This window comes from Liolophura sinensis, chromosome 2 (assembly GCF_032854445.1).
Source record: "Liolophura sinensis isolate JHLJ2023 chromosome 2, CUHK_Ljap_v2, whole genome shotgun sequence".
In the NCBI taxonomy this organism is placed as follows: domain Eukaryota; kingdom Metazoa; phylum Mollusca; class Polyplacophora; order Chitonida; family Chitonidae; genus Liolophura; species Liolophura sinensis.
The window spans coordinates 23,250,697-23,375,851 of NC_088296.1; the positions used below are offsets into that span (position 1 = coordinate 23,250,697).

At 40.0% G+C, this 125,155-nt stretch overlaps 5 protein-coding genes and 2 long non-coding RNA genes across 9 annotated transcripts in view; 2 read left to right on the forward strand and 5 right to left on the reverse strand.

Annotated features, from left to right (window-relative positions):
• The window catches only part of LOC135462673 (alpha-mannosidase 2x-like), a 14,238-nt gene extending 1,712 nt beyond the window's left edge, over positions 1–12,526 (forward strand). For 2 of the 3 annotated variants that reach the window (XM_064739899.1, XM_064739901.1), the window contains exons 4-8: positions 475–683; positions 2,651–2,829; positions 6,617–6,685; positions 7,679–7,848; positions 11,820–12,526. In XM_064739899.1, coding sequence (XP_064595969.1) covers positions 475–683; positions 2,651–2,705 — 264 coding nt within the window. In that variant the 3' untranslated portion in view covers positions 2,706–2,829; positions 6,617–6,685; positions 7,679–7,848; positions 11,820–12,526. The remainder of the gene's footprint in view (positions 1–474; positions 684–2,650; positions 2,830–6,616; positions 6,686–7,678; positions 7,849–11,819) is intronic. The other variant, XM_064739900.1, reaches the window with a different exon arrangement.
• The window catches only part of LOC135462587 (alpha-mannosidase 2-like), a 60,051-nt gene extending 44,853 nt beyond the window's left edge, over positions 1–15,198 (forward strand). The window contains exons 3-5 of the mRNA XM_064739811.1: positions 13,065–13,176; positions 14,525–14,661; positions 15,118–15,198. Coding sequence (XP_064595881.1) covers positions 13,065–13,176; positions 14,525–14,661; positions 15,118–15,198 — 330 coding nt within the window. The remainder of the gene's footprint in view (positions 1–13,064; positions 13,177–14,524; positions 14,662–15,117) is intronic.
• Positions 15,199–21,695: 6,497 nt separating this feature from the next.
• LOC135462675 (uncharacterized) lies at positions 21,696–25,456 on the reverse strand. Its single transcript, XM_064739902.1, has 4 exons — positions 24,923–25,456; positions 24,342–24,464; positions 23,283–23,401; positions 21,696–22,005 (listed from the first exon to the last, which is right to left on the reverse strand). The coding sequence occupies exons 1-4, from the start codon at positions 24,927–24,929 to the stop codon at positions 21,841–21,843; spliced, it is 414 nt and encodes a 137-aa protein (XP_064595972.1). The 5' UTR covers positions 24,930–25,456; the 3' UTR covers positions 21,696–21,840.
• Positions 25,457–38,937: 13,481 nt separating this feature from the next.
• On the reverse strand, positions 38,938–43,928 carry LOC135462677 (uncharacterized). The gene is made up of 3 exons (XR_010443469.1): positions 43,833–43,928; positions 43,306–43,357; positions 38,938–42,447 (listed from the first exon to the last, which is right to left on the reverse strand). It is a non-coding gene; the product is annotated as an uncharacterized LOC135462677 (long non-coding RNA).
• Positions 43,929–44,154: 226 nt separating this feature from the next.
• On the reverse strand, positions 44,155–45,709 carry LOC135462676 (uncharacterized). The gene is made up of 3 exons (XR_010443468.1): positions 45,611–45,709; positions 44,886–45,236; positions 44,155–44,474 (listed from the first exon to the last, which is right to left on the reverse strand). It is a non-coding gene; the product is annotated as an uncharacterized LOC135462676 (long non-coding RNA).
• Positions 45,710–45,780: 71 nt separating this feature from the next.
• On the reverse strand, positions 45,781–57,042 carry LOC135462588 (ankyrin repeat and SOCS box protein 2-like). The gene is made up of 5 exons (XM_064739812.1): positions 57,034–57,042; positions 53,625–53,723; positions 52,544–52,642; positions 46,233–46,331; positions 45,781–45,930 (listed from the first exon to the last, which is right to left on the reverse strand). Exons 1-5 carry the CDS (start codon positions 57,040–57,042, stop codon positions 45,781–45,783), a joined length of 456 nt encoding a protein of 151 aa, XP_064595882.1.
• A 445-nt stretch (positions 57,043–57,487) lies between these two features.
• Positions 57,488–117,986, reverse strand: LOC135462589 (putative ankyrin repeat protein RF_0381). The gene is made up of 16 exons (XM_064739813.1): positions 117,910–117,986; positions 101,855–102,007; positions 101,130–101,219; positions 95,780–95,878; positions 90,465–90,563; positions 82,911–83,009; positions 81,863–81,961; positions 78,329–78,427; positions 73,993–74,091; positions 71,408–71,506; positions 70,654–70,752; positions 69,633–69,731; positions 63,681–63,779; positions 62,875–62,973; positions 59,508–59,606; positions 57,488–57,699 (listed from the first exon to the last, which is right to left on the reverse strand). Exons 2-16 carry the CDS (start codon positions 101,873–101,875, stop codon positions 57,514–57,516), a joined length of 1,485 nt encoding a protein of 494 aa, XP_064595883.1. The 5' UTR covers positions 101,876–102,007; positions 117,910–117,986; the 3' UTR covers positions 57,488–57,513.
• Between the last annotated feature and the right edge of the window lie 7,169 nt (positions 117,987–125,155).

The window sequence follows — 125,155 nt, forward strand, 5'->3', positions numbered from 1 at the left end:
GTTGTACAGTGGACCTCAGATGTGACAAACCTGATGAATGGGACAACCAGTTCAACAACTACCAGAGGCTGTTTGATCATATCAATGGTAGACCAGAGTTAAATGCTGAGGTAAGTCATATGTTGTATAGTGGACCTCAGATATAACAAACCTGATGAATGGGACAACCAGTTCAACAACTACCAGAGGCTGTTTGATCATATCAATGGTAGACCAGAGTTAAATGCTGAGGTAAGTCATGTGTTGTATAGTGGACCTCAGATATAACAAACCTGATGAATGGGACAACCAGTTCAACAACTACCAGAGGCTGTTTGATCATATCAATGGTAGAGCAGGGTTAAATGCTGAGGTAAGTCCTATATTGTATAGTGGACCTGAGATGTGACAAGCCCCATTAATGGAACATCCACTCCTCCTAGAAACCCAATCAGTATTTCAGTTTGACACAGGTAATTTCTTTTCTACCTTCAGCTGCAATTTGTTACCCTGAAGGACTTTTTCAATGCTGTGGCACAGAGATCTCAGCTCGAACCTGAAGACGATTTTTTGCCCAAGGACTACCCTGTGCTGAGAGGGGATTTCTTCACATATTCTGATCGTGATGACCACTACTGGAGCGGCTATTTCTCCTCACGCCCCTTCCACAAAAGTCTAGACAGGATCACGGAGTACCATTTGAGGTGAAGTGTCTCTGTTGTCTGTATACAAATGGTTTAAATGATGTGTATAATGCATGCTCTCTTCAGAAGACAGGTACAGCTTGGTGTGATGGTTTCCTCTCGGGTTCCTGCATGTATGAACATTGTGGCTGATATAGTGTTGAAGTATTCTGGATTTGTGTGGCATGAGATAACAGTTGTACTGTAGGCCTGGAAATGATTTTTAAGCTGGTACATGATATACTGGCAAATCTTCCAGCTTTTTACATTCTGAAAAAAGTTAGTGTTATTTGCATGGGGGTTTTGTCCTGTGACAAACAGTCAGTCCCTGTCAAAATAATACTTGTTGCAGGATATTTCCGGCTGCTTGTTGAATGAATGAATGAATGAATGAATGAGTGAAGGCATGAAACCTGACTGCATTTATTGAAGAAATAAAGAATGAAGTAAACAGTTCTGGGTAGGGGAGACGGGTAGTGTCTGGTCTACACATTCTTCAGATGAAGCAGTGTTTCTACAACTTGTTTGCTTGAGTAGATAAAGAGATAGATATTACAGTTGGATACGTTGGATGTATATATACACCTGTGTGTTGAAGTGCAACATAGTTTGTCATAACATACATGATCTAGGAGTTATCTCCCCTTTGCTTGCAATATCAAAGAAAATAAAGATACAGCTACATGTATATCGGGACAGAATCTGCTTAGCACCCATGTATATCAGGGCAGGAACTGCTTAGCACCCATGTATATCAGGGCAGGAACTGCTTAGCACCCATGTATATCGGGACAGGAACTGCTTAGCACCCATGTACATCAGGACAGGATTTGCTTAGCACCCATGTATATCGGGACAGGATCTGCTTAACACCCATGTATATCGGGACAGGATCTGCTTAGCACCCATGTACATCGGGACAGGATCTGCTTAGCACCCATGTACATCAGGACAGGATCTACTTAGTGCACATGTTTATCAGGACAGGATCTGCTTAGCACCCATGTATATCAGGGCAGGAACTGCTTAGCACCCATGTATATCGGGACAGGAACTGCTTAGCACCCATGTACATCAGGACAGGATTTGCTTAGCACCCATGTATATCGGGACAGGATCTGCTTAACACCCATGTATATCGGGACAGGATCTGCTTAGCACCCATGTACATCGGGACAGGATCTGCTTAGCACCCATGTACATCAGGACAGGATCTACTTAGTGCACATGTTTATCAGGACAGGATCTTCTTAGTGCGCATGTATATCAGGACAGGATCTGCTTAGCACCCATGTATATCAGGACAGGATCTGCTTAGTGCACATGTATATCAGGACAGGATCTGCATAGTGCACATGTACATCAGGACAGGATCTACTTAGCACCCATGTATATCGGGATAGGATCTGCTTAACACCCATGTATATCGGGACAGGATCTGCTTAGCACCTATGTATATCAGGATAGGATCTGCTTAACACCCATGTACATCAGGACAGGATCTGCTTAACACCCATGTACATCAGGGCAGGATCTGCTTAGCACCCATGTATATCGGGATAGGATCTGCTTAGCACCCATGTGTATTTGTGTGGATGCAGTCTTGGCCTTTGAGAGGAATGTTTACAGTTCTCTGCCAACACAGTTCTTGGGGCTTGATGAAGATAAGCTTGTTATGCCACCCGTGTGGCAGTTTGTGCAGTTCAATCTTTGTTAATGAGCACTTTTCAGCGACCAATATGTTGTGTGTCTGTACATCACACGTGAAAAAGTTCATCTTTACATGTGACATCTTGTAGCTGGTTTGCTCCATCCGTTAAACTGACTGCCATCTTATAAATGGAAACATCATAGAATGCCTTGTGCTAGCAAGCAGCCTTATTATGAGCAGTTGTGACTCATAAAAACTTCTTATAATAACTTCTCCTAAAAAAATTTCATAAAAACAAATGAGTCAGTGAAAAGGAAATAAACTCTCATTTTTTCAGAGCTGGAGAAATTGTCGTCTCCTTAGCCATGGCGTATGTTCGTAAATTGGTGTGAACAGTTTCCCGTCAGAACCTGTGGTGAAGAAGGTGTCTGCTTGCAGTAGTTTGGGGCTGTGCCAACATCATGACGGAATTACTGGCACTGCCAAGGACTTTGTGGTGGTGGACTATGTGAAAAAGTGAGTGTAACGTGTACATGTAGTATGACCTTTCTGGCGGAAGCAGTTGGGGAGCTTTACTTTTGCCTCTGCAGAGCAGTGTGATTATCTGCTTAGTTTTTGTTTATAGTGTATAATCTTGTAACAAGAATTTTCCAAATGTGACTACAGAGTTAATGAAGCACATTTTTATCAGTATAGCCATTAGCTGATTAGCTTGAGAACTACTGTGAAGTACTTTCTTTTTTTGTGTGGAACTAAACTTCGTGGATTTCGCGGTGACCAGTTTACTAGTTTACCAGGAAAATTAATCCCAGCGAAAAAATGTCCCAATATTGAAGCATATACTACTGGTAGTAGTAATAAGGAAGTGAAGTCTTTGCCAGGGTGACGGAAGTTGTGCTGAGAAAGGCCGATGGGACGACTAAATTTTTTGAGAGCAGGGAAGGGAAATTATGATCACGAAGTTTAAATATATACAAACTCTGGTGCTAAGGCGTGGTGGTTATAAAACAAAGTGGGAGTTTATTCGTCTTTAGTTTGATCAATCGTCGCTATGCCCGCAAAGTGAAAGAAAAGTAGATACCAGCACGTGCTGGCTTCTGATGAACGTCACTCTGATACACGCTATCCCATTGGCTGTGTCTCTCCTGTGGTCCAATGAGTGAGCTTCTGACAAACTGTGAAGTGTGTACAATAACATAATGGCTGTTTGACATCCACAGCAATGTTTGCGCTTTCTGACCTGCTACAGAGGACGATTAAAACTGAAAACAATGCAAAACTTCCCATGTTGCTTGATAAAGAATGAGTGACCGGTGCCGATAATGGGGTGAATTTATATGTTTTTGCATTGAACTGTTCAAAAAGGTGAGAGGGGACTTTGCCAGGTGTTTAAAAGTACTCCTCAATGATTTGAAAAGAAGTGACACCTATTTGAGTACTGCTTACGGTAGGTGCGAAAGTAATCTTTTTATATAGTGATAATCTATCCCCTGTTGTTTTAATCTCTGATCCAGATCACGAGGATTAGTGACACTGCAGGAAACAAAAGAGGATTAAAACTACCCATGATGATACTTGTTTCACGGGCTTGAATAATTTCAGCCATATTATATCTCAGAAAATTTTAAGATTTGTTTTTCAGTATTCTCTTAAATATGCGAAAATTAATTCCCGCAAACATATTTTTGAACAAATTCCAGAAAAATAAATTCCAGCGAATAATAAGTACTTTACAGTATTCTCTTTACCAGTGAGGTTGATGGTTCAAATCTAGCTAGCTTCTTTTGTTTCAGCTACAGCTTGTTACCTGTTTATAGTGAGGTTTTTGTCACCTGTAAAGCTGATCACTATCTTACAAATGAAATATTCTGAAGTTCAGTGTGAAACACCAACAAATAAATCAGTTATATACAAGTATCTTTACATAATTCTGGGGGCTCCAACCCTGACTGCAGATATTTAAATTTTAATATTTGTTTGTCTTAAAGTCTCCGTATGAATATTATGAGAGATGGACAGAGAGGTAAAGTCATCATCACATGAGGTGTCAGACTCAAACCCAAGTATGTTTGGCTCAGATGAGGTCTCTTGCCCACACGTACCAGACTGACCAGTTAATGCCTGACTGATGATTGGTACACAGATATGAGATAATATTGCCACATTTTGATTGACTTTATTATATTCCCCCTCCTAATTAGGGAGGACATTTTACGATTGCCTTTTCCGTCCATCTGTGTGTTCGTGCATGCTTTCTTCTTCTCTTTGTGTATGGTTGCTCCACATGAGTACCTCATTCATTTTGTTGATGATGACTTATTGCTCGTTTGTTTTCTGTCTTTTGTCTTCAGGTTGCTGAAAGTCAGGATGATTGTGGAATATGCCTATTTGCTCATGGTGGCCGACAGGAAAAGCTACTCCTATCAGGAATTAAGGTCTGTATTTAATGTTGTAAGTTTCAGGAGTGAAAACAGGTGGGATAAATGGTTGATCTCTCAGTCTAAATGTTTAATTATTCAAGCACAAAGATCTAGGCGTGATAAGTCAGATGCAACTGACCAATTGAAAGACACCTCAAAATAATCTTTGACATATCATGAATTGTGAGGGAAAACAGCTCACAAGTCAAATCCAACTTTTTGTCCGTCCAACATATATCAAAACACAGCTATTGCAAGTAGAACATTAATAAATGATTGATTTATTTATTTGATGTGAGTTTTATGCCCGTCTCCAGAATATTTTACTTGTACGACTTCAGCCAGCATTACGGTGAGAGGAAACCAGGCAGAGCTCAGGGGAAAAGCAACGACCATCCGCAGGGTGCTGGAAGACCTTCCCATGTACGGCCATTAATAAATGAAGGTGAATAGAATGGGTGCTGCTATGGAACCTGTAGCACCAGTACTGCTGACTTGGTGGATTTATCAGTTTCCTGGATGTTCAGCTGGTGGGATATCATTTGTTCTGTTCCCAAACCCTGGTCGAAATGTAGATTTATGCATGAAGTAAATATGATTGGGCTGGTGTTGTGATACCCGACTTGAAATCAACTAAAAATGTTTTGGCCACATCCACTAAACCTTTCCTCAGTCTAACCCTGCTGAGCCTTCTACTGTGTATATCTCCCAGCTACTTGTGTGACTTTACCTGTCCTGAAGATGACCTATTCAATTTTGTTGAAATATTGAAATGCCAAATGTGCGACTTATCAGTTTTTTATCAGAGTATTTATGCTTTTTGCATTATGCAAATAGGAGCTAAATACCACCGTTTGTTTGTACCAAAGTATGCATGGAATGTTATTGTAGATTCCAAGTCAAAATACGAACTGAAAACTAAACTGCCATGAATTTGTTATGCCAGTGTATGGATTGTTGTGTAGGAGAGAATGATAGGCCTGTTTGTGGTCATTACACTGTAAATAGTGCGCTGTCAGTCGGTCAGTCTGTGATGTGTGTTAAACGTTAAACACCAGGTGTTTTTCTGATTGGCTGATCCTTTGTTAATTGTAAAGTCTTGAACAATTTTCATTGAAATACATACATGCAGCTAAGCAGGACATAGACCAACGTTGAACTAATACATAGCCAAGCAGGATATAATCCAGCATAAAACTAATACATAGCCAAGCACGACATAGTCCGGCGTAAAACTAATACATAGCTAAGCACGACATATTCCAACATAAAGCTATACATAGCTAAGCAGCACATAGTCCAACGTAAAACTAATAAATAGCTAAGCAGGACATAGTCCAAAGTAAAGCTAATACATAGCTAAGCAGGACATAGTCCAGCGTAAAACTAGTACATACCTAAGCATGGCATAGTCTAAAGTAAAGCTAGTACATAGCTAAGCACGACATAGCCCAACGTAAAACTAATACATAGCTGAGCAGGAGATAGCCCAATGTAAAGCTAATGCATAACTAAGCACAACATAGCCCAACGCAAATCTAAGTACATGAGCATATTCAACTCCCAAGAGTCTCTTCCCACCATAATCTGAAATCGCATAAGTGAAATATTCTAGAGAATGGTGTAAAACACCACTCAAATAAATAAACAAATAAACTCTTGAGACACTTAGTCAGCCAGCTACTTGGCCCTGAATATGTGTTGGAGAGCTTGTATATGTACATTTTCGTAGAAAATGTCAGAATGTACAGCGTGCAGAGAAATCAACTCTCCACAAATTTGTTGCAGAAGGATACAGTTTGATGAGATAAAAGAAAATATACAATATACATATCCAGATTGTATTATAGAGTGTAAATTTTTGTTTAATTGTATTGTTTTAGGATGAATACAGAATGTCCCATGATTCAATGCCAGAGAAGACAGTTCTGCGATTGAGTAACCCAGACACAGTAAGTACATGCTACATGCACCTGGTTAGGACAGGCTAGGAGTTATCCTCCCCTGTCTGTGATCTCTGTCTGTTATGCTGGGCTAAACATGGAGTATACCTCACACTCCTCAACTCTGCTGACCAGGGCTAGTTTGAAGTCTGTGCGCAGTGTGTGTTAAACTGCCAAACTTGATAAGATAAGATATTTGTTAAGATACATGTATATCAAGTTTGGCCTGCCACATGCCACGAGTGCTGTCTAAAACCAGAACCTTGTAGAAGACCTTGGCTGTTGCTTGATTGTTTAAGGAGTTATCTCCCATTTGTGTAAGTGTCGGCACAAAACATGAGTAATGCCAAAGGTAACAGTTACGCTCTGGTGTGACTGTTGTAAGGAACATGGCCTTGTATAGGTGATGGTGACAGAGTGTGACATTGCAACCCAATCTCTGATGATGTGACAACCTGAAATGATCAGACATTGTGAATTGTCTTTACTGTAGTAAATAAGGGGCCAGTTTCATGAAGCTTACTTAGTGTTAAGTTGCCCTTATCTCTGCAACATCCGGTACCATGTTACTTATGGGCTTACTTAGCTAAGTGAGCTTTATGAAACCAGCCCCTGGTACCTGATTGTATCATGCTTAGCCAAACATGCTTTTATATTTGCTTTGAAACAAGGAAATCCACACATATAAGGGAAGATCAGTGATAGGCTGAAAATGCCCTGGCGGAAGTACACATGCCAAAATGTTATTGGCTGTGGAAAGATTTGGTTCCTGAAGATTTCTATACATGTATGCACAGCAATGGTGATTGTGAAGCCTATAGGGCAGTATCGATCTTGCTGACAGGAAGATCCCTCTATAAGAACAACTCAACACTGTCAACACTTTATTGATGTATTTCACATGAATGTGTCACATTCCGAGACTTTTCATACTGTCTATTCCGCGTTTTTCACAAAAAATGTTATGTTGCTGTAATTGTAATTTTGTTGCTTATTTCAGAGAGCAGTTTTGTTTTACAATTCCCTGGCACAACAGAGGGAGCAGCCAGTGACATTGTACACCAACTCTCCATATGTGAAGGTGAAAAACCCAGAGGGAACAGTCATTACTTCTCAGGCAGATGCCTTCTGGTGCCCTGACCATGAAATGTCAACAGACAAGTCAAAGATAAGTAAGTAAAACTGGCTGACATCATGTAAGACATCATCTGTAAGATTTCAGATCTACACCTGTACTGTACAAACTGCCAATGATTATAACAAAGGTTTCAGATCTACACCTGTACTGTACAAACTGCCAATGATTATAACAAAGATTTCAGATCTACACCTGTACTGTACAAACTGCCAATGATTATAACAAAGATTTCAGATCTACACCTGTACTGTACAAACTGCCAATGATTATAACAAAGATTTCAGATCTACACCTGTACTGTAAGAGCTGCCAATGATTATAACAAAGATTTCAGATCTACACCTGTACTGTACGAGCTGCGAATCACTATAACAAAGACGTCAGATCTACACCTGTACTGTACAATCTGCCAATGATTATAACAAAGACGTCAGATCTACACCTGTACTGTACGAGCTGCCAATGATTATAACAAAGATTTCAGATCTACACCTGTACTGTACAAGCTGCCAATGATTATAACAAAGACGTCAGATCTACACCTGTACTGTACGAGCTGCCAATGATTATAACAAAGATTTTAGATCTACACCTGTACTGTACAAGCTGCCAATCATTATAACAAAGATTTCAGATCTACACCTGTACTCTACAATCTGCCAATGATTATAACAAAGATTTCAGATCTACACCTGTACTGTACAAGCTGCCAATGATTATAACAAAGATTTCAGATCTACACCTGTACTGTACGAGCTGCCAATCATTATGACAAAGATTTCAGATCTACACCTGTACTGTACAAGCTGCCAATCATTATAACAAAGATTTCAGATCTACACCTGTACTGTACAAGCTGCCAATCATTATAACAAAGATTTCAGATCTACACCTGTACTGTACAAGCTGCCAATCGTTGTATCAAATCCATCAAACTGCATTCTCTGTATTTGTGTTTATTAACAATACTGGAGTTACTTCCCCTGATTACAGGTTACATTTACTCCTGGCTAAGTGTGTCTGTTATCCATAACCATGATCTCTTGCTGTGCATGGAAAGACCCAAGCTCAGTTTGGGTCTGACACCAGGAGATGTTGTGTGTGAATCTTGCCCCTGCTACATGTGTGCATGGCTCAGCTCAGCTTGGGTCTGGCATCAGGAGGTTTGTCAGGTATATTCATTAATACTGTGGTTTTTCACAAAACTTGGATGAGTTGATGAACGCCTAATCCTGGCTGATAACACATGTAGAGCTGAAGTACAGGTATGTGTGGTTGATAACACATGTAGAGATGAAATACAGGTGTGTGTGGCTGATAACACATGTAGAGATGAAGTACAGGTATGTCTGGCTGATAACAAATGTAGAGCTGAAGTACAGGTATGTCAGGCTGATAACTCGTAGAGATTAAGTACAGGTTTGTCTGGCTGATAACACATGTAGAGATGAAGTACAGGTACGTCTGGCTGATAACTCGTAGAGATTAAGTACAGGTTTGTCTGGCTGATAACACGTAGAGCTGAAGTACAGGTATGTCTGGCTGATAACACATGTAGAGATGAAGTACAGGTATGTCTGGCTGATAACTCATAGAGATTAAGTACAGGTTTGTCTGCCTGATAACACATGTAGAGATGAAGTACATGTATGTCTGGCTGATAGCACATGTAGAACTGAAGTACAGGTCTGTGTGGCTGATAACACATGTAGAGATGAAGTACAGGTATGTCTGGCTGATAACACATGTAAAGATGAAGAACAGGTATGTCTGGCTGATAACACATGTAGAGCTGAAGTACAGGTATGTCTGGCTGATAACTCGTAGAGATTAAGTACAGGTTTGTGTGGCTGATAACACATGTAGAGATTAAGTACAGGTTTGTCTGGCTGATAACACATGCAGAGATTAAGTACAGGCACGTCTGGCTGATAAGACATGTAGAGATGAAGTACAGGTATGTCTGGCTGATGAAACATGTAGAGATGGAGTACAGGTATTGTCTGCCTGATAACACATGAAGAGATGAAGTACAGGTTTGTCTGGCTGATAACACATGTAGAGATGAAGTACAGGTATGTCTGGCTGATAACATATGTAGAGATGAAGTACAGGTATGTCTGGCTGATAACAAATGTAGAGCTGAAGTACAGGTATGTCAGGCTGATAACTCGTAGAGATTAAGTACAGGTTTGTCTGGCTGATAACACATGTAGAGATGAAGTACAGGTACGTCTGGCTGATAACTCGTAGAGATTAAGTACAGGTTTGTCTGGCTGATAACACGAGCTGAAGTACAGGTATGTCTGGCTGATAACACATGTAGAGATGAAGTACAGGTATGTCTGGCTGATAACTCATAGAGATTAAGTACAGGTTTGTCTGCCTGATAACACATGTAGAGATGAAGTACATGTATGTCTGGCTGATAGCACATGTAGAACTGAAGTACAGGTCTGTGTGGCTGATAACACATGTAGAGATGAAGTACAGGTATGTCTGGCTGATAACACTTGTAAAGATGAAGAACAGGTATGTCTGGCTGATAACACATGTAGAGCTGAAGTACAGGTATGTCTGGCTGATAACTCGTAGAGATTAAGTACAGGTTTGTGTGGCTGATAACACATGTAGAGATTAAGTACAGGTTTGTCTGGCTGATAACACATGCAGAGATTAAGTACAGGCACGTCTGGCTGATAAGACATGTAGAGATGAAGTACAGGTATGTCTGGCTGATGAAACATGTAGAGATGGAGTACAGGTATTGTCTGCCTGATAACACATGAAGAGATGAAGTACAGGTTTGTCTGGCTGATAACACATGTAGAGATGAAGTACAGGTATGTCTGGCTGATAACATATGTAGAGATGAAGTACAGGTATGTCTGGCTGATAACACATGTAGAGATGAAGTACAGGTATGTCTGGCTGATAACACATGTAGAGATGAAGTACAGGTACGTCTGGCTGATAACACATGTAGGGATGAAGTACAGGTATGTCCGGCTGATAACACATGTAGAGATGAAGTACAGGTATGTCTGGCTGATAACACATGTAGAGATGAAGTACAGGTATGTCTGGCAGATAAGACATGTAGAGATGAAGTACAGGTATGTCTGGCTGATAACACATGTAGAGCTGAAGTACAGGTATGTCTGGCAGATAACACTTGTAGAGATGAAGTACAGGTATGTCTGGCTGATAACACTTGTAGACATGAAGTACAGGTATGTCTGGCTGATAACACTTGTAGACATGAAGTACAGGTATGTCTGGCAGATAAGACATGTAGAAATGAAGTACAGGTATGTCTGGCTGATAACACATGTAGAGCTGAAGTAAGGGTTTGTCTGGCTGATAACACATGTAGAACTGAAGTACAGGTATGTCTGGCTGATAAGACATGTAGAGATGGAGTACAGGTACTGTGTGCCTGATAACACATGAAGAGATGAAGTACAGGTATGTCTGGCTGATAACACTTTCATTGCACAAGACTGATTACAACTGCAAGACTGCCAAAATTATATATTCATATATTTCAGAAGAGAGAAATCAGCATCGTTCAGTGTACATACCCTTAAATTCGGCATTTTGGTGGATTCAGAATTTGTAATCGAATTTGTGATTATTAGGAGATTATTAAGAGCATTAGGTGTGCTGATCTTGCCATCAATTGACAAAGTTCAGGACAAAACAGTGAATATTTTTTTAGTTTGCATTAGTAAGTATGCTGAGGCTTTGAATGGCTTTTTTTGGTCACTTTGTGTGTTAAGTACACTCCTTCACAGCAAAGGTTTAATCTGAAGTTTGTGGGTACTTTCCGAATAATTTTAAAATGAGAATGTGACTGATTGTTCCCCTAATGCTACGGGTTGTTGGCTAACTAGCAGAGCTTCTTTACCAGGTTTACTGAAGACAGTCTGATATCATATGTCATCACCTAGCCAAATGGGACCATTTGGACTAATCCAAAGTTTTGATTCCTTCCCTGAACAGTCTGTGACATCAAAGGAGGACAATGTAAAACGCCAGATTCAGCTGAGTTTCGTCATGTATGGGGTAAAGATGGCAAAGGAAAAAGCGGGGCCTACCTCTTCTTAACAGATGGGGAGGTGCGGGTAAAGTAAAAAAAGCCCTTAACAAATAACTATGGCACTAACCAAATAAAAATGACACTAACCAAGTAACTACATCTCCGATTGAATAACTATAACATAATTACTGCAACCTGCGAATGGCCGTGAGTTACCCCCAGGCTCTGCCCGGACTCATTCCTTCATAACGCTGGCCACCGTCGTATAAATGAAATCCTTCTTCAACATTTTCATCTGCCTCTGTTACCAATATTTTGAAACAATATGGAGGGTACAGAAATAATTTGCACAGTTTTATGAAACTTGCATCTTAAGTGACGCAGACAAGTCATTCATAGCATCATTTTCATAATAATTGTATGCATAAATTCCACTTAAAAAAAAATGGTTGTAAAGGTCGAAGATTTACAGTATTCTTGAGTATGACATAAAGCACCAATCAAGTAAATAGGTAAATAAATGACACACATATTCTAGTGAACTACTGTAATTTGGGGGTTGTTCTCCAGATTTGTGCAGTTCTTGAATTACCTCCCCTGTTCACAACTCCTCTATGTAGAGTCATCCTGAAAACCATGTCTCTGTACTGACACTTCTAAATACACATCAGACACAATCATTCTACCCTTGTGCAGTGCTTTGAGATTGCCTTAACATCTCTGCATCATTTGTCAAGATACAAAGGTGCGTGTATATGTAAAAAAAACACTTCCAGACAAGTGGGGAATACATACCCTAATTCCTCAACCTTCTCTCTAATGAAAGAGAAACTTTCAGAGCAATTTTTGCACGTTTATAATTTTGGAGATTTTATTTTAAAGACAAAACTATATAAGTTGAATTGGCCCTTTTCAGGGCTTCACAAAAAGTATAATTTTATCAGTCTACTCAGAATAATGCCTTCAGAATATGCTTGAATAAACACCTTGCAAACATAGGAAAAGGTGGAAGAGTTACAGTAAGCAAGGGCCCTTTTACTTAAACAGTCTTAAACAAAAATGTGGATAAAAAAATTACAATTTTGACAACAATTGGTGTTACAGTTTTAGGAGTAAGGTACAGTATTCAGCTTCAAAGATTTTATTTTGTACTGAAGATTAAAGCTTTGGACTTCAAATTCAGCATATTTCCTTTTTTTCTTTTTCAGTCTGTTGCAATATTCAAGCCGTTTATCCGTGTTTTAAGAGGCCCATTGATGTCAGAGTTCAAGGTCATGCTGTCTAATGTTGAACATGTGGTCAGGCTACAGAACTCACCAGGTAAAGGGTCTTTCGTAAATATCTGCTGGTTATGGAAATCCACAAAGTATTTGGTTTTGTGTTCTTATTGGCTACTCTTACACCTGAATATTTCCGGGGAAATACTGTTTCACCCAGGGTAGAGCCTATTGTAAGATGTACCAGGGAAGTATAAAAATACAATAATATCTTTATTTATCAAAGGTAGCTCGGTCAATTTACAATGAAACTGTTCTTCCCCAAGGCCTTCTCAGAGAAAACAGTATATAGGAAACATGTACTTCAGAGTCCAAGGGGAAAAATACATGAATTTATATAAAACAAGATAAAGCATTGTGTAGTTTGGAAAGAAAAACTACATACGTTCATACACAGAAAAGCAACGAAGTGATGTTATGGTTGCCCTTCAAATTTAAATTGGCTACAAGAGAGGGATAATAGAAACATTCAATATGAAGTCATATTAACTCTGGACAGTTTCAGGGGCAAATGTCTGGGGGAAAAAAAGATGAAAGTTGTTTCATATTTGTCAAGTTATAGTGTTAAGGTCTTGGATATATTGGGAGTTATTTCTTTCAAACCTGTGCTGCGTTATACCCCTATAGCCAAGCTAACTGTATAAATGTACTGACCCCAGAAATATCTATATCCAGTCCCTGATCAACTGTGTGACTACAGGTTGTAATACAACTTCGTGTATGGATCAATCCTGATATAAATATTTACAATACACCTCCCCCTCATTACCACACACTTCCGCTGTGAGACAGGCTTCATTAGAACACAGTTATAAATTTGTCCCCCAGATAGTCACAAAGCTGTTTCTGTGCTGACATGTATACACTTGCAAAAGTTGCATTGTAGAAAACCTTCAAGTTTTGTATCATTTTAACATTCAGTGGCTTCCAGGGTTTATATATCATTCTGGTGTTCATGTAATTAATCAATGAAAAGCATGATATTAGCCTGATATGGCTTACAGTTAACATCCAGCATCAACCCACATCTGTCACTTATGATGATGGAAGGCAATTCCCCCCCTCCCCCCCCCACCCACCCACACCCCCACCTTCAACCCCAACCCACTGTTCCCGCCATTGTAATGAGGGACCTCATTCTTCTACCTTTTTACAGGTACAAATAGGGCCTATAAACTAAGGCCTATAAGCTCAGGCCTATAAGCTCAGGCCTATAAGCTCAGGCCTATAAACTAAGGCCTATAAGCTCAGGCCTATAAACTAAGGCCTATAAGCTCAGGCCTATAAGCTCAGGCCTATAAGCTCAGGCCTATAAACTAAGGCCTATAAGCTCAGGCCTATAAGCTCAGGCCTACGGTCTAGCTTATTATTCACCTGGCCTCTGTTGACAGGTACAGATGGTTCTAGTGTGGAAATTCACAACATTGTTGACATCAAGTCACAGCAGAACAAAGAGCTGGCCATGAAAGTTGACACAGATGTCTCCAATCAGGATAGAGAATTCTTTACTGATTTGAACGGATTCCAGGTAAGGGACATAACTTTGATCAAGGTAGTCATTAAAGGGCAAAAAAAAACACTAGCAGAAAGCATAGGTCAAATTGAAACGGTTAAACTCTGTCAGGAAAATAATTTGTCAACTGAGTAAGTTACTTTTAAAACTCAAGATTGTACGATGGTCTGTTGTAACCGATTGAGTACCGGTGATGTCACATTAGTAGTTTTGATTGGAATTATTGTAAAAGACCTAAATTCTAAATTTCACATGAAAAAGTGAATAATTTAGAGCCAAGTAAGTGTCCTACCATACTTTTTTTGGTGCAGAAACTTTTTCAACAAGATACCATTGAACCTTCTAGATGAATCTCAAACTCTTTTCGAAGAACAACAGAACTCTCAGAATCATGGAAAAATTAGCAACTTTGTCAAGAATGGAATTTTATTTTAATGCATCCGTAACTGGATAATTTTCTTTTTACTTTAGGTGCACCGGCACTGCACGCTTGACAAGCTGCCTTTACAAGCTAACTACTACCATGCCTACAATGGTATACCTGGAAGATGACGTAAAAAGTGTTACCGTGGTAACAGCACAAGCTTTGGGTGTTGCTAGCTTGAAATAAGGTATAAAATATTCATAGATTCATTTTGCTCTTTTGAAAAAATGTCTAAGCCTTATAACGTGCAATTACTACATATACTGTAAATTACAGATCAGGTTTAGATTTTTTCTTCATTTCTTCTTTAAATTGGTTGGGGGGTGGCGCTGAGGGGAAAATCTTCCACATCCAGTCAGAGATATTATACGTCGTTTTGTTTACGTTGTAATGCTGTTCTGTTTAATTGAATTTTTGACGTGATGAACATTTTGAAATAAAAAATTTAGGTGAAGAACACCAAATACCAGGCATAAAAGATTGCCAGCTGTTCTTCCTTGGTACATGTATGAAGTAACCATTGACAAACATTTAATGCAGCATGGCCTGATGTTTTCCCATGTTTTCCCTACAGAAGCCATGGCACAGTCTGTGTGACCCCTGTATGCTGAATTCATACAGCCGTGATTAACTAAAGCTTCGTCCTCAATTATAGTATCATAGTCAGGGGATCAGTGCATTTGATTCCTGTTATGACAGACACATTTACATTGAGCGTATGAACTCCCTCGTGATAGTTTCCCTGTAAGAAGCTAAATACTGTCATTAGTGTGATAATGATAATCTCCTGGACACGTGGAGATCTGCACGTATACGCTCTTCCATGATAAGATACAGCAGATATTTTGATCACCCTTCAAAACGCTGATCGATAATGGCTTCTGCGAATAAGTACATTTGTTCTCAGCCCCCTCTGAGCATTGTCCTACTGTTTTACGGATGCCCAGATACAAGTAATTTCAAGTATCACCCAATTTCACGAGAATAGATACATTTTTCATGCTTTGTTTCTGAAACAGAAGTTGGTGTGAGTACATCTTCTGATAAATATGACACCAGTCAAGGGAATGTATTTTATTTGTGAGATTTTACAGATTAAATAAAGCGTGAGAGTGAGCTCAACAAGATACAGTTGATAGTGTTGTGACATTTTTCACGGATAATTTCAGTGATGATTCGAACCTGTGTTAGGTAGATGGAATAAATGGTTGTAAGTATGAAGACACATGTAAAAACATTATACTTAAGAATTCCCCATACATGTGCATATGCCCTGTCTACAAAGCACTGTGTATAAAGGCATTGGTTTATTGGCAGTAAGACAGTTAAGCAAGAGTGTATACCATACTGGTGGGGTGGAGTATTGACTTTTGTTACACATGTATGTCCACAAGCATTTGACCTCTAAGGTCAGAGGTTCAAATCCACTACTGGCTAGCTGGGCTGTGTATTTTTATCTGGGGTTTTGTCTGCAGACATCGGTCATTGTATGATTGATTCCGCATAGGTTTTATTTTCCTGACCTCTTGTCATCCAAGCGAAATATTCTTAAGTAAAAGACCATACACCTGGACCAGGTGTAAATTTGTCAGTGACAACATGCAGTGAAACAGTACATCACCTGTAATGTGTAGTAGGTGTATTTATCGTCTTTGACCTTTGCCCCCCAGGTCAGCTTTTCTGTAACATTTGTCACTTTTGACCTTTGTTCCCTCAGGTGTCCTGGCCTGTAATATTTGTCACATTTGGCCTTTTAGTAAACTGTGTCACCTAGGTTTGACTGCTACCTAATAGAACAACTAAAATTCTGTATTTATAGACCCACGAGTATACGATTTCACATAAACTTCCTCATGTCAGTGGAAAACCATGTACACATAAAGTGATCTACTGATAACGACATGATTTGCTATTTGGATAAATAAATATATACTTGTTATAATATAAGGGTCAGACAGAACACATTCTGTTACTACAAACAAACTAAAAGTTTTAGCCTTTTCTAATAAACCATTTGTTAAATGGTGATTCTGATGATGTATGTGATGATGGCAAAAACACAATAACCGAAATATATTTTATGCAAAGCTGATCTGTGGAATCACTGGATATACAGGTATGGATCCAAGATTCAGTTAATACTGCTATACACGTCTTTCCCCGCTGAAATCACAAGTTCAAATTCAGCTCTCACTAAATGGTTTAAGTGGGAGTAGTTTTCAGCGATAGAAGATTCCCATAGCTAGGTGCACCAGTTTCCTCGATTGAGAAATTTATATAACAATGGTTCCTCTTGATGAAATAATTAAATATTACATCTTTAACACACAACAGAAATACTGAAACTTATATGATGTCATAAAGATATCTACAGTTCAGAATCATAAACTGTTTATGTCTGAGATCATTATGGACATTTTACATATACACATGGAGAGGTAAGTGAGTTCGAATCCGACTGTCGCTGATCCACCTCTCAGATTATGTGTCCGTTGGTTGCTGCATGGAACTTGTACACCCAAAGTGAAGTAAACAACAAAATGGCGAATTGGACATTTAAAAAACAGCGAGAAGCACAGTTATTTATTGCCAAAAAATCTTTCATTGAAGACAATTAAATCTGTCTTTTTATCTAATGTAATCAGTGATCCTCATTAAATTACACCACGTGCATTTGAGCGTTAGCTAATTACACAATTAGAATTCTATTTTTGTAGAAGCAGAACTATACAACTACACACGAATTCCTTATGTCAGGTGAAATCCCGTTACACACCGAGTCACCCTCTGCAACTTTCTTTGCAGATTAAATATGTATTAACCTTGTTGTCAAACACAACACATTGAGTTAACATACACACCAGCTAGGACAGCTTCATTTACAGAGTTTTTGACATGAATCATTTGTCAGTACACTGATCCAATAATTGCATACACCGTGATTTTTTTATTTTACTCTAATGAATGGAAGGTTATGAGACAGTCACACAGGGGCACCTTCAAAACAAAGCCCCGAAACAATGATTTGAACGTGTAACCTGAAGAAGTTGGATGAGAGATATTTCTCTGGAGACTTATAAAACCTCAATACAAGTACACCCAATACTTACTAGATTAAATGTATCACAATCAATACAAGTACACCCAATACTTACTAGATTAAATGTGTCACAATCAATACAAGTACACCCAGTTCTTGGTAGATTAAATGTGTCTCAATCAATACAAGTACACCCAACACTTACTAGGTTAAATGTGTCTCAATCAGTACAAGTACGCCCAATATTTAATAGATTAAATGTGTCTCAATCAATACAAGTACACCCAATACTTACTAGATAAAATGTGTCTTAATCAATACAAGTACACCCAATACTTACTAGATTAAATGTGTCTTAATCAAAAGTGGACTGAGCTAAATAACGCCTCACATTTGAATCTGGGGACATTCAGTCAGTCATCTGAGCGGGCATCAGTGAGTAAGGACATGGAAACTAGTGGGACTAATATATACGTGTAATTACCAATCGTTCACAGTAGACGTTACCAATCTCAGCACACTATTTTTAGTTAGTGTTTTTAACATTTTTGCTCCCCAAATACAGTGCTTTATCTTGAACAGTACGGTTTATAAATCATTCTTCGTGTACCTTTTTATATTTTTTGGTAGCGCACAGTTCTGTTTATGTTGATACACTGTACCAGAAAAATACCATTCAAATGATATCATTTTATGTACAGGCGACAACGTCGAGTTGTAGTACAACAGCTAAAGGCATGTTCGTTTGAACTCTCACTCAACATACGTACTAAGTTCCGAACATCAAGCTGCAATAAACTAGAAAAAATGACACGTTCAACCAGGAGCTGCGAATCAGGTACAAATAAAAACATGCACCTCACGATAGGAAACCGGACGAATAATATCACCAAAAGTAAACATCTCAGTACTTTTCCATGAGAAGTGTACAAATGGTTGGGGGAGATAAATGTATACTAACTGAGTACTCTTATACGAATATGAAAATAACAGTACGTTCAGTTGTCTGTTTAAAATGAAACATTACAAACATATTCAAGTATGATATACAAAAGAAATAAAATTATTTTAATCAGAGCAAAATATATGACATAAAATCAAAATATAAAAGCGTATTCAAGCGAAATCCAAGTGATATCTACTGCTTTTCGTAAAAGCAAAGGTGATCAAATATTGACATTAATTTCAGCTGATATTTACATACTCATTATCAGTGCTTAATTGATGAGTTAAAACAACAATATAAAAGTCTTACGTAAGACACATAGATTGTACATGTATCTTTTCCATCATTGCAAAATGTTAAATGTGTAGCGATGCTTTATAAAGTTACACACACATTCAAGAGTCACTTAAATCGATTAATTCAGAGTCACTGAATTCACATTATTTCAGAGGCACCCTTGAAAATGTTAACTCCTGTACACACATATCACATGCACTGTTGTTCTAGCCATTTCCTAACCCTCACACGTCTTTTTCTTTCCTACTAAAACGATCTTTTTTCTTAAGCGTACTTGAATTTTGCAGCCAGTTATAAACGGGAAAGAAATCATAAAAATGAAGAAAGCATCAGTAGAAATAGCATTGAAACTGTCATAACAAGCGACGCATGCGCACTGAAAAAAAAAACTCACGATGGCGAAAAATGGTAGGCCCCTATCATCCTCTACAACTACAACAACAACGCCATTTTCGGGTAGAGCTGCTCGTCCTAGCTAAGGACGTAAGAATCTCCAGGGAGCATCAGTATTTTCCATGAAGACTATCAATGATCTGGGCCGAGTTGTTCCAAACTGTCCTAAGACTTAATACCAGATTAAACTTTACGTCAAGTCTCCAGTTTTGTACCCTGTCCAAAACTTATTTTGTAATAGTATAGTAAATATGAACTAAATCTGCTGCTGTTCCATTTGGCCTCAATGTGATAGCAGGGTTTTGTTTAAATCGTAAATATGTAATATGAAATAATACCGATATTAGCTAATATACTTTTAAACAACCGAACCCAGGAGTATATATGTGCAACAGAAAACAAAAAGAAGGCATAGGCCTATGTATGCAGTAACTTCGTGAGATCTTGTAACAATATGAAAATTTTAAAAAAATCTAGGCGAACTAATTTCCAAAATAAAATATTAAAAGCATGTAGTGCGTACAGTAAATGTTCCAGCATTTCATTCAGAGCTAAACAGAAGATAAATCGAAAAATAAAAACGTATCAAAACGACATACAGGTTATATATGTTTTTTCCATGGAAGACAATAGTACGATTTTAAATAATACTAAAAGTAAAGAATATCCAACTGAGTGACAATTACATCTTTGGTGTTAGAGTTTACATCCAACTGAATGACATTTACAGCTTTGGTGTTAGAGTTTACATTCAACTGAATGACAATTACAGCTTTGGTCCTAGAGTTTACATCCAACTGAATGACAATTACAGCTTTGGTGTTAAAATTTACACAAAAACAGTACATATATATAGACACGTGTGATATTTTCAACTGTATGTTTTCAGCATGAGCGCTAGAACTGACGAGTCGAAATGACAACATAAAATTAAAAGCTCATTCATCAGATCCATCATTACAAACTTTTAAAAGTATAACAGTACTTATAGACATTTTCCATGCTGGCTTCCTCCCCGGCTCTACGTGGGAAGGTCTGGCAGCAACCTGCGGATGGTCGTGGGTTTCCCCGGTTTCCACCCACCATAATGCTGGCCGCCGTCGTATAAGTGAAATATTCTTGAGTACGGCGTAAAACGCCAATCAAATAAATAAATATAGACATTTTCAAGAGTGACTTAGAAGATTAAATTTAATTTATAACACGGATGGAAAGCTTGACGTCACAAGCCTGTCAATCTCCATTATATTAAAACGTTTTTTCGTGTTGAAAATGTTTTTCTTAAACGTACTTAAATTGTGCAGCTAGTTCATGGGGAGGAAACCGTAAAAAACGAAGAAAGCATCAGTAGAAATACGATTCGAAACTGTGTTTGAAAATAACCTTACCTGTTGTTTTCTTCTTTAGATTTCTTTTCCACCAGTGAATTAAATAAAGTCAAGTGCTTGATTGTGAATCAAGTGAGCTTTGTGGGCCACATTCAGTGGCCCTAAAACAGGCACTGATTGTCAGATTTGCTTTTTCCATTCATGGAAACATTGAGAACATTGTAAACTTTAATTCAGAGCTGAATACAACAGTTTATAAAACGTTCCGGGAGGTTATTGGCGTCATGCATCATCAATGTAGCCATTGAGGCCCAACAAATACAATCAAAACCCACAGACTACAAACATTTAATCTGTTCATTTTGTCTGAGTGATGCGAGAAAGTATTCTGTTATTGCAACAGATTATTACTTTGTTAAATATAACGAACATATTTTATTAAGTTAACATAAAGACTCTATTAAACTAACAGGATATTCTGTTGAATACGACACAGTATTACGTTATAATAACAGAACACATTCTAGCACTAATCAGACAAACGACAAAAAGTGTACTGCTTTTAGTTCAGTTAAAAATGTGAAAGAATATGTAAAGCATCTTTAAATATAGACTACAGTTTGCAAAATTTCATCTAGTGATGCAGAATTTATTCTTAGAGACCCCTTTCCGTAAGGTTGGACATATCGGCACACAGAGATTTACGGATTTAGATCAGGCTAAGAGATGAAACCTCTTATTCCAGATTAGCCTTTTTTTCAATTCTCTACACTCTGCTTTTCTTGCCCTTCCCTTTACCCTTCTTTATCAGTCTGGTAGAAGCATTGAAGTCAATCTGTGCATATACAGTAGGCTCCTCGCTACGTCTGATTCCCGAGGTTCCTGCGACTTCCGGATCAAACCAGATGCTGGCGTAATGACCCTGCAGTTCCTGAAAATTTAACGACCTTTTTTAGGATATAAAAAAAACGTACATTTACAATACTGAGCAGTATGCAGTCAATTTAGGTTTTATCATCATTATTATAACTATGTGGGTTGTTGCTGTTGTTGTTTTTGTACCTAATATTGCTGTCATTTTTGCTGTTATTATTATTGGTAGTGGGGGGCTCCGGTGGCCGAAGGGCAGACGCGGTACAATGTCCCAGAAGTCTTTAACCAATGCGGTCAACGAGTAGGCCTAAGTTCAAGTCCAGCTCATGTTGGCTTCCACGCCCAGCGAACGGTCTGCCAGCAACCTGCGAATTTTCGTGGGTTTCCCCCGGGCTCTGCATGGCTTTCTCCTACCATAATGCTGGCCGCATGTCGTATACGTGAAATATTCTTGATTACGACGTTAAACACCAATCAAATAAATAAATAAATTGTTGGCAATATTAGTAGAAGGGATAGTTTTAGTATTAGTGGCTGACTCAGCAGAAGTAGAAGTACTTGGCTACATATAGCATTGAGGAGGTACATGTAGAACTGTCAGTAGTGCTAGCAGCAGTGTAGTAGAAGCAGTAGTGAAAACACCAGTACATGTGGCAGACACAGAAGTACATGTGGCAGAATTAGTACCCAGGGAAATGGTTACACTAGAAGTAGAAGTACTTGGCTACATATAGCGTTGAGGAGGTACATGTAGTACTGTCAGGAGTACTAGCAGCAGTGTAGTAGAAGCAGTAGTGAAAACACCAGTACATGTGGCAGACACAGAAGTACATGTGGCAGAATTAGTACCCAGGGAAGTGGTTACACTAGAAGTAGAAGTACTTGGCCACATATGGCGTTGAGGAGGTACATGTTGCACTGCCAGTAGTACTAGCGGCAGTATAGTAGAAGCAGTAGTGAAAACACCAGTACATGTGGCAGACACAGAAGTACATGTAGCAGAATTAGTACCCAGGGAAGTGGTTACACTAGAAGTAGAAGTACTTGGCTACATATAGCGTTGAGGAAGTACATGTTGCACTGTCAGTAGTACTAGCGGCAGTATAGTAGATGCAGTAGTGAAAACACCAGTACATGTGGCAGACACAGAAGTACATGTGGCAGAATTAGTACCCAGGGAAGTGGTTACACCAGAAGTAGAAGTAGGTATTAGAAGTAGGAGCGCCAAGTAGAAATGAATGTACATGTATAAACCTATCGAGGATGCATTTTTATACCACGTTTATACCACTTTAGCTATAGACCGTTTTGTGTTGTTCTAGTGTTTGTACTTACAGGCCTTGGAGTTCCGCCAACTGCTCCCTCCTCAGTTTCACCTTCTCTTTCAGATCCTCCGTCCATTCCAATTGCAGCCAGATTTTCCCCTTCGTTAGACATCTTCGAAGTCACTTTGTCTCAAAATAAAAGGAAATAATCATATATGTAGCAATAGTATAAAGCTAGTCTATGTTGATAATGTATTCACGTAGTGACAGGCCGCTATATAAAAGAGCTACATGTAAAGGAGATCCAACTTCTGGTAAGACTGTGACGAGCTTGAGCAATATAAAGTGACAGGCCAACATTTGGAAGAGCTACATGTAAAGGAAATCCAACTTTGTTAAGACTATGACGAGCTTGGGCAATATCAGTTAAACCACGGTCAGTAAGTGACAGGCCAGCATTTGGAAACGCTACATGTAAAGGAGATCCAACTTTGTTAAGACTATCAGGAGCTTGGGCAATATCAGTTAATTCACGGTCAGTAAGTGACAGGCCAGCATTTGGAAGAGCTACATGTAAAGGAGATCCAACTTTGTTAAGACTATCAGGAGCTTGGGCAATATCAGTTAATCCACGGTCAGTAAGTGACAGGCCAACATTTGGAAGAGCTACATGTAAAGGAGATCCAACTTTGTTAAGACTATGACGAGCTTGGGCAATATCAGTTAATCTACGGTCAGTAAGTGACAGGCCAACATTTGGAGGAGCTACATGTAAAGGAGATCCAACTGTGTTAAGACTATGACGAGCTTGGGCAATATCAGTTAATCCACGGTCTGTAAGTGACAGGCCAACATTTGGAAGAGCTACATGTAAAGGAAATCCAACTTTGTTAAGACTATGACGAGCTTGGGCAATATAAGTTAATCCACGGTCAGTAAGTGACAGGCCAGCATTTGGAAACGCTACATGTAAAGGAGATCCAACTTTGTTAAGACTATGACGAGCGTTAGCAATACTGGTAAGTCCATGGTCAGTAAGTGACAGGCCAATATTCGGAAGAGCTAGAAGAGATCTAACTTTAGTAAGACTATGACGAGAACTGGCTGAAATCTGAAGTCCATGTCTTACCTTGATCATTTGTTTTCTCTGACCGTAGGTAACATACAGCAGCAATCAATCCCAGCATGCCTAGACCTACAACCGGAAACACAACCTGTTCCCAAGAAGGAAGAGATGCACCCCACTTTCCTGCTGAATTAAAAAAAATAAACAATTTAGACGTACAAGCATATATTTAGAGGTCTTGGAGTTAAATACTATAAATATGATAATTATTCCAATGGATCAACATACTACAATGAACAGTTCAATCGCGTTATAATTTTTATGAAAAGGTAATTCCATTCACTGTCAGCTTCACATTGTTTTTGTTTTATCAAGTTTAATTTTAGACATTCCCCTTAATCTGTTTAAAAATATTCTTCATGAAATTTTCATGAAAAAACTCATTACTGTAGCAAAGGATAAATATAATGGAAACAAATTTTAAAAAATGTTCTTCCTCGAATTTGCATGATAAATCTCATTATTACAGCAAGGATAAAAACAATAGAAGCAAAATTTGTATTTTACTGCTTAATGTAGTAATCTTGTACCAGGCCTCTGGTGGCATTCACTAGTTAACAGAGAAGTTGATTGAACTGACTCACGTTTCATTGGGGTAAGTGTCAGACTTTTGGACGCTGTGTCATTCCCTTCAGAGTTGACGGCCAGGCAGCTGTAGGTTCTTGTTTGGGATTGGTTCACTCGGCCAATACGTAAAATGTTCCTGTCTGAAGTGTCATGTGTGAAAAGCTTGTCTTCGAATATCCAGGTGATGACAGGATCTGGATAGCCATCAGCTAAGCACGTGAGGGTTACCTCGTCGCCATGGTAGTACTCGGTAGTTGTGATATTGATGTATACCGTTGGTTTATCTACAAACGTGAAATACACAAACCTCTTTGTTTAAGTTGAAAACAGGAAATCTTCTGGTTGACAATGTGTGAGTGTTTTACTTCAGGAATTACCTCATCAAAGAAATCATCAACGGGTGAACTGATTGAAGGATTTACCAACCTGCTAGCTGCTGGAGTTCCTGGTCGGGTAGCATTCGAATGAGTGACCAACACAATTAGGCTACTACAAGTTCCATAAAGGTGGAGATGCTTGCACAAATTATTTACAGATTACAAATCTTTTATCCTTACAAGACTTTAACAGGTATAACGCAAATAATCGTGCCTTATATTTCAAATGTTTCAACAAATGTTTCCAGTGTAAGTGACGTATACATACACTTGATGTTAAGCTTTATGGACGCCCTCAGAGTTCTCTCCCTTTGCTGTGCTGTACAGACCAGCTCCTGGTTGTTCATGTCCTTGGTCAGAGTCAGTGATATCTGGCTGCTGATAGCAGACACGGTTGGTTTCCGGCTGAGTTGACGCCCCTGGAATCTCCCAGGTAATGTTCGGGGCGGGAATCCCGCCCTCAGCCTCACAGGTAAATGTCATCTCCGTGTCCTCTGGCACCGGGAAGTCAGGGTCAGACGAGACAGTGAGATTCTTAACATCAACTGCAGTACAAATAAAACATATTTCTTATTTATGTATTTCTTTGGTGTTTTATGCTGTACTCACAAACATATTTGTCACTGTTTATACGAATTATATTACGGAGAGTCTATACATAGATGACCCATACCTCATTCAGATCGACTCTGTTAAGATTCTGGCTGTACTGTTGGTCCGTGCTGACTGGTGGTTTACGTTTAAAGTTGTACGAGTTGTCCATAACCTACTCACGAGCTCACGGCAAATCAGTATGATTGTACCGCGCTGTAATTGTGCATGTCAATTCGTGATTTTATGGTGGTGAGAAACGCTGTGTAGGCCCTATACTGTAATGGTTGCGGATTATTCGACCGATGAAGATTAGACATTATCACAACTGAATATCCCAAAAAGTTATATTGTGTAAGTATAGTCATTTCTTTCTAGCTTTCTGTAAGATAATTGCGCTCTGAAACAAGTTACTTTTAGTGTATGTTTTCAGGATGCACAGTGGGGCTCGTTATGCGTACCATGGATTCTGTGTGACGACTTGTGTGTTAAGTGTTTTGGTCAGTAGAACTGAATGAATTGGTTATTGTAATATATACCATAACCTTAAAATATCTTTAGAACAAGTAATTATAGTCAGCTGAAACATGGAAATCATTTAAAGGCCAAGATGCCTCAAAGGGCAAAATTATGGTTTACCCTTCATCCTGTTGAGGTCCAAAGGGTTTTTTTTTTCACACACCACGCTAATATTAGTAGGAGACAGTTTATACAAACTTGATGTAATCGATGAGGTAATTCTAGAATCCAAAAAGATATGAAAAGTTTCCTCCTGTGGTTTGATTAGAACCCAACTAAATATATCGATATGCCTACAGATGATAGCACTTGATGTATACAACATGTATGCTGTTCCTGTTATATTTTCAACGAATCATCTTGGATTAGAAATATCTATTTTTCCCTTCAAAATAAAAAAAAAAACGTCGAAGTGTGTGTATACCTGAAAAGACCATCGGTCATAACTGACAATGTATGTTTACTGACTCGTGGCGTTCCCTCTTGTTATAGGGGGGGGGGCGGGGGCGTCCTCTAGCAACTTCTGAATGATCGCTGTCTGTCCGGTTTTGCTCCAACCATATATTGCTACCTGCCGTTGTATAAGTGAAATGCTCATCAGTAGAACGTAAAAATCAATCAAATAAACACACAGATAAGTAATAAATAGTTACTTCACTGACAGTTACAACAATACTTTTTACGTTGCATAGGCATGTCAGAAAACAGAAATGCTTGCTCTCTTTGTGGTTCATTGCGATGACCAATGTAGAGGGCAATAAACTTTCGTCTACAAGTAGTTTTCACCACATGAGATACATGTAGATCATCAACACATCATCACTTACCAAAGACGACAAGCTCCATAGATTTGTCAACCTGACCAGAAGAACACTGAAAAGTGCCATTGTCTCTTGGATACGATGCCGATGTAATGTATAAAGAATTTCCTTCTACAAATTTCACATCTGCAGCAGTCCAAGGTAGTTCTGTGACTGTTGATGAATTTCCACTAAATAGGAAAGTTTTGCAGGTCATATTTGCGTACTTCTTACACCATGTCGTGAATGGGTTGACAACAGAATTCCCAATGCCACATTTTAGAACAACTGTTTCTCCTTCCCATACAACATATGCACAAGTAGCACAGGAAACTAGAATCCGAAGTGCTGCAAAAGAAAGAAACGGCGAGAATAAAAATCTGGGCTATTCATATAGGATTTGAGTCTGAGTTTATGTGGACTCAGCCTGGTTCTCTCACAATGTGCGTAAATATACTGGTCAATAGGTTAAAATCAGATATTAAGAGAGCCTAACCACCCTGTTCTCTCACCAAACAGAGCAATGGGTCTGACTAATCAGCCTGGTCAACACACGGTGGCATGGTACCTTTAAAAGTGCACAACTGCACGAATAACACACATAGTTCATACTCACCAACTGTACACAAGATCAGTTTCCTTGCTATATCCATGTCTTCGGGTTTAGGTGAGAAGACAATGTAACACTGATAGCTGTATAATATAATACGTATACAAAATAGTTGTGGCGATATCGAGCAATACGACTGGCAGGGTAAAACACAACGCCTTGTGTTGTGTTGTGAACTATCTCAGTCGCTGTACATCAACTCGAATGTGTGTAAACATGCATGTGCATGTATAAATTGAGTCCTTTATTTAAACAATTATAATGTAAATATTCTGTAATTTACAATTAAGACCATACAAATTTGCTTATCTGTGTATGTCAAGTAAGCTTTTGACCAACTTCCGTTTTCGTCAAGGATACACTGAAATGCACCTGACCTTGTCCTTTTATGTCAATGATCAGTGATGTTGTGCACATCAACTATGAAGGAAAGAATGTATGCGCATGTGTGTGTGTATGTGTATACATATAAGGGGACTTTATCAATGATGCCCGTATTTTCTGTGTGTGGGATTCTATCCACGGAACAATGGGTTTAACGGTGTGTATGTCGCTCCAAGCGCTTACATAAAAGGACGTGCAATGGTATACCTCTGTTTTAAGATCAATTTTAACCCGACTAATTTAATCGGGTGTTTTCTTGATGTTTATTCACTGGCAACGAATCTTGAAAAAAACACTAACATATCTTTAACATGAATATTGTATCGGCCAAACATACATATTTGTTCAGGCCATTGATATAAAGGGAGATCACTGCGTAACATGTTGACAGCCGCTTGGTAACATGGTTTGCATCTACCTGTAACCGCATCGTTCGCTCAACTAAACGGAAGCGAAGGGCAAACGTATGTTATGTGGTGAGTTAAGTAATCACTTATATTACAGATAATTTTGCGAATATCGTGTTTCATAAACGGGGTCAATAAGTTGTAAGTGTAAGCCGCTAATAGATGACTTTTTTGCTGAAATTATGTTGCGAATACAGATTGGGTAACGTTGTCTTACCAGGCTGTATGTTTCAGGCCATAATTGCAATGTGCGATGTGCACTGGGTTGAATGGACTTCATAAAACGGCGAACAATTTCCGCCACCAATATTTTGCACTAGCGTTTTTCAAGAAAATGATAGGCACCGAAGACGTAATAACCACAGATAATTGACAAAACCAGTTAAGGTGTGCGCTGCAGAACACACAGTTTGTTCAAAGGCTGATAAAGACTGGACAATGAAATAAAACTTCATACTGAAGGACATCGTGACTCTAATGTGGGGCGTGCGAGCCATTTCAAATGGTTAACTGTTTACGGGGAGTAGCCGTTGAAACGTAAAGATCATACAATCAGAACAGAAAGTAATACTGATAATTTCGAACATCATGACAGCATACTCGCTTCCATGAATTCTATTACCGAAAAGTGGTTTACGCAACCCCAACGTAGTGTTACAAGTTTGTGTGAATGCAAGATAAACAGTCAACCGAATGACAGTGCATCGCGACTTCCAAGTCAAAGAAATCTTCGAATTTCACCAACTGCCGATCTAATTTGTTCACGCCGTGTAGGAAAGGGTCAGAAAAGTACCAAGCTGGGTGCACGAATTGACCCCATGAAGAAGACAGAACAAGTTTAACTGGAAAAAAAAACTTTACCCTGAGGTTACAGGAACAACAGTTGGACATCCACGTAGTCCTGATTATTGTCTTCACAAAATGAGCATTTATTTGGCTGGTGATAATGTAACGATCTCGAGTATGTAAGGCGGGCCTCCGTGGCTCAGTTGGTTAGCGTGGGTTTCCCCAGGACTCCTGCCCAGTTTCCTACCACCATAATGTGGTAACGTCGTGAAAGTGAAATATTCTTGAGTACGGCGTAAAACTCCAATAAAATAAATAAATAAATCAGTGTGTAAGTTTCGGACTAAGGGACATAACTCTTAGTGAGTATGCAGAAGGGGGATCCGAACATGTGCTTGATCGATCTCACTAGTTGATTTGAAGGGTAAGGCTGGTTGTCCGCCATCTTCCATTAAGACAAGTAATGCCGATAAACTAATTTCCTTCTGTCTATTCGCCTTTACGGTAAGATTTAGGGCCCATCTGCCCTTGGTAACACGCAATTTATCTTGTCGTATTGTAGTTTTCATACCATGGATTCCATTCCTTGTATACAACGTCCGTCATCTTCCATTAAAATAAGTAATGTCGCTAAACTAATTTCCTTCCGTCTATTCGTCTTTAAGGTAAGTTTTCGAGGCCATCTGCCCCAGGGTAACACGCAATTTATCTTGTATTGTAGTTTTCATTCCATGGATTCCATTCTTTGTATACAACGTCCGCCATCTTCCATTAAAATGAGTAATGCCGCTAAACTAAAATCCCCTTCTGTCTATTCGTCTTTCAGGTAAGATTTAGAGGCCATCTGCCCCTGGGTAACACGCAACTCATCTTGTATTGTAGTTTTCATTCCATGGATTCCATTCCTTATATACAACGTCCGCTATCTTCCATTAAAATAAGTAATGCGGTTGAACTAATTTCCTTCCGTCTATTTGTCTTTCAGGTAAGGTCTAGAGGCCATCTGCCCCTCGGTAACACGCAATTTATCTTGTCGTATTGTAGTTTTCATTCCATGGATTCCATTCCTTGTAAACAACGTCCGCCATCTTCCATTAAAATAAGTAATGCCGCTAAACTAATTTCCTTCCGTCTATTCGTCTTTCAGGTGAGATTCAGAGGCCATCTGCCCTGGGTAACACGCAATTTATCTTGTGGTATTGTAGTTTTCATACCATGGATTCCATTCCTTGTATACAACGTCCGTCATCTTCCATTAAAATAAGTAATGCCGCTAAACTAATTTCCTTCCGTGTATTCGTCTTTACGGTAAGTTTTAGAGGCCATACTTCCCCTGGGTAACACGCGATTTATCTTGTCGTATTGTAGTTTGCATTCCCATGGATTCCATTCTTTATATACAACTTCCGCCATCTTCCATTAAAATAAGTAATGCCGCTAAACTAATTTCCTTCCGTCTATTTGTCTTTCAGGTAAGGTCTAGAGGCCATCTGCCCCTGGGGTAACACGCAATTTTATCTTGTGGTATTATAGTTTTCATTCTATGAATACCATTCCTTGTATACAACGTCCGTCATCTTCCATTAAAAAAAAGTAATGCCGCTAAACTAATTTCCTTCCGTCTATTCGTCTTTCAGGTAAGATTTAAGAGGCCATCTGCCCCTGGGTACCACGCAATTTATCTTGTGGTATTGTAGTTTTCATTCATGGATTCTATTCCTTGTATACAACGTCCCGCCATCTTCCATTAAAATAAATAATGCGGTTGAACTAATTTCCTTCCGTCTATTCGTCTTTCAGGTGAGATCTAGAGGCCATCTGCCCCCTAGGTAACACGCGATTTATCTTGTCGTATTGTAGTTTGCATTCCATGGATTCCATTCTTTGTATACAACTTCCGCCATCTTCCATTAAAATAAGTAATGCCGCTAAACTAGTTTCCTTCCGTCTATTCGCCTTTCAGGTAAGATCTAGAGGCATCTGCCCCTGGGTAACACGCAATTTATCTTGTCGTATTGTAGTTTGCATTCCATGGATTCCATTCCTTGTATACAACTTCCGCCATCTTCCATTAAAATATGTAATGCCGCTAAACTAATTTCCTTCCGTCTATTCGTCTTTCAGGTAAGATTTAGAGGCCATCTGCCCTGGGTAACACGCAATTTATCTTGTGGTATTGTAGTTTTTCATACCATGGATTCCATTCCTTGTATACAACGTCCGTCATCTTCCATTAAAATAAGTAATGCCGCTAAACTAATTTCCTTCGGTCTATTCGTCTTTACGGTAAGTTTCATAGGCCATCTGCCCCTGGGTAACAACTCAATTTATCTTGTCGTATTGTAGTTTTCATTCCATGGATTCCATTCCTTGTATACAACTTCCGCATCTTCCAATAAAATAAGTAATGCGGTTGAACTAATTTCCTTCCGTCTATTCGTCTTTCAGGTAAGATTTAGTGGCCATCTGCCCCTGGAAAACACGGAATTTATCTTGTGGTATTGTAGTTTTCATTCCATGGATTCCATTCCTTGTATACAACGTCCCGTCATCTTCCATTAAAATAAGTAATGCCGCTAAACTCATTTCCTTCCGTCTATTCGTCTTTCAGGTGAGATTTAGAGGTCATCTGCCCCTGGGTAACACGTAATTTATCTTGTGGTATTGTAGTTTTCATACCATGGATTCCATTTTTTGTATTCAACGTCCGTCATCTTTCATTAAAATAAGTAATGCCGCTAAACTCATTTCCTTCTGTCTATTCGTCTTTACGGTAAGTTTCATAGGCCATCTGCCCCTGGGTAACACGCAATTTATCTTGTCGTATTGTAATTTTCATTCCATGGATTCCATTCTTTGTATTCAACGTCCGTCATCTTCCATTAAAATAGTAATATCGCTAAACTAATTTCCTTCCGTCTATTCGTCTTTACGGTAAGATTTAGGGGCCATCTGCCCCTGGGTAACACGTAATTTATCCTGTCGTATTGTAGTTTTCATACCATGGATTCCGTTCCTTGTATACAACGTCCGCCATCTTCCATTAAAATATGTAATGCGGCTAAACTAATTTCTTTCCGTCTATTCGTCTTTAAGGTAAGATTTAGAGGCCATCTGCCGCTGGGTAACACGCAATTTATCTGGTCGTATTGTAGTTTTCATTCCACGGATTCCATCCCTTGTATACAACTTCCGCCATCTTCCATTAAAATAAGTAATGCTGTTAAACTAATTTTCTTCCGTCTATTCGTCTTTCAGGTAAGATTTAAGGGCCATCTGCCCCTGGGCAAAACGCGATTTATCTTGTCGTATTGTAGTTTTCATTCCATGGATTCCACTCTTTGTATACAACGTCCGCCATCTTCCATTAAAATAAGTAATGCCGCTAAACTAATTTCCTTCCGTCTATTCGTCTTTCCGGTAAGATTTAGGGGCCATCTGCCCCTGGGTAACACGGACTTTATCTTGTGGTATTGTAGTTTGCATTCCATGGATTCCACTCCTTGTATACAACGTCCGTCATCTTCCATTAAAATAAGTAATGGGGTTGAACTAATTTCCTTCCGTCTATTCGTCTTTAAGGTAAGATTTAGAGGCCATCTGCCCTTGGGTAACACGCAGTTTATCTTGTGGTATTGTAGTTTTCATTCCATGGATTCCATTCCTTGTATACAACGTATTAAGGTGGTCTGCCATCTTTCATTAAAGTATAGTGCGGCTAAACTAATTCTTCCCCGTAACATCGAGCCGACCAAAGAAGGGCAACAATTAAGGCCGACAGTTCCATGGCACCAGATGACAGGCAAGTCAAACAATGATTGAGAGGTCTAAGATCGAAAATGGAGAGAATCCAGAAAAAATAGAGTGCTACAAAGTCTCCATAGCCTACATCATCAGCAAGAGATTTGCCGAGTTGGTACCAAATAGAGAGCTGGTCATGGACTACGGCAGGGTTTGGTATTGTGACGACAATTCATGGACATTCTGTTATGTATATCAGATTAACTGAAGTTACTTGGAAGTACATGTAATCTGACTGACTGGTGTTAAATGTCCACTGGAAATGTAAGCTGTGGTTGCCGGACTGTGCGGAATATTTGCATATGTCGAGTTCTAAAACCCTGACAAAACTGATTATTCACAGAAACATTTGAGTGGACTGACACAGAAAATGTAAGCGTTTAATGCCTGTCTGACATTTTTTTGTTACAAAAATGAAAAATAACGAAAGTTTCATGGGGTTATTTTTGATACAGACATGTGTTGTTGACGACTGATTACAACAACGACATTCAAATATCAGTGACCGATTGTCACAGAATTCTGGCATAAAAATGTACTCGTTGTTGGTTTAGAACTCATAGAATATGAAACAGTTATAAATTGCTAGAGTTTTAATGATCTTACCTCAATTAGAAGCCATTAAGATATTTATTTCCGAACCAAATAGGTAGAAATTCCAGCACATATACCTGTCAAAATATTTTTGAATTACAAAAGACTGATCACCGGGTACAGCCTTGTCAGCAAGCCTGCCAGAGTTAGTCCCCCTGAAACTCACACAAACGGTATGGGTTATGCTGTTGGAATATTTGATGATTTGATTGTATATATGTGAATAAATGGTTTTCACCGTTCACTGTTCGAACTGAAAAACAAATCTTCGCACCTTCTATTATGCTGTTCTTGCTGGATCACTGATATACGTCGCAAGACTGAGTATTTCTCCAAGAGCTATATTGGAACAATGCAGACTGATGATGTATTTGGTGTTATAAATGGAATAACAGCATCAAACAACTGGATGGAGTATTGAGAGTAAATCCACATGTAGTGGAGTCTCCAGATACCCGAGGTAAATATCGGTCTCTTACGCCACCAAAAGACTTTTACCTCAGGGTCGATATAGATTAACTGGTGATTAACAGAGAACAGAGTATAGCTTATATTCTTGATCTCTACAGGTTATAAAAATCCGCTACAGTATGTCACGGGTGACATTCTTACAAGACGATGGGTCCAAAACTGGATTGCGATTGCCTACGATTCATGTGGTGGCCTGATAATGACTGCAACCGAGACCGGTCTGTCATTCAGGCAATAAGGTAAAACTGAACCAAGGTCCAGCATCTAAAATAGTTCCCGATCACGGATTTTTGTTCGACATTGGAAACAGTATCCTAAAGGATAAATCATGTTTATCATTTCAACACTGAAGTTTTCCCAATCATGTTTTTTTTTCCTGTGGCCATTTACCCTTTGATGTCAGTTGTTTGCTGCGTATTTAAGCTTACAACTTAAAGCCGTGTGCATACGTTCAAATAATCTAGGCCACAGGGCCAGCTCTGCGTCTCAAACAGCTATAACGTGTTACATGTGACCATTTGCCAGCTATCACACGATCCTCGATGACAGAGCACTCTGTAAAAAAAGCTTCCGCGGAAAACACTGCAACGCCCACCTGCCGAAGATGCGTCAAGGCCGTAAGTTTTCAGTACCGTGTAGATCTTGCCGTAAGGGTGTTCAGAGTGACATACAGCTTTGTCGGGAGTGTGGTACAGATAAAACTCGATCCAGGCATATAGCTATTGAGAGAAGAGTGAAGCAGCGATTTCAAATGATTTTAGAATAATTCAGTGTGCCCTAAAAACAGGGCCAATGCATATCAAACACCCAAGGAGAGAATCACTGTAAGTTATATACTCTTTTAACAACATAGTTACTACGGATGAACGCATCGACCAAATGCTGGCCGAAATGCCACACAACCAATCAACCTTCCATGATGTGACTAAACATCCGGGGTGAGCTGCTTCTGGAGGAAATAAAGAAGCGCTTGCTAAACTCCTTACTATCGGAAAAAACATCGACCTTCCCCTCTCCTACCTCACCTCCTGGCAAAGCAAAAGAGAGGAGAAGTAAGAGAATAGAAAGTGGGTTGGATCCGACACTCATCATCAGGCTAAGAACAATTCAGGATTATCAACAAGAAACGCTAGATTTGTTGTCGTCGTTGGCGTCGTCATACCACAAAAAGCCAGGAAACTTTCTTGGACACGCCATGGGTGATTGGAAATTTCGTGCGGGGGTAGCAGATGGGTGTCCCCAGTGGGCATCCGCTCAATATAGATGGAATGGCTTCGTTAGAAGGCAGCGCTCAAGACCGGCGTAGGGGCCTATAGGCCATTTTACAAGATCATCTCTAATGTGCATAAAACTTGCCTAATAACTTTACAGTAATGATATGAGATAAACCTGACCAACACGCATTGTTCACATTCACGATTGCCATTTGGGATACATCCAATACATCCAATGGGAAGATAACTTCTGTGAGTTTTATGTTTGATTTCTGGACAGAAATTTAATCATGTTTGTCTTTTTTTAAATTTAATTAAATTAGAAATTTTAGAAAATTTTTAAAACGGTGGTTTTAAAATTTCCATACTTATTTCCATAGTTATTATCCTTGGTCGGGTCACACCAAAGACCTTAAAAAAGGAAGTTGTACCTTCCTCACTAGGCGTTCAGAAGGGGATAGTGCACCGACTGGTTGACCCGTATCAGTAAAATGGCTCGGGCGGTGTGGCTTACTTGCCTTTGGTGAAGCAACACTTGATAAAAGAGCGGTGGAAATCCGTCCTGCAACAAGGAGGCACATTACATGAACTCTAAGGATTCCTTCGTCGTCATATGACTAAAAAATTGTTAAGTACGACGTTTAACCTCAGCTCTCACTCACTCATAGTTACTATCTCCTTGATAATTCTCATTATCGACTGATCATTTCATGTTTAAACCACACTTCGTTAAAGGGCTGCTAAGTCATGTACGTGTGCCTAACTTACATATATGTACGATGTATGAAGTCACTATGTGTTCCATCCACGAAAACTAATCGAACAAATCCATTCAATCCGATATTCTGCATTCTTGTAGTCTAATATACATTGTCGTAAACTGTGGTATGTTGTTGTTGTTGTTTCAATGGAATGACGATCGTGATCAGTGACGTACGCTTATGCATTATTTCTGGGGCTGTGGTGGCAAACTGCTGTTGGGTTAGTCTAATTGGTAGGTGCGATCATTACAGAATAAAGATTTACTCACAATTTAACATGTTTAACTATTTTTGTTTGCTTTAATGTGACCCATGGCAATATCGGGGATTCCCCTACCCTATAGTCAGAGGCGACACCTGGTGGCCAGACCAGCCTCCGTCTGACTTGAAATACTGGAGCCCGAAATCGTAGATAAACTATGAAATGAAGTTAAGGTCATTAAAGGCGCGAAGAACTTAACTCTGAGTTTTTCGGTCGAAGCCATGTAAGGACTGCACTTCGTGAATTTTCTTTCTTTTTTCATGTTTAACAGTTTCGTAAGAAGTAAGAACGGGCATTGGTTTTTGTGAGGTATAACTGGGATCTAGGGCTGGTTGGGTCATACCAAAGGCTTTAAAAATGATACTTGTTGCTGCCTCTCTTGGCTCTCAGCACTGTCAGGTGAGAGCAAGGAAACATGATTGGTAGACCCGGTGTCAGCATGACGTTTGTACCGCTAACCGTTTTCAGGGCTCAGTCTGTGGAGCTTTATCTGCCATCATGAAAGCTAGTTGAACGAAGAAACAACAGTTTTCGTTTGCGATACAAAACTTGAAGTCAAAAGATTAACATGTTAAGGCATAGTTAAACAGTTAGACGCGTAAGAATTGTGTAAATTATACCAGGATTGTCGGACACAAAATTCCTATCACGGACTTTATTTTCATCATACACAATAACGGAAATAAAAGATAAAATACGCGGTAAAATCCATATGTACGTTAAAATGTCCAGTTTAGAAAAGCATAAACATGACCGACTCCGCAGACGATTAACATAGCTTAGTCTGTCAAACTGTACCGATTGGGTATTCCATCTACACTTCTATCAAAGTGGGTTAATATACAACTAGAATGGATTCGCCAACAGCAGATCCTAGGCCGGGATCCCAGATCGGATCGTGGACCCAAAAATACACGGTCAGTATAACAAGTTTATACTTCCACATCTCAATCCACGACCTGCCATGCACAGACTGATTGCTCTACTGATAGCTTGGCCGTTGTCAAAAAGCCAACACCTGGACCACGACACATGTCGATATCTGTCAATCACCCTGGCCTGGTTAGCGTATAGTAAAGAAGACAAAGTCTGAGCAAAACAAAGCTAACTTTTGGAAATACATACACAAGAAAAACTGGTTGAGCCAATCGGTACTGCAGCGCAAACCAAATAATTCGGAGAACATATACATGAGACCTACTGTTCGCAGCCATTGTATTACACTATATAGCTTGTATATGTTAATGTGCTAAATGTGGTAAATCTGCCTTTGGGCATTATTTGAAAACGTGACACAGATCAACGATTTTCAGCACACATAGAGTACATTTGTAGCGTTTTGCACTCGATGAATTTCAGCTTTACAGTTATGGCGGTTTTCTATCACCAGACCTCCAAATATGGTGGAAAATGCGCTTTTTCGCATTTTGATAGCAATTTGTGACAAAACTATACGTCGCCGGAAAGGAATCAGAACATATTCATGATCAGGACGTCAAGCGTCGTCGTGTAGCTTGCTTATAAATAATAATAAAATTAATAATAATAATAAACAGAACGATTACAATAGGTGTCCTGTTCCGAGAACATGTCTACCCGTTGTTTCAGAATACATGGATATTTAGTTGATACATTATATCCTCCATAAAGACTGTTTTAGTCCTGACACATCACACGTGGTTACAACTGGGAATTGTCGCTGGTGGCAGCACGACATGGTCCGAGCCTGGCAATGGGTTTTCACACAAAGGAACAAGCTGTAATGTAAAGCACAAATATCCCTTCACTTAGTCACACAAATCTGTTGATGGTTGCATATATTATATGTAAAAATAAAACAGCCATTATCAGTCTCATAAACCACCACTATAAACATGTAAACCAAGATAGGGGAAAGTGACCACTTAAAAGTATGCTCATATGCAAGATGTTAATATTTGCGTACTTTCTATACCGTGTATTTCAGCAAACTACAAGCATGTATGTGTTCCACACAGAGGGTTAGCGTGCATTTATGCACCCGCTGAATAAAGCTGCTTGCAACGTACACATGTACACATATACACTATTACTATCAAGAGATTGATTTTAGCCAGTTAGCTGTACTTTCCAGCAACATTCCAAATATTCCTCGTCACACTTTTGCCAACACCTCCATATTTTGTCTCTCAGCTATTTGTATTAACATATAACGCTTGGGTTTACATGATATTTGAACAAGATTTATTTATTTATTAATTTGATTGGTGTTTTACGCCGTACTCAAAAATAGTTTACTTAAACAACGGCGGCAAGCATTACGCTGGGCGGAAATCGGGCAGAGCCCGGGGGAAACCCACGACCATCCGCAAGATACCCAAGAATTTGGAATTTGCTCAGAGATTATGCTGCAAAGGACGAATAACAAATCAATCAATAACTAACCTTTCCGAAAAGAATAAAAAGGGAAAAATCTTTATTGGATTAAAATTTTATTCATAAAATACTGAATAGCCAACAACTTTTATACGATGTAAGAATATACATACACACGACTCGTACCGTGCATGAGTCTGCCCATTACCAATATATTAAATTAAAAATTAATCCCAAGTATTGCTGACTATAAACATAGAATCCTGCTCACTCATAGCTGCTCTATTTGTATTTACAAAATATTTTATCACAGATAAATTTCGATATTTATCAAAGTAATTATAAACTATGTACGATACATACGATAGAAAATAAACATTTATGACACAGTCACGAAAACTCTCCTTTAAAAACATGTACAAAGATTAGAATTGAAAGCATGACATGGAAACTAAATTTATACAAAATTAAAATCGTAATAAGCATTTTATAACCACAACTTCAAGTTAAAAATCACGACGTGAAAATATCTAAGGAGAGAATGTCTATTCGTCTCATGGCATAACTGATTAGTTTACTTAAAATTACAACGATTCTGAGGGAAAATCCAACAATAAACAAAAGCAGGTACAAGGACGATAACGGTATTGTGTTAGCGTTAATATATCTAACGAGGAACCATTCCCGCCTATGGTAAGTCGGGCTAAACCAGTAAGGCTTGTTGTTCATATGGTGTTGACGACATATATGCAATATACGATATAACTGTGGAACGAAATATAACCTGTAATATGTAAGATTAACATTTATGACAAGGCTATACATTGGCAAAACTAAACAATTAACAAAGTACAATGCTCTGAGCGTTATAATAAAATTCACAATTTAAATGACGAGAAGACACTATGTAACACAGACAATTCTCAAGACACAGCTATGTTCAGATTAAATCTCCTTATCATGAATGTACACCACATTTCATAAACAATGAAAATCAATATATTTTTTATAACAAGCACGTGTTACACACGTCTTATACAAATAAAGGTTATACATAAAAAAGCATTATTTCATTGCAGAGCGTCTATAAAATACACACATGTGAAAGATTTCAATTTACAACATATGTTCTGAGCACAAACTGAATTGGGCGATTGTAAACTGGCCTTCGCGGAACTCTAGCTTAAACAAATTAGTGTGCAATTTCAGTGTGATGCTAGATGCTTAGAGGAAAAAACCATCAACCAGTTTGAGCACTGTCCCCATATGGATTAGTTCTACTACACTTTACTGTTTGAGCACAACTCCCATGTTGGTTAGTTCTACTACACTTTACAGTTTGAGCACTATCCAGATAGGGATTAGTTCTACTACACTTTACTGTTTGAGCACAACTCCCATGTTGGTTAGTTATACTACACTTTACTGTTTGAGAACTATCCCCATGTTAATTAGTTCTACTACACTTTACTGTTTGAGCACTATGCCCATGTGGATTAGTTCTACTACACTTTACTGTTTGAGCTCTATGCCCATGTGAATTAGTTCTACTACACTTTACTGTTTGCGCTCTATGCCCATGTTAATTAGTTCTACTACACTTTACTGTTTGAGCTCTATGCCCATGTGGATTAGTTCTACTACACTTTACTGTTTGAGAACTATCCCCATGTTGATTAATTCCACTACACTTTACTGTTTGAGCTCTATGCCCATGTGGATTAGTTCTACTACACTTTACTGTTTGAGAACTATCCCCATGTTGATTAGTTCCACTACACTTTACTGTATACATGTACTGCAGAAATAGCAAGAGGTTTATCACAACAGCTTGTTTTGCAGCTTAATGAGAAGTTTACATTTACATCTTGATTCACAAGAATTAAACGAAAAAACCCGTTCCAAGCCTAGACATGTCATCTGATACCGACATCCTTGTTAAAACAGTGTTTTAACTCCATTTCACTAAACTGAATTACATGTACGTTGTGCGTACACAGCAGATTTCTTCCATTATTGTATTTATTTATTTATTTGATTGGTGTTTTAGGCCATACTCTAGACTATTTCACTCCACTGAATTACATGTACATTGTACGTACACAGTAGCACCAGACGCCTATTCTCTTAAACCACAAATTGAATACCCAGTCTTTTAAAATAAACCATTCGACAATTTAAAAAACAAACATTGTAAATAGCCAATCCATACCTGAATTGTAAAAAAGGAACCAGCAAATTCAACACCATATATACACCATATTCATCATTTGGATGACAATGGGGTTCACCATCATGGCCTCATAGCCGGGCCTCCTCAGGGTGGGCTACACGTTCAGTAGTTTCAGTACTTCCATGGTCTTAAAACCAAGTGATACTGGCGGCCATTTGATGAATACCAGTAGGCACTCGTGTCACCGTACTTGTACCTAATATCACTAAGAACAATTGCTTAAACCAGAGAAAAAGAAATGGAAGGGTTATGACATGAAAAGAAGTCACATTATACACAAGTATATCATGATCAGGTCGTTCAAAAGTGATTTTATACCACATTTATCTTCAAATCAGTACTTCAAGCTCGTATCGTGACACAAAAAGAACATTATATTAAATACGAACTAAATCTGATGTTGTGGCATTTTTTCTCTGTGCAGCTGTATTGGATGCTGTGTTCTGTTAAAATCGTAACTATATTACATGACTTAATACACTTATTAGGTGTAGTTTGAACAGCCGGGTCTTGTCCACTAAATAAAATCAGCAGACTGCTTCGACACATTGTCAAGTTCAACTAAGTCATGTTTGACAAGAATTGAATTCTCAGTTTTACGATAGAAGAACTTATCATGTAAGGACTGGACTTAGTGAGGTATAACTGGGATATAACGAGGGGCGGATCATAACAAAGGCTTTAAAAAATGGTACTCGTTGTTGACTCTCTTGGCTCTAAGCACTGATAGGCCAAAGCAAGGAAACATGATTGGTTGACCCGGTGTCAGCACGACGTTTCTACCGCCTCCTTTTCTGGGTTCAGTTTGTGGAGCTTTATCCACTATCTTGAGAACCAGTGAAGAAACTACAAGAAACTAGAGTTTTCCTTCATCAGCTGGAAAGGTTCAGTTTGAGACATAAAACTTGAAGTCAAAAGATTAACATGTTAAGGCAATTCAATATTTACACACGTATCAGACACAAAGCTCTTATCATGGATTTTGGTGTCATCAAACACAATAAAAGAAATAAACGATAAAGTACGTGGTAAAATCCATATGTAGGCCTACGGTAAAATGTCTAGTTTAGAAAAAAATAGACATGGTGAACTTAGCACACTTGATTAAGCTAGGAGATTAGAAAACTGTAACGATTTAGTTTTCCAATTACACTTCTACTAAACTTGGTTAATATCACATACAAAAATCTTCAATCAGCCGTATTCACATGCCTGCCCTTTGTTTCAGAATACATGGATATTTAGTTGATACATTATATCCTCCATAAAGTCTGTTTTAGTCCTGACACATCACACGTGGTTACAACTGGGAATTGTCGCTGGTGGCAGCACGACATGGCCCGAGCCTGGCGATGGGTTTCCACACAACGGAACAAGCTGTAATGTAAAACACAGATGATGCCTATATTTAATCACACAAATGTGTCGATGTTTGAACATACTACATATCAAAATAAAGCATTATCACTCCCACAAGTCACCACTATAAACATGTAAACCAAGATAGGGAAAAGTGACCACCTTAAAGTATGCTCATATACAAGGTCTCAATATTTTGGGTACTTTCTATACATTGTATTTCAGCAAACTACAAGCATGTATGTGTTCCACACAGAGGGTTAGCGTGCATTTATGCACCTGCTGTTCTTAATGAATAAACCTGCTTGCAACATACACATTTACACATATACACAATGACTATCAAGAGATTGAATTTAGCCAGTCAGCTGTACTTTCCAGCAACATTACAAATATTCCTCATCAAACTTTGGCCAAAACCTCCATATTTTGTGTCAGCTATGTGTATCAACATGTAACGATTGGGTTTCCATGACACTTGAACAAGGTGGCCAAGATGGTGGTAAACTTTTGGGAGGTTGGGTACTGAGATAACAGTCTTACACATTCCAGAAAATCGGCTTACTGTACAGAACAAGGGTGCAAGTAACGTGTATATTGGTTTACACCTTTGCATATATAGTCAAATTTTAAGAACAGTTTTAAAGCCTATAGAAAATGGGCTTCTGAGCACTATACTAAACTATGTCTCCATGACTACGGCGATCATGTAGAATTTATTTCTGCTCTTATTGTTCCTTTAAAATGAATCAAAGGCTTTGTAGATTCATCCCTGCCAACAACTAAAGCAACTGGGTTCCGTTTTATATCAACTAACTACCTGAAACATTTATGCATAAGAACATACATATCCATACATGTTACAAATTTACTTACGCTTTCAGGCATTTCATCAACACTCTGTACATTTTTCCGATTTTGTCGTCTTCTGAAATTTATTTGGAAACAAAATCCCTCATTCCTAAATTGCAGTATAATATATGCAAATCAGATTTGGTTACCGAGATTATTTGGGTTTAACTGCTTTTGACAATATAGCTTTTAAAAAACACTTTAGGGTATTATTGCAATTATCACTATTACGCTGCCACGATTTTGATAAACCTTCCCTGTTTGTGAAAACTAATGTTTTTTCGTAAATCGCGATAAAAATACCAAAGTAATGGCAGATACTTTCCCTCAATTTTACATTACAAACCTTCTGATTCTCTTCACACAAGCAAGACGTTACATTTATTCTATATTCACTTGGCACAAACGGTGTGAAAAGATAACGTCACAGTCACGTCGGTGATGAGAAAAGGTTAGCACTGTCACTGTCCAGTCAAAGCACGCCTTTGATCGATAAACCTTTTGAAAATGGCTTACACACCCGAGAAGTATGACTAAGACGATCAATTTACCTTTTGATCCTGCAGTAAACAGGACCAGTGCAAACGAACAAGAACACACTGACCACTGGAATAAAGACCAACCATGGCTTGATCTCTTCTAAGTCTGGAGGTAAATTTAATAGGAAATGAGCTATTAGTAAGGATGATGTATATATTTAGCTGAACGTATGGAAATAAGACTGAATCTCGCTAATTTACAACCAGCTTAAGTCCGTCAAAGAACACAAATTCCTCACAAAAGCACGATTTCCACCACATCATAGTTTGCCCTCTAAAATATTTGACGTATAGCACTGGGCTTGTATCTGTTTAGCACTAAAACAACCTCCAGTTATCTGCTGTGGAATAGCTTGCTGCAAACACCAGTTTATGGTTTCGAGATCTCTGGTCTAAGCCTAGAGCATATTATGTTGTTTATAGGAATCAATGGCCATCCAAGGAACGTCATGTGCTGCTGGCAAACCAATCAAAATAGAATTCCAGTTTTCCGTGTTTATTTCAATCGGAAATAAACTTCAATCAAATGACCATATAAATATTTTTATTTTCAGTATCATTCTTTTTCTGTTTATAACTCACCTCTATATGAAGGATATTGGCTTGTCACTTTGTCATTATCAATGTGGTTCACTGTTTTCATTTGAGGAGTCACTACTCAGTGAAAATGAAATAAACATGAACAACAAAACACAGAAGCAGAAATAAAAGTCACAATTTTCTTTTCTTGTCACAATGTAGAATAATCAAACAGTTTTTACCGTGGACACACCTGTTTGCTTTGTGTGAGAAATACTATAACGTTACAAAAATGCTATGTGCAGTATTTTACTAAGTTTTCCAAGCTTATAATGTTTTAAAAAATCAGTTATGTTTTCATTTAGCACAGAACACCCATAAACAAATAACTGCAAACTGTGGAGAAAGAAACATGCTCTGCCTCAGACATATCAGCTCTCCCAGATATCAACTCTAGCTGTATTTTACTTACAGCAGCTTGCACGTGCAATTGGTACTCTCGAGTGAAACATGGCACACTGATGTGTTTATCGGTGATATACTCACCCGACACTGGGGGCCAAACATTCAGGCAAACTTGAGCCTCAACCACGGCTTGTTCCTCGAGTACAACAACAGTAACGGAGTAGTTGTCACTATATTCTGGTTTAGGGTCACGGAGAACCAAAGAGCAGTCCTCTCCCAGGAAAGCCGTGTCATTAAACTCTGCGACTGTGTAGGTTTGACCGCTTGATAGACCACTGAGTAATCTGTCGCCGTTCAGCCGCTGGCTGCGCCATATCACCGTGTATTTGGCTCTGGGGTTTTGTGTTGTAATGTTGCATGGCAAAGTAACGTCAGGCTTGGGAAGCTGAATGTCAACTCTGGGGTTTACCAAAACTGTTAAAGAACTAATACCTGAATAGCAAAAGACAAAACAAAAACACAGCTTATATTGAATGTGGAACACTTCAACCGTTCAGACAAGGCTTAACGTGGAATAAAATTACAAAAGAATATTATCGAGGTGAACTGATTACTTTAAAATGCACAAGTACACAAAATGAATGATCTGGCACTGTACTGATCAATGCAACCTTGCACTAAATGTAAGCTTATTCTTCATGTGCTTACATCGGTTTTTGTGTACATTTATGCATTGATATATTTATTGATTAATTTTTTGTCCGCCCCATGTGTGATATTATTTAGTAAGGCACCACACACTGAGCAGCACGTTAACTGGCTCCTTTACTGGATACATGCATGACGTATAAAAGACCAATACTTACTGTGTAAAAGACAGACAAGGAACACCCAAACACAGACCAGACCAACTGCTACAGCTCCATACTTGGAGTATGAAATTTCCGTTGAGGTGATATCAATCTGAAGGAAACAACAACAAAATCCTTTCATCTGAAGAAAACAGTCACTTCCACATGTAAACTTAGAAAAGTGATCAGATAGCCAGTCTGAACGTTGTCTTTTCCCCATAACATTTAGAACGTACCTCACTCTGAGCATTACCCGTGGCCCCATTCTTCACAAATAGGCGAACGAGTTCCACATCATAGTTCTTCAGTGCCAGATCTAAGGGCGCCACTCCATCCTGTGGGAAATTGAATCAAAGGTGACGAGAGTTTGTGGGAGGTACATTTTTGGCATTGTGGGTGTACGGTGTCACGAGGGGTCAGTCACAATGATACAAAGTAGAATTTGCAGCACATGCTTTATTATATTGTCACCCTTTACTTCTACGTTTATTATGAACCAAGTCAATTTTACTTTTTAACGATATCATACATTAAATTGTGGAAAAGAATTTGCTCTTTGAATCGAAGGCCGTTGATTACATTGATAATCACACGACGCCCCCAGCATCGCCCTTACTTCTTTTCGTACACCACGTACCTTATTCTGCACGTTGACACTAGCCCCGGACTTTACCAGCAGACTTATAAGGTCCTTATTGCCTCTCCTTACCGCCAAATACAAAGGAGCCTCTCCTTCCTATGAGACACCAAAATTCAATGTCCTCAACATTCGTTTGATTGTTCTGTGATGGTTGTCAAAGATTTTGTGAATGTATACAAATACTTGCAGTTCAGTTGAATTTACTGAAAAGTGTTAAACACTATAAGTGCTATATTCTACATGTATACCACATGTATACTGCTGGTCGCCAAACTCATGTATACAGAAAACTTGAATCCCGCAAAGAAAATACGGCCATAAAAATCATAGGTAATGAAAATTTAGGAATTGACACTCTTTCAAATTGCTTTTGGAAAGAGAGAAGCAGGAACAGAGTTAAACAGAGAGGTACATGAAAATCATTGTCTAACTGCGCTTTGGCTTCGCATTTTAGCCCATTTACGTTTTGGTCTCGTACATGTGTCGAATTACGTTTTGACCTCGTATTCAGTTTGTGTAGTTTCTGTCCTCTCCATTAGTATGTAATTTAACTTCACAATATATATACTGCGAATTTAACTTCAATATATATATATATATATATATATATATATATATATATATATATATATATATATATATATATATATACATTACGATCTAATTAATACATCTACATTTGTCTCAAAACTGCACTATTATCATGTAACTTGTAAAACTGCCAATTTTGACAATATGGCACATTTTTTGCTGTCAAAATCCGTGTAACATTAATTAGTACTTATTCTTTTCATTGGAGAGTTAAATGCAGTTCTGTTGACGAATCAAGGTAATTTATCTGGGGAACACCATCGATGTTTATTGTGTTTCTTTCGAGTTACACTACCATGTCTGAGATATTGTATCTCAATTTGGCGAAAGGCAAGTGGTCGCCAGCAAATGATAGTGTGACGGCGAGCAGTGCCCGTCTAGAAACTCCTTCGTTTAGATCCTCCTGTTGTTTTAACGACATGTAACTTGTATGTAAAAAGGTTTACGGCAGTCAGTGGCAGAACATAAACACGGGTTGTTGTTGAATACAAAGTTTAAAAAACTATAATTTATTTTGCCCAACTTTATGCCAATTACTTGGCCATCACAAGTGGTGTCAGAAATGGAATCAAGGTTAAAGTGACATCGATCAAACGTACAGGAGATACCTGTACAGCATTAAAACCTTAAAACCAGTGTCAAAAGGCTACGGGGAGTAGACTGGTCTTAGGCTGATGAAAGGTCCAGTTTTTGCGTTCAGCGCAAATTGAACGGCTTGAGCCCAGCTGTTGAACAGACCCCAAAATGACCACCTGAAAGAGTATGCTAACAGCGTTAAACGTACACCGAACAATCATACCCTTACTTGCATGCTACGAAATGCATCACAATGATGGTAAGCGGACTTTCATCTGTGTTTACATGAATAAATGCAATTCTGAAAAAGACTGTCAGTTGACGACATAATTTGGGAAGAAAATCCCATTAGGTTAGAGTAACCTTTTGTGCATGCGTCTAAATTTCACGTGGAGTACGTGGAAAATGTAGAGTCCTGGCCTAAGAGAATTGGAAAGGGTGCGAAATCAAACAGATGGGGTCTCGATAGAAAAGAAGAATTGCTACCTGCGTACCTAAGAGACAGAGTAGCAGTAAAATTACGTCTGTGAGCCACACCCTGAAAATTTTCGACCAAGAGAGTCACAAAAGGCCTACTACTCAGATTTGTTTCAAAGGTATCTGTTACCTGATGAATGTGTTCATGATTACAGTCATGCAATACCTGACACTGTCATGGTGGACACATTCTGATTCACCGAGAGACTATGTTGATAAACTGGCAATGGACCATTTTATTCAAGGCATACATATGGAAGCCGGATGAGGACATCTCGCCCAGCCGCTCGCGGTCCGCGGCACCGGGGCGGTGCAAATTGCGCGCCGATGGTACCGTTCTCGTGTCGCGGCTCGCGACCTGCGCAAATGGTGACCATCCTCGTCCCCTCGTCTCGCGGCACGACGACGTAGCAAATCCCGCGCGATCGGTACCGTCCTCGGGCCGCGGGGCGACAGGGCGAGGACGGTCACCGTTTGCAACCACGTGGATAAATCAATGTTAGCTATCTGGAGCGATGTCCGCTGAAAGACATGTGTTTGGGACATTTTTAAACCTTGCACTACACTCATAAAATGGATAAAACTTCGTTGTATATACGTGGGCAGACAAATCAGCAACCTGCGGATGGGAATGGGTTTCCTCCGGGTTCTGTCTGGTTTTTCCCACCATGTCTGTGACCACCGTCGTATAAGTGAAATGTCCTTGAGAACGGCGAATAGCTGTGTGTGTACATGCGTGCATTGTTATCGTCAGGCTGATGATTAATACTTTTTATCTGACGTCAGCAGCACGCCACTTCCGAAGTAACTATATTGAGCACGTGATGAGTTTCGTTTGCCACCATTCACTCATTTTCAGTAACTAAGAATATTAGTACAGGGTTTACTGAACTGCGTGTGCTTTGATCTAATGGCCGCCCCTTCTCAGCACTGATTCCCCTCTTCGTGTAGTGTTTTTCCAGCATCTTCCTATATCCTCCAATATCTATGCAATATCTATCCATCCATGACTATGTGTCTGTGTTCCATCTATCCTTCCATCTGCATATACAGTGTATTTAGTAATGAGACAATCCCAGAATCATAATATTTACAAACAAATAAACATGTTTTTTTTTTCTCGCCATTTTCTACCATGGAATTAAAAATGACCACTTCATTGTGTTCATTTAACTGTCCTAAGGAAGTATATTGCACACCACAGGCCCACTTCCGAGCTCTACGCGAAATAAACAAGTCTAATTTTAGGATCATTGGCAGAAACTGCATATCGTGAAACTTGCATCTAACGAAGACACAGGAAACGCCTTGCTGCATGACTTACTGGCGTGAGGTGGCTCGCAGTCTCGATTCACATTAGTGCTAGCCTACGGGATTAGGAAATGAAAATATGCAGTTGGTGATCAGGTTGATCTCACCGAATCTAATTTGGAGTTAAAAGGGAAAGTTGGGTGGGAAAATCTGTTGAATGAATACAGTGACATTCTATTCATAAGGATGGATTCTAGGCAAAACCAATTTGACACAACATGAAATAAACACCAAAGGGAACGATCCAATAAAGCTGCGACCATATCAGGTACCAGCAAGCCAGAGGGATATGGTTGAAAGGGAAGTAGATAAAATGCTGGATAACGGGGTTATGTCACCATCTACTAGTCCCTGGTCAGCTCCTGTTGTGTTGGTTCAAAAGCCAGATCAGTCATGACGCTTTTGTGTCGACTATCGAGCCATAAACTTAATCACTAAGAACTATGTGTACCCAATACCGTTAGTGGATGATATGACCCAGGCTTTTGAAGGCGCTCATTACTTCACCACCATACACCTACTCTCGGGATACTGGCAGGTGGAGATAGGGAACAAGCTTTCTCAAACTTTTGTGGTCAATACGAATTTAATCTGAAGTTCTTCAGCGTATCCGTGAAGCAAATCTGAAGACAAACTTGAGAAGTGTGTATTCTGTCGGCCAAGTGGTAAGATTCTACGTCACACTGTTGGTGCTGATGGTATACGACCTGATGCGGAGAAAGTAAGTGCCATTAAGAACTTTCCCCTACCAATCTAATGTGACTGACCTCTGCAGCTTTCTTGGCGTTGTGTCGTATTATCAAAAGTATATACGTAAGTTTGTGTACATATCATCCCCTTTGCATAATCTCTTGAAGAAAGATGTAAAATTTCCATAGTGTTAGGGGTGCGAAAACGCATAAAACCAAATGAGAGACGCTCTTTGTTCTACTCCTATTTTACACTTTCCAAATTTTTCTCTCTGCCACAGACACCAGCATGCACGGACTAGGTGTTGTATTCGCTCAGCTTAATGGCGAAGAAGAGCAATCGACTGCTTATACAAGTCTGCAGCTAAAGAAAGCAGCTGTAATCTTGACAGCATTATGTTGTTTCAGCTGTTACGTATTACCATTAAATGAACAATGACGATTGGTGAAGATCTGCTAATTCATTGTAACTGTTTAATTATGCCTATCCTTGCTAGGCCGTTGAGATATAATGTAAAGTCGTGAATCTAAGAAAAGTGTAACCGTTTGCTCTACTTCCATGTGTTATTTGATAGACTGTCCGTCTTGTAGGCGACTGCATGCGTGGTAAAGTCTGACTGTGTGTCTTCCGTGATGTGGGGAAAGAAAAGTTTTCTGAGTTTAAAGTTGTTCCGAGTGGTTACAAGCTGGAGGGATATGAATGTGACGGCGAGCAGCCTTAGCCTAGAACGTCCGCCGTTCAGACCCTCCTCTTCCCAAACCCTCTTCCGTTTATACCCTACTGTTGTTTTAACACGTACATGTCTATAGAAAGGTTTAGCGTGGCTTGTTGTTGAATACAAAGTTTAAAAGACTATACATTTGTTGCTCAACTTTATGCCAGTTGCCTGGCCAGCACAGTGGTCACAATACAGCGGCGTCGACAGGTTAGTTCCATCCATTAAAGCAAGGGAAGGCTGATATTCCTTTGCACGCTACATAGATACATTGTACATATAAGAAAAATGTGTCCAGTGATGGCACAAGATTAGTGTTTTATAGCGCTGGTTTTATAGGTTTCTTTCTCAGTTTCTTATAGAAACCTAAATATCAAAGAATTAGCATGTACCGGTCAATAAAGCTATTGGAAACTATCGTTAAGCTTGACATTAGAAATGTTGAAGCGAAACAACATCAACGCGTGTACGATAACCTATTGTCCTAGCTGGGCCAATCGACACATCTACTAGGCCTTCGTAACTAAGTTTCGCCCCAGTGGTGCCGTCGAAATTTATGACAGTTCAACCCCAGTCGCGCCATCGCGGATTGGACGGCCCCGGTTGCGCCTTGGCGGACTGGACCGGCCCAGTGGCGCTGTTCCGGACTGGGCAGCCCCAGTGGCGCCGTCATACTGGATTACAATTCCGTCCCAGTGGCACCGTCATATTGGATGGCAGTTCCGACCCAGTGGTGCCATCGCCGTCGCGATGTATGACAGTTTCGCCCCAATGGCGCCATAGCGATGTGTGACAGTTAAGCCCCAGTAGCGCCATCGCAATGTGTGACAGTTCAACCCCAGTGGCGCCGTTACCATGTATGACCGTTCTGCTCCAGTGGCGCAGTCCCGATGCATGACAGTTCCACCCCAGTGGCGTCATCGCGATGTGTGACATTTCCGCCCAAGTGGCGCCGTTACGATGTATGACCGTTCTGTTTCAGTAGCGCAGTAGCGATGTATGACAGCTCCGCCTCAGTGGCGCCGTGGCGAAGAATGACAGTCCCGCCCCATTTGTGCCGTAGCGATGGATGACAGAGTCTGAGATATTAGTTTAGTCTGTTTAGTACAGTGCTGCCATTTGCGACGCAATGCGGTGTATGGACCATTTTATACCCCGTGGGAGGCAGACAGATTTTAAAAATTTTAGAAGACATTGTGGCACTCTAGTTTCTTGAAATGCATTAGTTCAGGCCATAGGGGAGTGCCGTTTAAGTTACAACATATTTGGTCCGAAAGCTTTCTCTGCAGTCAGCACACAAAATTTGGTTGATAGTCCGGACAACAATAACATAGGGTATCACCCAGAGAGCGGATGCCCCAAATATTGCTCCATGACATACAGTGGTCACTAAAAAGGGCACGTCATACCTGGACATTCCTAGCATCTTTCCTAGACAGGCAGACTTTCAGAGATTGTTAACAAAATAGGCGATACTGTTTTGCAAGTAACCAAATTTGGTTACTTTGTTTTTCGGCCATTTGGGGTTTTGTGGCATTTGATTTTTACAACAATTACAACAACTGATAAAGCGAATGCTCTAAAATGCTATCGAGTTAAACGTTGAACCTAAGAGATATAGTTTTAAAAAGACGTCAAAATTCCCTCACAACTTTTAAAGCTCGCCAATGGTCGAAAATATGATGTGAAAAAAGTTTTGAATTTTGATAAAACCCTAACGCATTCTGATGTATTTCAGGTCATAGCAAAAAAAATATATAATTTTTGTTCGCACCATATGTAATATTGTGTTTACGCCAGGCGTAGCATAATATAAATAATTCATGCCTAAAGTGAACAAATTGCCATCTTGACTGTTGTTACTACATGTATTTGAAGGTAAAACTAAGTGTTTAAAATGGTTCTTGGTCCAACATGCTCTCCTTTTAAAAAGCCATACAGTGCGTACCTTATTCTGTACGTTGACATTGGCTCCGTGCTTTATCAACAGACGGACAAGGTCCATATCATCTGTCCTCAACGCCCAAAACAACGCCGTCTCAGCTTCCTGTGGGATGTCACAATAATATGTCGTTTATATACTCGAGACACGCTTTTGTTTTTTAATTATTACTAGTCTACAAAACAGTATCTCCTTTATATGGATCACCAGGATGTTGTACTGGTTGAGGCTACATTGAACAAGAGCTCATGTGAACACACAAACGCCCCAACAAATGCATTTGTTTGAAATGTATAAAAGAATACCACCGGCATGTGGTGAGTATAACCCTTAGGGGGTTTTATTTTTATCGCAAGTGGGCAAATGTGTCCACCTGAAAACCAAACATTTTGCGAAAAACAGTTGGGTTTGTGGCCCGGGCACGAAAATCAAATCTATGTATATAGTATATATAAGAAAGATCTCATTACCATGACAACCGCGAAAATAGATAAATGTGTGTCGTAAAAACATTGTCATTTGTGTATCTATGTATCCACCAAAAAATAAAACTCTACGTAGAAAACCGTGGGAGCTACAACCCGGACACGAAAATCATATCTGTATATATAGTACATATAAGAAGGGTGGTTTTCTGGTTACAATGACAACCGCGAAATAGACAAATGTGAGTCTAGACACATCGTCATATGTGTATGTATGTATCAACCAAAATCAAAACTCTACGCAGACAACTGTTGAAGTTATAGACCGGACACGAATACGATCTCCGCACAGTGGCAAGGCATATAAAAACTATTGAGCGACCATTGGCCATATCTACCTAATGAAGATCCGTATGCAGGCATTGCATACTATTATGTTAGCAACGTTTTCCACGGGGTTTTTAGAGCGAATCTCTTTATTTTTGTTGGTACTTTGTACCCCCTTTGTTTACACGCACAGTGGAATGAGGACACCCTAATGGAGAATGAATTAGACTGCATGCCTGGAAATAAGTCTAAAATAAAACATGGATTTTAGTGTTGGTCTTATTTAGTCTAGAATCAGAGGCAACGTGAAAATCATTGTACTCTACGCCATTTACCTCATTCTGTGTATTGACATCAGCACCTCTGTCTACCAACAGACGAACAAGATCCAGATTATTTGCCCTCAATGCTAAAAGCAATGGCGTCTTTCCATCCTGTAAAAGTTAAAAATAGTATTTAGATAAAGTCAAGCCTCAGTGTCAAAAAAGACGCGGAGGCTTTTGATGCATACAGGATTTTATTTGGGGAAAATTTTCGTTGATTACATTTCCGAAAACACCAACAAAATCAATCAAGCTCTGACCAGGTTGGCGTCCTAAAACTGTTTCGTCCCTGTGGAACAGGTGACAGTAAGGTACCTGTGTGATTTCCTTTATTTTCAGGGAGCGGACATTTATGTAAAATCAAAGTTTGCACACTTGCGGCACCGTTCGGTACATGATATCTGGGCCTCTATCTGGTAAATTACCATAACTCACGTCTTATCTGCCTCATTTAAGTGCACATCGGGAATGTATTCCTTTTTAAATGAGCCAAACTGTTGAATACACCGTAAAAGTATTCAGCAATGGTACCAATTCTGTTCTACATATTCAAGGCATCCTCAATATATAGTTACAAATTCAGTTCAGATCCCCTCGCGTATAGAATTAGGTATAAAGTCTTTCAAATAATTTCTAGGAAACGAAGGCGATCCAGATCATTTGCCCCGATAAGCCAGGAGTAATGGCGTCTTTCCCTCCAGTGTGCCATAACAATAATATACAAACCACGACCTTCTCTCGCGGCAAGGAGAACTGTCGGTGATTCACCTACCTCACAAAATTTTATTTCGCCGAAACTTTCACTTCAAATATATTGCAATAAACAAGAAATTGCAACTAACATCACTGTATATTTTTACCCAATTGGTGCAGAATTTGCTACCATTTAAGCATTTACACGAACAGTTGGAATAAAGCCCGAGTTGACGTTGATTGAAAAGAAGCGATATTTCATGTGACAATTTGCCAAGAATCACACTACTGTTACTCTCTGTGTTGTAAGATTTATTATGTTGTATCCTTATATCCCCCGATTCTGCTGGTGGACTAAGCATCTATAAGGTCTGGTTCCTTTGCATTCTTTTAACGGTGCTGTGTGTTAAATGTGATGACAGCACAGCATTTTGAGTCCTTCTAGACCAGTGACGTCAAACTAATTGCAAGTAACACACGTGACAATTTGCCAACTATTACGGATCAATACATAAATGACAATATAATGTGGTAATACTCGATGTAGGTAACTCTTTCTTCGGGTTTACTTGCGCCGGAACAAAACAATGACAAAAAGTCATACTTGTTTTCAGAATAAAAAACCCAGACCACAGTATACAAATTCTGTGAACAATGCAGATAGTCCAGTTGCATCAGGAGTACAACTAGGCTGCCTCATGATTATCTGATAAAGTTTAAATCGAGTCAAGGCATCCTCCACATTAGAACGTGAAAAAAACCTCTTTGAGCTGGGACATGCATACCATTCAGATTTTCATTTGTAGTGGATTAAAATTTGGGTACAAAGTACTTGGGTGTTCAGGATTGTGTATTCAGATGGCTTGTATTAAGGAGTTCCGCCATGTTTACTCACCAAATGCTAGTCCAAAAATCATACAAACAGCTTTGTAACATTGATTTCATTTAAAAGAAATGAACACAATCATACAATCCATAAATATATGGACATATAAGGTTCATACTTAAGGGTAAATGAAATATATGAATTTTCTGCCAGCAGTGCTTGTTTTTTGAGTATTGAATAGTTTAATATCAAAGGTTTAGAAGTCTCTTTCAGGCCGCTTCCTTTGTCTGAACACAATAATATCCACGATTATAACGATATACGTACATATCTAGCTAATACTGGAAATGCACGTTAATCGTTTGGCAGGAGTAAAACCTTAAGCACAGTGACGTCACAATGAATATTCAGGAGTAGGAAAGGAGGCTTTTCATTAGGTAAGTCTGAAGTATGGCGCGATTTCAAATGTTTTTCGAATCCGTCGTTATTTTGAAGAAAATAACAGTGCGGCAGTTACACAAAGCACCACAGCACCGTAGCAATGTACCACAGTGTCGAAGTCACACTGTAGCACAGTCCCGTGGACAGAGTCTGAGGTATTGGCGTAATCTGATCAGTAGTGTGCAGTTGCGTGCCACACAAAGCGGTGCATGAAGTACATTATTCCGTGTGACAGCCGGGCAGATTTTTACGGCTACATGTATCTTTCCTTTCTTCCGGATGTTAAGCTATTATAATAGGTGTAAGTCATGTGGGCGTGAAAAAACAAGAACTCTTCATAGGGGCCACTAAAGTTTTTGCATGTCCTCGAACCTGGCCCGTTTGAACAATTTCTATAACATTATGAATTTTATGTGATGACAAACAAACGCGTCAGCAATCCCAGGACTGAAATTACTATTCAAATCAGTACACATTTTTTACACAATTTTCCCTCTTGAATCCTTCCCATGGTGTATATTCTTTTGCAAGTTGGTCTCGCTTGAGCCATGTCGCTGAGCAGTGTATGTATGATGTATGTAGTTAAGCATTAATTGAACAATTCGAATATAGATATAACCCAGGAAAGCTGACAAGAGTCAGGAATTTACCGCTTAGGTGTGTTATGTATCTTTTGTATCACTGTCGTCGCTGATCTGGAGTTACTCTCGATAATGTGGTACTTTCTACATTATGAATGCACGATGAAGGATTGGCTATTCACCAACCTGCACTACGCTGTGACTGAGCAGAGCCAAGCTGACACTGCGGAAAAGGTTTGATTTGGTAACATCTGGATTTATATGAAAAGCCTTTAAGACTCTTATTCTCCAGAACAACTGAGCCGCTTGACCTTAAACTTGGCACACGTGACAATATATGTGTAGTTTGGTGGCAATTAAACCTTTACAGTATAAAAAAAGTCTTTTTTTGTAAATTAGGCTTGGACAGACCAATCAAAATAGATCGAAAATCTTTACAATTTGATTAAACAAAAGCCTAATGGACCTCAGACTTTTGACAAACAGCTCCCGTTTAAGCTGTGGCTTTCACGTGATAGCCAAAACACTTTTCAAAACTTAAAGTTTAAAATTTTTTATGACTTTTTTTTTAAACTACATGACATTTACGCAAACTTTGCTACCCCTAAAGGTGATAGTAAATTTCATTGGATTTTAATAAAACTAATGTATGTCTAATGTATACACCTAAGAATGAATGAATATAACAACAAGGAGTGCGTTAGGTAATGTACATATTGTTACGAGCTCCGTCTTTAAACATTGTATTATACTTTTTTAATTTTGCCTGGTGGGCGTCTGACATAGATTTTCCTCTTTGTGTACACTATAGCCCGTACTGTAATTCAGTCGAGCGTTTTCGAGGCTTCGGCGTTTAAGAGTTTCGTGTCACTGTACATACGGTATACATTCTGGAAATGTATATCGGTATCGTAAACCTGTTTACGACAAGCCATCCAGAATTTTCTTTGCGTTAGTCTATAAAAATGAGCGACGGTGCTGTGATGCCCGCGGTCATTTACTCAAGTCCATTTGAGAGCAGTCATTTACTCAAGTAAATTCTGACGTATTCTGATGTATAGGTCATAGCAAAGAAATAATCTAATTTTTGTTCACACCATAGTGAATATTGTGTTTACGCCAGAGGCAGCATAATAAAAGAAATTGTATTCATTCCCAAAGGCAGTAAGTTCCCATCTTTTTGGGAAGGTCCCGCAGCGACCTGCGGATGGTCGTGGGTTTCCCCCGGGCTCTGCCCGGTTTCCTCCCACCATAATGATGGCCGCCGACGTATAAGTGAAATATTCTTGAGTATGGCGTAAAACATCAATCAAATAAATAAATAAATTAATAAATTTAGACTGTATTCCTGGAAATAAACCTAAAGTAAAACAAATATTTTAGTGTTGGTCTTATTTAGTGTAATATTTAAAACGATGTTAAAATCATCGCACTGTACACCACATACCTCATTCTGTACATTGACATCAGCCCCCCTCTCTACCAACAAACGAACAAGATCCAAATTATTTGCCCTCGATGCTAATAGCAAAGGGGTCTTCCCATCCTGCAAAAGTTAAAAATACTATGTAGATTAAGTCAAGCCTTAGTGTCAGCATGGTCATGGATTGTAAATGTACGTCAGTTGTCACCACAAAAGGCCTCCGTTTCCAATATAAATATACATTTTTTTCACAAAATGCCCAGCGAACAACTGTCTCGTGGACTGTGTGATAAACTGTATATATATATATATATATATATATATATATATATATATATATATATATATATATATACATACATGAATGATTTCTTTTATTTCCAGGGCGCGGACAGTTATGTAAAATCAAAGTTTGGTTCTAGAACATGATGTGCGTGACAACTGATTGTATTTTAAGCAGGAAGACTTCAGTAGCACAGTTTGTGTAAAGTCGTAAACTGTTTCTTACTTCACACTTGCGGCACCATTCGGTACATATATCTGGGCTTCTTTCTGGTAATTTACCGTAATTGTCGCCATACCTGCACATGAGGAATGTATTCCCGTCAAATAAGCCAAACTGTGGTATAGAAGGTAAAAACATTCGGCTATGGTACAAATTCTGTTCAACATATTTAAGGCACCCTCAACATACATTTAGAAATTCAGTTCAGATCCCATCGAGTTTAGTTTTGAAGCCTTTCAAACCTTTTTTACCAAGTTAACATCAAAACATCGTTTTTGATGATGATTGAAACATAAACCTCTTATTTGTATTGAGATAGATAACTGTCCTTTCATTTGATCTGTGCACGACCTACTAGATCCTGAATTTTGATAGCAGTTCCTTTCCTGACTAGTAGAGGAGGGCGATCCACATCATTTGCCTCCAATGAGCCAGGAGAAATGGTGTCCTTCCCTCCTGCGTACCGTATCAGTTAACTCTTCTGGTTTAAATGCGCCCGAACAAAACAATTTATGACGGTTCATACTGGTTTCTAGAATACAAACCAGAATATGAACAATACACAGAGTCCAGCTGCATCAGGAGTACAATTAGGCTACCTCAGGTTGTCATGTTTATCTGAAAAAGTTTTCAAGCTTGATGACATTCAGGCTTTCATTTGTAGTGGATTAAAATTTGGGTAACATCAAAATAACTGCACAAAGTACTTGGGTGCTCAGGACTGTGTATTCAAGTCTTGCATTTTGGAGTTCCGTCATGTTTAACCAAATTCTAGTCAAGATTCTATTTCAGAATAGAGAATTGTACGAAAAAAGCTATACTTAAGGATGAATAAAATATCTAAATTTTCTGCCAACAGTGCTTGTTATCTGAGTAGTTAATAGTTAAACATCGAAGGATTGGAAGTTTTTTTTAGGCCGCCATTTTAACAGATTACATACTTCATCGTGCTTAGCTTTGCCCAATAGCTTTTCAGTGCATGGCATTCCAGGCACAGTTTGGTAGCCTACAGCCACGCATGTGGGCATGATGTGCCCTCTGGTGCATTCCAAACTCTTCCTTTGTCTAAACACATTTTTGTATCCACGATTATCATGATATACCTACCTATTTAGCTAATAATGGAAATGTGCGTTAATCATACAGTAGGAGAAAAATCTTAAGCACAGTGACGTCACAATGAGTTTTCGAGAGGAGGAAAGGCGGCTTTTAATTGAATAAGCCTAAAAGATGGTGCGACTTTCAATGTTTCTCGAATCGAATCTCCAATGTTTAAACTGTTTTTGTTTCAGACGAAAAAAAAGAGAATTCCATACAATTTGTACAGCTTTGTCAGGTAAGGTATATGTTGTATAAGTACGTTTTTTTTCATTTAAGACCACAGGGATTCCACAATGTTACACGTTCCAAAACAACAACAACTCACCTTATTCTGAATGTTGATGTCTCCACACAGATCCACAGTCTGACGGACAAGATTCACATCATTTTTTCGCACTGCCCAATGAAGAGCCGTTTCTCCCTCCTGTGGGAATTTCACAATAACATACATGTAGCAGATTCATAGTCATCAGTGGGATTGTTAGTGTATATCGTGTAGGTAAGCATGCTATCTATTGATAAACCAAACTGATCAAGGATGTATTAATCCGCAATGACACTGTACCACCGTGCCATCGTCACACACGGCACCACATCACCGTAGCTATGTACTGCAGAGGCGCGGTCACACTGTATCAAAGGGCCGCGGTCACACACAGCTCCACAGCACCGTAGGGATGTACTACAGAGGCGCGGTCACACTCTACCACAGTGCCGCAGTCATAATGTACCACAGCACCGTGGTCATGTACCACAGAGGCGCGGTTAAACACAGCACCACAGCACAGCAGTGATGTACCACAGTGATGTACCACAGTGATGTGACCACACAGAGCAGCACAGTACCGTAGCGATGTACCACAGTGCCGCGGTCACACTGCACCAAAGTGCCGCTGCCATACACTGCGCCACAACACCGTGGCGATGTACCACAGTGCCGCAATGAAACTGTACCACAGTGCCGTGATCGTTTGAATTTGTATAACATCATTTATATAACATAATTAAATTACATGTGATGACAAGAAAACGTGTCCGCAATCCCAGGCCAGAAATTATTTTTTAAATCAGCACACATTTTTACACAATTGCCCCCCTTGAATCATTTCCATGGTGTATATTATTTTGCATGTTAGTCATGAGCCATGTCGTTAAACTTTGTGTGTATGATGCATTATTTCAACAATTCAAATGCAGACCTAATCCAGGAAAGCTGACAAGAGTCCGGAATTTACCGCTTAGGTGTGTTTTGTATCACTTGTGTCACAGTTGCCGCTGATTTGGCGTCACTCTCCATCTTGTAGTACTTTCTACCTTATGAATGCACGATGAAGGATTGGTTATTCACCAACCTGCACTAAGCTGTGACTGAGCAGAACCAAGCTGACACTGGCGAGGAAAGGTTTGACCTGGTAACATCTGGATTTATATGAAAAGCCTTTAAGAATCTTATTCTCCAGAACAACTGAACCGATTGACCTCAAACCTGGCACACGTGACTATATATATGTAGTTTGGTGGCAATTGAACCTTTATAGTATAAAAAAGTCTTTTTGTAAATTAGGCTTGGACAGACCAATCAAAATAGCGCAAACTTAGGTCAACTGTAAAATCTGCACAACTGGATCAAACAAAACCCTAAATGACCTCAGGATTATGACAAACAACTCCCGTTCAAAGCTGTGGCTTTTACGTGATAGCCAAAAAAAACTTTTTCAAAACTTAAAGTATAAAATTTTTTATGACTTTTTTTAAAAACTACATGACATTTACGTAAATTCTATTACCCCTAAAGGTGATAGTAAATTTCATTCGATTTTAATGAAAGTTTTGTATGTTTTAGGATAGACTTATGAATGAACGAATATAACCACGAAGAATCATTATGTGGGTTTACATATTGTTACGTCTTTAAACATTGTATCATATTTTGTCTGGTCGATGTTTTGTGTTTTGTGTACGTCATAGCCTGCGTTGCAATTCAATCGAGCGTTCTCGACGCTTCGGTGTTAAGGAGTTTCGTGTCCTTGTTCATACGGTATACATTCTGGAAATATATAGGGGTTGTAAACATGTTTACGATAAAACCATATAGAATTTTCTTTATGTTAATTTATAAAATGAGGGACGGAGTGATATTTTGTTTCGTTAGTTTCTGTTTTAAAGCCGTTATTTTCGACCTTGTATCGCCCATTCTCTCAATGTGCGATTACGTAATTCTATCTCAGTTTACCCTGAATTTGAAAACATTTCCGACGAGTGAAACCCACATCGCCAGCTCAGCATCATAGACGCTACTGAAAACCCATCCGCCCTGAAAAGTTACACTTCACAGGGAGTTGGAGGTCTGCTTGTCACTTGTAATTCATTTACGTCAACTGACTCTCCTTTGGAATCCGGAATATTCCATCCGGATTTTTGACGCTGCCATTAGTAAGAAACTATATATTTTTGCAATTATTTGTATTGTTTTGTATATTATTTTTAGTTGTATTATTTGCCTATTTTGTTCAAATATATGCATTGAACTTATTCCAGGATCTTCGTGTTTCTTTGATATTGTGTTAGGCCTATCGCTGATCTGAGAGTTGAACAAGCCAGTTGTTTATCATCTTTACTCTCCCCCCTTACATGTGCATCTTCTTGCAGCAGGGTGAGCCAATGTTGAAGAAGTCCTTCTGCCACTAAAGTGTCATGCCGAAGACACTAGACATGACACCCCATCCAGTCACATTCCTATTCTGTTTCCTTGCTCTAACCTTCCAGTGTTGAGCGCCAAGGCGTAGTAGGCCTAATAACATTACCGTGTAAATACGGGGCAAAGTTTGTCATATCTTTTGTCGGCTATTTTGGATTTCTTTCAACTGAGATTTTTTTGAAAACGTCCATTTAAAATTGTAAAATTTTACATTCCTGTAGACTGACTCTATGTGTATGAAGTTTAAGAGAGGCGTCGAAATTCGTTCACAACTTCAAAGATGGTCATAAATGTCAGGTCACAAAAATGTTTGGACTTGGTGTAACCTTGACGTGTTGTGATGTATTTCAGGCTGCTGATTTGTCAACAAAAGTGTTGAAAACTGTTAGAAAACCTCTTATCCACTTAACAAGTGAGTTTGTGTAAGACTGCATGAAATTTATTTGTCGCTTTAGTTTATCGCGGGAAGGGACATCAAGCTTGCAACAGTGTATTATTTCTATATTTTGTTCTCGGCTATAAGCAGAAGATTAGGTCCACACAATCTGTATGCTAGCCTATAGTTGTACTACCATTGTGCTGTCTGGGATTCAAATCCAACATGCTGTATCCATTTTTTTGACGTTTGTCTCCTTTTTACCATAGCTATCATTACTATTACCAACATAATTTATTCAGAACGTACAAAAGCAGATCTTGAAATCACTGTACTCGACAGCTATATTTTCATCTTGAATTAGGGAGAATCAAACTACTCAGAAATCATCAGAAAGTTCAAATAGTGTGATGCAACAAACAACATGCTCTTCCTATACACAATCGTATGAATATACGTGCATGATACAGCTGAATGAGAGAGGAGTGTGTAATACAGCTGTTTCATCCACGTGTCTTCCGAATTACTCCTTACTTGGACCATATACATTTACTTGTAGTTATGAATCTTTGGCCTTCGATAAGATCTGTTAACTGTAACTTGTTCTACCCGACATACCTGATCCGGGGCTGTGAGACTGACTCCTTTCTTCGCCAGTAGACGAACACTCTCTATATCACTGTTCATTACTGCATTGCGCAAAGACATCTGGCCTCTCTGTAGATTGTCATAACTATGTGTCAATTCCGATATAAATGTATAATTACGACATTAGTTTACAACATTAAACTCATCTGCACATATCTCCAGGTACAGTAGATATCTTAACTAGTCATTTACATATTTATCCTACTCACTGTTTACAGATATACTCACAGTCTCCCATCGAGGATACTGCATGCATTTATTGCCAGCTAAAACTCCATATTTTGACACTAAATGTTACTCGGGCTCCACGTGTCGGTATGTCGTGTGTCATATTGTCGCGTTTTTAGTTTGTAACAAAATGTCCTGACACCAGACTTTATGTAAATTATAAAATGATGTGCAAACCTTATTTACATCAACTATAAAAGTTTGGGGAAATACTCTGTATAATCTGTAAAGGGTTAATTGCCATATCTATAACATAACAACAACAGCTATCCAAAGAAATGACTAAATGAACGACCCGAAATCCAGGATAGACTTAATGGGCTGTGAAAGTTTAACTTAGAAGGGCACGCTCGCCCCTAGTTCCTGATATAGCATAGAATGGCCCAAGTTTGTTTCTCCATATAGCACATGAACACGTGATCGGGCCATATGCCACAGTTCAAATTGAGTTTACCTTTCGACGCATTTTAGCTAGATAATTCTGTACCATTCGCCGTCACACACCGTAGTTAATTTCATAAAACATGTATAGACGTATTATAACATACCTTATCCTGTACACTGGCGTCCTCATTGTTCTGTATCAGCAAACGAACAATGCACACATGGTTTAATGCTGACGCCATGCTCAAAGCCGTCCTCCCGTCCTGAATAATGTCCAAGACAGTTAATAATTAGTGTAGTTAAGGCTCCACACGTCAAACAGACCCAGTGTTCAGCCGATTTTGCAAAAAGTATAAGAGCAAAGAATTCAATATAACATAATAACTTCAAAAAACAAAGCCTTAGAAATAAACATAACAAGCACAAAAAACAACAACAAAGCTTTAAAAATAAACATAATAGATCAAAGCGCTCTGTAACGCATCACTATTAGAAACACTAAAAACATACACATGTGCTTGTATACAGAATATAACTGATGTAGAACCTGGTGTTCATACAGGATTTTAGTAGATTAAAAATAATCTCTATTTTTTCAGTTTTAATAACACGCGTGCGCGTTTAGAAAATGAAAGTATTGACTATTTGTACAAGGCTCTATACGAACGTGACAAAGAAACATAGGCGGCAGGGGATGTAACAGGTAAATAAAAAGGTATAAAAATTCCTTTACTCAAAGAAAATGTCATATTGAATTAATCGAAATGCACTTAGGAAGGCAATGAATAGCAGTATGCAGACGACAGAAATTCGATCCATTTCACAAGGAATTATCGGGGCATCAATGATCTAAAACCCTAAAGTACATAGGTATATGGCATGATTAAATGTCTGTCCTCCGTCAATGGATACATTTTGTGAACAGTTGCCATATTGGAACAATCTCAAATAGCATAATTAACTGTTTATGTCCTAAGTAAGACCCAGACTGATCTGAAAACAAAGTTCTAGACGTTTGGCTGTGTGAAGTGCTAGGTTGAGGCGTATACACGAGCTCGTAGATACCATCAGAAATGTATATCCGCACGGCAAACCTTTCGCACGAACATTAATGGGTGTTAATTGTATTCATATAGCTTGGAGTTCAGATTTCAATGATGATAAAATCACCTGTTATTCTGTAATGTTAAAGCCATGGACAAAGTGTGTTTTTTCTCGAACAATGAAGGCTTACACAAGCGATAGTTATATAAGCAATGATAAATATCGTTACTTTCCTTGGCAGTTTGTCACGGCGTTTGGGCACAAAATAACGTCTTAAATACATGGACCTCTTTGGCACTTATGTTCCTTTATTTTCGTCTGTCGAGCGTTAGGCCGCGTGGGTCCTCTGTTATTTGGTGACGATCTAACCGAGCCACTATATTGACGGCCTCGACGGATTTGACAAAGACAGGTAACTGCATTAAGTTTTAGAAGGGAGAGGGCCCAGGGGATCGTTTTATAAAAAGTGTAAAGGCTAAGCTTAGACGGCTAACTCAATTAGCCAACTCGCAATTCTGTCTAACCCGTTTCACTGTGGAAATATTGGGCTATCCACTAAAGCTTTTTGTCTTAGATTTTGAAATAAAAGAGGAAAAAATCCGGCTTTAGGTGTGTTATCATTCCAGTTTGTGAACGGTTATTTATTCATTCAAGAAAAATAGGATTAGATCAGCTTCGGTCAGAAAATGAAGATCGTTTTAAAGCTCACAAACTACCAAAGCGCATTCGTTGTTGTTGTTCCGCTTTGATTGCCTATTGAGACTAAATGGTCTTTTGTTGTCAAACGAAAATGAAGAAGAAATTATCATTTTAGAGCGGTATTTATACATAGTAGTTTAATTTATTTATATTTTGAAGCCAATTTAATAATTATCATCATAGATCCAAATTTCTATGGTAAGGCGGCTAAGCTTTAGACAGTTTCAATTTTGTGAAAAGCCTGGTGAATGTTTTCGTGGCCTCTTTATAATAGTCGGCTACAAGACCCTTAGCCGACAAATAGACATTAGACAGCTACAGAAGTTTTGTGAAAGAGGTGCACATGTTGGTTTTAGGCCAGTTCGCTTTGTGTTGATTACATGTTTACAACTATTTCGTAAGATCGCATTTTTTTTAAACCGTGTACACTGTTATAAGCGTAAAAGTTAAATACTCTTTGAAAGTTGATTCCTTTACATGCGAAAATGATCGACATACAACAACGACACATGTTATGATATGTGTAAATGTTGAATGTTACTGCGAGTTGTGACAGCATATAACCGATACACATTGATATAGATCTTTTTTATTAAGAACTGATGTGTAAAACCATGCGTAAGTCCATGTGTAAAACGTAAGCAATGATTTGCACGTTTTGTAATTTAAGTACCGATCGCTTACAGTAAGTAATGATTGCACTTTTATCTTTGTTGCAGTCAATCCCTGCCTCTGAATAAATTGAACTTCAATCTCCAAATAGAAAACTGAACTGTAAAATCATAACGTTGGAATAAAACGAAGACAGTGATTTGGCGGAGATATTGTACTTTATGAGATATTAATAAAATAGTACAAACATAAAAAAGGCATAATAACTGGAGATTATCGTATTGTCTTTTTTATGGTTTTAAATCCTCTGTCAGATGAAAATATGCTTGAAATCCTACTTCAGTAAAATTGCCATGTATGACCAATTCACATCTAATGAACGTAGCTACACTTATTTATACGAAAAAACGTTAAATAAGTACGTCTGAATGGGTTATGCCCCCTTAATATACGAACATGACAAAGTACATAAATTTTATGTTTTGTAACATTTTAGAGCATTCTGTCATGTTTGTGTTTTAATTATTTGTTAATTTCAAGTTTAAACATGACGCTAAATTCAAAGTAGCACGTGTCTTACGATGACACGGAAAACCAAAGGAAACGTTCAGAAGGACTTCCACACTCTCATTTATCTGTCTGCGGGTGTCATAAATGCTTAACAAATATCTTGCTTCTTAATGTGATGTCTTATTAGCATGATGGCTGTAATTACGGAACCCTGGGCATTGGCGGTCATTGGTTAGTTGTAAGGTCAAGCTGTCTGGATATCGGGGAAGAGTTCTCTCCTCATTTGAAATACAACGTGAAGTGATTCATCCAATTTATTGTGAAATATGATTGTTTGTCGATGTTTTGACGTCCAGTACACCACGTATTGATTTAGAAGGAGAACAGTCCTTATAAGAAGTGTTTTTCACTGAACTCCTACGGTGTGTTTCTGATTCTCCCCTGCACTACTTCTGGTGGAAGAAATGAATGAAAGAGTATGGCTTAACGTCCCTATTTCTGGAGGAAAACCACCCATTGTGTAGAATTTAGAGTTTCTAATGAGAAGCTGTAGAAACATGGTCTGTTTTGTGTACAGGAAAGATCCTTTGCTCAAGATATTGGATTGCCGTTCTAAGTATGGTGACATCGGCAGCAAACTAAAGAAACTGGATAGGAGGCTGTTTTTTTCGTTTGTCCATTACAGAACATCTGCATCTGCATAATAATCCTTGAGGCATCTTGTCTGATTTACTGTTGGGATAGTGTGCACTCACAATTTCATCTCTTAGGAGCGAATATCTTGATATCAATCAAACAACGTTTTGGGTGGAACGCTGTGGAAGTAGTTTGCGTATCCCTAGACAATCTTCTACAAGTGACAGTTACGTTTTAATCGCAAGGGCCTTGGGGCAGTCCAGTCAAGTTCTATGAAAATGCCACTGAACTAGCAGTCATGATACATTTTTCTAATTTCTCTGTTCCAAGTCCTGTTGCATGGCGTGCTCCCTGATGTCCACCGCTCGCCGTAGAATGTTCCACGAACCATATGTTCTCACGATACCAAGGATCCAGAGTCATTATTAAAACAATGAATGAGCCCTGACTTCTCCATAGCATAGGATCGTCTTCATCAAAGAATGCTACATCCACTAAGAAATAATTTGCTTCAGGTTCCATTCAGTTAATGCATATATGGAACAAGTGCATTTTAATGTAGTAGTTTAACAGTCTCCAGTTATCAAGTGGCAAAATGTGATATGTCACTGTTTACAATATGGTCAGAAAGGGCCACTAAAACAGCCAGCGTTTTAAAAGCCGTTTAATAGATTGTGAAAATTTGAAAAAAAAAATGATTTCGTCTGACATACACTTCACAGTGTGTGTTCTTCTTGCTTTCTTCATCTTTTCAGTAGACATTTACATTCTACAAAGAGTATTATGGACTAATTTGGCCTATAATCTTGGTGTTTGGCGGGCACTTTCATTTACCAGTTTTCTTAAATAAAAGTAAAAGAAATGATCAAAGGTTTGCTATGAAGCAATTTTTAGACAGGTAGATCTCAGGTAAGGAAATGACACCAACGTTTACCTACCTCAGCTAATCTAACTTAACTCGCTGTAATAATGTGTGTGAAAAAAAAGTACACACCAGAGCAATTAAACTATTGATGCACTGTTACCAACTGAGCCGAAAACCTTGAAAATCTTACAAGTAATTATACAGGTCAACCGAATATTCACCTAATAGTGTACAAGAAATGGAGACAAAATGTGGACTGCTGTATTTTCTTTGTTTTATCATATTTAAAAACCATCCTCTTAAATTGGTCTTATTAAATTATTAACTGTGAGTTCACGATATACTGACTTTTCTCTTGCTTTTTGTAATTTGCGCAAAGCCCTACATATTTTTAAAAGTTATTATTATTCATTTTATGAAAATGTGTTAGAAAGCTACCATTACAGGAGGGCTATCACGTCTTAATTTGCCTCTACTGATCCTATGAACTAATTTATATTTTTTGAGTTTGAATAAACACCCAAGCGTGTAAGGCGTTGTTGACATTTGTATGCGGCTGGAAATGGGCACAAGCGTGCTCATTTCACTTCTCAATGTATTGTTTCTCCACTTTGTTTTTTGTATTCACTACGTCTATATGAATATATATCACAGGCACTCATACACACTGGCCTCAATTCCTACAGTCGTCAAACGGAAAAACACTTTTCTCGCTGTATAATTTCAACATATGACATTTATACCAGTCAAAAGTTTGATTTAGTGAACAGTAGGTTTGAAAAAAACTTATGACACGTGGATGATTTATATTCATGAGTATGTTTTGGCTTTAATAGCTTAATAACCTTATACACCACAAAATACTCAGCAATTCTTATCGAAAACACTTATATTATGGTTTTAAAACCGTACGTGGCTTTTCGGTGTTTTTTTTTTTTTTTTTTTTTTTTTTTAATTTCGCAGATGGGTGAAATATTTCCAGGGGGTTTTAAGAAGTGAAAGTCATTAAAATGTACTCGAGCTCTAACTAAAATACTGTGCCTGCCTAAGAACAAAGGCGGTAAAAAGCCATTAAGTAATGTAACTTACATCGTCGTTCTAGATGAACTAGTTATAAAATATGCCTCGACCTTCTAAAGATGGAAGTTTGAAATATTCACACTTATTATATTCTTTGTAGAGCATTTTTCTTAGATGGGGTGAGTGGGTGTGGTGCCTAGTACAGGTCTTGAATACAAAGAGCAGTTGTCATGTAAGTAAACTGTATGACAAAGCACCATCTCTCGTCACGTTTTGCGGCCGGCCTCACATCAATATCTCACGTACCTTATCCAGTACATTCACATAAGCACCCTTCTCCAGCAGAAAACGAAGAACATCTACATTGTTTTTTTCCCGGCTGCACAGAGCAAAAGGGTCCACCCATCATTAAAATGTGCCCGAGCTCTAAATAAATACTCCACCTGCTCAAGAACTAACGCTGTAAAAGTTCATAAAGTTACGTTAGATAGATCTGCGGAGTACAGAAATACGATATAAAATAATGATCGTTTTTCTAAAAATGGAAGATTGAAATATTTACATTTATTTTATCCTGCGTAGGGCAAATTTATTTAGTTGCAGCCAGTGGATTTTGTGGATAGCACGGGTCTTGAAATTCAAGGCTCAATTGACATGTGTGTAAACGACATAGCAAAGCACCAGCCCTCGTAAACTATTGTAGCCAGCCTCAGATCAATATATCACGTACCTTATTCTGTATATTGATATCAGCACCCCTCTCCAGGAGGAAACGAACAACATCTACATTGTTTACCCGAGTTGCAATGTGCAAAGGTGTCCATCCATCCTGTGCAAAGTAAAAATAATGTAATACTTGAATTGCTACTTCAGTAAAAAAGCCATGAATGACAAATTTACTAAAAATTAATTTAGCTACCTCTTTTAACACAGGGAATGTAAACACAATATAAATGTGAGCTATTCTGGTGGCGTATTAGACATTTGAAGTGCCCTTTGTACTTGCTTCCTTGGCGTAAGTAAACTACAGAGCCTGTTCATTTCTGTTCCCAGTACTGTACTGGTTTTCGAGTTCGCCTTTTGAAATCACTATGTCTATGCGTCTGTATGTCAAGGGCGCTAATACACACTGGCCTCAATTTCTACAGTCGTCAAACGGAGAAACACTTTTCTTCGCTGTAAAATTTCAACATATGACATTTATCCGAGTCAAAACTTTGATTAAGTCAACAGTAGGTTTGAAAGAAAAACTCACCTGGATGATTTATATTCATGAGTATGTTTTGGCTTTAATAGATTAATAACCTTACACTCAACAAAATGCTCAGCAATTCTTATCGAAAAGACTTAGATTATGGTTTTAAAACCGTACGTGGTTTTTCGCAGTTTTTTTTTTTTAATTTCGAGGATGGGTGAAATATTTCCAGGGGATTTTAAGAAGTAAAAGTCATTAAAATGTGCCCGAGCTCGAACTAAAATACTGTGCCTGCCCAAGTACTAAGGCGGTAAAAGGTCATTAAGTAACATAACTTACATCGCCGTTCTAGATGAACTGGTAATAAAATATGCGTCTACCTTCTAAAGATGGAAGTTTGAAATATTCACACTTATTATATTCTTTGTAAAGCATTTTTCTTAGATGGGGTGAGTGAGTTTTGTGTTTAGTACAGGTGTTGAAATACAAAGTGCAGTTGTACAGAACACCGTCTCGTCAAGTTTTGTCGCCGGCTTCACATCAGTATATCACGTACTTTATTCTGTACTTTGACATCGGCACCCTTCTCCAGCAGGAAACGAACAATATCTACATTGTTTTCCTTGGCTGCATAGTGCAAAATGGTCCACCCATCCTGTACAAAGTAAACATAATGTAATACTTGAACGGCTACCTCAGTAAAAATGCACTTAATGACAAATACACTACAAATTAATGTAGATACACGTGTTAATACGGGAATGTAAAAACAAAACCAATGTGAGCTATTTTCGTGGCGTATAAGGCATTGGAAATGCGATTTACACTTGCTGGTCTGGAGTAAGTAAAGGGCCTGTTCATTTTCTTATCGAAAACACTGATATTATGGTTTTAAAAGCGTAAGTGTATTTTCGCTGTTTTTTTTTTTCCTTTTTTAAGGTTTGCAGGTGGATGAAATATTTCGAGGGGGTTTCAAGAAGTTAAAGTCATTAAAATGTGCAGGAGCTCTAAATAAAATATTGTGCCTGCCCAAGAACTAAGTCGGTAAAAAGCTATTAAGTAATGTAACTTACATCGCCGTTCTACAAGAACTGGTTATAAAATATGCGTCGACCTTCTAAAGATGGAAGATGAAATATTCACAATTATTAAATCCTATCTAGAGCATTTTTCTTAGATGGAACCAGTGGGTTTGGTGCTTAGTTTTGGTCTTGAAATACAACGTGCAGCTGTCACGTCAGTAAACTGCACGACAAAGCGCCATCTATCGTAAAGTTTTGTGGCCGACCTCACATCAGTATGTCACGTACTTTATCCTGGTCATTGACATCAGCACCCTTCTCCAGCAGGAAGCTAACAACCTCTACACTGTTTTCCTGAGCTGCAATGTGCAAAGGGGTCCGCCCATCCTGTGCAAAGTAAAAATAATGTAATACTTGAACTGCAACTTTAGTAAAAATGCTATGAATGACAAAGTCACTAATAATTAATGTAGCTACACCTGTTAATACAGGGAAGGTAAAAACAATAGAAATGTGGGCCATAGTGGGGGCGTATAAAACATTTGAGGTGTGCTTTGTACTTGCTGGCTTGGCGTAAGTAAACTACAGAGCCTGTTCATTTCTATTCTCAGTGTACTGATTTTTGAGTTTACCTTTTGAAATCACAATGTCTATGTGTCTGTATATCACAGGCACTCATACACACTGCATGGTGTTATTTTCTACAGTCGTCAAAAGGAAAACTACTTTTCTTCGCTCAATAATGTCACAATGTAACATTTATTCAAGTCAAAAGTTGGATTTATTGAACAGAAGATTAAAATAAACCTATGTCAAGCGGCTGTTTTATATTGATGGATATGTTTTGGCTCCATTAGCTTAATGAACTTGTACATAACAAAATGCTCAGCAATTCTGATCGAAAAGACTCATACTATGGTTTTAAAACCGTTCTGCTTACTAAGTATGGTGCCAACTACAGCAAGCTGAGCAAACTGGATAGGAGGCGCGTTGTTTTTTTCTCCTCCATTACTGAACAACTGCATCTGCATAATAATCCTTGAGAAATGTTGCCTAATTTACTGTTCGGAAAATGTGCACTCACAATTTTACCTCTTAAGAGCAAATATCTTGAGATCTATTAAACAACGTTTTGGTTGGAACGCTCTGGAAGCCATGGTGTATCCCTAGACAATCTTCTACAAGTGACAGTTACGTGTTAATCACAAGGACCTTTGGACAGTACAGTCAAGTCTTTGTCAAGTCCTATGAAAATGCCACTGAACTAGCACTCATGTAGGACTTTTCTAATTTATCCATGTTCCATTTCCTCTTGCCTGATGTTCCCTGATGTCAACCGCTCGCCCTAGAACGTTTCACGAACCTTATGCTCTCACGATATCAATGATCCAGAGTAATCATCAAAACAATGAATGACCTCTGGTTTCTCCATAGCATAGGATCGTCTTCATCAAAGAATGTTACATCCACTAAGAAATAATTTGCATCAACTTCCATTCTGTTAATGTCTTTATGGTACAAGTGAGTTTTAATGTAGTAGTTTAGCAGTTAGCAGTTATCAAGTGGCAAAACCCCTAAGAGATGCCAATCTTTACAATATGGTCAGAAAGGGCCACTAAAACAGCCAGTGTTTTAAAAACCCTTCAGTAGATGATACAAATTTGAATAGAAAATGATTTCTTTGGAATAAACACTTCATAGTGTGTGTTCTTGTTTTTTTTAACTTTACAGTAGACATTTACACTCTGCAAAGAGTATTATAAACTAATTTGTTCGATAATCTTGGTGTTTGGCGGGGATTTCCAATTACCAGTATTTTTGAATGAAAGTCAAAAACAGGATTAAAGGTTTCCTATGACGTAGTGTTCAGACATGTAGATCTCAGGTAAGAAAATGACACGAACGGTTACCTACCTCAGCTAATCTACCTTAACTCAATGCAATAAGGAGTGTAAATAAAAAAGTACACACTAGAGGATTTAAACTCTTGATTAACTGTGATCAACGCAGGTAAAAACCTTAAAAGTCTTGCATGTAAACGTACAGGTTAAGCAAATATTCTCCTAATAGAGCACAAGAAATGTGGACTGCTGTATTATTTTATTTTTTTTTGCTTCTTCAAAAATACAAACCATCCTTTGTAATTGGTTTTATTAAAGTATTAACTGGGGGTTCACGATATACTGACTTTTTTCTTGCTTTGTGTAATTTGCGCAGAGCCTTATACTCTTATAGAGCCTTATGTTAAAAGGTGATTATTCATTTGGTGAAAATGTGTTAGAAAGCTACCACTGCCGAAAGACTATCAAGTCTTAATTTACTTCTACTGATCCTACAAACATGTTCATATTTTATGAGTTTAAATAAACACCCAAGCGTTTAAGGCGTTGTTGACATTTATATGCGGCTAGAATTGGTCAGAAGCGTGTTCATTTCACTTCTCAATGTACTGATTTTCCAGTTCGCCTTTTATATTCACTATGTCAATGTGTCTGTATATCACAGGCACTCATACACAGTTGCCTTATTTCCCACAATCGTCAAACGCAAAAACACTTTTCTTCCCTGTATAATGTCACCATATAATATTCATGCAGGTCAAAGGTTGGATTTAATGAACAGTAGATTAATAAAAAAAACTCATGTCAAGCGGATGTTTTATATCCATTGATATCTTTTGGCTTTAATAGCTTATTAACCTGTGTTATTATATCCTGTGTGGAGTAGTTTTTTTTTTTTGTTGGGGCCATTGGGTTTTTGGCCTAGTATAGGCCTTGAAATACAAAGTGCAGTTGTCACGTAAGTAAGCTGCATGACAAAGCACCATCACCCGTCAGGTTTTGTGGCCGGCCTCCTATCAGCATATAACGTACCTCATCCTGTACATTGATATCAGCACCCTTCTCCAGCAGCAAACAAACACCATCTACATTGTTTTTCCAAGCTGTATAGAGCAAAGGGGTCCATCCATCCTGTGCAAAGTAAACATAATGTAATACTTGAAAAGCTACTTTAGTAGAAATGTTCTTAATGCCAAAGTCACGTATAATGAATCTGATCAAAGGTTTGCTATGACGTAGTTTTCACACATGTAGATCTTAGGTAAGGAAATGACACGAAACTTTACCTACCTCAGCTAATCTACCTCAACTCGCTATAATAATGGGTGTAAATTAAAAAAAAGTACACACAAGAGCCATTAAACTGTTCATTAACTCTTATCAACTAATCCGAAAATCTTGAAGATCTTACATGTAAACGTACAGGTCAACCGAATATTCACCTAATAGCGTACAAGAAATGGAGACAAAATGTGGACTTTTGAATTGTCTTTCCTTCATGAGCAATGCAAACCATCCTTTTAAATTGATCTTACTTAAATTATTAACCGGGAGCACACGATATACTGACGTTTTTCTTGGTTTTTCAATTTTGCGCAAATCCTTATACATGTTATGAGCTGATTTTCATTTTATAAAGATGAGTGAGAAAGCTATAATTGCAGAAAGGCTATCACGTCTTAATTTTCTTCTACTAATCTATAAAAAAATGTTCATATTTTATGAGTTGGAACAAAGGCCTGAGCGTGTAAGGCGTTGTTGACATTTATATGCGGCTGGAAATGGGCAGAAGCGTGTTCATTTCACTTCTCAATGTACTGGCTTTCCAGTTCACCTTTTGTATTCTCTATGTCGATGTATCTGTATTTCACAGACACACATACACACTATGCTTTTTTCTACAGCTGCCAAGCGCAAAAACGCTTTTCTCAACTGTATAACGTGAGAGTTTAACACTTATGTTAATCTACAGTTTGATTTAATTAACTGCAGTTAAAGATAAACTTAGGTCAAGCGGCTGTTTTATATTCATGGGTAAGATTTGACATTGATAGCTTTTGGCTTTGATAGCCGAATAGGAATATAGACGAAAAATAGTCAGCAATTAATATTGAAAAGACTCACATTATAAGTTTTAAATCAGTAGATAGATTTTTACTATTTTTTTAAATTTTGTAGGTTGATGAAATTTTGTCAGAGCTTTTCGAGAAAATGAAATCATTAAAATCTGCCCGAGCTCTAAATAAATACTCTACCCGCTCAAGAACTAACACTCTAAAATATCATTAAATGACGTAAGTTACATCTGCGGACTACAGAACGATGTTATAAAATATGAATCGTTTTTCTAAAGATGGAAGTTTGAAACATATACACTTATATCCTATGTGGAGCAAACTTATTTACTTGCAGATTTGGCGCACAGAACAGGTCTTGAAATTCAAGGCTCAATTTACACGTCAGTAAAAAAAAGTTAACATTGCACAATCTGCCCTAAACCTCACATCACCGGCCTCACATCAGTACATCACGTACTACATTCTCTACATTGACATCAGCACCCTTCTCCAGCAAGAAAGGAACAATCTCTACATTGTTTTCCTGAGCTGCATACTGCAAAGGAGTCCGCCCATCCTTTGCAAAGTAAACATAATGTAATACCTGAAATGCTACTTCAGTAAAAATGCAATGAATGACAAATTCACTAATAATTAATGTAGCTACACCTGTTAACAAGAGGAATGTAAAAATAATGCAAATGTAAGCTAATGTGGTGGCTTATAAGACATTTGGGGTGTGTTTTGTACTTGCTGGCTTGGCGTAAGTAATATACAGAGCCTGTTCATTTCTGTTCCCGGTGTACTGATTTTCGAGTTCTCCTTTTGAAATGACTATGTCTGTATGTTTGTATATCACAGGCACTCATACACACTCCATGGAGTTATTTTCTACAGTCGTCAAACGGAAAACCACTTTCCTTCGCTGTATAATGTCACACTGTAAAATTTATCCAAGTTAAAAGTTTGATTTAGTAAACATTAGATTTAAATAAACTGATGACAAGCGGCTGTTTTATATTCATGGATATGTTTTGGCTATAGTAATTTAATAAACTTATATAAAAAAATGCTCAGCAATTCTTGTCAAAATAACTAATATTATGGTTTTAAAACCGTTCTGCTTACTAAGTATGGTGCCAACTACACCAAGCTAAGTAAACTGCATAGGTGGCGCGTTATTGTTTCTTTCGTCCATTACTGAACAACTGCATCTGCATAATAATCCTTGAGACATCTTGTCTGATTTACTGTTGGGATAGTGTGAGCGAACAATTTCACCTGTTAACGCCGAATATCTTGAGATCTATTAAACAACCTTTTGGGTGGAACGCTCTGAAAGTAGCTGGTTATCCCTAGACAACCTTCTACAAGTGACAGTTACGTGCTAATCACAAGGACCTTTGGACAGTACATTCAAGTCTTGATCAAGTCCTATGAAAATGCCACTGAACTAGCAGTCATGTAAGATTTTTCTAATTTATCCATGTTCCAAGTCCTGTTGCCTGATGTTACCTAATGTCCACTGCTCATAGTAGAATGTTCCATTCGACATTCTTCTCGCGATATCAAGGATCCAGAGTCATCATCAAAACAATGGGTGAGCTCTGGTTTCTCCATAGCATAGGATCGTCTTCATCAAAAAATGCTACATCCATTAAGAAATAATTTGCTTCAGGTTCCATCCAAGTATTCATGGAACGAGTGCATTTTAATGTAGTAGTTTAGCAGTCTTCAATTATCAAGTGGCAAAAACCCTATGTGATGTCATTGTTTAGAATATGGTCAGAAAGGGCCACTAAAACAGCCAGTGTTTTAAAAGCCGTTTATTAGATTAAAAAAATTTGAAAAAAAAAATGATTTTGTCTGACATACACTTCAAAGTGTGCGTTCTTTTTGTTTTCTTTAACTTTTCAGTAGACATTTACACTCTGCAAAGAGTATTATGGACTAATTTGGTCTGTAAACTTTGTGATTGGCGGTACTTTCAATTAACAGTATTTTTGAATTCAAGTCAAATAGATGATCAAAAGTTTGCTAAGACGTAGTTTTGAGACATGTATATCTCAGGTAAGGAAATGACACCAACGTATACTTACCTCAGCTAATCTACCTTAACTCGCTGTAAAAATGGGTGTAAAATAAAAACGTACAAACCCTAACAATTAAACTATTCATGCACTGTTATCAACAGAGCCGAAAATCTTGAAGATCTTACAAGTGAATGTATAGGTCAACCGACTATTCACCTAATACAAGCAATGAAGACAAAATGCGGATTGCTGAATTTTCTTTGCTTCATTAAAAATACAAACCGCCCTTTTAAATTGGCCTCCTTAAATTAAACACTGGGGAGTTCACGATATACTCACCTTGCTCTTGCTGTTCGTAGGTTGCGAAAAACCTTATACATGTTATGAGATTATTATTCATTTTATGAAAATGTGTTAGAAAGCGACCATTGCAGAAAGGCTATAACATCTTAATTTACTTCTACTGATCCTACAAACATGTTCACATTTTATGAGTTCGAATAAAGACCTAAGCGTGTAAGTCGTTGTTGACATTTATATGCGGCTGGAAATGGGCAGAAGCGTGTTCATTTCACTTCTCAATGTACTGATTTTCAAGTTCGCCTTTTATATTCACTATGTCAATGTGTCTGTGTATCACAGGCACTCATACACACTGGTGTTGTTTTCCACAGTCGTCAAACGCAAAAGCATTTTTCTTCGCTGTATAATGTCACAATATAGCATTTATCAAAGTCAAAAGTTTAAGTAGGTGAACAGTAGATTAAAATAAACTCATGTCGCGTGGATGTTCCATATTCATGGATATGCTTTGGCTTTAATAACTTAATAACTTTACACTCAACAAAATACTCAGCAAATTCTTATCCAAAAGACCCATATTATGGTTTTAAAACCGTACGTGGTTTTTCGCAGTTTTTTTTTAATTGTGCAGATGGGTGAAATATATTCAGAGGACTTTAAGAAGTGAAAGTCATTAAAATGTGCCCGAGCACTAACTAAAATACTGTGTCTGCCCAAGAACTAAGGCGGTAAAAGGTCATTAAGTAACTTGGCTTACATCGTCGTTCTACAAGAACTGGTAATAAAATATGCGTCTACCTTCTAAAGATGGTAATTTGAAATATTCACATTTATTATATGCTGTGTAGAGCATTTTTCTCAGTTGGGGGCCAGTGGATTTGGTGCTTAGTATAGGTGTTACAATACAAAGTGCAGTTGTGCAGAACACCATCTCGTCAAGTTTTGTCGCCGGCCTCATATCAGTAAATCACGTACCTTGTTCTGTACTTTGACATCAGCACCCTTCTCCAGCAGGAAACGAACAACATCTTCATTGTTTTGCTTAGCTGCAATGTGCAAAGGGGTCCACCCATCCTGTGCAAAGTTAAAATAATGTAATACTTGAAATGCTACTTCAGTAAAAATGCTATTAATGACAAATTGACCAATAATTAATGTAACTACACCTGTTAATACGGGGAATATAAAAACAATACGAATGTGAGCTATTTTGGTGGCGTATAAGGCATTGGAAATGCGCTTTGTACATGCTGGCCTGAAATAAGTAAACTACAGGGCCTGTTTATTTCTGTTGCCATGCTACTGTTTTTGCAGTTCGCTGTTTGTATTCACTATGTCTATGTGTCTGTATGTCATGGGCGCTCATACACACTGGTCTCATTTTCCACAGTCGTCAAACGCAAAAACACTTTTCTTCACTGTATATTGTCACCATACAATATTCATCAAGGTCAAAAGTTAGATTTAATGAACAGTAGATTAATAAGAAACTTATGTCAAGCGGATGTTTTATATTCATGGATATGTTTTTGCTTTAATAGCTTAATAACCTTATACATAACAAAATGCTCGGCAATTCTTATCGAAAAGACTCATATTATGGTTTTAAAACCGTACGTAAATTTACGATGTTTTTTTTTTTTTTTTCTGAGTTTGCAGATGGCTGAAATATTTCCAGGGGTTTTCAAGAAGTAAAAGTCATTTAAATATGCCAGAGCTCTAAGTATAATACACTGCCTGTCTAAGAACTAACGCCGTAAAAGGTCATTAAGTAACGTAACTTACATCGCCGTTCTATAAGAACTGGTTATAAAATATGCGTCGTCCGTCTAAAGATGGACGTTTGAAATATTTACATTTATTATATTCTGTGTAGAGCATTTTTCTTAGTTTGGGCCATTGGATTTGGTGTCTAGTACAGGTCTTAAAATACAAAGTGCAGTTGTCACAAAAGTAAACTGCATGACAAAGCACCATCTGTCGTCAAGTTTTGTGGCCGGCCTCACATCAGTACTTCACCTACCTTATCCTGTGTTTATAAGTACTAAGTATGCTGCCAACTGCGCAAAGCTAAGCAAACTGGATAGGAGGCCCAGTTTTTCCTTTCGTCCATCAGAAAACAACTCCATCTGCATAATAACCCTTGAGACATCTTGCCTAATTTACTGTTGGGATAGTGTGCACTCACAATTTTACCTCTTAAGAGAGAATATCTTGAGATCTATTAAACAACGTTTTGGGTGGAACGCTCTGGAAGTATTTGGTGTATCCCTAGACAGTCTTCTACAAATGACAGTTACGTGTTCATTTCAAGGACCTTTGGACAGTACAGTCAAGCCTTTGTCGAGTTCTGTGAAAATGCTACTAAACTAGCACTCATGTAAGAGTTTTCTAATTTATCCATGTTACAAGTCATGTTATCTGATGCCCACCGCTCGCCCTAGAATGTTCCACGAACCTTATGTTCTCACGATACCAAGGATCCAGAGTCATCATCAAAACAATGGATTAGCTCTGAGTTCTTCATAGCATAGAATCGTCTTTATCGAAAAATGCTACATCCAATAGGAAATAATTTGCTTCAGGTTCCATTCAGTTAATGTATTCATGGAACAAGTACATTTGAATGAAGAAGTTTAGCAGTCTCCAATTATTCAGTGGCATAAACCTTATGTGATGTCATTGTTTACAATATAGCCAGAAAGGGCCACTAAAACAGCCAGAGGGGGCCTCCGTGGCTCAGTTGGTTAGCGCGCTAGAGCAGCATAATGACCCAGGAGCCTGTCACCAATGCGGTCGCTGTGAGTTCAAGTCCAGTTCATGCTGGCTTCCTCTCCGGCCGTAAGTGGGAATGTCTTCCAGCAACCTGCGGATGGTCGTGGGTTTTCCCCGGGCTCTGCCTGGTTTCCTCCCACCATAATGCTGGCCGCCGTCGTATAAGTGAAATATTCTTGAGTACGGCGTAAAGCACCAATCAAATAATTAAAACAAATAAAACAGACAGTGTTTTAAAAGGCGTTTAATAAATTTGAAAAATTTGAAAACCTAAATTGTTTCTTTAGAATAAAAACTTCATAGTGTGTGTTCGTCTTGTTTTCTATAACTTTACAGTAGACATTTACACTGTGCAAAGTGTATTACAAACTAATTTGTTCGACAATCTTTGTGTTTGGCGGGGACTTCCAACTTCCAGTATTCTTGAATGAAAGTCAAAACCATGATCAAAGGTTTGCTATGACGTAGTTTTCAGACATGTAGATCTCAGGTAAGGAAATGACACGAACGCTTACCTACATCAGCTAATCTATCTTAACACAATGCAATAAGAGGTGTAAATAAAAAAGTACACACAGAGCATTTAAACCCTTGATTAACTGTGATCAACCCAGAAAAAAACCTTAAAAATCTTGCATGTAAACGGACAGGTCAAACGAATATTCACCTACTAGAGCACAAGAAATGTGGACTGCTGTATTATTATTTTTTCGCTTCATCGTTTTATATAAACCATCCTTTTAAATTGGTCGTATTAATGTATTAACTGAGGGTTCACGATATACTGACTTTTCTCTTGCTTTTTGTAATTTGTGCAAATCGTTATACATGTTAAAGGGTGATTATTCATTTTATGAAAATGTATTAGTTTGCTACCATTGCAGAAAGTCTGTCACGTCTTAATTTACTTCTACTGATCCTGTAAACATGTTAATATTTTATGAGTTTGAATAAAGACCTAAGCGTGTAAGAGTTGTTGACATTTGTATGCGGCTGGAAATGGGCAGAAGCGTGCTCATTTTATTGCTCAATGTACTGATTTTCCAGTTCGCCTTTTATATTCACTATGTCAATGTGTCGGTATATCACAGGCACTCATACACAGTTGCCTTATTTCCCACAGTCGTCAAACGCAGAAACACTTTTCTTCGCTGTATATTGTCACCATATAATATTCATCCAGGTCAAAAGTTAGATTTAATGAACAGTAGATTAATAAGAAACTTATGTCAAGCGGATGATTTATATTCATTGATATCTTTTGGCTTTAATAGCTTAATAACCTTATACATAACAAAATGCTCGGCAATTCTTATCGAAAAGACTCATATTATGGTTTTAAAACCGTACTTTAAATTACCCTGTTCTTTTTTTTTTCTAAGTTCGCAGATGGCTGAAATATTTCCAGGGGTTTTCAAGAAGTAAAATTCATTAAAATATGCCAGAGCTCTAAGTGTAATACATTGCCTGTCTAAGAACTAACGCCATAAAAGGTCATTAAGTAACGTAACTTACATCGCCGTTCTATAAGAACTGGTAATAAAAAATGCGTCGTCCGTCTAAAGATGGACGTTTGAAATATTTACACTTATTATATCCTGTGCAGAGCATTTTTCCTAGTTTGGGCAAGTAGGTTTGGTGCTTGGCATAAGTCTTAAAATACAACGTGCAGTTGTCCAGAGGACCATCTCTGGTCAAGTTTTGTGGGAGGCCTAACATTAGTATATCACGTACCTTATCCTGTACACTGACATCAGCACCCTTCTCCAGCAGGAAACGAACAACATCTACACTGTTTTTCCCGGCTGCAATGTGCAAAGGGGTCCACCCATCCTGTGCAAAGTTAAAATAATGTAATACTTGAACGGCTACTTCAATAAAACTGCTATGAATGACAAATTGACTAATAAAAAATGTAGCTACACCTGTTAATACGGGGAATATAAAAACAATACGAATGTGAGCTATTTTGGTGGCGTATAAGGCATTGGAAATGCGCTTTGTACATGCTGGCCTGAAATAAGTAAACTACAGGGACCTGTTTATTTCTGTTGCCATGCTACTGATTTTCAAGCTCGCTGTTTGTATTCACTATGTCTATGTGTCTGTATGTCAAGGGCGCTCATACACACTGGTCTCATTTTCCACAGTCGTCAAACGCAAAAACACTTTTCTTCGCTGTATATTGTCACCATACAATATTCATCCAGGTCAAAAGTTAGATTTAATGAACAGTAGATTAATAAGAAACTTATGTCAAGCGGATGTTTTATATTCATGGATATGTTTTGGCTTTAATAGCTTAATAACCTTATACATAACAAAATGCTCGGCAATTCTTATCGAAAAGACTCATATTATGGTTTTAAAACCGTACGTAAATTTACGATGTTTTTTTTTTTTTTTCTGAGTTTGCAGATGGCTGAAATATTTCCAGGGGTTTTCAAGAAGTAAAAGTCATTTAAATATGCCAGAGCTCTAAGTATAATACACTGCCTGTCTAAGAACTAACGCCGTAAAAGGTCATTAAGTAACGTAACTTACATCGCCGTTCTATAAGAACTGGTTATAAAATATGCGTCGTCCGTCTAAAGATGGACGTTTGAAATATTTACATTTATTATATTCTGTGTAGAGCATTTTTCTTAGTTTGGGCCATTGGATTTGGTGTCTAGTACAGGTCTTAAAATACAAAGTGCAGTTGTCACAAAAGTAAACTGCATGACAAAGCACCATCTGTCGTCAAGTTTTGTGGCCGGCCTCACATCAGTACTTCACCTACCTTATCCTGTGCATTGACATCAGCACCCTCCTCCAGCAGGAAACGAACAACATCTACATTGTTTTCCTTAGCTGCATACTGCAAAGGGGTCCACCCAACCTGTGCAAAGTAAAAAAAATGTAATACTTGAGCTGCAACTTCAGTAAAACTGCTTTGAATGACAAATTCACTAATATTTAATGTAGCTACACCTGGTAATACAGGGAATGTAAACATAATACAAATGTGAGCTATTGTGGTGGCGTATAAGACATTTGAAGTGCGCTTTGCACCTGCTGGCTTGGTGTAAATAAAGTGTAATTTTCGAATTCGCCGTTTGAAATGACTATGTCTGTATGTTTGTATATTACAGGCACTCATACACACTGCTTGGTGTTTTTTTCTATAGTCGTCAAACGGAAAACCACTTTTCTTCGCTGTATAATGTCACAATGTAACATTTATCCAAGTCAAAAGATTGATTTAGTAAACAGTGAATTAAAACAAACTCATATCAAGCGGCTGTTATATATTTATGGACATGTTTTAGCTCCATTAGCTTCATGAACTTTTACAAAACAAAATTATCAGCAATTCTTATCGAAAAGACTCATGTTATGGTTTTAAAACCTTTCTAAGTACTAAGTATGCTGCCAACTGCGCAAAGCTAAGCAAACTGGATAGGAGGCCCAGTTTTTCCTTTCGTCCATCAGAAAACAACTCCATCTGCATAATAACCCTTGAGACATCTTGCCTAATTTACTGTTGGGATAGTGTGCACTCACATTTTTACTACTTAAGAGAGAATATCTTGAGATCTATTAAACAACGTTTTGGGTGGAACGCTCTGGAAGTAGTTGGTGTATCCCTAGACAGTCTTCTACAAATGACAATTACGTGTTCATTTCAAGGACCTTTGGACAGTACAGTCAAGCCTTTGTCAAGTTGTATGAAAATGCCACTAAACTAGCACTCATGTAAGATTTTTCTAATTTATCCATGTTACAAGTCATGTTATCTGATGCCCACCGCTCGCCCTAGAATGTTCCACGAACCTTATGTTCTCACGATACCAAGGATCCAGAGTCATCATCAAAACAATGGATTAGCTCTGAGTTCTTCATAGCATAGAATCGTCTTTATCGAAAAATGCTACATCCAATAGGAAATAATTTGCTTCAGGTTCCATTCAGTTAATGTATTCATGGAACAAGTACATTTGAATGAAGTATTTAAGCAGTCTCCAATTATTCAGTGGCATAAACCTTATGTGATGTCATTGTTTACAATATAGCCAGAAAGTGCCACTAAAACAGCTAGAGGGGGCCTCCATGGCTCAGTTGGTTAGCGCGCTAGAGCAGCATAATGACCCAGGAGCCTGTCACCAATGCGGTCGCTGTGAGTTCAAGTCCAGTTCATGCTGGCTTCCTCTCCGGCCGTAAGTGGGAATGTCTTCCAGCAACCTGCGGATGGTCGTGGGTTTTCCCCGGGCTCTGCCTGGTTTCCTCCCACCATAATGCTGGCCGCCGTCGTATAAGTGAAATATTCTTGAGTACGGCGTAAAGCACCAATCAAATAATTAAAACAAATAAAACAGACAGTGTTTTAAAAGGCGTTTAATAAATTTGAAAAATTTGAAAACCTAAATTGTTTCTTTAGAGTAAAAACTTCATAGTGTGTGTTCGTCTTGTTTTCTATAACTTTACAGTAGACATTTACACTGTGCAAAGTGTATTACAAACTAATTTGTTCGACAATCTTTGTGTTTGGCGGGGACTTCCAACTTCCAGTATTCTTGAATGAAAGTCAAAACCATGATCAAAGGTTTGCTATGACGTAGTTTTCAGACATGTAGATCTCAGGTAAGGAAATGTCACGAACGCTTACCTACATCAGCTAATCTATCTTAACTCAATGCAATAAGGGATGTAAATAAAAAGGTACACACAGAGCATTTAAACCCTTGATTAACTGTGATCAACCCAGAAAAAAACCTTAAAAATCTTGCATGTAAACGGACAGGTCAAACGAATATTCACCTACTAGAGCACAAGAAATGTGGACTGCTGTATTACTTTTTTTTTCGCTTCATCGTTTTATATAAACCATCCTTTTAAATTGGTCGTATTAAAGTATTAACTGAGGGTTCACGATATACTGACTTTTCTCTTGCTTTTTGTAATTTGTGCAAAGCCTTATACATGTTAAAGGGTGATTATTCATTTTATGAAAATGTGTTAGTTTACTACCATTGCAGAAAGGCTGTCACGTCTTAATTTACTTCTACTGATCCTGTAAACATGTTGATATTTTATGAGTTTGAATAAAGACCTAAGCGTGTAAGGGTTGTTGACATTTGTATGCGGCTGGAAATGGGCAGAAGCGTGCTCATTTTATTGCTCAATGTACTGATTTTACAGTTCGCCTTTTATATTTACTATGTCAATGTGTCTGTCATATAATGTGGTTACATCTATATGTGAAACTGACTATAGTGATGCAGGATATAGACTGTATAGTTATGAGTGACTAGTAAAAGTTGTTTGCAGTTACAGACCGGTGTTCTTCGATAATTTACATGTGTACAACACATGATATGGTGTCAGAGTGGTCAGACTAGATAGACGAATGGCCAAGTTCGAACCTCCAGAACCATTTTCGTTCGACAGACCAACGGAATGGATAGAGTGGCGAGAAAGGTTTAGTCGCTTCAGACACGCGACAAAACTCCACAAGGAATATGGCGACGTTCAAGTTAGTTCGCTGATCTATGCAATGGGATCACAGTCCGAGGCAATCTTCAAATCGTTTGCTCTCAATGACAATGACAAGACAGACTATAACAAAGTTCTGCAGAAATTTGATGAACACTTTGTTCCCAAGCGAAAAGTGATTTTCGAGCGCTGCAGGTTCAACAAAATAATGTGTGCAGCAAGACGGTGAAAGTGTTGAAACTTTTGTGCGGAATTTGTACACGCTAAGCGAACACTGCGACTTTGGGGATGCCAGAAATCAATACATACGAGACCGACTTGTTATAGGATTATTAGACGGGCAAGTATCGGAACGATTACAAATGAAAACTGACTTAACATTAGATGGTGCAATTGAAACAGCTCGACACTCAGAACTAGTTAAAAGTCTGCGAAATGAAATTCGGTCAACCTCAGCATCAGCCGATGCTATACGGGTCACGCAGTCCCGGGCAACGCCTATAGTCAATGCCAGAGGTAGAGGTAGCCATTCAAACAGACAAAATACGCCTGGCGGTGCCAGGCCTAGACAGAGACAATCGCAGCAGAAAAATCCAGTCGGTAATCGTTGTACCTGTTGTAATTTATTACATGCACGTAATAAATGCCCTGCTAAGAATGCGGAGTGTAACAGATGCCACCATATTGGACATTATGAACGATGCTGTGTAACTAAAAACGTTGACATTGTTACTCATCAGACAAGCCAGCTACATCTTGACAATGGTTATAATTTCCTTGGAGCTGTTAATTGTGTCGACTCACAGGAACCAGCATGGACTGTCAATCTTAGAATTCTCAATAAACCGATTAAATTCAAGATTGATTCTGGAGCAGATGTGACAATTATGTGTGAAACCACATACAATTCACTGCAGCCTAGACCAGCTCTCAAACCAGCCAGTGCTATGTTACGCAGTCCCGGCGGAAATCTGACAGTTCGGGGAGAGTTCGAAACCGACATTAGGCTGAACGACGAGAAATTTACAGTGAACATTTTTGTTGTTTCTGGACCTACACATAACTTGTTGAGCCGTGGAGTAGCAGTTGCCATGGGATTAATCCAACGATTGGATGAGATCAACGACAGTGTATTCGGTGATATTGGACTTATGAGGTGCGATCCGGTGAAAATAAAGCTGAAAGAAAACGTCACACCGTACGCAATTCATACTGCGCGACGAATACCGATTCCGTTACTACCAAAAGTCGAAGCGGAGTTGAAACGTATGGAACAGTCAGGTGTCATCACAAAGGTTGCCGAACCTACAGACTGGTGTGCGCCTATGGTTCCAGTGGTAAAGCCGAATGGCAAAGTGCGCATTTGTGTCGATCTGCGACAGCTCAATAAAGCGATTAAACGCGAGCGATATACGTTACCGACAATTGACGACGTTCTACACAAGATGGCAAACGCGAAGTACTTTTCGCGACTTGACGCGAGTTCCGGTTTCTGTCAAATTCCTCTTGACGATGAAAGCTCAAAACTAACATGCTTCATGACGCATCTCGGACGATATGCTTTCCGTAGACTCCCGTTTGGAATTTCGAGTGCGCCAGAAATTTTCACGCGCATCGTTACAGAATTATTAGGTGACCTCGAGCGTACCGCAGTCTTCATGGACGACATATTCGTGGGCGGAGATACTCGCGAATCCCATGACAGAAATTTAAATCGTGTTTTCGATAGAGTGCGCGAAGCACAGATGACGTTAAACAAGGAGAAATTTGTGCACTGTCAGACAGAAATGGACATATTAGGCCATAGACTGGGTGCTGAAGGAATCAGTCCTCACCCCGACAAAGTCAAGGCGATCGTGGACTTACAGCCGCCTAATGGCATTGTAGAATTAAGACGCTTTCTCGGTATGGTAAATTACCTTGGACAATATGTACCAAACTTATCGGACATGCTACAACCACTGAATGAATTGCTCAAATCAGATAAGGTTTGGATATGGGGACAACCACAGGACAAAGCTTTTCGTGCTGTTAAGCATGCTCTGTCATTGTCACCTGTATTAGCAATCTACGACGTTACCTTGCCAACGATGGTAAGCGCAGACGCGTCGCGATACGGACTTGGTGGTGTTATTCTGCAGCAACATGGTCAGCTGTGGAAACCGGTAGCTTACGCATCTAGAACTCTTACCGAAACTGAAAAGCGCTACGGACAAATTGAAAAAGAGTGCCTAGCTTCAGTTTGGTGCTGCGAGAAATTTTCGCGATATCTAGTTGGATTAGAATCATTTCGACTCGTGACGGATCATAAGCCGCTTGTTCCTCTCATGAACAGTAAAGACATAGATCAAGTGCCGATTCGATGTCAGAGACTGTTAATGCGACTAATGAGATTCAACCCTATTGCGGAACATGCACCAGGTAAAACAATGGTGGTAGCCGATACGCTTTCGCGAAGCCCATTGTTAACGACAGAAGACACATCGCTAGAAGAAGACGTCATCGCGCATGTAAACGCGGTACGTGCGCATTGGCCAGCATCAGACGCGAAATTAGACAGTTTGCGACAAGCAACCAACGCAGATGAACAACTTTTGACAGTTATTCGCTTTGTTCAAAATGGATGGCCTGAACACGCAAGAGATGTACCTGAAAGTATCCGAGGTTACTTTTCTGTACGTGAGAGACTGAGCACAGTCAATGGACTTTTGACTTGTGGTATACGTATTGTGGTTCCAGCGAGTTCTCGAGACGAGATCTTGGACCGAATACATGACGGACACTTAGGCATGACTAAGTGCATACAACGGGCCAACCAATCAGTATGGTGGCCAGGATTAACAAAGCAGATCCAGACTAAAGTTGCCCAGTGTTCCTACTGTCAGATAAACAGACCTAGTTTACGCAAGGAACCGCTAAAATCAACGCCGTTACCTTCGCGTCCTTGGCAACAGTTAGCCGCAGATATACTGGAATTCAAAAGTAAACATTACTTACTTGTAATCGACTATTTTCGCGATACTTTGAGTTAAAACACGTCCCGCGATTAACCAGTAATGTTACTATTCTCAAGATGAAAGAGATTTTCGCGCGATTCGGAACGCCCGAACAACTTATTACTGACAATGGTACCAACTTTGTCTCGCGAGAATTTAGAGAATTCCAAACCGCGTATTGCCTTCAGCATACGACAGTGAGCCCTCATCATCATCAGGCAAATGGTGAGGTTGAGAGAGCCGTCGCCACCGCGAAGAAAATATTAGGACAGAAAGATCACTTTCTTGGCCTAATGACTTACCGTTCTACGCCGACGCAGCCTACAGGATGTAGTCCGGCGGAACTTTTAATGGGAAGACCATTAAAAACAACCCTCCCCATTCTCACCGAAAACTTAACTCCAAGGTGGCCGAACTTTGAGAGGGTGAGAGGGAATGATGATAGAGCCAAATCGTTGAATGAACGCTACTTCAACGATCGTCATGGTGTACGAGAACTTCCTGAACTGAAACCAGGCGACACGGTTCGGGTAAAACTAGACAATGAGAAGGGTTGGGTGACAGCGGGAATTGTCACAGATAAGCTCCCAACACCGCGATCTTATAATATCGAAACGAGCAGAGGCAAATACCGTCGTAACCGTAAGCATTTAAAGCCAGCTCCAGGTATTACATACGAGATGACCCCACCGGAAGTTGACCCACTTGATGACTACATGCAGGAAACCCCTATTGTAGGAAATCAGCCTCAAGCAAATCAGCATAGTGGACGTAAAGTCACGCGCTCTGGACAAGTGGTCCGACCTCCAAAACGTTACGGATTTGATTGACATTCGTTTCTAGAAGTTCTGAATAAGTTTACAGTTTAGCAGTAGTTAGCAATGTTGCTGTAGTGTAGTCAAAGGACAATACACTTAAAAGTTAAAAGGCAACATTGAATTTAGATTTCTTCCATGCAGTTTGCTAGTTTAAGTTTGAAATTATATACTCAAAGACTTTAGTTAACTTCAGTTAATAGATTTTAGTAGTTGACAAACGTTTGATGGACTTAAGAGGGGAGATGTCATATAATGTGGTTACATCTATATGTGAAACGGACTATAGTGATGCAGGATATAGACTGTATAGTTATGAGTGACTAGTAAAAGTTGTTTGCAGTTACAGACCGGTGTTCTTCGATAATTTACATGTGTACAACACATGATAGTGTCTGTATATCACAGGCACTCATACACACTGGCGTTATTTTCCACAGTCGTCAAACGCAGAAACACTTTTCTTCGCTGTATATTGTCACCATATAATATTCATCCAGGTCAAAAGTTAGATTTAATGAACAGTAGATTAATAAGAAACTTATGTCAAGCGGATGTTTTATATTCATTGATATCTTTTGGCTTTAATAGCTTAATAACCTTATACATAACAAAATGCTCGGCAATTCTTAACGAAAAGACTCATATTATGGTTTTAAAACCGTACTTAAAATCACCCTGTTCTTTTTTTTTCTAAGTTCGCAGATGGCTGAAATCTTTCCAGGGGTTTTCAAGAAGTAAAAGTCATTAAAATATGCCAGAGCTCTAAGTGTAATACATTGCCTGCCTAAGAACTAACGCCGTAAAAGGTCATTAAGTAACGTAACTTACATCGCCGTTCTATAAGAAATGGTTATAAAATATGCGTCGTCCGTCTAAAGATGGACGTTTGAAATATTTACACTTATTATATTCTGTGTAGAGCATTTTTCTTAGTTTGGGCAAGTAGGTTTGGTGCTTAGCATAAGTCTTAAAATACAACGTGCAGTTGTCCAGAGGACCATCTCTGGTCAAGTTTTGTGGGAGGCCTAACATTAGTATATCACGTACCTTATCCTGTACACTGATATCAACACCCTTCTCCAGCAGGAAACGAACAACATCTACACTGTTTTTCCCGGCTGCAATGTGCAAAGGGGTCCACCCATCCTGTGCAAAGTTAAAATACTGTAATACTTGAACGGCTACTTCAGTAAAACTGCTATGAATGACAAATTGACTAATAAAAAATGTAGCTACACCTGTTAATACGGGGAATATAAAAACAATACGAATGTGAGCTATTTTGATGGCGTATAATGCATTGGAAATGCGCTTTGTATTTGCTGGCCTGAAATAAGTAAACTACAGGGCCTGTTCATTTCTGTTGCCATGGTACAGATTTTCCAGTTCTCCGTTTGTATTCACTATGTCTATGTGTTTGTATGTCAAGGGCGCTCATACACACTGGTCTCATTTTCCACAGTTGTCAAGCGGAAAAACACTTTTCTTCGCTGTAAAATTTCATCATATGACATTTATCCAAGTCAAAACTTTGATTAAGTGAATAGTAGGTTTGAAAAAAAAACTCACGTGGATGATTTATATTTATGAGTATGTTTTGGCTTTAATAGCTTAATAACCTTTCACTCAAAAAAATTCTCAGTAATTCTTATCGAAAAGACTCATATTATGGTTTTAAAACCGTACGTGCTTTATCACTCTTTTTTTCTAATTTTGCAGAAGGGTGAAATATTTCCAGGGGATTTTAAAAAGTGACAGTCTTCAAAATGTACCCGAGTTGTAACTAAAATACTGTGCCTGCCCAAGAATTAAGGCGGTAAATAGCCATTAATTAACGTAACTTACAAATATGCGCTGATCTTCTAAAGATGGATTTTGAAATATTCACACTTATTATATTCTTTGTAGAGCATTTTTCTTCATTTGGGCCGGTGGGATTGGTGCTTAGCTCTGGTCTTGAAATACAACGTGCAACTGTTACGTCAGTAAACTGCATGACAAAGCACCATCTCCGGTCAAGTTATGTGGCCGTCCTTCTGTCAGTATTTAACGTAACTTATCCTGTACATTGATATCAGCACCCTTCTCCAGCAGCAAACAAACAACATCTACATTGTTTTTCCAAGCTACATAGAGCAAAGGGGTCCACCCATCCTGTGCAAAGTAAACATAATGTAATACTTGAAAAGCTACTTTAGTAGAAATGTTCTTAATGCCAAAGTCACGTATAATGAATCTGATCAAAGGTTTGCTAAGACGTAGTTTTCACACATGTAGATCTCAGGTAAGGAAATGACACGAAACTTTACCTACCTCAGCTAATCTACCTTAACTCGCTATAATAATGGGTGTAAATAAAAAAAGAACACACAAGAGCAATTAAACTATTCATTAACTCTTATCAACTAAGCCGAAAATCTTGAAGATATTACATGTAAACGTACAGGTCAACCGAATATTCACCTAATAGCGTACAAGAAATGAAGACAAAATGTGGACTTTCCTTCATGAGCAATGCAAACCATCCTTTTAAATTGATCTTATTAAATTATTAACTGGGACTTTCTTGGTTTTTCAATTTTGCGCAAATCCTTATTCATGTTATGAGCTGATTTTCATTTTATGAAGATGAGTGAGAAAGCTATAATTGCAGAAAGGCTATCACGTCTTAATTTTCTTCTACTAATCTATAAAAAAATGTTCATATTTTATGAGTTGGAATAAAGACCTGAGTGTGTAAGGCGTTGTTGACATTTGTATGCGGCTGGAAATGGGCAGAAGCGTGTTCATTTCACTTCTCAATGTACTGGCTTTCCAGTTCACCTTTTGTATTCTCTATGTCGATGTATCTGTATTTCACAGACACACATACACACTATGCTTTTTTCTACAGCTGCCAAGCGGAAAAACGCTTTTCTCAACTGTGTTACGTGAGAGTGTAAAACTTATGTTAATCTACAGTTTGATGTAATGAACTGCAGTTAAAAATAAACTCAGGTCAAGCGGCTGTTTTATATTCATGGGTACCATTTGACATTGATAGCTTTTGGCTTTGATAGCCGAATAGGAATATAGACGAAAAATAGTCAGCAATTAATATTGAAAAGACTCACATTATAAGTTTTAAATCAGTAGATAGATTTTCACTATTTTTTAAAATTTTGTAGGATGATGAAATTTTGTCAGGGGTTTTCGAGAAAATGAAGTCATTAAAATCTGCCCGTGCTCTAAATAAATACTCTGCCTGCTCAAGAACTAACACTCTAAAATATCATTAAATTACGTAAGTTACATCTGCGGACTACAGAAAGACGTTATAAAATATGCATCGTTTTTCTAAAGATGGAAGTTTGAAATATATACACTTATATCCTACGTGGAGCAAACTTATTTACTTGCAGATTTGGCGCACAGAACAGGTCTTGAAATTCAAGGGTCAATTTACACGTGAGTAAAGGAAGGTAACATTGCACAATCTGCCCTAAACCTCACATCACATCACCGGCCTCACATCAGTACATCACGTACTACATTCTCTACATTGACATCAGCACCCTTCTCCAGCAAGAAAGGAACAATCTCTACATTGTTTTCCTGAGCTGCATACTGCAAAGGAGTCTGCCCATCCTTTGCAAAGTAAACATAATGAAATACCTGAAATGTTACTTCAGTAAATATGCAATAAATTACAATTTCACTAATAATTAATGTAGCTACACCTGTTAACAAGAGGAATGTAAAAATAATGCAAATGTAAGCTAATGTGGTGGCGTATAAGACATTTGGGTGTGCTTTGTACTTGCTGGCTTTTCGTAAGTAATATACAGAGCCTGTTCATTTCTGTTCCCAGTGTACTGATTTTCGACTTCTCCTTTTAAAATGACCATGTCTGTATGTTTGTATATCACAGGCACTCATACACACTGCATGGTGTTATTTTCTATAGTCGTCAAACGCAAAACCACTTTTCTTCGCTGTATAATGTCACAAGGTAACATTTATCCAAGTTAAAAGTTTGATTTAGTAAACATTAGATTTAAATAAACATCATGCCAAGCGGCTGTTTTATATTCATGGATATGTTTTGGCTATAGTAATTTAATGAACTTATATAAAAAAAATGCTCAGCAATTCTTATCAAAATGACTAATATTATGGTTTTAAAACCCCTCTAAGTACTAAGTATGGTGCCAACTACACCAAGCTAAGTAAACTGCATAGGAGGCGCGTTATTGTTTCTTTCGTCCATTACTGAACAACTGCATCTGCATAATAATCCTTGAGACATCTTGTCTGATTTACTGTTGGGATAGTGTGAGCGAACAATTTTACCTGTTAAGGCCGAATATCTTGAGATCTATTAAACAACCTTTTGGGTGGAACGCTCTAAAAGTAGCTGGTTATCCCTAGACAACCTTCTACAAGTGACAGTTACGTGCTAATCACAAGTACCTTTAAACAATAGAGTCAAGTCTTTGTCAAGTCCGATGAAAATGCCACTGAACTAGCAGTCATGTAAGATTTTTCTAATTTATCCATGTTCCAAGTCCTGTTGCCTGATGTTACCTAATGTCCACCGCTCATAGTAGAATGTTCCACTCGACATTCTTCTCGCGATATCAAGGATCCAGAGTCATCATCAAAACAATGGATGAGCTCTGGCTTCTCCATAGCATAGGATCGTCTTCATCAAAGAATGCTACATCCATTAAGAAATAATTTGCTTCAGGTTCCATTCAAGTATTCATGGAACGAGTGCATTTTAATGTAGTAGTTTAGCAGTCTTCAATTATCAAGTGGCAAAAACCCTATGTGATGTCATTGTTTAGATTATGGTCAGAAAAGGCCCTCTAAAACAGCCAGTGTTTTAAAAGCCGTTTATTAGATTAAGAAAAGTTGAAAAAAAAAAGATTTTGTTTGACATACACTTGAAAGCGTGCGTTCTTTTTGTTTTCTTTGACTTTTCAGTAGACATTTACACTCTGCAAAGAGTATTATGGACTAATTTGGTCTGTAAACTTTGTGATTGGCGAGTACTTTTAATTAACAGTATTTTTGAATTCAAGTCAAATAGATGATCAAAAGTTTGCTATGACGTAGTTTTGAGACATGTAGATCTCAGGTAAGGAAATGACACCAACGTATACTTACCTCAGCTAATCTACCTTAACTCGCTGTAAAAATGGGTGTAAAATAAAAATGTACAAACCCTAGCAATTAAACTATTCATGCAACTGTTATCAACAGAGCCGAAAATCTTGAAGATCTTACACGTGAATGTACAGGTCAACCGACTATTCACCTAATACAAGAAATGAAGACAAAATGCGGATTGCTGAATTTTCTTTGCTTCATTAAAAATACAAACCGCCCTTTTAAATTGGCCTCCTTAAATAAAACACTGGGGAGTTCACGATATACTGACCTTTCTCTTGCTGCTTGTAGGTTGCGAAAAACCTTATACATGTTATGAGATGATTATTCATTTTATGAAAATGTGTTAGAAAGCGACCATTGCAGAAAGGCTATAACATCTTGATTTACTTCTACTGATCCTAAAAACATGTTCACATTGTATGAGTTGAAATAAAGACCTAAGCGTGTAAGTCGTTGTTGACATTTATATGCGGCTGGAAATGGGCAGAAGCGTGTTCATTTCACTTCTCAATGTACTGATTTTTAAGTTCGCCTTTTATATTCACTATGTCAATGTGTCTGTATATCACAGGCACTCATACACACTGGCGTTGTTTTCCACAGTCGTCAAACTCAAAAGCACTTTTCTTCGCTGTATAATGTCACAATATAGCATTTATTCAAGTCAAAAGTTTAAGTAGGTGAACAGTAGATTAAAATAAACTCATGTCACGTGGATGTTCTATATTCATGGATATGCTTTGGCTTTAATAGCTTAATAACTTTACACTCAAAAAAATACTCAGCAATTCTTATCCAAAAGACCCATATTATGGTTTTAAAACCGTACGAGGTTTTTCGCAGTTTTTTTTTAATTTTGCAGATGGGTGAAATGCATTCAGAGGACTTTAAGAAGTGAAAGTCATTAAAATGTGCCCGAGCACTAACTAAAATACTGTGTCTGCCCAAGAACTAAGGCGGTAAAAGGTCATTAAGTAACGTAACTTACGTCGTCGTTCTACAAGAACTGGTAATAAAATATGCGTCTACCTTCTAAAGATGGTAATTTGAAATATTCACACTTATTATATGCTGTGTAGAGCATTTTTCTCAGTTGGGGCCAGTGGATTTGGTGCTTAGAACAGGTGTTAAAATACAAAGTGCAGTTGTGCAGAACACCATCTCGTCAAGTTTTGTCGCCGGCCTCACATCAGTAAATCACGTACCTTATTCTGTACACTGACATCAGCACCCTTCTCCAGCAGGAAACGAACAATATCTACATTGTTTTTCCAAACTGCATCGTGCAAAGGGGACCACCCATCCTGTACAAAGTAAAAATAATGTGATACTTGAACTGCAACTTCAGTAAAAATGCTATGAATGACAAATTGACTAATAATTAATGGAGCTACACCTGTTAATACAGGTAATATAAAAACAATACGAATGTGAGCTATTTTGGTGGGGTATAAATCATTTGAGGTGTGCTTTGTACTTGCTGGCTTGGCGTAAGTAAACTACAGAGCCTGTTCATTTCTATTCTCAGTGTACTAATTTTCAAATTCACCTTTTGAAATCACTATGACTATGTGTCTGTATATCACAGGCACTCATACACGCTCCATGGTGTTATTTTCTACAGTCGTGAAACGGAAAACCACTTTCCTTCGCTGTATAATGTCACAATGTAACATTTATCTCAGTCAAAAGTTGAAATTAGTGAACAGTAAATTAAATTAAACCTATGTCAAGCGGCTGTTTTATATTTATGGATATGTTGTGGCTCCATTAGCTTAATGAACTTGTACATAACAAAATGCTCGGCAATTCTTATCGAAAAGACTCATACTATGGTTTTAAAACGGTTCTACATACTAAGTATGGTGCCAACTACAGTAAGATGAGCAAACTGGATATGAGGCGCGTTGTTTTTTTGTTTTTTTTTCTTCTTTTTTTCGTCCATTAGTGAAAAATTGCATCTGCATAATAATCCTTGAGAAATCTTGCCTAATTTACTGTTTGGATAATGTTCACCCACAACTTACCTCTTAAAAGCGAATATCTTCAGATTTCTTGAACAACGTTTTGGGTGGAACGCTCTAAAAGTAGCTGGTTATCCCTAGACAATCTTCTACAAGTGACAGTTACATGTTAATCACAAGAACCTTTGGACAGTACAGTCAAGTCTTTGTCAAGTCATATGAAAATGCCACTGAACTAGCAGTCATGTAAGATTTTCTAATTTATCCATTGTAAACAATGACATCATATTGGGATTTTGCGACTTGATAATTGGAGATTGCTAAACTACTACATAAAAATGCACTTGTTCCATCAATACATTAACAGAATGGAAGCTCATACAAATTATTTCTTTATGGATGTAGCATTCTTTCATGAAGACGATCCTATGCTATGGAGAAGCCAGGGCTCATTCATTGTTTTGATGATGACTCTGTATCCTTGATGTTGCTAGAATATAAGGTTCATGAAACATTATAGGGCGAGCAGTGGATATCAGGTAACATCAGGTAACAGGACTTGGAACATGGATAAATTGGAAAATCTTACATGAGTGCTAGTTCAGTGGCATTTTCATAGGACTTGACAAAGACTTGACTGTAGTGTCCAAAGGTCCTTGTGATTAGCACGTAACTGTCACTTGTAGAAGATTGTCTAGGGATACACCAACTACTTCCACAGCATTCCACCCAAAACGTTGTTTAATAGATTTCAGGATATTCGCTCTGAAGCGGTAAAACTTGTGAGTGCACACAATCCCAACAGTAAATTAGTTAAGATGTCTCAAGGATTATTATGCAGATGCAGTTGTTCACTACTGGACTAAAGAGAAATCAAAGGACCTCCTATCCCGTTTGCTCAGCTTGGTGTAGTTGGCACCATACTTAGTACTTAGAGGGGTTTTAAAACCATAATACAAGTCTTTTCGATAAGAATTGCTGAGCATTTTGTTTTGTATAACTTCTAACAATTGGAGACGGGTGCTGATGTCAGTGTACAGGATAAGGTACGTGATATACTAATGTTAGGCCACCCACAACACTTGACGAGAGATGGTCCTCTGGACATCTGCACGTTGTATTTTAAGACCTGTAGTAAGTACCAAACCCACTGGCCCAAACTAAGAAAAATATTACACAGAATATAATAAGTGTGAATATTTCAAACGTCCATCATAAGATAGACGATGCATATTTTAAAACCAGTTCTTGTAGAACGGTGATGTAAGTTACGTGACTTAATGACCTTTTACGGCGTTAGTTCTTAGGCAGGCAATGTATTATACTATGAGCTCTGGCATATTTTAATGAATTTTACTTCTTGAAAACCCCTGGAAATATTTCAAATATTTCTGCGAACTTAAAAATAAAACAGGGTAAATTTACGTACGGTTTTAAAATCAAAATATGAGTCTTTTCGATAAGAATTGCCGAGTATTTTGTTGTGTATAAGGTTATTAAGCTATTAAAGCCAAAACATATCAATGAATAAAAAAAGTCCGCTGGACATGAGTTGTTTTATTAATCTACTGTTCAATAAATCCAACTTTTGACCTGGATGAATATTATATGATGACATTATACAGCGAAGAAAAGTGTTTTTCCATTTGACGATTGTGGAAAATGAGGCCATTGTGTATGGGTGCCTGTGATATACAGACACATTGACATAGTGAATACAAAAAGCAAACTGGAAAATCAGTACATTGAGAAGTGAAATGAACACGCTTCTGACCAATTCTAGCCGCATATAAATGTCAACAACGCCTTACACGATTGGGTGTTTATTCAAACTCATAAAATATGAACATGTTTGTAGGATCAGTAGAAGTAAATTAAGACGTGATAGTCCTTCGGCAATGTTGGCTTTCTAACACATTAAGTAAAAGTAAGTATATCGTGAATCCCGAGTTAATACTTTGATAAAACCAATTTAAAAGGATGGTTTGTATTTTTGATGAAGCAAAATAATACAGCAGTCCACATTTTTTGTGCTCTGTTAGGAGAATATTTGCTTGACCTGTACGTTTACATGCAAGACTTTTAAGGTTTTTACCTGCGTTGATCACATTTAACCAAGAGCTTAAATGCTCAGGTGTTTCCTTTTTTTATTTACACCCCTTATTACTTTGAGTTAAGGTATATTACTTAGGAGAGCTTACTTACCTCTTGGTGTTTGGCGGGTAGATTTCAATTACCAGTCTTCTTGAATGAAAGTCAAAAATATGATCAAAACTTTGCTATGACGCAGTTTTCAGGCATATAGATCTCAGGTAAGGAAATGACACGAACGCTTACCTACCTCAGTTAATCTACCTTAACTCGCTGTAATAATGAGTGTGAATAAATAAGTACACACCAGAGTAATTAAACTATTGATGCACTGTTGTCAACTGAGCCGAAAATCTTGAAAATTTTAAAAGTAAATGTACAGGTCATCCGAATATTCACATATGAGTGTACACGAAATAGAGACAAAATGTGGACTGCTGTATTTTTTTTTGCTTGATCAAAAACACAAATCATCCTTTGAAAATGATATTATTAAATTACTAACTGGGGGTTCACCATGTACTGACTTTTCTCTTGCTTTTTGTAATTTGCTCAAAGCCTTATACATGTTGAAAGGTGATTATTCATTTAATGAAAATATGCCCAAAAGGTACCATTGCAGAAAGGCTATCACGTCTTAACTTACTTCTACTGATCCTGTAAACATGTTCATATTTTATGAATTTGAATAAAGACCTCAACGTGTAAGGCGTTGTTAACATTTATTTGCGGGCAAATGGGCAGAAACGTGTTCATTTCACATCTCAATGTATTGACTTTCCATTACGTCTTTTAATGAAACTATGTCTATGTACCACTATATCACAAACACACATACATACTAACAAAGCACTATCTCCCGTCTACAAAAATAAGATTATAAAATATGCGCCGTATTTCTAAAGATGGAAGTTTAAAATACTTGCACTTATTTTATCCTATGTGGAGCAAATTTATTTAGTTGCAGCCAGTGTTTCTTTAGGGATTTTTTTTTGCCTAGCACAAGTCTTGATGTACAGCGTTCAATTGTAAACTACATAACAGAGCACCATTTTTCGTCCAGTATTGTGGCCAGCGTCAAAGCCACACATCAGGCACGTTTCGTGTATTATGGCATTGACACACATCTCCAGCAGCAAACAAGCAATAACCACACTGGTTTTAATGAGCTGCACAGTACAAAGTTGTTCTCCCATCATGTGCAAAGTAAATATAATGTAATACTTAAAATGCTTCTTCAGTAAAAATGCTGTTAATGACAGATCATCTGATAATGAGCCTAGTTACATTAATCATACGAGGAATGTAAAAGTAATGCTATTGTGGGCTGTTTTGGTGGCGTACCTGGCATACCATTTGGGCTAAATTTGCATTTCCCGGCCGATCAACCCAGAACGTGGTATAGATAGCGTGACGTCACTAGAATACAGCCGATTACCATCTGCAGATGGCAAAATGGAGGTTATGCTACTAAAAAGACCCCATTGATCCTTCTTATGAGGCACTTGTTCAATATTTTGAAGAAGAGGGCCCAAACAAATTCTAGTTTAATCTCTCAGCAACGATCACGTCAACACGTCTGCTCCCATAACCACCACTAAATATCTGCACGTTTCTGGCACTCCATTTAGGTAATTATATCTTTATGAACCATTTTTACAATTTAAGATCTGTTTTAACGAGATAATCTGTGAATTTTTGATTACTTCTTTGCGACTATTTTCTGTTTCACACAACCAGATATAAACATGGTAGCTGAGATGATGACGTGGAATTGAACCTTTGAAACGTCTGGTTTTACAGGCAAAGGAAATTTAATTTAGCTCAGTTCTCCTTTCTGCATATCAGTCTTCTGTTTTATATATTTTGCTTTATAAAATGGAGTAAAACGATACCAGTTCGGCATTCGACATGTTGTGTAGACCTACTGTTGCATCGCTCATTTTCGTCAAACGAGATAAGTGAAAAGCTATCCATCCTTACTGTATATTGGCAGGGTAATGGCCATATTTTATGAATTTAAATAAAGACTTGAGTGTGTAACGGATTGTTGACGTTTAAATGCGGCTGGAAATGGGTATGTAATGAGCATGTTCTTTTTAACTTCTCAATGTACAGATTTCCCAGTTTACCCTTAAAAAAAAGTATGTGTATGTGTCTGTATATCACATTCACTCATACACACGGGCGTTATTTTCTACAGCTGCCAAACGGATAAACGCCTTTCTTAACTGTATAATATCACAATGTAATATTTATTTATTTGTTTTTTTTTAGGGTGAGTTGTTAAAAAAAAACAACAGGATCAACCGGGGAAAATTCTGTCCGAAATAAATTACCAGTGGTATAACACGTTGCTCTGCGGGGAAAACTTACAGATGTGCAATGGTGGTTGGTCAGTAAGCTCGGACAGCGACTTATTTATCTCAGGAAACATCATTGGTCAATTGTAGCAACGGTTACATAACCAGTCTGTAAGCGTGAACCATAAACCCTTTACCTTATTCTGGGCGTTGACGCTTGCAGCCAACTGGACCATTTGCCGCACGAAATCCACACAACTGAACGTCATCTTCCCATAGCACACATCCTATGAGGATATTACACAACGATAACCTTGTTTGTAAACCAACCAGCTCCCTCTTTTTCTGTCCGCAGAGAGGTTTCAGTGAATTGACCTCAAGAAATTAAACACATTTGTGGAAGACAAGTGGTCTTTAAACGTTAGACAGACAATAGACTACGCGAGCAGCGCCAAATAACCGTTTGTTGTCGCCAATTCTCCACAAGGAGACAAAGTGCGGGTATCTACATATTGCCTCTCGATGATGGTTACTGAACCCGCACTGTGTGTGAACACACACCATCGAAAAGAACACCATTAAAATAGACTACGACCTGACGTCCCTTCCATGGTTGTAAAGTATCATATCTAGGTACTATGTATATACGTGTACAAGACGGCTAAAATATATGGTATAAGTACGACTAAAAGCTATGGAATATGGTATAGACAGCTGTCAAAACATTTAAATTCTTTATTATGGTGAGAGAAATTGTTACATAAACGTAGACACTATTGATTTACAAACTGAAATTGTGTATGAGCCTTATAATATTGTACGATTTTCTATGTGCAGAATAGCCATTTCTAGACATCGCTGTCATTGTCGCTATATGACTGTCAAATTGTTAAGTACGACGTAAAATCCCAAGCATACATACTCTGTACGTTTGCTGTTCCATTGTTCATCTAGATATGGGGTAATTGCGTCAACAGTCTCTCGGGAAAATATGTCTGTAAAACCGCAAGGTATAAAGCAGACCTCTGTACAGTCGCTTCCACGATTACTCCTTCATTTTCCACTGGGTTCCAACCTATGTAGTGATAAACAAAATTCAGAAACTGTAATGTATACGGTTTCCAAAAAGGCATATGCTGATAAATTTCGTTATCTGAACATATAACAAAATTCGCCGAGAAGATAAGCCTGACGATAGAGACGGCGAGCACTCATGAAATTACGTTCTTATGTAAGCCAGTTAAAGCCATCATCGTGCTATCGTTTCATTACCCAATGGTAGAACGGTAGAAAACAAAAACGAAGAAAGGATGGAACGTAGCGATGGAGTGACAGCGTGAATCGACAGAACGATGGAGTAAAGCGATGACACGATACTCCACAGCGCTAACAACAGCTTTTATTGAAGGAAAAATCATGTGAAATACAAACATGAAGGAAGTTTCCCTCTTCTCGAGCCTTGAGTAGTGGAGGGAAGGAGGGTTCTGGCACACCCTCCATTTAGTAAATAGAGGCCCCCAGCCCCTATTCCCGGCGAGGTCCAGAAGTTCTAGTATAGGGGAGTATAGGTTCTGGCACAACCCCCCCTTGGGGCCCTCCCCATAACAAATAGAGGCCCCCAGCCCAATCTGGAGCTCTATTAGACATACCCATTGCTCAGATATGCTTCTACACCAATTGTGTATACAACAACAACAACATGCCAAAGGGTTATAATAATTGCGGGTGGCTACCCATAGCCTCCACGGAGCTCTGTGGTAAGAGTTGTCTGGGGGAGTACTGTGGGGTTCACCTAAACCGTCTGCGCAAGGGTCTTGGTACCCTGCCATGTATTAGCTGTGGTCGGGGTGTTAAAAACCGATTTCGGCTTTGCATGGCCTGCGGATATAATAGGGTCCAGACGCGTGAAAGACAGCGGAGGCTCAATACTTTCTTGGATGAGTTCAAACGGCTGGTGGCTATCGAAATTTACAATTAGAGAGTTGCTGTTATTAGTATAATGATGATATAGGCGCGTACAATGAGGCACCATCAAAAAGCGCGAGCACTACGGGAGGAGTTTGAGACGCTCCTAGGTGTGCGGCCCAAGTACCCACGGTCCCGCACTGCTTTGGAGAAACTGCAAGGGATCCTCGACAGGCATAAAACGGCTGTGGCTGAGTTGAAGCGGCTGCAAGACAGCAAGAACTCCCAAAGTAACGAGGAGTTGAAGCAAGACGTCAAGAACCCCCTCAGTAACGAGGAGTTGAAGCAAGACGTCAAGAACCTCCTCAGTAACGAGGAGTCGGATGAATTGCTAGGCGGAATACATGGTGAAAAGAAACTAGAATTCACTAACACCGGCCGGGCTATAAGGAATCTTCTCCGGGTCTGGCAGATGGGCGTACCCGAAGGCGTTTGGACGGACCCAGTAGCCTTCTTAGAAGAAATTCGAGCTATTATTTGCCAGAAGCTAGAAGAAAAGATCCTGGCACTCAACGGGGTTATGTTCCAACTAGGCCTCAGGGTTCAGTTGCGAAAGGACAACGCCGATGGCAGTGAGGAGTATACCTGCCATGTACTCCACAGCAAACAGGAGGCCCTCTTAGAGGTTGGTGACATTGACGGGGCTCTAGATAAGGCCTTCTCCACCATCCAGGAGGTGCTGGAAAAATGGACACAGCGAGGGTCAGGGTGGGTTGTCAATAGCGTGCAAACACTCAGGCTTGACATTGCAAGGTATCAGCCACTGAGAGGGGGGTCCTACATCCCCCTACCTGCAGCTGTGAGTAACAAGAAAGCAGTCATCAATGTGAAGAACAAAGACGACGACTGCCTCCGATGGGCACTCCGGTCTGCCTTATTTCCAGCCGCCAGAAACCCTCAGTGACCAACAAAATATCCCACCAATGATGGTCTTGAATTTGGGAGGATCGACGCCATCACGCCCATCTCTCAGATCCCTAAAGTGGATGAAAAGAACGACCTCGCCATCTACGTGTTCGGGTGGGACAAGGGCGTGATCGTGCACCGCCTCAGCAAGAAGCCCGGAGACACGCTCCGAATCAATCTGCTGCTGATTGAGAAGGCAGGCAAATTCCATTATACGTAGATAAAAGCTCTCGATCGTCTCCTGTTCCAAGAAAGTAAGAAACGAAATCGCAAACACTTCTGCGAGCGCTGTCTACACGGTTACACAAGGGAGGACCTGCTCGAGGCGCATAAGCCGGAATGCCGAGGGATTGGCCAGACGGCGGTGAGGGTTGAAATGCCCCAGGAGGGGGAAAACAAGTTCACCTTTCAGAACCACCACAAACAGCTAACGGCTCCGTTCATCATATATGCCGACTTCGAGGCTCTGACCAAAAAGGTTGAAGGCCCGCCGCCCAGCCCCACAGAGAGCAGCACTCAAAAGACTCAGCACCACGAGCCCTGCAGTTACTGCTATGTTGTGGTGCGTTGCGACGGCCACACAAAACGCCCCGTGGAATACAGAGGCCCTAACGCGACGGGACACTTCATCAGTGCTCTCCAACAGGAGGAGCGGGAAATCAAAAATGTTCTAGCCAACCCTATAGCCATGAAAATGACTCCCCAAAACTGGCAAGCCCACAGCAACGCCACAACCTGTCACGTGTGTGAGAAGCCTCTGGGCGCCGATTCTGTGGTCGATCACTGCCATATCACCGGCAAGTACAGAGGCGCGGCCCATAACGCATGCAACCTAAAGTTGCGGCTGGGTCCCAAGACAGCCATACCAGTAGTCTTCCACAACCTACGGGGCTACGACGGGCACCTCCTGATGCAAGCCATAAGTAAGGTGGAGGGCCGCATCTCCTGCATCCCCAACAACGCGGAAAAGTATAGCTCCTTCTCGCTGTGGCAGCTCCACTTCATCGACAGCGTTCAATTCTTACCGACTTCCCTTGACAATCTGGTTGAGGCCAACAAACCTGAGGCTTTCCACATCACAGCCCGGTATGAGCCCGCCAAAGAAAAACGAAAGCTACTCATGCGCAAAGGTGTCTATCCCTATGAGTCTATGGACTCCCGGGAGCCTTTCGACGAGTCCAGCCTCCCACCTAAAGAGGCTTTCTACAGTAAGCTCAAAGTCGGAGGCATTAGCGATGAGGACTACATCCACGCTCAACAGGTATGGAAGGCATTTGACTGCACCAATCTGGGGGGACTGCACAGACCTTTACTGCCGCACAGACGTGCTCCTATTGGCTGATGTGTTTGAGGCCTTCCGGAAGACTTGTTTACGGCAGTATTTATTGGACCCTGCTCACTACTTTACGAGCCCAGGTCTCTCGTGGGATGCGCTGTTCAAGGAGACTGGGGTAGAGCTGGAGCTGTTGACCGACTACGACCAACATCTCTTCATTGAGAAGGGGTTGCAAGGAGGTATCTCCATGGTAAGTAAGCGATACGCCAAAGCCAATAATCCAAAGGTGGAGGGATACCACCCCGAAAGCCCAAACAGCTGCATCCAATACCTAGACGCCAATAATCTATATGGCTGGGCTATGAGTCAGTTTTTTCCAACGGGCGGCTTCCAGTGGGTAGGTGACGCCCAGCGTCCTCGGTGAAACGATTGCTACCCACCCCCATGACAGTCCTTCCGGTTACATCCTCGAGGCCAACCTAAAGTATCCGGCCGACCTACATAACGCACATAACAGCTACCCATTAGCCCCGGAGCGTCTGGTGGTCCAGAAGGAGTGGATTTCAAACTATCAGCACAGGCTTCTAGGCAAGAAAGCGCTTACCGAGGTCGAAAAGCTGGTCCCCATCCTCCGCGACAAGGAACGGTACATACTGCGCTACCGCAACCTACAGGTGTATCTGTCTCTGGGAATGCGCCTGACAAAGGTTCACCGGGCCCTGAGATTCGCCCAGAGCCCTTGGATGGAACCCTATATCAGGATGAACACCGAGCTCCGAAAAACGGCCGCGAGTAAATTCGAGAAGGACCTGTACAAGCTAATGAACAACTCGGTCTTCGGAAAAACCATGGAGAACCTCCGGAAGCGTGTGGACGTCAAGCTGGTACGCTCTGGAGAAGACGACAAGCTCCGACGCTTGATAGCCAGCCGGAGCTTCGCACGGGCAAACATATTTGATGATGACCTCGCAGCGATTTAGATGCACAACACCCGTCTAGTCCTAAACCGACCTATCTACGTCGGTATGAGCATTCTAGATCTCTCAAAGCACCTGATGTACGACTTCTACTACAACCACATGAAGGCCCAGTACGGAGAGCGCTGCCAGCTCCTCTACACTGACACGGATAGTCTGCTACTCGAGATTTAGACTAAGGATGTTTATAGGGATATGGCTGAGAATGCAAACCTGTACGACACCTCAGATTACCCACAAGACCACCCCCTGCACAGCGTAGCAAATATAAAGGTCTTGGGGAAAATGAAGGACGAGTGCGCGGGGCGGCCGTTCGCCGAATACATTGGTCTGCGCCCCAAGATGTACTCCATTCTGGAGGCAGGCGGAGCGAACATTAAGAAGGCCAAGGGCGTGAAAAAGGGAGTTGTGGAAAAGTGCATCTGCCATAAGCAGTACAAAGAGGCCCTCTTCGAGAAGAAGATCTTCCGACACGGTATGGATGTGCTCTGATCAGAGCGCAACCATATCTATGGGCAGCACCTGAGGAAGGTCTCACTGTTCCCCTTCGATAGTAAGCGCTGGATCGCCGAAGATGGTGTCCACACTTTGGCTTACGGCCATAGAGATGCGGCACCCGCAGGATGATGGGCAGGATGGGACATCCTCTTCGAGGAACTACTAGCGCCGTAGAACACCATCCGGGGGAAGCTGAGTATCGGGAGGCACTATAAGCAACTCCTCACGAACGAATCCCCGTCGCGGGCCATCCGACGTATCGTCTAGATAGTACAGCACGGGTTCATTAGGCTTTGTGACAGAGCATCCAAGCCGATATATCTCTAGAGACCACACAGGATCAGTCGCGCGACGGTGGCCGCCCTCCAGCTCTCCAGGCTGATAGAGATAACAAACGCCAACACCCTCGGGGATCTTCCGCTCATGAAGTCCAACGGGACGGCCTGGAACCGTCGAGGAAGGCTTATGGGGGCACCCCTTTTGCCTTGATGGCGTCTTTCGGCTTTTTACCGATCAGTCTCGTCGTCTCGTTATTCAGAGCGGCCACAACAGAGGGCAGCCGAGCCACCCATTCAGTAGTTCGGGAGGGAGGCGCATCTCCTGGGCGTACTGATGTCCAAAAAGCCGCTCAGCCAGAGTACGATGGAAACGCTCCACTATGCCTTGGTCTCGGTGGATATCCACGCGGCCTCGGCGGACTGTGACATCGTGTTTGGCCAGAAGTTGGCTCACCGCACCCATAAACTCGCGCCCAGGGTCAACTTGGAGAAGCTTCGGCCATCTCAGGGGTCCCCGCTTGTAAATGCAAGAGAGAGCATCAGCGACTTCTTTGGAATCTTTAGTAGCCAGAGGTTCCGCCTCCTTGTAGCGAGAAGCGACATCAACAACTGTCAGCGCGTACTTATACAGCTTCCGGCCTCGCCGATCATGTGGTAGAAATAGAATATCAGCTTAGTGGATGTTTTTCGGCGTGGAAACATCGAACATAGGCCTCGGTGTTTTTCTGGGACGAGGCAGGTATATCTGCCAGATAGCCTGCATTTTTAGCCAGGCCCGGACCATATCTTCGGAGACTTTAGCCGCAGTGGCAAGTTTCTGTATGGCCGCGCGGCCCTTCCAGTACCCACGAGGGCTGTAGTAGATATTTGCCAGGCGAGCAGACCCCTTACTAGCCATGTCACCAAGGTATTCTAGCAGCCCTGTAACAGATTTTCGACGAAAAAGATGTTAATCATCGCGGCGCAGAACCACCTTACTACTAAGATCGTACCTGCAATACGGCGAGGAGCTAGATGGCGAATCCGGCACAGTCAGTTCGGATTACTTGGTGAGTTTTGCGACTCCGTAACTCACACCCCCAACCACACACATTCCCAGGATGACGAAGGTCATCTCGCGGTGTTTTTGATCTTCACTAGGCACATAAAAATCGGAGAGCTGTGGCTCTGAGCCCAGCAGCGCCTCGCGTGCATCGCGTGTAAGAGTTTTGCCCGTGACCCTAGAATACTCGCGGATTGCAGCGTTGACATCCCGGAACGTTTGGACAGCGTGGCCTTGGCGGCGGAGTTCATCGTTCATCCAGTCCAAGCGCTCAATGCACTTTCGGGCCCATATTTCCTGGGTGGCTTGGAGCTGCTCTACAGCGCGGTCATGGCGCCTCCGCTCTTCGTCGACACCGGAACTCCTAGGCATCGAAAACATATAGCTGCTCCCGCTGAAGGCCAAAGCGTTTACGAGGGCGCCGCCCAACATCATTGCGATGAAGGCCATTACTACTTGATTATATTGGGAGGAAGGAGCCCTTGTTTAATTAGCAGGTCCTTCGAAAACATGGACAGGCCTACATCTGCAATGACCATGCCGACGTCACGGGGTGTTAAGTCCAGCTTCGGGAGGTCTCCTTTCAGGAACATCTGGCCGAGACGAGCGTACCGTGGTAGTGGTAGACCGCGTTGACTAGCACTTTTCCGTCAGTGGGTGGAGTAGACATGCTGCTCTATATAGAAAGGGTCGCGACGTGTATTCAAATGGAGATTCTTTTCTTGCGGCGTGATATCTGCACCCGGTGTAATATCTGCACTTCGTGCATGTGCTGTACATCGGCTGCGCCACACGCGTAGCAACACTAGCACTGCAAGGCTGCCAACGCCTAATAACGCCAGGGGCGCCCTCCAGTGTGTGGTTTGGTGTGCCATCGTAGAATCCGGTTCCTTCGCGGCCTCATTCGGCTGTTTCTTGGTGGAATCAGCTGCGCCAAGCAAAGCAGCCTTTGCCTCGCGAAGCTCGTCCTTTGAGCTTTTCAGCCTTGGCCTTTCTCGCTGCAGCACCCGCTCGACCCGCAGCGACTTTTTGGGATTCTTAGCAGGGCCGTCATCCGTGGAATCCGCTGTCACACTCTCCACTTCCTTCGGGCCTTCCGGATTCGTTGTACTAATGTTCCTCTGGATCATACGGCTCTTTTCTGGGACAGCGGTGGTGTTTGTTGTATTTCTGAGTGAGGACCCAGACGCTTTGCTTTGCATGACGGCCCGAGAAAGCCATGAATGACAGCATTTTTTGTTTCTTTTTTATCGCCTCCAACGCGCTACAATCATCGATGATGTATAGGGTGGGCTCCCCCTCGAACAATCTGTAGAAAGCTCTTAGACAGTCGTTGAGCCGCTCGCCGGGATCAAAACAATAGACCTCAGGGTCAGACAGTATCCATCGCCGCCGGTACGCTTCGTTGTGCTTAAGAGTGGGGCACATGATCACAATGTGATGAAAGAAACCGCGGAAAGGACCCTCAAGCAGGTCCAGCACGAAGACTGTTTTGCCGCAGTTCGTCTGCCCACAGATAATCGCGCAGTGGGCGTCATCAATAAACCGCGCTAACGAATCTACCATTCTGGATGTGCAGCTTTGCGTCCATGATCACATAGAGATATACGTTCAACACGCCGGGATCTTCCCTCTCTTTTGTCACCTGTATCGTAATCCCCTCGCTGGCGTTCAGAACGCGCCTCCCATTGCCATGCAGCTCGTCTTCGTCGCTTGGCCGAAGGTCAAGCCAGAAGGCGTGCTTGTGCGTCAAGAACTCTTTCAGGGAGACGCCTGCCAGGCCTAAGTCTTTAACGACCCTGGCCACCGCAGGGTCCCGCTTCCGTAGGGGTGAGCTGGCGAAGAACCTCTGGACCTCGCCCCATTGCTGGTACGCCGGCATGCCCTGGCTGTACAGCTGATTGGGGACCCCTTCTATTGTGACTTCTACTTTGGTGATCTTCGGGTTGTAGAAGGATTCCGACCTCCTATTCCACAAGGTTCCTTTAGTCTCGAACAGCATGCGGATGCCCTTCATTGCTCTCGCGGGCGTGTTCAGGTTTATGTTCCAGAGAGTATCAGACTTGTCCTTCACAAACTTTCTGTGGCGGAGGACGCGATCATACAGAATGGAGACGTCCCCGGCAAACTGGGTGCGGATCTGTCTAGCGAACTCCTCTTCGGTGACCATATCGAACTCCAGGCTGATGTTGTCGATGGTGTAAGTCGCTTTGGCATCGTCTGTCTCCTGGATGACCCGGCCGTAATCGTTGAACGTCAGTTCGTACTCCAGTCGGTCGGCCAAGGCACTCTGGTAGAATGGCATGTGGCTACCTAGAAGCTCAAAGTCTAGTGGGATGTGGAACCGGCTGCCAAAGGCGCGAGCGATGGCATTTTCTCCAATATCGTCGTCACTTGCGTTCCCTGCACCGACTCGAAGTTTAAGCATGTTTTCGCTGCCGATGCCTTGGTAGGCCGCATTCCGCCGTTCGTTTTTGGTCAGCCATAAGTCGCCGTAGCAATGAAACACATCAGAGTCGTCGATGGACATTACCTCATTCCCGCTGATTCTGATCGTGGTTTTCTTCACTACTGCACGTCCGAGATTCCCGACCACTGTGGCGTTCGGGTCGGATGAATTGATCGTGATCGAGAAGGCCAAGCGCACGGTACCAGGCACAATGACGTCATTTGCGCCGAGGTTGGGGAAGTGGACCAAGAGTTGTTGATTCTGGTCGATCGTACTCGGGTTGTTGGTGACGACCAAGGGCTGCCGTACACCTTGTACCCCCCGAGGCTTACGGAGTGTTCTGAAGGGGTTTAGCCTCCGCCCGTTTGCATCCATTGTGTGTATTGAAGGTATACCTTCGAATGTTCAATACGAGGATTATGGCAGACTTCGATTTCAATAATCCGGCGTTCGACGACGCCCAAGAGGACAACAACATCGACGACAAACAGACCCCTCTCCTTGCAGGTGATGATGTTCCCGAGCAACAAAGCCGGGGTGCGGCCGCCAGAAACCTTTAACAAGAGCTGACGCAGGCCGCCCTGAATGATTATTACGATGCCTTGGTGGAGGCGGATCCCAGCCTTACCCCCCTCTTTCGCGATTACACGAAGTTAAGGGTTGTCCAAGGGCGTCTGCGACTCGTGGCCCACCCCAAACTGGACATCATCGACAAACGAACAGGTGAACCGCTAGCCCTCTCAACAGTCGCCAATAAAGGAGGGGTTAATGTTGTTAGGGGGGGAAGGGGGGCTGGGCTTTTATAGACTGGAAAAGAAGAGAAGAGACATCGTTGCATCCGGCAGCAGTCGCAGCCCTGGAGACAGCGAGTTCAGAACTCGGTGCCGCGGCCGCAGAGGCAGATACGATGGAGCTGGAGGATTTAAGCCAACCAGCGAAAAAGGCCGCTGATGCTGTCCACACACTGGAAACAAGATTGACGGATAGTGAGGTCGGGCGGGCTCTTTTAACGATAAACGACCCTCCTCTTCCCATGCCAGAACTTCTGGGGCTTGACAAGGCGCTGCAGACCTCGGAAGGCGAACACGCGAATAACCTCGCCAAGCTGTCAAGTATCGATAAGGACATCGCAAAACAAAAACAGAAGTTGGAGGAGGCCACTGATGAATTCTCCCGGTGCCGGATCGCAGACCGGATAAGGAATCTCGAGGACGAGAGGGTGGCCCGGCTCGAAGCAGCCTCTTTAACGGGCGAAGCCCTCCGCACGCAAAAACGCCGCATGAAGTAGACGATCGATCGCATCCTACACAAGGATACCAGTCTGGACGAGCGCGTCCGCACCCTCTTCCGGGAGCAAGGAATAACCATGGTCTCCATTCTAACGGCAATTGGGATGGCGATCTCGACACTGGGGCTAGCGATAAAGTTGACGCTGACTGGCGTGTCCGGCGGGGGCACCCAGCCAACACCACCTCCATCCGACGGGCGTGGTCTTAAAGAATGGGTGAAAAAGCATCTCCAGTCTCTAGCGCGCCCTTGGTAAGCTGGCTGGGAAGGCTGCCGCTGCGATTCCGGGTATTATTGGCAGTATCGTGTCCTGGCTATTAAACCTTCTCGGGAAAGCGGGCTGGGTGGCTGGCCGATAATGTCTGGGCTCTAGTCGCAACAGTAGGTGGCCTAATGCTGGTGGCTGTTCGCAAGTATTTAACGCATAGTCCACAGCAGCAGTAAGCCGATACCAACCCCAGCTACGACGATGGCTGTCTTCTCCGCATCGTGATTCTTTTGCTTTGGAAATAGGGGTTCTTGTTTTGCCTCCGGCGGCAGCAACATGCTGAACGCGTGCAGTGGGTGGTGGGACGCTTTCTTGTGGCTCAACGGTCACGTGGGAAGGTGCACGCTTGTGCAAAGTGGGCTGCACTTTAGCGTTCACACCCTCATTGGCGCCTAGCTTCTGGTCCTCTGTGGCCACGACGATTTTGTTGTTGTAGTACGCCACATGGCCGATCTGCTAAAGCATGTCGCTGGGGGCCATATATAGGCCTATGCCATACACAAAGTCTACAGCACCCCCGGCATATTGTAGCACGTCCTGGTAGCGTTTGATAGCAGAGGGAAGGTCGATCGGAGAGGAAATAGATTCTGTAACGCTCGCGGCCAACTGTTTTTGCGCGTCGAAGGCTGTGCCCGTGCCTAGAATACGCGCCCATGTTTGCGCTTGGGCGCCTAGAATAGCCCACACGTATGTCCGGATGGAATCGTTTAGGCGCTCTACGCCCGGCTGCGTGAATCCTTGGGATGTGTCGGCAATTAACGACGCCCAAGCCTCCTCGACGTCCTGCTCGATGTAGTCGACGTGGAGCGCTATAGGCTTTCTAGAGAACGACATCCTGCTCGTATGGAAGGTGCCATCGCAAATGGGGCTGTAGCCCGTTCTCGTGATATAGTAATATGCCACTCCGAGGCCGTGATTCACCCCCCTACGCATCCAGTCTGTGTGCGCATCTACGCGGAACTTCCTACAAATCCTCTCATAAGCCCTCTCGTCGTGGGGGGTTTTTGAATGACACCCACGCTCTGTCTTGCGGCACAGGGACCTGGATCTCTTCCAAGATCCGCCCTTACTTGGTAATACACATGGAACGTGTACAGGGCCCTTATTTGTTCGTCGGGGGCGAGAAGATGGTCTTTTGCAGAGACGCCGCAGCCCGTGGTTGCGCACCAGACCGCGAAGTTCACTTGGTTCTGCCAGAATTATAGGATAGGATTGGTGTTCCAGGCCCGAACAATGTCATTGCTGGTTATCTTTGGTAGCCGGTACTTGGCCAACACATCTGTGAACTGGACTGGAAAGGTCTTCTTTTCATCGATGTAGATGTCAAATCGCGTGAGCTGCTCTGCGTGGGTTTGGATACTATGAAATGCCCCGGCCTTGTAAGTGGCCTCTCTATTGAACCTGTAAGCCTCGCTGTTCATCGTGGCTAAAATGTTCATCACATTGACTGGCATTCTAAATGGGGCACAGCACACGCTGCCTCACGCCCTTAACAACCTCGACGGCCGCCTTAAAACCGCCCCTTCGCGAGATAACATTCTACCCGAACTGGGTGAATATCCCCACCGGAGTGAGCTTCTTGCTTGAGGGCAAACATGTTGAAGTGCCGACGGGCTACTAAAATGTCTGTATGCTGGACAAGGGCATATTCCGCCCACATGGGGTTTCTCTGGAAATGAATTAAGCTACGGGCCGCCTAGTCCTTACCCTCCCTAGAAATGCCATCATAACGCTCCTAGAGCTTGCCCCCATCTTATTGTTCTCCAGCGGGAATAGGCCTAGAGAGGGGACTGTGGAAGGTGATAAACTATCTAACTTGGTCCCGCAAAAAGAAGCCTTCGTGCATTTAGATGAACTGAGCACGTCAGAAAACGTGAGAATAACCTCAGGTTTCAGTGGGGGTTCCACACTACTTCAGGCCATCGCCGTGACTGGTGAAGGCATAAACTGCGGGAAGACGGTTTCATTTCCCAACCCACAGTACAAAACCTTGCGCGCCGACTATATAACGCACTTGACTGTGGCGCTTTTAGACAAAGGCGGCAAGTATATGAAGGTAGGGTACCTCAGTGCTACCCTAGAAATACAATGAGTATGGTGGACGCAGCCGGTCCCAGGGCTGCGTGCCTGTCTTTAATCGACTTGGCAGATGTGTCGGAGTTCGAACTTTAAGGCCAGGAAGGTCTACGCCTTCCAGTTTCAAGGTGGCAAGTACAGCCGCAAAAAGATTACGGAGGTGGGGGGGGGGGGGGGGCAAACAGAACCTGCCACGTTTGCTTCCCTTCAAGATATCTCATCCTCTGTAGAGCAAGAGCGCAGGTCGCCTTCTGAGGTGATTGAAGAACAAAAACTCTCATTAATTCGCTTTGAAGACCGCTTTGTTCTTGCCAGAGCTCGCGACTCCGATTGGTTTGTAGATGTGAAGGTGACCCCGATGACGGTCCAGGCCGATATGACCAAAGTGAAAAAAGTTTTCAACTCCGGAACCTCTTTCGCGTCGTGGGTACCAGTCAGCAAGTGTTATCTAGCTAAGGGTGTAAGAGGTGGCTTAGCACTATCTGCGGGCGAAGGTGTAGATTCCGCACTTCTTATAGGGCGAACAAGTATATCTTTGTCCATGCTAGAAAAAAAACCTGGATCTATACTTATCTTCAACATCATACTTGGCGCGGCCTCTCAGCGCCGTTCCTCCTTGATTACCGGCGTGAGACTAAAGTGGCCTGCAGAGCACGATGGAAAGGAGCTCAGACTTATGATCAAATTACCGGCCCAGGGCGACCCAGTCATCCAGAGCTCTCTCCAGGATATACGGGTCTTTGTAGGGAGCGATGCCAAACTCAATTACATCTATTTAGAGTCCGGTATAAAACTTATAAGCTTTCGTGTTAGTATTCCCGATGACAATTTAGAGCTTACCGACGTTGTTGATTCGTAGGACGGACAATATGGGACGATTATACCCAGCGATCACGGATGAAGAGCCGACGGATGACCATCCCTTGACCCCGACCGCGCCGATGGTTGAAAACCCCCCGGAGGGCGTGGCGCACGCCCATCGCCTGCAGTATATCAGCGAAATACAGAGGCAGCTTTAATCTGAGCGAGATCTCCGCCGGACCTTGTACGAAAAGTACCGGCGCGGTGTCTTAGCCGCCGAGGCCCTTGATTCGGCCATGCTCACGGCCGGTTTGGGACTAGGGGTTGCAGGTGTGGGACTACTTACAACAATAATTGCAGCCCCTGCTGTCTTGACCATGGAAACTGCGGCCCTAGCTTGCGGTGCCTTAAATGTCGCCGGAAAATTCCTTAGCCGCCGACTTCACGCAAAGGCCAAGAAACATAACAATATACGGCTCTTGGCTGAGGCTAAACTTAACATCGTCCGTGCGCAGGTATCTACGGCATTATCTGATGGTGTTATTTCGGACGTAGAGTACAGGCAAGTCGTTCAGGAGCTCAAGAACTACTCTGATCTGAAGCAGGAGATACGCGCTAAGTCTCGTAAGGCATTCAACGCCGTAGAGATCGATAAAAGCACGAAAAAACAGCTTATAGATCGCGGCCGAAAACTAGCTCGGCAAGAGCTGAAAAACGCTCTTTCCGAATGATGTTCTGGGGAGGTGCCCAGGGGGAACTTGTTTGGAACCAGGGCAACCCCATGCTATGTCTCGAGAGCCCCGGGGGCCGGGCACTAGCCAGGATTTGACAATAGGGGGTTTGGGGGGTCGCCGTAAATAAGCAGGGGGTCTGCCGTCGGAGACATTTTATCGCCACTGTATCATTGAAAAACAAGACCTTTTAATAGCTTTAATTGCCATTATATCACTGGAAATAATGTATTACTATTGGACCCCAGAAACTGACTGTTTTGGGGGGGCACCAAATATGTCACACATTTCCCACCAATGACTGACAATGAGTGCAAATCACTAAAAGAGTACATAAATTTTATATTAAACTATGTATGGTTACAATCTGTTATGCTTTGGACAACCAAGTGTGAAATAGGAGGTAGAAACTGTAAAATACACAATTCAATACAGATGTAAGGAAAACAATGGCAATTTGGCGCAGCAGTTCAAGTGTGAATGCTGTGAATCAGGAGGTAGAAAATAAATAAACAATAAAATACACAAAAAGGAAAACAATCAAAATTCATGGTAATTTGGCACAGCAGGTGCATATCACTCACAGTTACACTACTTCACATGCAACGGAACCAACTCAGAATACAGTATACATAGCTCTGAGACTGAGAACAGGCAAAATTATCACCACTGAATCTGTGACTGTCACTCACTAAAAGAGTAGTGGCACCATACGTTTTGAGCACCTAAGTCACAGTAGGTGGAAATAAACTTTGAAAAATACAAAAAAACAAGAAACAATTCAAATACATGTACTATCAATCACATATCTATGTCGAGAAATTAACTCTGGGCACAGTAGTGCATGTCAAACATCATTTCTGTCATCTGAATACACATATGAATACACTTTGTAAACTTACATGTTCGAAAAATATTCACAATCTAGTATACATACATATAATATTAATACACTTTGAAACAGTGTACTGGTCTGTGGGCTGGTTCTCCCCGTAAAAAAATGTTGATTCAAAATTTTACCCGTCAAATATACCCCCTTTGGGCTGGATTGCCCGTCCAGTTGGACGGGTGGACGGGTGTCTGGATAGCCTGGTGCCCGGGGGTAAAAAAAAATTCTGCCCAGTGTGGGGTTCGAACCCATGGTCCCAAAAAAAGCAAAAGGCCTGGTTTATAGCTCAGCCTGTTACCAATTAATCACCACCCTAACGGCGGGCTCCGGATTTTTTGCGCTAGCGACCCACCGTTAGGGGGGTTAATTGGCGCTGACACATCCCACTACCTTTGGGCCATCTACAACACCCCTTGGTAAGGTCTCTCTGCCCCCGAAACTGTCGAAAGTTGCAGAGATTCCTTAGAAGTGCGTAGAGCCCGGCGCCATATGCAGGTAATGTATTCATATACTACATATACAGGAGACCAAATCCGGATTTGAGCTAGCAAACATCCCCTTATACATGTAGTATATGAATACACCCCTTACACACAGCGCCTTTCCCAACTCTGTCAGCCAACTCAGCTATATCCCACGACCCACAAAACATGGGCTAAATTGGAAAGCCTATTCCGCGTAAACAAAATATCTCCACTCCTCCTAAAAAAATACTGGATCTTATCAAACAAGACACGCCGAAAAAAGCTGTCACGTTTATTTCTCATAAAAATCCGTGGTTTAGGCCTATACTGGGGAGAAAAATCAGCTGAATTACCCTGTTGTGCAATGCAGCCTGCCTATATATAGACTATACACCTTATCTGTTAAATACCAACTTGGTCACCTCATATCAATGTGTGTGTGTGTGTAGGTTAGACTTGTAAATAAGCGTGTATGCCTTGGCTGGGGAGGCGCCTAAGGGGAGGGGGGGTATGGGGGAGTTGGGAAGGGGGAGTGGGGGCCTCTATTTGTTATGGGGAGGTCCCCAAGGGGGGGGGGGGGATTGTGCCAGAACCTATACTCCCCTATACTAGAACTTCTGGACCTCGCCGGGAATAGGGGCTGGGGGCCTCTATTTACCAAATGGAAGGTGTGCCAGAACCCTCCTTCCCTATACTACTCCTTGAGATGTTTTCGACTAAAGGAAAGGGGCTACAATATTGTCTATATACTAAATCTAAGGCATTTAACAGTTACATGAAAAGTCATGTAGATATGCACATCATAGGGCCTACATGTGTCAGTTGATTACCCATGTGCAACTTTCACTTTCTTTGGGTATTAAGCTTAAGCTAAATGCCGTATTGTGTTGTCTTCATTAGGTACGACGTTAAACTCAAAGCATTCATTTGTTCATTTGGTCATATTCTTTTAGGATACATGTGGAGGTTAAACTCACCCTGTGACTGTTATATATGTTTATTACCAGCGGTTGCATTGTAACGACCAAAATGCATTGATTAAATGTTAAGTGAAGATGTTATGTTTTCACCTTTTTGTAAGATGGTCTCGGCGATCTGAGCAAGAGAGGCCACTCTTTGTTGTGTGGCGTATGCACGTTGTAGCCTGAAAATATCAAACATATCATGTGTGAGTCGCATGCATGTTATGACAAGGAGCGGCTTACTTTTATTTTTTAAAGTAAATTGTTTTTGTTTCCAGCGAAAGCACTCGCCTGGCTGAGTGCTGTGTTTCTTCCCCTTGTCAAAAGCCACATGACACGACTTCGAAGGCCTATTCCAGGAACCCATTTAGCAAAGTCAGGCATTGTGGAAAACATAAATCAATTAGCAGTTTCAGTTTTGTGTCTACGTGTATATACACCGTACTACATGTAAATAGTGAGATATATCAAATGAAGGAGACTTTATCAAAAACAGAGCAAAGAATAACGTGCTAGCAGCACATTTTATTAGATGTCTATATTCGAGTAAATAGCTTTGATATTGGAGAGTCAGGTAGCGGAGAACATCCTGGCACTACATTCAAGTAGATGGTTACATTCAAGTAAATAGCTCTGATATTGGAGAGTCAAGTAGCGGAGAAAGTGCTAGCACTACATTCAAGTAGATGTCTATATTTGGGTAAATAGCAAAAATGTGCTAGCACTGCAATCAAGTTGATGCTTATTAGAGAAAACTTGTTACTGGAGAGCCAAACAGCGAAGAATGTGCCGAGACCATGTTTGACTAATATTTGTGTTCTATAAAAGTTATTACTGGAGAAGCGAAGAACACATAACGTGCTAGCTACACATTCAATTAAACGTTCAGAGTCCAGTAAATTTGATACTGGAGAGTGAAAAAGACAATAACCTACTTAAACCATATTCAAGTATAGCTTGCAATGGAGAACCGAATAACGAATAACGCACGATTGGCATATTCGTTTTAGTGGAGTAAACGTTTTATTGGAGAGTCTAATGGGGGGAACAACGAAATTGCGCCATAGTCGACAAACAACGCTGCTGACATGACTGAAGAGCTGAATAAGAAAAGATGTACTAACATCAGTCATTACGCTGCTGAGAAACTGAAGCCATGCACAAAAAACGAATGTACATACAGTGTTAATGTCTGTGTAGCCATCACGTTATTGGAGAATCAAATATCAAAAACAGATAGATATGTATCTTTTATCTACTTCTACAACTGAATGCCATATGCTAAATGTTATAAATTCGTGTTCTAGATGTGGCTGGTCTGTGAACACAAGAGAAATCTACACTGTGACGACACTTTCTGGGGTAAAATGGGTTACTGCATGTTTTAAACAGAAACATACCTTACCGCGATATTACCCAGATTGCTAACACCATGGAGTTATATATCTATGTATACCTCCATACTTACATCTGCATGATTTCAAAGCATGAAAAATCTAAATTAGCTACAACTACAACGTGGAATGTAATATCTACATTTATGTATTATCCAAGATGTTGGATAAACCACCGTCATATGAAGCTCTTGGCACACTACATAATCTCATTTCCAGTAGTGGGCATATTCGTTGCCCTACAAAGTCCATAGATAGCACGTACATACAATACACGTAGATAGCAGCATGATTTAAGCAGGCTGTCCCGAAGCCGATGATTCACAGCACTTCTGAGTACTCAACCCCGCAGAGTTTGACCGAATGGTGTCACGCCGTTAAGTCTCAAAAAGGACAAGATAGGCTTACATTCTATTTTGTTCAAAAAGAACTGGTTAGCATTTTTTAGATGCTGTTTAGAGATTAAACAAACACAAATTTTGCGTAGAGGAAATATTTAGTGTGAAAATAAAGGCGATGCGGATCTCGTTTGAGTGTTATTTGTGTTCCGTCGTCAGATCGGACATGTTCTATTTCGCATAAGATGTGCGCGACGTAATAGATGTTACCACGACGGCAAGGAGCAAGCCGTGAAACTACATGTATAAAATCGCGTCGCTAAACCAATGCGTAGAAAGTCTAACATTACAGACTAAAGCACAATTTGATCACACTTACACCCCCCGCCCCCCTCCACCTTTTACTTCCTGCTTGTCTTTGAATTAATGCTAGTACATTTACCAGTTGATTCATTCTGATTATAACCTGGTTATAAGATTAGCATCATCAGATTAAATGTGTTTGTCTAATCAAATGGTAAAATTGTAACACACACAAACATAATCCCATTATTCTCTAGCAAGTAGGTCTTTATGCATTTTTTCTCGAGAGATTCCATGAATCTCCACTCTTACATTTTGCCCTGGTATTCTATGATATTTGTTCCAAGACTTCATGTACTAACTCTGTAACGGTACGTTGACTGACGACTGTCACTCATAATAATGACAATGTTATGACTGTGTGAAAACTAAAACACGGCAGACAATTTACCATTGTCGCCTGCAGAGATTACGAGCTTATGACTTCAGCCTTATAGACACTCTTGGAAGCTCTAAAGATGTATAATTTTGGAAATGACCAAGAAGCTTTTTTGTCGAATGGAATTGTTTTAGGACTTTCCTTAAAATTCTTGTAATCTATGACATACGTTAACAGCAAAATGGCAAATTGTATTGGCCTCTATGTAAGACGGCTTGTTAAATTATGATTTAAATGAAGCTAATAATTCGGAGTTTGTTTTCCAAGTTTATTTCAAGTTAGGAAATAAAAGCACGAAGTTTTAGGAGTTGAACAAAAGTAAAGACGAAGACATAAAAAATCGTAAATGATCACACATGAGATCTGAAGTGACTGTCCGTGGTCTATACAATGTATGCATACAGGCCACACAACTAACACTGGAGCAGTGTCTGCACAAATGTGGAATGTACATACCTGTGACCAATGGTTTGTACGTCTGATCTGCTCTGTGTCGTAACAAAACTATGGCACAACAGAAACGCACGTGAAATGTATAAGATGTACACAGGCCTTATCATTGGGTATATGCAGGTTACTGTCCTACATGTAAATAGTATGCACGCTGCAAATCATCACAAGTAATTTGTGAACTGTTTATCTAAGAGGATATGTGTCGGGTAACCTTTTGTAAAAGAAAATAAAACACGATAGTCTAAATGACACTTCATTTACAGTTTATGTAATAATCTTAGAGACTCTAATACCGTTCTCACGTTAGCCTTCCATACTATTCACTGATCATGTAATAGTCCCAGTGACTTTAATATTGTTCTCCACAGTTGGTAGAGCGTCCGCTTCGGGACCGGTAGATCGAGGATCAATCCTTGATCGAGTCACACCTAAGACTTTAAAAGAGGAAGTTGTAACTTCCTCGCTTGGCGTTCAGCATGAAGGGGATAGTGCAACGACTGGTTGACCCGTATCAGTATAATGGCTCGGGCGGGGCGGCTTACTTGCCTTCGGTAAGTCGTCTCAGTGAAGCAGCACTAAATAAAAGAGCGGTGGAAATCCGTCCTGCAACAAGGAGGCACATTACAGATACATGCACCCTAATGATTCCTTCGTCGTCATATGACTGAAAAATTGTTGAGTACGACGTTAAACCCCAAGCACTCACTCACTCACTCACTTAATATTAGACTTTACACTGGTATAAATATTCACAGTTCATGTAATAGTCTCAGTGAGTGTAATACCATTCTTACAATAGCCTTTCGTACTATTCACTGATCATGTAATACAAGTAGTCCTGCTGATTGTTCAAAACCCAATGATTGTTTACACTTCAGGTAATAGTCCTACTGACGATTTACACTTCATGTAGTAGTCTGTCTGAATATTTACACTGCAGCTAATAGTCCTACTGACTATCTAAACTTCAAGTAATAGTCCTACTGTAATAGACCTACTGACTATTTACACTTAGCGTAATAGTTCTGCTTACTGTGCACAGTTTAGATGAAAGTCTTACTCACTGTTTACAGTTTAGACAAAAGTCTTACTGACTGTCCACAGTTAAAATAATAGCCTTACTGTTCACAGTTCAGAAAACTGACTGTCTACAATTTAGATTAGAGTTTTATTGACTGTTTACAGTTTAGACAATAGTTTTGCTGACTGTTTGTATTTTAGATAATAGTCTTACTGACTGTCCACAGTTCATATAACAGCTTTACTGTTTACAGTTTGGATAATAGACTGTCCACAGTTTAGATAAAAGTCTTACTGACTGTTTACAGTGTAGATAATAGTCTCGCTGACTGTCCACAGTTTAGATAAAAGTCTTACTGTCTGTCCACAGTTTAGATAATAGTCTTCCTGACTGTCCACAGTTTAGATACTAGTCTTACAGACTGTGCACAATTTAACAAATAGTCTTACTGACTGTCCACAGTTTCGATTATAGTCTCACTGTCCGTCCACAGTTTAGATATTAGTGTCACTGTCTGTCCACAGTTAAGATAATAGTCTCACTGACTGTCCACAGTTTAGATACTGGTCTTCCTGACTGTCCACAGTTTAGATACTAGTCTTACTGACTGTCCACAGTTTAGATACTAGTCTTACTGACTGTCCACAGTTTAGAGAATAGTCTTACTGTTCACAGTTTAGAAAACTAACTGTCTACAGTTTAGATAATAGTCTTATTGACTGTTTACAGTTTAGATAATAGTTTTGCTGACTGTTTGTATTTTAGATAATAGTCTTACTGACCGTCCAGAGTTCATATAATAGCCTTACTGTTTACAGTTTGGATAATAGACTGTCCACAGTTTAGATAAAAGTCTTACTGACTGTTCACAGTTCAGATATTGGTCTCGCTGACTGTTCACAGTTTAGATAAAAGTCTTACTGACTATCCACAATTTAAATAATAGTCTTACTGACTGTCCACAGTTTAGATAATAGTCTTACTGACTGACCACAGTTTAGATACTAGTCTTCCTGACTGCCCAACGTTTATATACTAGTCTTACTGACGGTCAACAGTTTAGATACTAGTCTTACTGACTGACCACACTTTAGATAATAGTCCTACTGACTGTCCGCAGTTTAGATACGAGTCTTCCTGACGGTCCACAGTTTAGATAAATGTCTTACTGACTGTCGACAGTTTAGATATTAGTCTTACTGACTGTCCACTGTTTAGATAATAGTCTCACTGACTGTCCACAGTTTAGATACTAGTCTTACTGACTGTCCACAGTTTAGATACTAGTCTAACTGACTGACCACAGACTAGATACTAGTCTTACTGACTGTTCACAGTTTAGATATTAGTCTTACTGACTGTCCACTGTTTAGATAATAGTCTTACTGACTGTCCACAGTTTATATACTAGCCTTACTGACTGTCCACAGTTTAGATAAATGCCTTACTGTCCACCGTTTAGATAAATGTCTTCCTGACTGTCCACCGTTTAGATAAATGCCTTACTGACTGTCCACAGTTAACATAATAGTCTTACTAACTGTCCACAGTTTAGATATTAGACTTACTGACTGTTCACAGTTTAGATACTAGTTTTCCTGACTGTCCACAGTTTAGATATTAGACTTACTGACTGTCCACAGTTTAGATACTAGTCTAACTGACTGACCACAGACTAGATACTAGTCTTACTGACTGTCCACAGTTTAGATATTAGTCTTACTGACTGTCCACAGTTTAGATGCTAGTCTTCCTGACTGTCCACAGTTTAGATACTAGTCTTACTGACTGTCCACAGTTTAGATACTAGTCTTCCTGACTGTCCACAGTTTAGATACTAGTCTTACTGACTGTCCACAGTTTAGACAATAGTCTTACTGACTGTCCACAGTTTAGATATTAGTCTTACTGACTGTCCACAGTTTAGATACTAGTCTTCCTGACTGTCCACAGTTTAGATACTAGTCTTACAGACTGTGCACAATTTAACAAATAGTCTTACTGACTGTCCACAGTTTCGATTATAGTCTCACTGTCCGTCCACAGTTTAAATACTAGTCTAACTGACTGACCACAGACTAGATACTAGTCTTCCTGACTGTCCACAATTTAGATAATAGTCTTCCTGACTGTCCACAGTTTAGATACTAGTCTTCCTGACTGTCCACAGTTTAGATACTAGTCTTACAGACTGTGCACCATTTAACAAATAGTCTTACTGACTGTCCACAGTTTCGATTATAGTCTCACTGTCCGTCCACAGTTTAAATACTAGTCTAACTGACTGACCACAGACTAGATACTAGTCTTCCTGACTGTCCACAATTTAGGTAATAGTCTTCCTGACTGTCCACAGTTTAGATACTAGTCTTACTGACTGTCCACAGTTTAGATACTAGTCTTACTGACTGTCCACAGTTTAGAGAATAGTCTTACTGACTAACCCATGATGAAATGAATAGAAAACCTGTTGCTTATTCAGGTTGTTTACGAAGTAACTAGACCACTGACTGACTTTTAATGTATGGTTTAGATGAGGATTTTATCGTTCTTGTTCATAAAGATTTAAAGGCTGGAGGGTTCGGGAAAAATCGTATCCATCATCGTTTGATAGAGCATTCATTTTTTTTAGTACATTCTTTCTAGCTGACAAGACTTCGACAATTGTTCAACTGGTTAGTATTTTCTGCTATCCCATAAATGTGGCGTTGAACCTGGGCCAAAGTCGGTGCGATAAATATCTCAATATGTTGTCAACAATGTTGAGATCTAACTGATTGGATTGATATAAATAAGCCTATCACAAACTACACACGTGCCGAACTGCTCTGTTTTGCTACGACTTAGATACTTTGGGAACTACTTTATCAGTTTCATCTCTTATTTGTACGTAAGACTGATATTGCCGTCTAAGTTTTTGAATATTCTTGTCCTGTAAGCTTACATACGTAGACATAGACGCTACGATCTTGTTCTCTCACCACCGATATTCCCATGATTTCTTTGAGGTTATCCTCTGGCAATCTTGTTCGTAAACAGAAAACAGTTATCTGTCCCTACTCCCAGTCTTTAGTCCCTTATTCCCAGTTCCCAGTTCTCTATTAGTGTGTTCAGCATTAAATTCCATATCATATAGAATCCCACAGAATCATTTCTTTCATGTGTAGACTTCTTTCGAAAATACAAATCTGCATTTAAAATATACTTTTTTTTATTTTAAATTCACAAACATTCTGTTTCATCCTGTGCCAGCAAACAGTCTACATCATGACAAAGGACAGTGAACATGTACTAAACACGATATTCCATTTCACACAGCATTGCCCAAAGTTAATTACTTCCTGTTTATACTATTCCCATGAATATAACAATCTCCTTGGTAACAACAAAATTGAAAAAATCACAT

Excerpts from the sequence above, each read along its gene's own strand:
- LOC135462675 (XM_064739902.1), bottom strand. Across the intron at positions 23,402-24,341 it reads AGAGAAAACAAATGATCAAG|ACAAAGTGACTTCGAAGATG; the intron begins GTAAGACATGGA and ends TTTTATTTTGAG. Across the intron at positions 22,006-23,282 it reads TTGGCGGAACTCCAAGGCCT|GAACTGCAGGGTCATTACGC; the intron begins GTAAGTACAAAC and ends TTAAATTTTCAG.
- LOC135462588 (XM_064739812.1), bottom strand. Across the intron at positions 52,643-53,624 it reads ATGTCAATACACAGAATGAG|GAAGCTGAGACGGCGTTGTT; the intron begins GTAAATGGCGTA and ends GACATCCCACAG. Across the intron at positions 45,931-46,232 it reads GTGTCAACGTGCAGAATAAG|GATGGAGTGGCGCCCTTAGA; the intron begins GTACGTGGTGTA and ends AATTTCCCACAG.
- LOC135462589 (XM_064739813.1), bottom strand. The coding sequence starts at position 101,875 with ATGGAACAGCAAACGTACAGA. Across the intron at positions 81,962-82,910 it reads ATGTCAATGCACAGGATAAG|GATGGGTGGACCCCTTTGCA; the intron begins GTAGGTGAAGTA and ends AACTTTGCACAG. Across the intron at positions 69,732-70,653 it reads ATGTCAAAGTACAGAATAAA|GATGGATGGACACCTTTGCA; the intron begins GTACGTGATATA and ends TACTTTGCACAG.